The sequence below is a fragment of the Myxocyprinus asiaticus genome, chromosome 42 (assembly GCF_019703515.2).
Source record: "Myxocyprinus asiaticus isolate MX2 ecotype Aquarium Trade chromosome 42, UBuf_Myxa_2, whole genome shotgun sequence".
Lineage (NCBI taxonomy): Eukaryota > Metazoa > Chordata > Actinopteri > Cypriniformes > Catostomidae > Myxocyprinus > Myxocyprinus asiaticus.
This window is the reverse complement of record NC_059385.1, coordinates 20,015,763-20,159,941: the sequence shown is the minus strand read 5'-3', so window position 1 is coordinate 20,159,941 and position 144,179 is coordinate 20,015,763. Positions and strand designations below refer to the sequence as shown.

The 144,179-nt window shown below is 38.4% G+C and overlaps 4 protein-coding genes across 21 annotated transcripts; all 4 read left to right on the top strand.

Annotated features, from left to right (window-relative positions):
* Window positions 1-5,616: 5,616 nt before the first annotated feature.
* Window positions 5,617-31,126, top strand: LOC127433008 (protocadherin alpha-C2-like). Its single transcript, XM_051684593.1, has 4 exons — window positions 5,617-8,367; window positions 13,072-13,130; window positions 18,620-18,708; window positions 28,427-31,126. The coding sequence occupies exons 1-4, from the start codon at window positions 5,869-5,871 to the stop codon at window positions 28,735-28,737; spliced, it is 2,958 nt and encodes a 985-aa protein (XP_051540553.1). The 5' UTR covers window positions 5,617-5,868; the 3' UTR covers window positions 28,738-31,126.
* Window positions 31,127-43,641: 12,515 nt separating this feature from the next.
* Window positions 43,642-47,746, top strand: LOC127433020 (protocadherin gamma-A9-like). Its single transcript, XM_051684630.1, has 2 exons — window positions 43,642-44,073; window positions 45,870-47,746. The coding sequence occupies exon 2, from the start codon at window positions 46,475-46,477 to the stop codon at window positions 47,144-47,146; it is 672 nt and encodes a 223-aa protein (XP_051540590.1). The 5' UTR covers window positions 43,642-44,073; window positions 45,870-46,474; the 3' UTR covers window positions 47,147-47,746.
* An 815-nt stretch (window positions 47,747-48,561) lies between these two features.
* Window positions 48,562-50,853, top strand: LOC127432295 (protocadherin gamma-A12-like). Its single transcript, XM_051683190.1, has one exon. The coding sequence runs from the start codon at window positions 48,562-48,564 to the stop codon at window positions 50,851-50,853; it is 2,292 nt and encodes a 763-aa protein (XP_051539150.1).
* Window positions 50,854-69,257: 18,404 nt separating this feature from the next.
* LOC127433010 (protocadherin gamma-C5-like) lies at window positions 69,258-120,865 on the top strand. 18 transcript variants are annotated; one of them, XM_051684598.1, is made up of 6 exons: window positions 88,303-90,672; window positions 94,149-94,325; window positions 114,337-114,395; window positions 115,247-115,300; window positions 116,404-116,522; window positions 118,625-120,865. In XM_051684598.1, the coding sequence occupies exons 1-6, from the start codon at window positions 88,408-88,410 to the stop codon at window positions 118,852-118,854; spliced, it is 2,904 nt and encodes a 967-aa protein (XP_051540558.1). In that variant the 5' UTR covers window positions 88,303-88,407; the 3' UTR covers window positions 118,855-120,865. The 18 variants fall into 18 exon arrangements, with proteins under 18 accessions (XP_051540569.1, XP_051540572.1, XP_051540563.1 ...); XM_051684609.1 differs by lacking the exons at window positions 88,303-90,672; window positions 94,149-94,325 and adding an exon at window positions 69,258-71,766; XM_051684603.1 differs by lacking the exons at window positions 88,303-90,672; window positions 94,149-94,325 and adding an exon at window positions 71,848-74,937.
* The last annotated feature ends 23,314 nt before the right edge of the window (window positions 120,866-144,179 follow it).

Genomic DNA, 144,179 nt, shown 5'->3' with positions numbered 1-144,179 from the left:
TGGGCAAACATTAAAGTCTATTTGATGAATGTAATGCTCTGAGGTTAATATACGAAAAGGATGAGTCTTTGTGCTTGTGCATTTTATTCATTAAAGGCTTGGCAGAGTCTTGGATTTGAGTCAGTGCTTTAGCATTGTGATAGACTATGAGTCATAGTACAGACTGTGGGTAAATACAGATGCTATCATCGCTTCAGTGTTATTTATTGTGAGCTAACTGTAAACAGCTAAGCCTGTTGTCTGCACGACGCAAGACATAAACAGTGCTTCCAACTGGCATCTGTTTTTATCAAACAAATAATGTCCTGAGCCTTTTGTTAAAGTCACACTGGGATTTCTCTTCCTCTGACTGTATCCTTACTATCAAACAGAGGCGCAGAGTGCATACAAAAGATTGCCATGAATGACAAATGTTCTTCAAGTCTCTGCTTGTTTTTAAATATCCCACAGGTTAAGTAAATTCCCTAAAGCTTAAATTTGTGAGGATGGATCTGCATAATTTGTCATTTTATGAGGATGTCCACAAGGATCCAGCAGTTATAGATCATCTTTGTTACCAAAATTATATTAATGTTAACAATATAAACATGTGATTTGTAGCTTTGTATAGATTCATTAGTTTCCCATAATTGTTAAAAATAAAACACAAATGTTTCTGCAAAGCACGTAGCACTTGATCACGCTATAAAATGTGTTACTTATTTATGTCACTGTTCATTTGTATTTGTGCACATGCATTCTGGTTTACAAATCTATTTTTCATGTTTAGTTGCATTGCTCATTTTCAGATGCATCTCCCAGGTTGCTGGGTCTGGCAGTAGAAGGAACATTCCATGATTCCCTGCAGTGTGTATAAGTGAGAGGATGGGTGTGGGTCTGCAGGTGGCAGAATGAGTCAAATGAACAGAATGGGGAGAGAGAGAGAGAGAGAGAGAGAGAGAGAGAGAGAGAGAGAGAGAGAGAGAGAGAGAGAGAGAGAGAGAGAGAATGAATGTGAATGGCTTGCTATCGCCCTCTGTTGGCTAAAATGGTTTCCTGAGACCCCTACTGTAAAGTGCTTATTTCCCGCCTCAGCCAGCAGAGGTCTGTCTCTTACTCCATCCTTCTCAATCATTTAAGATGCCCTCTCTAACTGTCACTTTGTGTTGTATGCAACATGCCAGCTGCTCCCTTGATGATTTGCCTCTCATTATATTGAGGATACACATTTCTTTTACATCCCTCTCTCTCCTCTCTTGTTACTCAATCTTATGGCAAAGCTTCTTCGTGAAAAGTGTCAATTATGGCAGTCTATGGAGGTCTACTCATGTTCTGTCAAAATTTTTGATTCTATTTACGTGTGTTTTTGCAGCATTGTAACCAATCACAGACAAGTCTGTTGCTCGTTTCTGTGTATAATGTATTCAAAATTTTAATAACAGCATTTTATTTTATGCTTCTAAGAGGGCTAATATAAAGTTGACAGTTTAGGCACTGCCTTCATTTACTGATAAAACAGCTATAAAGTAATACTGTAAACAGTTCTGGGGTTGTTTTGGATGTGTGGCCTACCTAAAGTATATGACATACAGTTGATCGACCCAAAATAAGTATTTTATTATACATTGTATTAATTAAATTAGTTGCAATTACAATATCATGGAAAAGAATTGACAATTATTAATTTTACATTTCAGAAGTGTAGAAAAATATAAAGCATCTGATCTTACCAGTCTGTTCTCATGACCTACATCACCAACACCAAACACAGCCACAAATGGCAGAATAGAGAAAGAGGGAGAAAGATAGAAGGAGAAAGTGAACGAAAAGGGGATAGAGATTTTTAAGCTCATACTGCAGTGGGTGATGTGCCTCTGGATGCCCTTGCTGAGGGCAGTGCTGGTGCAGGCTGTCTGTGCGGTGTCTCTCAGATGGGTGCATCTCTTTTACAAATCTGGCACACTTATGTAAGTGAGGTCAGGAGAGGAGGAATATGTCTTTGTAAATGGAGTTCTGCCCTGCCAAAGGTCAAATTCACAACTCAAAACACATATTGGATGACAATCAACAGTATTGAACTATCATTCAACGGTATAAAAAGCTACAAGGTCTACAAATGACATCAGCTGCAAGATAAGAGGAGAAATGTTTCTTTTATTGCCTTTTATCGTATTATTTGTCAAGCCCCCAATTAAAATGCAAAATGTTCCCGGTATTTATAGCCAGGTAAATGTTGTCAGCTGAGGATGAAGGGAGGAAACTTAGCTCTTTATCTCTTTTGTTAAAAAAGTGGTGTCTTTGTCCTGCTATTTTCTCATGAGAGGAAGTGAAGTCTCAGTTTGTTTCAATGGTGCAATTGCAGTTACATAGGAACAAAATCTTAAACACCATTAAATGTAGAGCAGGTGAGAATTTGATGACTGCACTCCATAGGAACCTTGTTTTGGAGTTGTACTGTGTAATTGGCAGAATTGCTCTCATCCCATTTCTAGATCATTCACAACTAAAAACCTCAATTCCCTAAAGCTACAACTCACTTCTGTAAATGTCAAGGCTGTCCTGTTACTGCACAGTGACAGTACATAGAGACAAACCCATGCATGTTAGGCCTGCTTGAGCTTTAAACTGCACATGTTTGCTGAAGGAGAGACCATGTGCACTTGAATAGACCTAATGGAGTTTATAGGTCCAATAGAGCATTTTTTTATAGACAAGCGGCTTCAGGAACCAAATCAATCAAAGCTATTGTGAAATGGATTGGGATTACAGATGATACTTCCAACTGATTGTTATGAGTATGCTTTGTTACATTGTTTTTGCCAGCGCAATAAAGTGTTTCAAATAGACATTGTGAACTATCTCTTAATGCATGTGAAATGTTATTCAATTAACAGTTTTATATTAAGCCAAAAAAAAAAAAATAATAATAATAATCATAATAATAATAAAACAATAATAATGCCGAAATCAATGTGTATTTTGCATTTCTTAATGGAATCCACATTCAGCTTGGATAAACATGCATATATGAATTGTGTGTGGGTTCAGGAGAGAGAAAGCAGGTGAGACCAGAAGCTAAATCTGGAGTATACTTAACTAAAAGTCATAAAACAAAAGTGTAAACATTTGTGTATCTGACACAGTTGCTTGCTTAGTGTTGCAAATTAACATCCACTTGTAGTTGTTTCCACAAAGGATGAAAGCAGCTTTGCATTGCATTATGAAAATCGCTCTTTCTCCCATCTTACCGTACCACACAGACTCTTTTATATGCTGATTAATCTGTGCTGCAGTGGAACATTTTAGAATCTTGAAGTGTATACAGTAAATTTATATTCAGCAGTCAGGGAGCGAGCAATGATTTGATTGCCATGTGCTATTCTGAGTTTCAGTAATATTGCAATACCAACTGATATAAAAACTAAACATTATCAGCTATATTTGTACTGAGCCAAAGCTTTGACATCCATTGAAGGCCCACTTTATTCACCAAATAGAATTTTCTGAAGGAAAGTAAACTTTATTGTACTAAAAGTTGATGTTTCTCTGTAGAGTCTGTAGCACACAGCTTTATTCCAGCCGAGGAGTCACACATCTCTAATCCCCACTATATTTAGATATTACCACACAAAGCACATTTAAGATTTACTGATGTGATAGAAATTAATATTTAATTCTTAATGCATTTATGGAATGTATGTATCCTTGTTTTAAAGTCTGAATGCTTTAACTCTAGATGTGACAGAGGAAACATAGTCCACTGAATGGAGTGAGAAAATTGGGAAGATCTGATTTACGGTCTTGGGATGGCCTGTATCATCATCTAATCTCTTTGTTTTGCATCCAATTTTAAGGCAAACAAGTTTGTTATTTTTACTTTTTGTCATTTCCAACTGGTGACCTTTTAGACCTTACAAGATATTAGATTGAGATAATGAAATGTAAATTTCCCTCACATCAGCAAACCATGAATGTGCCACATATGGTAACATCTAAATTAACTGGATGTATTCAAGTCAAAAAATATTTAACATTACTGAATAACCTGACTGATTAGTTTATGCTAGCGAAAGTAATTTAAGGGTCAGGTAGAAAGCGCTTTGAGGTAACAACTGCAACTGTGTATACTTTGGAAAACATTCAATATTATCTTAATATGTCGGGGGCCTGGGTAGCTCAGTGAGTACTGACGCTGACTACCACCCCTGGATTCACGAGTTTGAATCCAGGGCGTGCTGAGTGACTCCAGCCAGGTCTCCCAAACAACCAAATTGGCCCGGTTGCTAGGGAGGGTAGAGTCACATGGGGTAACCTCCTTGTGGTCGCAATTAGGGGTTCTCGCTCTCAATGGGGCGTGTGGTAAGTTGTGTGTGGATCGTGGAGAGTAGCATGAGCCTCCGCATGCTGTGAGTCTCCACGGTGTCATGCACAGCGAGCCATGTGATAAGATGTGCGGATTGACTGTCTTAGAAGCGGAGGCAACTGAGACTTGTCCTCCACCACCCGGATTGAGGTGAGTAACCATGCCACCACAAGGACCTACTAAGTAGTGGGAATTGGGCATTCCAAAATTGGGAGAAAAAGAGGAATAAAAAAAATAATAATATCTTAATATGTCCAGTAAATGTTCAAAACAAAGTATAATGAAAAATAAGCAGAAGTCTTTTCTCAATGAAGATCGTACTGTATCATGTTTGCTTTGTATGGATATGACATGAGGGGACCCTAATGCGACGGGTTTATGCTTACAGCGTCAGCATCAGTCTGCCCTGACTTAGTTTATGTCATCGGTTTCAGAGTGACACGCTCCCTCTCTGTGGCGCATTTTGACGGATGCACAGAGATCGCGCCTGGGGCGCGCACGCCCGAATGACCCGGTCTGTCTGTAGTCAAAGCCACAGACGAGGGAGAAGTACAGTAGATGGAGAGAAAAGCGCATGCTGTGGCAATAATGGCTATTATATTTATTCTTACTGGAGTATTGCCTCTAACAAAGAATATAGAAGACATGCAGATTTTTTTACATTTTGTATAACACTTGCAAAGAGAGCTTCCTGGTATAGTGATTTGGTTTGCTGACAATCACAATCATGTTTGAGAGGTCTCAGTCTGTCAGGACAGTGAGCGAGATTGGCAGAGGCGGCGTAGGTTTATTTGACAGCAACCTAAAAAGGATTATGGAAAGCATCACAGCCATTCATATGGATCGAAAGCAGTCTCTTTCAGTAAACCACTTGAACACATTTAATTTCAAGTGTTTATTTAATCCGTGGTTCTCCTAAAGTAATGTACTCAAGTTTAAAAACGCGTTGTCCTCATTCTGGGAAATACTTTCCAAATTAACGTGTAGCTGTTGTCATTTTTTCCCATCAAAATTACACGTCTTTGAAGGGACTCTTTAAACGACGATGATTTGATAAATGTCGATGTTGATTTTTGGTTGCTTCCATCATTTCTTATAAAGATTTGAAATTCAGAATGTTTTATTTGAGTAGGCAGCCCTTCCCCCCGGTGTGCCGCAACAACACCATTGAGCATGAAGAGGAGCAGGAAAAGGAATTCGAATGGGAGGGGTGGCTTGAAGCAGAGAGAGAGAGAGAGAGAGAAAGAGAGAGAGCGAGAGAGAGATGTGCAGCACCAGTGGTAAGGAAACACACCCGTCAGCGGCGCGCGCAAAGGGGAAAAAAAGGGATAAGCGCGGACAAAGAAAACATGGGCGCATCCGAGAAGTATCCGTGCGCTTCTATAAAGGAGTTGACACTTAGGCCATTGTGAACATAAATGGAAAACAAATTAGTTGCATTTAATGCTGAAGTGGGAGGCAAGATATTGCAAACTGAAAAGGCGGAGTGCTGTTTTTAATCCATCTGCGGATCCTGTGATCTTGCGATGGCTGTTGCAGGGATATGTGATTGCCTAGGGGAAAAAGTGCCTCTTTCTTTTTTGTTATTTTTGTTATTTTGTGGCCTTGCTTTTGGACAAATACGATATTCCGTGCCAGAGGAATCCGAGAGTGGAACGATTGTAGGTGAAATTGCACAGGATTTGGGTTTGGATAGTCGAAAGCTCTCCAACCGAAAGATTAAGGTAACCTCTAACAGCGGTAAAAGGTACGTGGATTACAAGAATGGAAAATTATTGGTGAACGAGAGAATTGATAGAGAGACACTGTGTGATGCGAGCACCGCGTGCATTTTGAATCTAGAGATTCTTCTTGAAAATCCGCCTGAAGATCACAATGTCGAGGTGGAGGTAACAGACGTGAATGATAATACGCCGCAATTCCCCAGAGACGAGTATCAGTTGGAGATCACGGAGTCTGCTTTGCCAGGCTCTCGTTTTCCAATCGAGCACGCGCAAGATCCAGACATAGGCATCAACTCGGTCCGGTTATACCGGCTCAGCCCAAATGAGCATTTCGCTCTTGATTCCAACAAACCCTCGTTGAATACCAAGCACATCGAGCTCGTTCTCAAAAAGCCCTTGGACCGCGAGCTCACCCTTTACCATCAGTTAATCCTGACAGCGACAGACGGTGGCACACCAGCACGAACAGGTACCGCAAAAATTAACGTACGCGTCTTAGATTCTAATGACAATAACCCGGTATTTGACAGTTCAGTATACAAAGTGAAATTGCTCGAAAATTCGCCAAAAGACAGCCTGGTTATCAAACTGAATGCCACGGATCAAGATGAGGGAACAAACGGGGAGGTGCTTTATTCATTCAGCAGTTACACCCCAGACAGGGTCAGGCAAATGTTCAGCATGGACACCAACACTGGAGAAATCCGAGTGAGGAGCAATGTGGACTATGAGGACACCAATTCATATGAAATGTATATCCAGGCCATGGACAAAGGCCCAGCTCCAGTGGCAGCCCATTGCAAAGTAGTGGTGGAGGTTGTAGACATGAATGACAACGTGCCAGAGATTGTGCTTTCCTCTTTGTCCAGTCCAGTGCGTGAAGATGCCCGTGCGGACACAGTGGTGGCCCTAATCAGCGTTACAGACCGGGACTCGGGCCCAAACAAACAGGTGACCCTTGAAATCCCACCTGGCCTTCCTTTCAAAATCAAGTCCTTTAGAAATTACTACACCTTGGTGACCTCTGCCTTCCTTGACCGTGAGACCACAGCAGCCTATAACGTCACACTCAGTGCCACCGATGGTGGTAATCCTCCCCTTTCTTCTAAGAAAACCATTCAGGTGGATGTTGCAGATGTGAATGACAACCCTCCACGCTTTGAGCAGACGTCCTACACTGTGTATGTCATGGAAAACAATGCACCTGGAGCCTCACTCTGCACCGTCAAGGCTCAGGACTCAGATGTCAATGAAAATGCTCGCATCACCTACACGGTCCTCAATGACAACAATCATGGCATCCCTGTCACCTCTTATGTGTCAGTAAAAGCAGACACAGGTGTTGCCTATGCCCTTCGCTCCTTTGACTACGAGTCATTACGGGAGTTTCACTTCCAGGTTAAAGCTCAGGATGGGGGTATCCCACCTCTAAGCCGTGTTGCCACTGTCTATATCTACATAATGGATCAAAACGACCACCCACCCGAGATTGTGAATCCCCCTGCCAATGGCACCCGCTCAACAGAAACGGTGCTAAAAACTGCAGAGCCTGGTACACTGATCACAAAAGTGGTGGCCTATGATGCTGATGCAGGACAGAATGCATGGGTCATCTATCTGCTGGACCAGGCTAGTGATCTGGACCTATTTAAAGTGCACGAGCACACGGGAGAGATTCGCACCACACGTCGCATCTTAGAAGACAACTCCACTTCTTTTAGCCTTACTGTATTAGTAAGGGACCATGGCGAACCATCCTTGTCATCCACTGCCACCATCAATGTTGCCATTATGGAAGTCCCACCCAAAGTCACGCCTGACCCCAAACGAATCATCCGCCCTCACAGCACTCTTTTGTTTTCCAATGTGACTTTGTACCTCATCGTGGCCTTGAGTGCCACCACCTTTGTGTTCCTTGTGACTGTAGTTGTGCTGGCTATTGTGCGTTGCCATGCCTACTGCACCCAACCTGGGTCCTGCTCACCCTGCTGCGTGTCCCAGAAGGCCCAAGCAGAGGGTGGCTCTGGAGGGGGAGGTGGGGGTGGTGGCTCTCAGCCCAATAACAATGTAGTGCTCCGCCGAGACCTTAAGGTTGAGCCTCATTATATTGAGGTCCGTGGTAATGGCTCCCTGACCAAGACCTACTGCTACAAGACCTGTCTGACTGCTACTTCAGGCAGCGACACCTTCATGTTCTACAACACAGGCCGACCCATCAGTGGCACCTGGGGCTCCGAGCGATTTTTTACAGGAGGGAGCGGATTTGTTCGCAGGCTCAGTATGCCAGATGCAGCAATGCAGGTGGGTCTCACCTTAGTATTTCTGTCTATATTTTTAGTTTCTTTAAAATTAACATGCATGACTTGTACGCTACCCAGATAGCACTCGCACATCTCCAGTATATCTGTTTTAGAGTGTTTCATATTGAAGGTATTGCATTCTAACTATACACATCTGATGAACATTTTAAAAAGAGCAGATTTGCAAACATTCTAAATCCTAAACATCTCAAAGGTATCTGCTGAATGCCATTTGGGAGATGTAAATGTGCTATCTGGGTAGCTCAACTCAGGTTTTTAATAGATCTAGTTTAAGTGGAAAAAGTAATTTATTGTGAAAATAAAGAGGAGCAGTCACACCATGGCTTGAGATTAAGCTCTGTGCCCACGTGTCAGAAGCTTTTGACCTTGTCATCTCCTGTCGCACTGTGTAGTTATCTAGTGCAGCTTTGCAGTGCTTTGCTTCAACCTGCATGAGTGTCATGCATCAAGACTTTCTGGAGTAGCAAACTGCATTTCTGATGAATCAAGTATTTGCTCCCACATTTGAGGCTGTCATCACATTTTCCTGTTGAGGATCTTTTCCTTCATCCTTCTGCTATACAGTCCATATCACTGAGTCTCAGACAGTCACTGTGTATGCATTGCATTCAAGAATATTGTGTGCATACTAAGGCAATGCCCATACTTACAGTATCCGTTTTTATTTGAAAACTCTGTTTTCAGTTTCCTACTTGCATTGCTTTCCAAAGTATGCATTATTAAGAAGCTTTTTCGAAAGTCTCAGTTTTTGGTGGAGGAAAATGCTGTTAGTGTACAGGTGCATCTCAATAAATTAGAATGTCGTGGAAAAGTTCATTTATTTCAGTAATTCAACTCAAATTGTGAAACTTGTGTATTAAATAAATTCAATGCACACAGACTGAAGTAGTTTAAGTCTTTGGTTCTTTTAATTGTGATGATTTTGGCTCACATTTAACAAAAACCCACCAATTCACTATCTCAAAAAATTAGAATACATCATAAGACCAATAAAAAAAAACATTTTTAGTGAATTGTTGGCCTTTTGGAAAGTATGTTCATTTACTGTATATTTACTCAATACTTGGTAGGGGCTCATTTTGCTTTAATTACTGCCTCAATTCGGCGTGGCATGGAGATGATCAGTTTGTGGCACTGCTGAGGTGGTATGGAAGCCCAGGTTTCTTTGACAGTGGCCTTCAGCTCATCTGCATTTTTTGGTCTCTTGTTTCTCATTTTCCTCTTGACAATACCCCATAGATTCTCTATGGGGTTCTGGTCTGGTGAGTTTGCTGGCCAGTCAAGCACACCAAGACCATGGTCATTTAACCAACTTTTGGTGCTTTTGGCAGTGTGGGCAGGTGCCAAATCCTGCTGGAAAATGAAATCAGCATCTTTAAAAAGCTAGTCAGCAGAAGGAAGCATGAAGTGCTCCAAAATTTCTTGGTAAACGGGTGCAGTGACTTTGGTTTTCAAAAAACACAATGGACCAACACCAGCAGATGACATTGCACCCCAAATCATCACAGACTGTGGAAACTTAACACTGGACTTCAAGCAACTTGGGCTATGAGCTTCTCCACCCTTCCTCCAGACTCTAGGACCTTGGTTTCCAAATGAAATACAAAACTTGCTCTCATCTGAAAAGAGGACTTTGGAACACTGGGCAACAGTCCAGTTCTTCTTCTCCTTAGCACAGGTAAGACGCCTCTGACGTTGTCTGTGGTTCAGGAGTGGCTTAACAAGAGGAATACGACAACTGTAGCCAAATTCCTTGACATGTCTGTGTGTGGTGGCTCTTGATGCCTTGACCCCAGCCTCAGTCCATTCCTTGTGAAGTTCACCCAAATTCTTGAATCGATTTTGCTTGACAATCATAAGGCTGCGGTTCTCTCGGTTGGTTGTGCATCTTTTTCTTCCACACTTTTTCCTTCCACTCAACTTTCTGTTAACATGCTTGGATACAGCACTCTGTGAACAGCCAGCTTCTTTGGCAATGAATGTTTGTGGCTCACCCTCCTTGTGAAGGGTGTCAATGATTGTCTTCTGGACAACTGTCAGATCAGCAGTCTTCCCCATGATTGTGTAGCCTAGTGAACCAAACTGAGAGACCATTTTGAAGGCTCAGGAAACCTTTGCAGGTGTTTTGAGTTGATTAGCTGATTGGCATGTCACCATATTCTAATTTTTTGAGATAGTGAATTGGTGGGTTTTTGTTAAATGTGAGCCAAAATCATCACAATTAAAAGAACCAAAGACTTAAACTACTTCAGTCTGTGTGCATTGAATTTATTTAATACATGAGTTTCACAATTTGAGTTGAATTACTGAAATAAATGAACTTTTCCACGACATTCTAATTTATTGAGATGCACCTGTAAATGAGATGCACAAACATAGCAAAATCAATGTGTTTTTCAACGAAAACATTAGTGTGGACATGGCCTAAATGGTTTTAAACATTTTCTATGGCTTGTTCCACAGCTGGTGATTTTACACAATTTTAAATGTTTTTATTTCATAAAATGTTTTTTGAAGTAAAATTTCTTTTTTTTTTTGTTTTTTTTTTTTTTTGCAATTACAGTTTTTTTCTCTTTTTAATTTTTTTTTCAAAAACTCATAGTTAGTTAAAGGTATAGTTCACCCAAAAAGGATTATTCTAAAAAATTTACTCACACTTATGCCATTTCAAACTCGTATGACTTTCTTCTGTGGAACACAAACAAAATTATTTTTTAATAATTTATTTTGAAGGATACAATATACAGTATTATGTCTTTGTGACTTTTTTGGAGCTTAAAATTTTTGACCCCATTGACTTGCATTATATTGACAAAAAGGCAGCATAAAGGTAAACCTCATGATTTGAGTGGTTTAATTCATGTCTTCTGGGGTGATGCAATCCTTCAAAATAGCTCTGTTTGTGTTCCATATAAGAACAAAAGTCATTCGGGTTTGAGACAACATATGGTTGACTTAATTTAGAGAGATTAATCATTTTTGGGGGAACTATTCCTTTAATTAAGTTAAAACATGCCATGTTTTGGTGAAGTGCTTGTGCAATGCATTTGCTGTCATAGAGATTTGTTTGTGTTCCATTGATGTGTTTTTGTCTTTGTTTAACTGGCGTGAATACATGTTTACTCAGTCAGCCATGGATTCATGGCCCTGATCTCTGGCTCATGGGAGGGGATTTTGCAGATGATTTAAGTATGATAGCAACAAAATCTGAATTTTTTTTTTTTGCTGCACAAGAATAACTAAAGTTCACAGGAACAGGCTCATCATCATCAGATTCTTTCAGATGTGTTGTGGTGGTTGTAAGAGGCAGCCCCATCACTGCAGCACAGTCGACACTGCAGAAGATTTAGGAGCAAAGGCCGTCTGCCCAAGACAAGAGAGCCAGCAATGAAATTAACCTCCAGCCTTTGATTCTCAGCCCTGCAAATTATATTGTGAAAGAGAGGCAGAGTCGCTGTGCATGCATTCCATCCCCCCTGAATTCACCTGATTAAAGAATGTTATTTACTAAAATTATCTGGGCCATTCTCTAATGCCTCATCCTATCACATATTCCCCAACCCAGTTTTTACTAGGGCAAATATAAAAAGTGTGGCTTGCTCTAGCTCTGAAACTACAGGCTTGTGCTCTCCCTCTTTCTGTAGGACCAGTTAATGCTTTGACTGTGAATTGCTGAAGGAACAAATGACTGTCTTATATTTGGGGCGTTCTTAATGGGGGTTTTGTATTAGGTTACAAGGTAAATGGTCTTCTTTTGACCAGTTCTTAGATTGATTATTTGGCAGAAAATGCTCAAGTATCATTTTACAGTTGGTCAGCTTGTATTGCAGGATGATATCATTCCTGTACTAAGGGATTGGGGTGGATGCTGGGAAAATAGAAAGATGTTTATGGACTTGATCTTGAGAAAAGCTGGGCATGTAGGGGGGTTGGGGGGTAATTAAATATGTGTGTGGTAATGGGTTGTGTATGTTATTAGATGAACATCAAGGGTGCTTTATGTGCTGTATTATTATGTACACTCTATGCACACACAAGTTATACCAGCAAGTAAGGGGCCATGGCTTAGTGCCAGTAGTCTCTGTAGTCCTGGTCTCTTTCAGCTGCAGTTCGTATTAAAATGCAAGACAGGAACACACACAAGTATCATGATTTATGGGGCCTGGTTAGCTCAGCGAGTATTGACGCTGACTACCACCCCTGGAGTCGCAAGTTCGAATCCAGGGCGTGCTGAGTTATTCCTGCCAGGTCTCCTAAGCAACCAAATTGGCCCAGTTGCTAGGGTGGCTAGAGTCACTTTGGGTTAACCTCCTCGTGGTTGCTATAATGTGGTTCTCGCTCTTGGTGGGCCACGTGATGAGTTGTGCGTGGATGCCGCGGGGAATAGCATGAAGCCTCCGCACGCGCTATGTCTCCACGGTAATGTGCTCAACAAGCCACGTGATAAGATGCGCAGATTGACGGTCTCGGACGCGGAGGCAACTGAGATTCGTCCTCCGCCAGCCGGATTGAGGCGAGTCACTACGACACCACGAGGACTTAGAGTGCATTGGGAATTGGACATTCCAAATTGAGGAGAAAAGGGGAGAAAAAAAAGTACCATGATTTATAGATGAGAATATATCTAACACTTTTCTGTCCTTCTACCCCTTCTTCTCCCCTCTCTCTTTCTCTTCCTCTCCAGCCCAAAGGGCCAAATGCTGACTGGCGTTACTCTGCATCATTGAGGACAGGAGTGCAGAGGTAAGCACTTTAGCTGTTAATAACGTCCTCAAAGAGTTACAGAAACACCCATCCCCTCCTTTTTCTGTAGCTTATTAATAATTATTTTGCAAAAGTTTACTCTGGCCTTTCTTTCTGCGAAGCCTGAGAAATTACATACTTTTCTCTATCTTTGTTCTATTTGCACACATGCAAAAGTAGTGGTCTCCTTTTGTACATAACTCAAGAACTCAATAAAATAACGTGGGATGAATGATTTCAGAGAATAGCGGGTAAATAAGCAAAACAAAAAAAAGAATGTCAGGTTTCCATTCAATTTGCGAATTTAATTTATGCAAAAAAATTAAAATATTGCAAAAACCTATTTGCGAATAAAGCAGCGTTTCCATCCCATGGGTTCAAGAGAACAAAATCATCACTTCCGGGGAAATTGGCACAAAATAGATATGGAATTGAAAGTTGTGGCCTCTAGGGAAGCCACCGAGGCTCTTTTATTTAATGGAATAAATTACTCGGGGTTTAGAGTGTGCAGACAAAACATTTTATGTTTGCTAGTGATCGGCGAGTCAAAATTCCTACACTGCATGATATTAAAACTTGTTTAGCATATGTTTGCAGAAACGTGTAAAATACAGTAAATTATTCTCTCTTTTCACAATCGTACACATGTAAAATGAAAGCTAGCATTGCATTGCTACTATTTATCCTCTGCAATTTGGTTGCTAAAAGGCATTTCTGTTGACAGTCAAATATTTGCTAAGCTAATGTAAGTGGTGCAGTTTTGTTTGCTTGTACATCATTTTCCAAGCATTGATTAGTGGAATGCATTTATGGTTGGAGATTAGCGATATCAAGTAGTAATATCACACACCCAACTTTGAATGGAACAAAGCATAATGCTGCGTTCCATTTAAAGTCAGATGTGGGATATTCCTACATGATATCTCCGATCTCTGACCATAAAGGCATTCCATTGCCAAATGCTCTGAAGTTGATGGAAAGGAAACAAAACTACAATGTTCCCGTTTGCTTAGCAGGTGTTCGACTGTCACCAGAGACATCTCCTAACAACCCATTGTTGATAAACAATTCTGCAATGCTAGCATTTGTGCTACAGTTGTATGATCATCAAAAGAAAGTATAATTTGTACACCTGTCCCTGCAAACGTATGTTTTTGTTCGATTTCCGCACGAGTTTCCAAGTTGGAAGTCCGACTTCAGGTGGCAATCCATTGCATTTCCTAGTAGGAAGTTTTAAGATTTCCAAGTTGAATGGAATGCAGCATGAGTCAAGTTATTAACTAATTATTCATTCACATGACTTGCTTAGGCAAAGTCTCATGACTTTTTAACACACATCTAGGAATTTATTGGCAAATGTGTTTCCATCGTAATTGATGTGAATGTCTGTTTACCGGATAAAAAATGTATCCACCTAAAGGAAGTGTATGCATTTGTTATGCACATTATGGAAATTGTAATGGCATCGTGGTGTTTCCATCCATCGTTTTTGCTATATCCCAAAATTTGCATACAAATACTGGAATGGAAACCCAGCTAATGACTGCAGTATCTACATTATATTAAAGAGCCATCTAGACACCAGAACAATGACCACCAGGTGCTCTCTGACTTCATCCTGACCCTCTGCCCTTTCTTCTGTGGACCAACTGTGCACTGTCTGTCTTCATCACGCACAAACACAAGCTCCAAAGCGTTTGCTATGGGCCTTTCCCTGGCATAGTGGCTCTCTGCAGTCTGGTCTTGAGTATGTAGGTCATCAGCATTCTCCACAGCAGATGCACAGTCCTTCACTACCAAGCGTAAAGGACAAGCTAGCTGATGATCTGAGCGTGTGAGATCACACACACACACACACACACACACACACACACACACACAAACACACACATGCCTAATAAAAAGGCAAGTCAAATCTCAGAGGAAGTATTTAGATGCAGAAATATTTACAAAATGAGTCATCTCTAAACCTCAAAATACTTATTCACACATTCGCACACACACACATATATTTAGAGAGAACAAGACCCCCTCCCACCACACACACACAGTTTCCAAAGGGTGAAGGGCTGTCTGTTTTTTGTGATAATGTTCTGCTACCCCATTGGCTCATCTCCGGGGTGTGTGTTTGTGTGTGATTGTCTGTGTGTGAAGGCTGGTGCAAAAACACACAAGGGACATCACACACAGGGGACATATTAAATTAAATTTCACTGACCCGTTCAGAGCAATAGTACCATATAAATACAGTACAACACTGAATACAAATAAACTACATTATTAATTATTTCAAGTTCAACCAGCTTCTGATTGCTAATGCAGTACGTCACATTATTTGTTTGTTTTATGTTATGTTTACATTATTTATTTATGACCGTTTACCCTGACCCCGAGGGGCCAAAGCTAAATGAATAGTTCAACCAAAAATGAAATTTCTTTCATCATTTACTCACTCTCATGTCATTCCAAACCTGTATGACTTTCTTTCTTCCATGAAACGCAAAAGAAGATGTCAGGCAGAATGTTAGTCTCAGTCATCATTCGCTTTCATTGCAAGGAAAAGAGATCCAATGAAAGTAACATTCTGCCTGACATCTTTTGTTTTATGAAAGGAAGAAAGTCATACAGGTTTGGAAGAACACGAGGGTGAGTTTCACCATCCCTTTAAGATGATTCCTAATGTACCAAACTGAACTCTGTGTAAACTTTTCTTCAATTTACACTCATTCCAAACACTTCGAGTATCCACTCTCAGTGTATCTACTCTCAGATTTGCCCTCCCAGTGAATTTAATCCACACCCCTCAACTGACAAGCTTTTCCTTAGGCTAGAAAGTCACTGATTTACTCAGCCACAGCGAACTGGGTGCATTTCAGCTTGAAGGGAATTAAAAAGATCCATCTTGCCAACAAACACAGGATCAGAGTTATGGGAGCTGTAGAAGGCAGGGCACACCCTGTGCTGCATTGCAGATGCCCTACTATACCCACTTCCTTTCTGCTCTTCATGGCTGTACATTCATAATGGATGTATAGGAGTGCTTTGGCACAATTCACGGTCCTGCTGATTATGTAGGTGCTTGTCTGATCGTGGTTTCCATGGCGATGAACACAGTGAAAAGCTGAAGGCTGTCAGTGGGAAGCGTGTATAGATAATTAGATGTCCCTTTTAACGTAATGCTTTCTAATATATACTCACAGCTCTGGGGTACAGCTTGGCATTCGTTGAAATTTTAAGTACATAGTACATCTTCAGCTGTCTACCACAAATTTCCAGGCATATGTTATACTGTACATGGCCTGCTGAGAGAGCAAGAGAGAAATGGCGGAATGGATGGAAGATGAAGATGGTAAAGAAACTAAACAATGAATTAGGGAAATCAAATTATGAAATGGGTCTTTGCGTATAGTGTTAAAAGAGAGAGAGATGTTCGGAATTGAATAAATTAATATATAATCCACATATATTTCTCTCTGATGAATGCTTTTCATTCATTAAAGGAATAGTTCACTCAAAAATGAAACTTCTGTCATAATTTACTCACCTTCATGTCATTCCAAACCCATATGACCTTCTTTCTTATGTGGAACACAAGATGTTTTAATGAATATCCTGGTCTGTCTTTTCAATACAATGGCAGTTGTGTAGTGACTCACTTTAAAAGCTTAGACTCAAAAATATTATACAAGTTGTCCATGTGACTGATACATATACCAAGTGTTCTGAAGGCATACAATATGTTTCAGAAACAACCTGAAATGTAAGTAATGTTTCAGTGCTATTTTTCGTGATCATGAGTACTATAAGAGAAGCTCATTCATAGTGGCATGCTTGTTCATGTGAGAACTTGCATTTCTAGCATTAGCGCACAATGGACATAAAGATTTTCACTGATAAATGACTTAAATGTTGTGTGGTTTCTCACCAAGACCAATTGTATGCCTTCAGAAGATTTGGAATATAAAGCACGAGCCACATGGATTACTTTTATGATACTTTTGGGTCTATTTTAAGTTCACTATCAATTACCATTGTATTGAAAAGATAGACTGGGCTATTCATTAAAATGTTTGTATTTCACATAAGAAAGAAAGTCATATGGGTTTGGAATGACAAGAGAGTGACTAAATTATGACATCATTTTCATGTTTCGGTGAACTATTCCTTCCTATTTCCACTGACTTCTTTCCTGTGTGTATTTAAACACTTTCTCTGTCAATGTGCTGTCTAGTCAACATGTCTGAAAGAGTTAAAGCGTCATAGAGACACAATGCAGAGACCCATGACAAGTCACACACTACACACACGCAACACCACACGCACAGACATATCAGATCACATACAGACACATCAGATCACGCACACTCCAGGACACATTGTCAAATGTATATTCGCCATCTCGCACACCTTCGGGCCTAAAAGCTCAAAGAAACACAACAATTCTTGACACATAACACAACTGTCCCTCTCACATTCATTTCTGTACTTTCACAGCCTAAAAGCCAAGCCACATTTCAGAATGACTGTTCAACCAAAAATAAAAAATATGTCATAATTTATATGTTGTTCCATACCCGTATGACTTTCTTTCCACAGTGGAATACAAAAGCAGATGTTCTGGCAGAATGTTTGTCTCAGTCACCATTCATTTTCATTGTGCTTTTTTTATAAAATGGAAGTGAATGGTGACTAAGGCTTACATTTTTCCAAAACATCTCCTTTTGTTTGAAAGAATTTTCCTTTTTGGTAATAAATACATTCATATTAACGTGAAATTTTTTCCATGTTTTAACTAAAATAAATATTCTGTGTTCAATACAAGTTAAGCTCAATCAGCAGCATTTGTGTCGCTCCTTTTATTTATAACAAAAAAAAAAAAAAAAAGCAAATAAACGAGGTTACAGTGAGGCACTTACAATGAAAGAGAATGGGGCCAGTCTTTGGAGTGTTTAAAGGAAGAAATGCTTATATTTCTTTTAAAAGCACATTCATTCTTCTGTTAAAACTTGTGCATTATTTGAGCTGTAAAGTTCTTTATACTGTCGTTTTTACAGTCGTTTTAGGGGTTTATGGCAATACATCGTCATTGCAACAAAGTTGTACAACTGGAAATAACTTTACACAGTAAAGGTAAGGAAGCGATTTTATCACATTCAAATCATGTTAACACGTATTGTTTACATCTTGTGGCTATACATTTGAAACAGTATTTTAACCTTTACGGATTGGCCCCCATTCACTTACAGTGTATTTGTAAGTGCCTCAATGTGGCCCAGAGCTTTGCTGTTTTTAAAGAACACGAGGGGAAAGGCGAAATATATGTTTGTGGTAATCAACATTTTTCCGCAAATGCTTTTGAGTGAGCTTAAATTGAACCCATTTCTTTAATTTTCAAATTCTTTAATTTCATTGAGTATTTTCGATGCATTTCTTAATATTTAATGGATATTTAATATTACAAGACAAATGACATTTTGCTTTGTTTTTAGTTCTGTGCATATGGAGGAGACTTCAGCTGTGATGCAGGGAGCACAAGGCATGCTTGTCCAGAACTGGCCCACGGTCTCCAGTGCTGCAGGTGAGGTCTTAAAGACATCCACACTGTAACTAACTGTAATTACACAGAAATCCTAATCAACCGAAACTGGAAACTTTATCATCTTCTGACAGAACTTCATGCTCTTGCTCATCTAAAGTAATTTGCCCTCTAGCAAAATTATCATGTTAATCAACCTATTACATCTGTCCAAATTAATATGCCCGATGCATACACTGATTTAAGATTAATCAAGTATCTCAGAATGAATCTAGGCCAACAAAATTGCCTAAAACGTTCGACCCAAAATGAAGCTGACTTAAAATGACATGAATTCATGCATGTTTAAAATAACCTGTGTAAGGTTAGATTTATTCATCCACAATTGTCAGCTGAGTGTCTCTCTCTCTCTCTCTCTCCATCTCTCTGCATACCTCATGTTCTTTTACTGTCTGCATGTACTGATAGACCTCAAATGCAAGTACAGGGTGTTCTTTTCATTTGAGATTCAAAATGTTCACCCAAATAAATTAAAAAGTTCACCCAAAATGAAAATTCTGTCATTATTTACTCACCTCATGTTGTTCCATTGCTATATGACTTTCGTTCTTCTTTGAAACACAAAAGGAGATTTTATGCTGAATGTTAGCCTCAGTCACCATTCACTTTGATGGTTTGAAAAGAGATGCAGTGAAAGTGAATGGTGACTGAAGCTGACATCTATTAGAAAAAACAAAATCACAAGGTTTTTGAACAACAGGAGGGTCAATAAATGACGAAAAAATATAAATTTTTGGGTGAACTATCCCTTTATTCAAGCAGACTCTCTGCAACTTGGATTTCAAGTAAAATCAAGTCATTTTTATTTTTATAGCACTTTTCACAACACCGATCATTTCAAAGAAGCTTTACAGTATGCTGTTTTTGTTTATATCACTGGTGCTTGAGGGAATGGACTATATAATAGGACACAGATGCTAAAATAACCGGAGAGGAACCTCTGAATTAATTTGCACTTGACCCAGCCCATTAGTGTGTTGCATGCACGATTTCACCAAACCCACTTGCATGTAAACTTAGCGCATGCTTGCACAAAAATACCTAAACTTTATGGCCTTGCCCATGGCCATGCCCACTGACTTTGCGCTTATGACTTAAGGTATAGCACTGCGCTTAACGCTAGTGCTCTTAAAATAGGGCCTTAAATGTCTTTGAAGTCCATCCTGAATTAACTGTGGAAGTGCACATTTCAGTCAGTGACCTGCTGAGGTTCAGTGGCGTGTCATTCTCAAACATCTGCTAGCATATTCTCATTTACTTCATACATAGCTTACCCATATAAAATGTTTATTAACAAGTAGCGACGTATCAAGACAAATCTTCCCCTGACAAGATCTAATTTGCAATTTTAACGCTGTGTCTCTCAAGTGGGCATTTTTGTCCTGGCCTATTACTAACACATAATTATGCAACATAAGCACTTAATCATTAGTTGACACAATGAACCAAATGTGTTTATTTTGGGTAAGAACACAACATGCAATTTTTGGGTGCCTTAGATCATATCTTTCAACTATACTGCTGTAGCTGAACCTGAAGCTGAGGTTTATATCTAAATATTGTGAATTTTCCAACTATAGGCCTGTTCGGGGTTGGTTATTGAATTTGGATTACTCAAATATGCTTCTCCTTAAAGATCAGCCAGATAGACAGAGAACGATCAATCTAATGTGCCATTTGAGAAATGAAGGAAGAGCAGCAGGTCTCCCTGGTGGCGTATGGTAGCAATATTGACAGACTGATAGAGCAGAGCTGGACTGGAGTGATGGTAGTCAGGGGAAGAAACAGAGTAAGTGGGACAGATAGCAAATACAAGCAGACAGCAAACACAATAGAGTGTGAGAAAGAAAGGGAAATGCATTGATTCTTTATTACTGAGCTGTAGAGAGTTTTGAAATTGAAGGACGAACTGCATACTGCTCTCCTGTGTAAAACTGGATAGACTTATAAAACTCAAATAAGGTGCTTTGTTTATTAGTAGACCAGTGCTCTAATATTGAGCCAGTGCAGGTGTATTTTGTAAGCTCTGGTTTAGTGCTTGTAGGTTGTGATGTCTTGTGCACTTGAGGGTGGCGGAATAGCAGGAACAAGGAAAAGGCCAGAGGAGATTAGCAGGGAAATGAGACATAGATTAATGTGACATAGAAAGCAAAAGATGTATGAGAATGCCATACTGAGAGTCATTTGACATATAAAGTATGTGGGATAGAGAGAGACAGCAAGTAATAGAGAAGAGCAAAAAAGATGATAGAATGAGAGTGGTGCTGAGAGAGAGAGCGGGGGTGCGGGGGTTGGAGATGCACAGAGGTTCAGGATTGGCAGACCCCTCCGGTGGTCCTGTTGCTAGGAAACACTGTGTGACTTGTTGCCTGGCAACAACAATGAATCTTAGATACTGCAGCAGCAGCAGCTGGGAGTGTGCAAGCAGGGATGGGGGAGGAGGTTTCTATGGCAACCATTCGTACTCAAAATGGAAGAATGAGCAAGGTGTGGAAGGGGAGAAGAAAAGATGGTAGAAAAAAGAGAGGTAGAAACAGTAGGAAAAATGGATGGAAAAAATTAGGACTGGGGGCTAAAGACCTAAAAGGGCCAAAAATAGCACATATGACCTTCATGCATCTAACACACAAATGCATATTGGAACACATATGTGTCTGTAAATTTAGTTTATCCAGCTGCATTTTTAAATATTATTTAAAAGAGCCAATAATACAGAACATTTGGATGCTACAAAAAAAAATAAAAATAAAAAAAAAAACCTATCCCATGTCTGTTATTCTGTCAGCGCAAAAAGAAGGGGTGTGGCTAGGGTTGGGAACCGAAAACCAAAATAAGAAATCTGAATACGAACCGGTTCCATTTAAAAAAAAAAAACAAAAAGAATAAATAATGTAACCGAATGATGTTCAGGAATTTTGGTTCCGTTATCGGTTCTTGAATGTGCATTCTTCCACCGATGCGGACAGAACACTGTACTAAAATACTCTGACATTTTCTCCATCGCTAACACCCTTACTAAAACAGCAGCACAAAACTTTTCCAAATGAATCTTACTGTATGAGGATTGACCCGAAAAAAATAACTTTCATTGGGTTTACTGAATCATCCCTTGTTCATATAACTTAAAAAAAAAATGCATTTAACCAAGTCAACGTAATTTAACTGAATTGTTTCAATGAGAAAAAAGGCTTTAATCCATTTGTGTTAGGATAAAACTGGGCAGGGGATTTCTAGTTCCCAGCATGCTTTGCATGATAATTGATAGGGAGATTAAATGTTAAAATTTGTGTTATTTTATGAGTTTTTGCGCAAGATGAATATAAAGAGTGATACTTGTTATTGTTTAATGTTTTGTTATGTTGAGATCTAAAAGAATTTCTGTTATGTTGGAATGTTGGGGGTTACCAATATGGTGAAGAGTGGAGCTTGATCTTAGGATCAGGAAAGGAACGAGGGGTGTGTGATATTTATTGTTCTCTTTATTCAGCAATTGTTGTGCTAACCATAGAATAGTCACCAAGCTGCACTCTGTAGTGCTTCACATCAGCACGTTTGCTAACATTCACTGTCACTAGCTAGTACATATATAAATTAATCAAAGATTAATTTGAGCTGCACTAACATGTCTAATTTTGTTGAGTTTACCCAATTCAGTTAGTTCCCTTTTCACAAATTATTTGAGTTGAGATTACATAGTAATTTTAAGTTAAGGAAACTCATTTCAAACACGTGCAACTACTGTCCATGACTGAATCAAGTTCAGCCAAAGAGTTGTTTTTTTTTTTTTTTTGTGTGTGTTCTTTTGATTCTACAATGTAAAACATGCAGCGTGACCAGTCTGATTCCCGAACGAGTTACTCTTATAAGTCGGTTCTTTTGAATCTACACAGCAAAACATACCGTGTTTTCTCCTGAATGAATGACTCTTATTAGCCAGATCTTTATAGTGAATATCTTACTGAACTGCAAGTTGTTCATTTTGTGATGTCCGACTGGAAATACAGTATACCAACATTTGTTAATGTGCTATGTGTGCATAAGACCTTTAAGACTTAAATCAGAGTAATAACTGGATAGTTATTGTTATGACAGTGTGTTATTAAAGATACACATTATGAGTTTTGTTGACGGATTAGTAATTAGTGATTATTGAAGATAATAAAATAAAATGTCTTAATTAGTCTGTATGAATACTTTTTGCAAGAATCTGTTCAAATTTAAAATGATCTCAACATTGTATGTACTACTTCCAAATATTTCTTCCTCAAAAATAATAAAATAACTGCTAATGGAACTGTTAAGATACCATATCTTTTTTTTTTTTTTTACGATTCCCGTCCCGAGGTGTGACCCTTGCAAACTTGATAGAGTTTTGTGAATACCTAATTAAAGGGAAAGTTTTCTCAAAAACTAAAATTCTGTTATCATTTACTCACCCTCATGTCGTTCCAAACTCATATGACTTTGTTTCTTCCATGGGACACAAGAAGAAATGGAGAAAAATGTAGACCTTGCTCTTGTTTTCTGTACAAAGAAATTGAATGGTAACTAAGGTTGTCATTATGCATAACATCTTGTATCATACTTTTTCTCTTCCTTGAAACACAAAAGGAGATGTTTGGCAGAATGTTAGGTCACCATTCAATTTCATTGTACCTAAAACAAGAGCATCGCTCACATTCTTTTCCAAGCAAGAAAGAAACTCATATGGGTTTGGAACAACATGAGGGTGTGTAAAAGATGACAGAATTTTCATTTTAGGATGATCCCTTCAAGGGAGAAAACCATCAAGCTATAAAATCTACAACATGTTCCTGGAACATTAATAAGATAGAAGATAAAGTCACAGTGGGTTTAAATGTAAGAAACGGAAAGAAATGCAATGAAAGTCAGGTTTTGGACTGTCATTTCCAGCTCCAATCTCTCGATCCTCTCTCTGGTCTTATGAGGAAGAGAGTTAGTCTGCTCAGTTGACCTGCTCTGACATGCAACTTAACACACAGACACACACATGCACTGATATTGCTGCCATAATGAAAGCTACGGGGAGATGGAGTGAGGTGTGACTAACACATGAACACATGAGTTACTCTCTCACCAGAGATTTGACCACTCTGCAAGTAAATGCTACTACTCTAAACCACAATATCTGACCTTCTCAGCCAAATGTGATCTGTCAAGCCCAGGGGGCAGCACACAGCGCTCTTGTGTACGTGTGCGTGTAAACGCTATCTCATTGACTCTTTGCTATACCATCTGTGCTTCATGAGTGTTCTGGACACATTAGAGGTGGTGTATTTTCAGGATGGTCAAGATAGATTTTTCAGCATGTAATACAGAGTGAAGAGAAAAAGAGCTGCTTGCATATTAATGGAAGGCTTTGAGATGTCTAAATTTAGGGAACTGCCTGAAATTGAGAGCGAGAAGAATTCCTAATTTAGCCTAGTGCAGCACACTCGCATTGTCACACAATCCACCCATGCAGATTCATGTACCGTAAGCTGAAAAAAGAATATCAAAATAGATAATCCCTGCTAGGTTTGGCATTTATTGAAATAGGCAGTGTGGTACAATCATAAACCTACAGATAAAAATAAATAAAAAATAAATAAAAAAACATTCAGGGCCACGGTTAGATCTAAATAAAACACAAATGAAAGTAGGGCATAGTATAACTGGTGTGGCAAAGAGCCTTGCTTCTGTAGAGAAAGTAGTACATAAGTCTCTCCCTCATGGGGTAGTACACATTTAGACATGAACACGTGCACTGAATGTGTATGTTATCTGTAGGTTTAGATCAGTGTTTAAGCAAACCAAGCCATGCTCTGTTGCAGATTTATTTTACCATACTCCAGCATTTTACAGCACTGTTCTGATTTAGAAATGCCTTTTAGTGTGACAAATCAACTACCCAGTTTCACAATTTAGGAAGTCTTATTTCCAAAGACTGTCCTTTCTTTGGAAACAACTGTATGGTGTGGTTGTGGTGGCATTCATTAGAAATTTGGGGTGTTTCCACAACTGGCTCATATGGAGCATTTGCTTTGGAACATGGTCAGGGTTGGGAGGGTTACTTTTGAAATGTATTCCACTACAGATTACAGAATACATGCTTTAAAATGTAATTTGTAACATATTGAATTAGATTCCTCAAGGTCAGTAACGTATTCTAAATACTTTGGATTACTTCTTCAGCACTGGTAGATTTTTTCACTTGTTTTGACTATAAAAACTCTGCCAGTACAGTAAGACAAAATACACATGTTAAAAATACATTCTCTGAAAAACCTAAATATTCTATGCAATGTTGTTTCTAAAACAAGACAAATCAAATTTATCTTGTTTTAAGGATTTTTTGATATTTTTACAGGAAAATAATACAAAAACTATTATCAATAATTACTATTTTTGCCCTTATATCAAAGGTCTTACTAGAAAAAAAGAAATTATGATCCAATGTGAATTTTCTTGATAAAAAATATGATCGTGCCTGGTAATGTGCATGTAAAATGGCTAGAAATAGCATTTTAGCTTAGCGTAAAGCTGACAGTTTACACAAGGTTTATTTCTATTTCTTCTGCTCAAAACTTACTTCAAACTTACTTCTCTGTCTGCTCGTATGAATGTAACACATCATAAGAAAGTGTTTCACCGCTGTTCAAATGCACTTTGGATCACATCATTTATATGTATAAATGTTTTCCATCTGAAAGGACTAAATATTAAATGAAACAAATGACAATAAAATGCAAAGTAATCTTGTTGGGCCTCATGTATTCAGATAGAAGACAAAGGCAGGCCTAATACAGTCATAAAAACCTAACTCAAGCCCCCACCTTCCAAGTCGTAAATCTTACTGATAAAAATCGCGCCAAAATCAAACAAAGGGAGTCCAAAACAGACTACAAATTCATGAAGCCTTGCTCACTAAAGGATCGAACTCTCAACTCCTATTGGATGAGGCACACAACAGAACGTCCCTCAAACCATGACATCATCAGGAGTTGAAATACCTCTGAAATGTTTTCGTGAGTTGCTTCCAGCGACTTTGTTTGCAGCATGTGGACGCAGCTCTTTGCTGCTCTCAGGTGCAACCTTGTGGCACAAGGAACTAACGTCTGACTTGAAACTGTGGCCATACAATCTCCATCTCGCTGGACGAGTTGAGATTACTCTGTGTTCAACCGAACACTGTAACGGATCTGAAGGAGACCGCCGAGCAATTCGCATCTTCATCCGTTTGCCTACAGAAGTGAAGAGATTAAAGATTTCTCTTCCATCTTCAATCAAGTCGTCATTTCTGAGTTCTCCGCCAGCCCACCGAGAATCAGCAGCCGTACTGCCCACCGACAGAGCGAGGAAATGGCGTCCCGTCATCACACGAGCCTCAAGGAACCGGGTCAGAGTTAAAGGACGGAGGAAAACACATTCTACCTGTGTCCTCATGTGATTCAAGTAAGAGGTTTATGTCTGGGCAGAGATAGAATATTATAGTGTGTTATTCTTGTGTTTCAAGGTTTTGCTTGTACAGTTTACGGACCGCCATGTCCGCTCATTATTAATACTCAGGGTATTAATTATCACAAATTTGTTTTGCTGTATTGTGGTCCAACCAAATTGGATTGTTGTGCAATTTCGCCATCGCGGGTGAGACAGCAACTGAGTTCATCCATTAAAGAGTCAAATAACGCGGGACTTTTACGAGCCCCGCTCGTAAAACTGCGTCTCTGAGTGATAAACTGAGAGCTGCTTTCTCTCCCACTATCGCGAAATCGGCTTTAGGGCTTTCACTTCTCTCTCTCTCTTTCTCTCGTACTAACCACACTGACACACACACACACACTGTCACACACACACCTTATGTGTTATAGGATTGTTTTATTTCCATATCTAATCATATCACTGTTTAGTTTGTAGTTGGAAGCCGGAAGTTTATTGACTGCATTGTATTAATTATTAATTGATATTACTGCATAAATAAACTTTGTTTATATTACAAAGAGAAGTGTTTTGGTTTGTTTTGCATATGCCTGTGTCATGCTGACGGGATGTCAGTGCTCGGATTCAAACCTTCATTCATTGTTTTTTTTCCCGAAAATCGATATTCTTCGGATGTCGATTTTCCTAAGAAAACAATCTAATATTGAGACTGTTGTACTATTTGGTTATTAGTCCCTGATTTCAGGGTGGTGCCCCATCAATGTTAATCCATATTAATATTCTATTGATTTTTGATAATTGTTAATTATCTTTGATGGTTGTTGAATTTGAATGATCAATAAGCTAGTGTTAATTTTAATTAATGTTTCATCAATGTTAACAATTAATGATTATCTTTGATAATTGTTGATTTAAAGGATTAAAAAAAGCTAACATTGATTCTCATCAATGTTCTATTGATTTTAATAATTAATAATTATCTTTGATAATTATTTAATTATTGCTAATAACCAAACTTGCTCCTAAACGTAGCACACTACATTTACTGGAGCCCCATTTGAGGTTTTAATGAGTTAGATTCAATTGATTAATTTAAATATTAATTAATAACTACAGAAATATTTATTAATTATTTCTGATAGTAACACTGATCTAAACAACCAGTAAAGCCCTACAATCCCTTCAGTAATCAAAATACTTTTTGAATGTAACTGTATTCTTATTACAAATGATTTAAACTGTAACTGTAGTGGAATACAGTTACTTATATTTTGTATTTTAAATACGTAATCCCGTTACATGTATTCCGTTACTCCCCAACCCTGAACATGGTGCATTTTCTCCCTCAGTTTGGTTTGTTTAGGCATATGAACATAGCAATTGCACTCAGTTCTGCACCAAAAAAATCAACTGATACCACCTCAAGGACATAGTCTTGTCAGATATCGAGCAAAGTCTGAAACGGTTTACTTGAAGTGGTGAATATGCAATCAGAACCCAGCGGACCAATGAACCAACCAATATCCCTATGATAACCATGTATTTACCAAATGGATTTTGGAGACTAAATCTGTGGGTCAGTACATCACTGAATTCACAATCAAACACAGATTTAGCCTACCATTAAATAGGGAAAACTTTTTTGCAGACTATACAGTATATTAGATATAATTGCACTTTTAATTCCTGATGTAATTTACTCAGTGTGATCGATTCTTTCCGTGTTTGCGGCAGAACTCTTAGAGAGTCTTTGAGAGCTCTCCAAGAAAAGACACTTTTTAAAAGTAGATAAATGCCGATAAAAATAACCAAGATGGAAATTTTGCAACTTGATATAAACATGGAAAAAAGAGTACTCAAAAATGTGTAATGGTTGACACATTTCTACTGGTATATTGAACCCCACCACCACCAATGCCACTGTGAGCTAAACCTTGGAACAGTGCACAAACATACTGACCAATGAGGGGAAAGTGTGTTTATATGTGTCTTTTGTAAAAATTTCAAAATCATATTTTGAAATGATGCCTAAAAGAAGCAAACAAACTAAAGGTCTGGAAACGCCCTTTGTGGGTGTTTTTTTTCATCCAAATCTACTCATAGTACTATAACTGCAAGTAGATCCCCCTGGAGAAACCATAAGTGTCTATGTCTCAAGGACATAGAGTTAGTAATAAGGTCACTTTTGGTTTTGAATCTACAACAAGGATCCTAAAATGATGATGATACACTCTTACAATTGTCCTTTTTTCTTTCTCAGATGGGGAGGGAGAGGGACAGCTGTCCCCTCCTGTTGGAGCCGGAATCAACAGTAACAGCTGGAACTTCCGCTATGGAGCCGGCCCCGGCTACGGGCCTCCACAAGCCCTGAAGCCTGGCGAGATTCCCCCTGAAGCCTTCATAATTCCTGGCTCTCCTGCCATCATCTCCATCCGACAGGACCCAGGTGCCGTGGATGATAAGGGCGAGTTCATCACCTTTGGAAAAAAAGAGGAGTCCAAGAAGAAGAAAAAGAAGAAGAAGGAAAAGAAAGACAAGAAGGAGAAAGGAAAAGAGGATGGGGACGAGTAATGAAGACTAAAAAAATTTGAGCTATCAACTCGGTTGCAAAAGCTGACAGAATGAGAAAGCCAAAAATATTGAAAATAGAGGAGAAATGTCTTTCTACAATGTCCAGTCCTGGCCAGAAGAGGATTTGTGCTCTATGCACAAAAGTTCAAACCACAAATTTAACCTGCAAACATGTCTCCATGACTTTTATTGGCTATTGTTCTAACCCTGACTTGGTGCAAGAAAGCACTCCAGTCTGCAAAATGTTAATTAAACATACTTATACCTTTGTAAATCTTCCTCTTTTAAAAGGATTTAACGAAGTTCCAGTTAAGCTGGATATGAACTCTCATGCCTAAAGTGGCATTTTTCTCTGACTCCATCCCTGCCTCCCTCGCTCAATTTACAAAGGAGAGCAAACAACCTCCCTTCACCCCATCTTATTACTTGATCTGCTACAAACAAAGCTGTTACAGAAAAAGACAAAAAAATATAACTGAGCTGGACACAAATTATGTGTATCCAATTGCTAATAGAGCAGATCTAAATTAAATACCCACAGAGATGGAAATCTAGCAGTGTACTCCAAGACAATTGCTTTTGCAAAACATCCTAGAACAGGGCAAAGAGATCGTTAACACCCACCACTTTCTTGCTGAAATCTCAAAAAGAGTGCTTAACCCAGTACAATTTATAAGAGCAAATAAATCTCTGCTTATTCAATCCAGCAATCATGCACACCTGTGTTTACAAATTTGTACACACACAAGGATGTGCATACAGCTAAAGAGATAAAACTCTTCCAGAGAGTTTCTTAATTTCTAATGCATAACATTCAGAAACACCTACTGTAGATGGGACTACAGGCTGTTCACACCCTGTACAGCTAAGGCCACCATAGGACTGAAGCACAGCAGCCTTTGTAGGCTTCATTCCAAAATACACCTACTTCCCTTGCCGCTGTTTTGAGTGTTTGATTGATTTTCATCCTGCTTCTTGCCAGGTTTTTGTCTCAGTCCAGCTGTTTGCTCTCACACACTGCATGTAATTTCTGCTAATCTGATGTTGTTGACCTCCCTAACTCAATGCTGTGTGCTGGCCTAAGTCAGTACTGCCCCCTGGTGGTTCATATTGTACAATGCGACAAGAAGGACCAGAAATGTGTTGTGCTGGAAACACAATTTAAGGAATAGTTCACCCAACAATGATAACTCTGTCATCATTCAGTCACCATTCTCTGTCATTGTATGGAAAATAGATGCAATGTTACTGAATGGAGACAGAGGCTAACATTTTGCCAAATGTCTTCTTTTGTACATTTGGCAAAATGCCTGTATCCAATGTGAATGGTTTCACACTCCAAGCCCACACTTTTTCTGGAGAATATTAGCACATTCTGGCCCCTACATGCACACACAAACTCAGACACACCAATGTTTCTCTCACAGCAGTGGAAACATCATAGTCTATGCAGCCATACTTGTGGAGATGGCAGGATATTTTGCTTCTTTATTATTGTGCTTTCTATGGCAAAGATGGAGGGTGAGCAGAGATTAGACTGGGACTTGGGAGGACTACAGTGATGGGCAGTAAAGAGTTTTTTTTTGTTTTTTTTTTTTTTTTTTGCTGTATATAGCAACAGTTCAATAGTTATTGATTCAAATTTTGTAAATAATCAGAATGTTTTCTTAACATTCAGATATGCTTTAATTTTGTTTTGTTTTTTAGAGCGAGCACATCTCTTTTTTTCTTTTCAGTTTTCCATCTTGTCTGTAGTGATACTGTTTAGTAAAGGAGAGATGGTTGTTCTGCTATGAGGATGCATCATCACAAAGCACACACACCCACTATCACTCAAGTCTCTTTCAGGTGTGGTTTAGTGCTGTCAGATCACCAAGTGACTGTTTGCATGTTAAACGCAGTTAAAACAGAAACTATATATATATATATAGATATAAATGAACAAATATGTTTTTCATAATTATTTTTTTCTCATTTATGATGAAATCGGAGACGTGTATTGTCTCTTGAAGTATGTGGACATAAATTAAATTATTCACTCAGACATACACAAACATACACTGATTATGTACACACATAGAGAAAGAAACACACAGAGCATAAAAAGATGACACGGGAACCATGTCGGCTCTGTGCCAATCGACGTTATTAGTAACGACATGACATTAACATTCTAGGTATATGTAATGCTGTAGTGTTATGATCTAATGCTCTTTTCTTTACAGCCTAATAATTTTAGCAATTGGAAAGAAACAATCCTTCGTTTTGTGCTAGGCTTTGAAATCAATAACACTGTAATGTGAAACCAATCCATACATCTCTATAATAAAAACATCCAAAAAAAAAAAAAAAAAAAAAAAAAAAAAAAAAGAAAGAAAGAAAAGAAAAATATTCAAAAATGATAAAAGGAAAAATAAAAAGGGTCTATGTATTCTGCCTGTGTGTGGTAATTATCTATCAATTCATCCAGTGCCAAGGTGGCACGATGCTTTTGACTTTGACAGTGCAAATCTGTTGAACAAAATTTTTGTACACCTGCTCATCAGTGTAATAGTGCTTATTATTTTATATTATTTTTGGAAATCTGGTAATGTGTTTTGTTTATAAATCACAAATAAAGGTTTCTTTCATAAGTATTGAAGATTTTTCTGTGTTCTTCTTTCAATAGCCTATACAGTATTTAATAATCACAGCTAATAGTAATAACAACAATATTGGCTGTCATTACAGTATAGCAGAGTAGCCTATGAATTTGTATTACTCCTCTTATAAAACATTTGGTAAAGTTTATGTAATTTATAGTTTACCTTTTTGTATGTAGAATACCTTTTTGTAAATCATTATATTTATGATGATACTACATGGATGTGTTGTTCATATAAGCAAGGTAAGAAGTGTTTACCAAACGAAAGGATAAAACAATGACAAAGAAATAAATGTAAATAAAAAATGACATGGAATATTCAAATAAAATTGATAATATTAACTGCTCGTCTTTATTAAAATTCGTCATCTGTAATCTCAGCGCAGCAGAACAGGCAGTCATATATTTGAACTTGCGCCACCCTCAGGTAGAAGCACTTCATTTAATGGTTTCTCTGACTTGTAGGTATAAGAAGCATTGTTCACCACCTTGACATTCAGTTCTGTGCGTTCATTCTGAATCAGAGGCTCTAAACCTTTTTGACTCCAAAGCCCTCCATTGACCAAGATCTATCTATCTATCTATCTATCTATCTATCTATTCGGCTGACCGAATGGATTGCATGTGTGAAGTTTGATCACGTTTTCTGCACACATCTGAGAACTGGGTATTTAAATTTAGTATTAATCATATCTTATTTAATGATTTATAGCCCAGAGTATTTTCCAAATAAGTGTAATAAGTGTTGTGTAAATATGAGAATTGTATTGTTTTAAACTGTTGTACAAGTCCTTAAAGCCTGGTTAAAAATGTATAAAAAGCTTTGAGTGATTTGAGCAAGTGCTAGAATACATACAATTACAATTCTGTGAGTTACACAAGCATGTATTAAGGTGATGTATGCTAAAGCAAATAGACTATTGCCTTGTTTGTATTTTCTTTTGACATTAGCCTCTACAGGGAGATTATGACTAACAAGGGCCCCAGGGCCAATTTTCTTCTAGGGCCCCCCGGTCCAATTATCTTTTAAAGTTGAGATGTACGCAACTGATTTTCATTGATTTAAGTCTCTTTTAATACCTGTTCTGTTATTTACAGTCAGATTAATTCAAACACACAGCATGGATGTGGTACAGAACCGCTCAACCAAAACACGTTCGCTGAACAGCCACTGTTTTTAAAGAGACAGTACCATTTTAACGTTTGTTACACATAATGTAAACTACAAATTTTGCATAAAAAATGCATATATTTAAAGGGGCCATAATAAATGATGAAATATTTTAACTTCATCAAGCACTTTAAATATTTATGAATTTAACAAATACAGTAGGCTCCTACAATCTCAATGCAAGAGTTTGATGTAATTTGGCAAAGAGTTCAGGCAGTTTTGGGGCTCAAAAATAATGGTTATTTGGTCATTTTTTTGGGAAATTCTGTTTGGAACAACCCTACAGCTTGGCTACTGTGGCAGCGGGGGTGTGGTCGAGCGTCCGTCCGGAGAGAGAGAAAGCGGTAAGGGCGCTTGCACCTGAGTTAAATTATGTGTAACACCTGTCTCTAATTCCAGTGAGCATGGGGAGAGCGGTATATAAGCAGCCACACCACCAGCAGAGAGGGTGAGAGTGTCTGGCACAAAGAAGGCCACGGTGCTCCTGAAGCTGAAGCTGTTTAACCTGTTATGTTTATGAAACTGATGTGTTTAAGTGACTACGTGCCTGTGAAGCTGATGAGTTTGTGAAGTTGTAAAGCACTGAAGTGGCCTATTAAATGTTCTACCTGAGCCAGGAAAAACTTGCTTCCCTGTGTTCTCCTTCCCGCCATTTGTGAAGCTGTTCTACACTGGTGCCGAAACCCGGGAATCATTGAGGTACACCCCATGGAGCCCTCCCAGTTGGCCAAGATCCTCCAGTCCCTCGCCAGCCTACATCAGAACCACCAACAATCCCTGCTTGAGCTCCACCAAGACCAGAAACGCCACTTCTTTGAGATCCTGCGAGCTCAAGCAGAGGACCGTCATGTGATCCGGAGCCTTCTTGGCCAGGAGAAAGCCCCGGCTTTGACCCCGGACAAATGAGGCCCCCTGCCCCCAACCATGTTCCTGAAGATGGTGGCGGAAGACGACGTGGGGGCTTTTCTCAACCTTTTTGAGTGGACAGTTGAGGTCTGGAGCTGGCCACGTGAAGCCCAGCTTGCTGCCCAACAGCTGCCTGCTGCTAACCTCCTGGCCTATGACGACCTGAAGAAGGCCATCCTGCAGCGGGTGGGTTGAAGTCCGGAGCAGTACCGACAGCTCTTCCGGACCCTGAAGCTGGAGAAGTCCGACCGCCCATTTGCCTTTTCCCAATGACTCCGAGACGCTTCCCGGAAATAGCTGCTAGCAGGGAACCGCAACGTCGTGGGAGTCATCGATCAAGTGGTACTGGAGCAGCTTATCCTTCGTCTGCCAAAGGGAATGGCGGAGTGGGTCCAGTGCCACCGCCCGGCGTCGCTGGAGGAAGCTGTCCAACTCATGGAGGACCATATGGCGGCGTACCCGAGGGCGGAAGAGCCCTCTTCTTCTCTCTCTCTCTCTCCCTCTTCCCCCTCCCCCTTTGTGTTCCCCCCTCCCCTCTCACTCTGCTCTCTCTCCAGAGCCCGTTCCTGCCCCGCGGAGGTGAGGAGCTCCGCCACCACGGCCAGTTCCCCGAGCGAGGTGGGGGGCACACCCCCCCTGCCCCTACAGTGCCCTGCCGCTCTCCCCCTCAGGTGGAAGTGTCTGCCGAAGCAGGTGTGGGCGTGGCGCCTGGGCCGGTCTGCTGGAGTTGCGGGGATCTGGGACACTTCCGGGATCAATGCCCTGTGATGGAGCTGGGAACGGTGGTCCGGATCCCCGACACTCCACAGGCTGCCCCCGATCTGGCTGGAGCATACCGGATACTGGTAAGTGTCAAGGGGGGTACTCACCAAGCATTGGTGGACATGAGTTGTAACCAAACCACTATACACCAACGCTTGGTTCAACGCGAGGCTTTGGGCACAGCTAAAACAGTGAGGGTGAAGTGTGTGCATGGGGATATTCACAACTACCCTGTGGTGACCTTTGTTATTACATTTCAGGGAACAAAACATAGAGTGGAGGCCACGGTTAGTTCCCGCCTCACCCATCTGCTGATTCTGGGGACTAATTGGCCTGAATTTAGAAATGTATTAAAGGGAATATGCATGGATGGGTCCTACACTAATGCAATGAGATGTGAGATGTGTGATGCTCTGGCAGGGGAGGCGGGGCCAGGGCCGTCTTCATCTGCTCCAGGTCAGGATGATGTGAGGGGGGTAGAAGCTGCAGCCCCTCCCGTCCTCGGGGGATTTCTCTTTGGAGCAGTTGCAAGACGAAACCCTCAAGCACGACTTTGACCAAGTGAGAGTGATCGATGGTCAACAACTCCAGCCAGGTGTCTCCCTTTCATATCCTTATTTTGCAATTATAAATGAGCGGTTGTATAGAGTGATGCAGGATGCTCAAACAATGGAAGATACAACCCAGCTCTTAATACTGCGGAGCCGTCGAGAAATGGTGTTCCAGGCGGCTCATTATAATCCCATGGCGGGACATCTAGGGGAAAGAAAAACACTGAACTGCCTAATAACCTGTTTTTATTGGCTGGGCATTGGCAGCGATGTCCGCAGGTGGTGTGCGGCATGCCGCGAATGCCAGGTTGTGAATCCACTGGCCACACCAAAAGCGCCATTACGCCCTCTTCTGCTGATCGAGGTCCCCTTCAAGAGAATTTTCTCCAAGCTCAAGAACGACAGAGCCGACTGTAGACAGGCAGGATGTCTCCCCGGCCTGAGTCGGGCGGTCGGGATATGTGGCAGCGGGGGCGTGGTCGAGCATCGTCCGGAGAGAGAGAAAGCGGTAAGGGCGCTTGCACCTGAGCTAGATTATGTGTAACACCTGTCTCTAATTCCAGTGAGCATAATTCCACACCACCAGCGGAGAGGGTGAGAGAGTCTGGCACAAAGAAGGCCACAGTGCTCCTGAAGCTGAAGCTGTTTAACCTGTTATGTTTATGAAGCTGATGTGTTTAAGTAACTATGTGTTTATGAAGCTGATGTGTTAAATGCCTATGTGCCTGTGAAGCTGATGAGTTTGTGAAGTTGTAAAGCACTGAAGTGGCCTATTAAAAGTCCTACCTGAGCCAGGAAAAACTTGCTTCCCTGTGTTCTCCTTCCCGCTGTTCTACAGCTACCATCATTATTCTTCCATCGAAAACCCCTGCTAGGGCATCATTTAAGCCTTTTCAAAGTGTCCAAAAATCTCTTTGGTCTCATCTTGGACTTACACTGACACCTAGCGACTTGGATGCAGCATAATTTTAAATCAAAAGTTTTCAGTTTCAGATGCCATTGTAGAAATTTAGTATTCACAGTTAGCCATGATTACTTTAATCAATGAGTGAAAGTGTCACATATCAGGACGGTTACTGAGATTATGCAAGTAGTATTCAGCTAGTCATGTGATTCTAACATGGCAGCCCCCATGTGTGGAACCTCTCCATGTAGAATTAAACAGCTTTTATAAGGTTACTGATATTACTGGAGTCTTCATTTTAATGTGAGTGGTCATAATTTCCTACATATTTTGCTAAATTAAAATTCATGTATTTAGAAGTTAAACCTTAATGATGAGGAAAAAATTACTGAGTGCACCTTTAAATTAGCTGAGAGTCTGTTTTGGAATGTTTGTAATTTCACACTTCAGAAGTCAAAATTTACACACAAGCACTTTTTTTTTATACACTTTAATCTGCTTTAAGATACTCTCTTCTTTCTTTCTTTCTTACTGTTAAACCTGTAAAAATTTCTAACTTCAAGCATTTAAAACTATTTTAAACATTCAGACAAAGTTTTGTCAGACCAACATTATAGTTTGTCTCAACAAACTTTACATATCTAGTTTAATTAGTACTTTTGAACCACACAAAGTAAAATCTAAAAATTTTGAAAATTTGAAGAAACCACCTAAGCCGAGTTATTTTTTGTAATGAAGGGCAAACTAGCAGTTATAGCAATGAATAGTATAATAAACGTTTTTCTTCAACAGCCCTTTTATACAAAGAATAAAGCTTAACCATATAAAGCCTAACATATTAAATAATAGTCCAAAAATTATATTTTTAAACCTGTTTAAACCTATTTTTTCTATTAAAGAATGAAATTTTAAGCACATGTTGCTTGAATTCAATAAATACTAATTTTAAAATAACATTTTACTTTATCAAAATCAGCATAGATTTCACATAAAAAAGATGAGTGCATACAAAATATAGCTATTTTGGGAATTATTTTACAAGGTCTTCTGCTTCCAGAAGAGCATGGAAACATTCACCAGGTGGCGTTATAATATTAAAGAGTGGCTCAAAAAATAAAATTAGAAATGTATTTAGGGTCCTGTGAGAGGGCTGGGGGCCCTCATAGTCACAGGGCCCTGTTGAGGTGGCCTTGTGTAAGCTGTGGGGCCCACATATTTAAGCATATACAAACAGTTTTCAAAGTTGATGGGCTGCGAGACCATGCAGCCCAGGGACCCCCTGGGCCCTGGTAGTCAAGGTCCCCTGGGCACTGGCCCCATTGGCCCGGTCCGTAATTCACCTATGATCCTCTACCGTATTTCAATTGTTGTATTTCGTTGATCCATATTTAGTTTTTTGTATTTCATAACCGTATTTCATTACCATATTTCATTATTGTATTTCATTTTTTTGTTATTCAGCATTATTCATTTTTTATATATATATATATACTATGGCCTTATCTACCGCTGTTTTTCCCTTTTTATTAAACAGCCATCAGATAATTTATTCACAGTGGTTAATATTTAATCTATTGTTTATCTGTCTATTTAATCTGTCTGTACACATCCTGCACTGCTGAAGTGACCTGTTTCATTCCGGGTGTATTCCGAGTCTTACAATCATTTTATGTGAAGAACAAACCTAAATGTACATTTTTAGTCATAGATCACATCCTGCCTAACACATCCTGCATAAGTTTCGTTATAACACATTCAAAATTTGCCGCCTCAAGCGTAATGACATGGGTTTGATGTCAGAGACTCATGCCATTGGCTCTCGCGTGTCTTGTGACCCATTGTGACGACCTCAAGTTTTTTACCATGGGCTCTTGCGTGTCTTGTGACCGGTTGTGACGACCTCATGTTTGGTGGTATTCATTTTTTGAATGAGACGTGCCGGTGTGACACTGATAGAATCAGGCTGACAGTTCCTTCACAGAGGGGGGATATTTTCACCGATTAAAACCTTCAGTTTCACTCTGCTACTCACACAAACCATCACACATTGTATGGTTTTGAATATTATTATAGTGCATTTTTAGAAATAAATGATAGTGACTCTACTTTATCTGCTTGTTACGTCTTTTCTATTGTTGAGAACTGGCTAGGTTTAGGCATAAATGTGCGGTTGGGCACTTAAAAATATCTATGAATATTGTAATGTATATCAAATTATGTATATCAAAGTGTCTCTTTCATGTTTTATATTGTTGATTATCGGTTAGGTTTAGAAATGGTGTTGGGAGGGGACTGGGTAGCTCAGCGAGTATTGACACTGACTGCCACCCCTGGAGTGGTGAGTTCGAATCCAGGGCATGCTGAGTGACTCCAGCCAGGTCTCCTAAGCAACCAAATTGGCCCGGTTGCTAGGGAGGGTAGAGTCATATGGGGTAACCTCCTCGTGGTCGTGATTAAGTGGTGCTGGCTCTCAGTGTGGCGTGTGATAAGTTGTGCATGGATGGGAGAGTAGCATGAGCCACGTGATAAGATGCGTGGACTGACTGTCTTAGAAGTGGAGGCAACTGAGACTTGTCATCCGCCACCCGGATTGAGGTGAGTAACCGCGCCACCACGTGGACCTACTAAGTAGTGGGAATTGGGCATTCCAAAATTTGGGAGAAAAGGAGATAATATATATATATAAAGAAATGGGGTTGTGTTAGGGGATCTAAAATATGATATACGATTATATAATGTAATATCACACTAATATATTTATAAGTATAATAAAACATTGATGTTAAGCACACAAAATAATATTCAAAGTCTGATAAATGACGACTAAGTTTTCTCGTTGAAAACAATGGGGTTTCTCACCGTGTCAATGAGAGGACGCCAGGGGGCACAGTATATACAGTATAACCTATATATCTCGTAATGTGCCGGTCGAATTGCAGTTGTATGCACATTCTGTTCCATCATACTGAAGTCTTGTTCCGCGACATTGGAGTTCTCTGTCCATGGTGCTGAAAATGCAAGCGCCCGTTTGTGGCGAGTGTATTTGAATGGAATACATTGACAAAACACTCTGCCAGCTACCAAAAACAATATGTCATAATTGTCATTATGTTGTTTCGAAGTTACAAATGATTCAGGAATTGCTGAGAAGGTATCGAAATATAAAACCCTTTTCGGTCCGTAAGCTCATACTACTGTTCGTTTATTTATGACAAACGCCTAAAAAGACAACCAAAGTCTATTTTGTTTGTATTGAATTTTAATATGAAGCAATTAGCCTATACATATTTTTTAATGAAGGTATTATTTTAAAATTGTCGATGAATTAGATTAGATCTGTCCTCATTGTATTGCTTCTAAGGTGGTGTATGTCAGTGACTCAAATGTCAAATATTTAATATTAAACAGATATTTACTTACAAGATTGTATTCTCTTCTTTGAAATGACAGGCCAAAATGCAGCTGTGATTTAAATCCACATTGACAACATTTCCATATTTCTAAATATATTGTATTTATGCGTGCACAAACTAAAACCTCGCAGACTGCTATGCGTATACAGTATATATTTCAAAATAACCGCACAGCGTCTAACTGCTTTCTTATGCGAAATAACAGGGTAGACCCGATACATAAATCAGTTGTTTATGAGAGGGATTTCATACAACTATTTTGCTTCAGCAAACTAAGAACATATGGCGAAGAGACATATAAATTGATTTGGGTGAAATAGCGACTTTGCGTATCATCACTTCTCTTCTGCATTTCTGCTGGTGACATTCGTTAATTTGTGCCTGAAGAAATTAAGACAAAATACGTTATTGGAAGTCTTAGCAAGGAAATTCATTTGGACCCCTGAGGTTTGCAAAACCACACTGGATTACCTAGAAGATGGCAATCCAATAGTAAGGTTTTGTGGTTTTGTGAATTAGACACGGATTCTGGAATTTTTTTTTTTTTTGGAAAGGATCGACCGAGAAGCGCAATGTGTAACTAACTCACCTTGTCTCATACATTTCGAATTTATTCTTGTAAATCCGTTAGAACTTCATAGCGTTGTTTCGGAGGTCCAGGACATCAATGATAACCCTCCCGTTTCCCCCAAAGATTCAATAAAGCTTGAGAGGTGCGAAACAGCACCGACTAGAAGTGGCTAAATTACTAATAGCTCGCGCACGGGATATGGATGTTGGCATTAATTCAATTTAAAATTACTTTCTCAGCCAAAGCGAACATTTTGCTCTGGATACAAAATTCAATAAAGACAGATACATGGATATTGTTTTTAAAAAGTAGCCTGGATCGAAAGACAAGGGTGGAGCGTTCCTTGATATTGTCTGTGATCGATGGGGAAAATCTTAGATCTGGAACTGTTGTCATTGAAATATTTGTGATAGACGTGTCACGTGAATAATAATGCACTAGCGCTGGCTCGTTTGTCCAAAAATATAAATAACATTTATTTTCCCTAATCGTGGAATTTTAATATGTAGGGCGAATATGGGAAGTGAAACAGTTAAGCCTGACCACCATTATATCCATATGTATTTTCTTAAACGGTTAAAAAAATCGTTACTGAACTAATCTATGGAAGCACACAATTAACTTTTTGAGTTCCAAATTTGATGATGCAACATCGGGGGTCGTAGCAGAATTCATTTCACGACCGCCGATGTGGAAAGCAATGGTAAGGAAAATGACAAACATCTAAGCTAAATCTTGTTAAGGTTATAAAAAAGTAAAAGTTGACAATGTTTATGTAACATACAGTATAATGATTTGTGATGTGAAAGCGTATTCCAAATAATTTTTAGAAATGTTCTACAGAATAATTTTTCTCTGTCCCACTTTACCAGAGGCATATTGGCAGAGTGGGAGAGGGTGGTACAGGAAAAGTGGGACAGCATATTAAATCATTTAAACAGGACTTGAGTTTATTATGAACTTAAATAGTAACAACAATGATAAAATGGCAGAGCAGTTCAGTGCATAATATTTTGTATTTGCATGTGTGTAGTGCAGTGCAGTGCACAATGCAGTGTGCAATGCATATAATGCAAATGCATTGCAATTTACATGAAATAAAATTAAAATGAATTATATCAAATTTTATCTTGCTTATATTATGTAGCATAAATATTAAATACAAATGAATGTAGCTTATTTTCCTTTTGTTGATGGTTTGTTTTAATTGTGTTGTGAATGTGCATGCTTTAGGTTTTATATTAATCTTTGAGCCAATACACCGTTGCGAGCAAAATTACACTATATTCAATTTCTGAACTGTGTTTATCTTTTTCAAAGAGATTTTTTCTCCTGTTTACATAATGTTTTACACTAATATGTGAAAACATTACAAATGGTTCATTTAAATTGGTATTTTAAGGAGAATTAACAACTTGCATTTGTTAATTTAAATTGATTAAATAATATTCATGTAAGCCTATAAGTTGCAAACAAAATAAATACTTACAGTAATGTATATTCAAGTACAGGCCCTTGTCTAACTTGTTTAAGAGGGGGGAAATTAAGTGTCCCACTTTACCTGTATATTGGCTGAAAAAATTTGGGATTTAGTCAAATGAGGGTCTTTAAAAGGTTCTTCCTAGTATTTAGTATTTCTAAATTTTTGGTTTTGACTAAGGTAGAAGGCCATTTTGTCCATATTTATTCTATGTATGTGCCCAAACATATGAACTATTACTTAATATACAGGTGCATCTCAATAAATTAGAATGTCGTGGAAAAGTTCATTTATTTCAGTAATTCAACTCAAATTGTGAAACTCGTGTATTAAATAAATTCAATGCACACAGACTGAAGTAGTTTAAGTCTTTGGTTCTTTTAATTGTGATGATTTTGGCTCACATTTAACAAAAACCCACCAACTCACTATCTCAAAAAATTAGAATATGGTGACATGCCAATCAGCTAATCAACTCAAAACACCTGCACAGGTTTCCTGAGCCTTCAAAATGGTCTCTCAGTTTGGTTCAATAGGCTACAAGATCATGGGGAAGACTGCTGATCTGACAGTTGTCCAGAAGACAATCATTGACACCCTTCACAAGGAGGGTAAGCCACAAACATTCATTGCCAAAGAAGCTGGCTGTTCACAGAGTGCTGTATCCAAGCATGTTAACAGAAAGTTGAGTGGAGGAAAAAGTGTGGAAGAAAAAGATGCACAACCAACCGAGAGAACCACAGCCTTATGAGAATTGCCAAGCAAAATCGATTCAAGAATTTGGGTGAACTTCACAAGGAATGGACTGAGGCTGGGGTCAAGGCATCAAGAGCCACCACACACAGACGTGTCAAGGAATTTGGCTATAGTTGTCGTATTCCTCTTGTTAAGCCACTCCTGAACCACAGACAACGTCAGAGGCGTCTTACCTGGGCTAAGGAGAAGAAGAACTGGACTGTTGCCCAGTGGTCCAAAGTCCTCTTTTCAGATGAGAGCAAGTTTTGTATTTCATTTGGAAACCAAGGTCCTAGAGTCTGGAGGAAGGGTGGAGAAGCTCATAGCCCAAGTTGCTTGAAATCCAGTGTTAAGTTTCCACAGTCTGTGATGATTTGGGGTGCAATGTCATCTGCTGGTGTTGGTCCATTGTGTTTTTTGAAAACCAAAGTCACTGCACCCGTTTACCAAGAAATTTTAGAGCACTTCTTGCTTCCTTCTGCTGACCAGCTTTTTAAAGATGCTGATTTCATTTTCCAGCAGGATTTGGCACCTGCCCACACTGCCAAAAGCACCAAAAGTTGGTTAAATGACCATGGTGTTGGTGTGCTTGACTGGCCAGCAAACTCACCAGACCTGAACCCCATAGAGAATCTATGGGGTATTGTCAGGAGGAAAATGAGAAACAAGAGACCAAAAAATGCAGATGAGCTGAAGGCCACTGTCAAAGAAACCTGGGCTTCCATACCACCTCAGCAGTGCCACAAACTGATCACCTCCATGCCACGCCGAATTGAGGCAGTAATTAAAGCAAAAGGAGCCCCTACCAAGTATTGAGTACATATACAGTAAATGAACATACTTTCCAGAAGGCCAACAATTCACTAAAAATGTTTTTTTTATTGGTCTTATGATGTATTCTAATTTTTTGAGATAGTGAATTGGTGGGTTTTTGTTAAATGTTAGCCAAAATCATCACAATTAAAAGAACCAAAGACTTAAACTACTTCAGTCTGTGTGCACTGAATTTATTTAATACACGAGTTTCACAATTTGAGTTGAATTACTGAAATAAATGAACTTTTCCACGACATTCTAATTTATTGAGATGCACCTGTATGTTCATGTATGGCTATATGGTTAATTTAAAAAAATAAAAAAATTATAATAAAAAAAATCAAATCAAATAAACGGTTAGCGGTTAGGAAAACTATTATGTAAACTTTTGCAGTTTGGGTCTGCTAGTACTGATAAAACATCTGACCTATAAAAATTCATAAGCGAGGTGTTAACTTCTGCCACTGAATCTGTTGGGCAAACTCGATACTCATTTCTCACAAGTTATAGCATCTTAAAATTATTGTAGACAAGATCATCCACAAACCTTAAATAAATAAATAAATAAATACATTAATAAATTAATAATAATAATAATAATAATAATAATAATAATAATAATAAAGCAAATTAAAAAATAAAACGTGTTTTATATATCATGCTTAAATATCTAAGGGACATTTGCACTCTTGACTTTAACATCATTTCGACAGCAGAGATTTTTGCACTACACAGTGTGTCGCTGTTGACCTGCACTGGGAATATTCTCATGGGTCCGCCCACGTCTTGTTCTGGCATCCTATTTTCAGATCACATTTCTCCAACTCTACTATAGTATAGAAAAAATACTGATGTCCTGAGAATAATATACCTTAGCCTATTATATTGTCTTGAGGTATTTGCTTCACGTTTAGGCTTTACAATACACTGCAAAGTAGGCGTTGCGGCGATCAATGCGGAAAGCCATTGTCCTCTGTTCATTCGCCTTTTCATTATGCCTGAGAGATATTCGATATTCTCTTTTCAAGAGGAAATGAAGCAAGGGTCAGTGGTCGGTAGAATTGCGCAGGATTTAAGTGCTGATCGGAACAAGTTTTCATCAAGGAATCCTAGGCTTGAGTTTGGAAGAAACCAATACTGTGAAATCAATTCGCAGACTGGTGAATTGACTGTAAACGAGAGGACTGACCGAGAAGAGCTATGCGGACAAAACCTCTGTGCACATTGGCTTTTGATTTCTTCATGGAAAATCCACTTGCATTGCACTGTATAATTCTGGAGATGCATGATATAAACAACAACAACCTGACCTTCCTCAACTCTAAGGTCAAATGAGATCAACCCGAGTCTACAGTTGAAGGGTCTCGATTTTCCGTCGATGAGGTAACAGACTCTAAAATAATGCGAACTTCAGTTTAGCTATACAGACAAGTGCTGAAACGGGGAAATACGCAGAAATACAGGTGCATCTCAATAAATTAGAATGTCGTGGAAAAGTTCATTTATTTCAGTAATTCAACTCAAATTGTGAAACTCGTGTATTAAATAAATTCAATGCACACAGACTGAAGTAGTTTAAGTCTTTGGTTCTTTTAATTGTGATGATTTTGGCTCACATTTAACAAAAACCCACGAATTCACTATCTCAAAAAATTAGAATACATCATAAGACCAATAAAAAAAAACATTTTTAGTGAATTGTTGGCCTTCTGGAAAGTATGTTCATTTACTGTATATGTACTCAATACTTGGTAGGGGCTCCTTTTGCTTTAATTACTGCCTCAATTCGGCGTGGCATGGAGGTGATCAGTTTGTGGCACTGCTGAGGTGGTATGGAAGCCCAGGTTTCTTTGACAGTGGCCTTCAGCTCATCTGCATTTTTTGGTCTCTTGTTTCTCATTTTCCTCCTGACAATACCCCATAGATTCTCTATGGGGTTCAGGTCTGGTGAGTTTGCTGGCCAGTCAAGCACACCAACACCATGGTCATTTAACCAACTTTTGGTGCTTTTGGCAGTGTGGGCAGGTGCCAAATCCTGCTGGAAAATGAAATCAGCATCTTTAAAAAGCTGGTCAGCAGAAGGAAGCATGAAGTGCTCCAACATTTCTTGGTAAATGGGTGCAGTGACTTTGGTTTTCAAAAAACACAATGGACCAACACCAGCAGATGACATTGCACCCCAAATCATCACAGACTGTGGAAACTTAACACTGGACTTCAAGCAACTTGGGTTATGAGCTTCTCCACCCTTCCTCCAGACTCTAGGACCTTGGTTTCCAAATGAAATACAAAACTTGCTCTCATCTGAAAAGAGGACTTTGGGCAACAGTCCAGTTCTTCTTCTCCTTAGCCCAGGTAAGATGCCTCTGACGTTGTCTGTGGTTCAGGAGTGGCTTAACAAGAGGAATACAACAACTGTAGCCAAATTCCTTGACACATCTGTGTGTGGTGGCTCTTGATGCCTTGACCCCAGCCTCAGTCCATTCCTTGTGAAGTTCACCCAAATTCTTGAATCGATTTTGCTTGACAATCCTCATAAGGCTGCGGTTCTCTCGGTTGGTTGTGCATCTTTTTCTTCCACACTTTTTCCTTCCACTCAACTTTCTGTTAACATGCTTGGATACAGCACTCTGTGAACAGCCAGCTTCTTTGGCAATGAATGTTTGTGGCTTACCCTCCTTGTGAAGGGTGTCAATGATTGTCTTCTGGACAACTGTCAGATCAGCAGTCTTCCCCATGATTGTGTAGCCTAGTGAACCAAACTGAGAGACCATTTTGAAGGCTCAGGAAACTTTGCAGGTGTTTTGAGTTGATTAGCTGATTGGCATGTCACCATATTCTAATTTTTTGAGATAGTGAATTGGTGGGTTTTTGTTAAATGTGAGCCAAAATCATCACAATTAAAAGAACCAAAGACTTAAACTACTTCAGTCTGTGTGCATTGAATTTATTTAATACACGAGTTTCACAATTTGAGTTGAATTACTGAAATAAATGAACTTTTCCACGACATTCTAATTTATTGAGATGCACCTGTAGTTCAGCAATATGGACTGGATCCTGAAAAGCAAGACAAGCATTATCTTATTCTGAAGGCTTATGACGGGGGTAATCCTCAGAAGTCTGGCACTGTAGTTACGTTTTGGACATTAATGATAATATGCCATTTTTTTTCGCAGCCAGTGTTCCTGAAAACCTTCCGGTAGACTCAGCCTTGGTAACTGTTAATGCCATCGATGCTGACGAAAAGGCCAATGGAGATGTCACATATGCATTAAGCCATATGCCTGTGAATGCAAAGACTATATTTTCAGTTGATCCAAAATAATGTGAAATTACACTCCTTCGTTCGAGATCCGAGTTAAAGCAAAAGATGGAGCTGGTCTAGCAGCCACGTCCAAAGTAGTGGTAGACATAAGTGATGTCAATGACAATGCTCCTTTAATAATGATAAAATCAATAAAACGCCGATTGGAGGATGCCACAGTGAGCGCAGAAGTTGCAGCTATTTACGTAACGACAAAGACACAAAATCCAAAGGGAAAATGAAATGCTTCATTGAGCAGAACAGCCACTTTATATTGACACCATCAATTAAGAACAACTTTTCAATGGTCACAACGACATAGTTGGACAGGGAGAGAGAATCAGAATATGATACGACGATTGCAGCTACTGACGAAGGTACTCCGCCCTTAAAATCTTCCAAAACGATTAGATTATTTGTTGGAGATGTGAATGACAATCCTCCCGCTTTTGAGCAGCAATCTTACATACAGCTTACATGACTGAAAATAACAAACCAGGCACCTCTATTTGTTCTGTTAGTGCAAAAGACCCAGACTGGAGACAGAACGGCACTGTACTGTACTCTCTGGTACCCAGTGAAGTCAGAGGTGTTCCAGTGTCCTCATTGTTATCTATCAATGGTGATACAGGAGTGATCCATGCCGTAAGGTCATTTGACTATGAGCAGTTCAGAAACTTCACCGTCCAAATTAAAGCCAAAGACAATGGTTCTCCTCCCCTCAGCAGCAACCTGACTCTGAAAGTCTTCATAACAGATGAGAATGATAACTCTCCACAGATATTATACCCTGTTCCAGACGGAAAGTCTCTGATGACTGAACTGGTCACTAAAATGGCTCTTTCAGGCTCTCTAATCTCCAAGGTGATTGCTGTGGATGCTGATTCTGGACAGAATGCATGGCTGTCCTATCAGATTGTGAAGTCTACTGATCCGGGATTTTTCACAATCGGTCTCCATAGTGGACAGATCAGAACACAGCGAGACATTTCTGAATCTGACAGCATAAAACAGAACCTTGTCATTTCAGTGAAGGATAACGGGCAGCCCTCTCTCTCTTCAACCTGCACTGTATATTTACTCCTTTCTGACAATCTTTCTGAAGTCCCAGAACTTAAAGATATGACTTATGTAATTCGTAATCTTTAAAAACTGATAGAATTCATTTTCACACACTAAAAATTTTATTGGTTCATGTTTATTTCACTCTTTGTTTAAATTATTATAGTTTTAAATGAACAATAATTAGTATCTTTATAATGGAGTTTCGTTGTTTATTATTGAAAGTCTAGGTTTCAGATAAGGCTTAGACAATAAATTCTATACAAAAAAAGCGTCTGAAATGTAAGCTAACAAAAGTAAATAATATATGATAAAAGTTTCAAATTCAGTTTAAACATGAGCTTCATAACAAAACAAAAAAGTTGAAATCTGTAAGTTTTAAGAAAAATCAACCCCTGAGACATGAAATTGTTAAAGTTAAAGAAACACAAATGCTGACACATAAAAAGCATAGCATGTTTTTGTATGATGTTGTTATCACCTCTCTTTTCTTCTGTCAGGGTACAGAAAAACGCGTCTGCCACTGTAGATTGACCAGATTTTTCGATTGCCATTATTTGATAGCATTTGTTTTTAATCCTACCCTTTCTCAACTGATATGAGGGACATTTCTCTGTCTTTTCTTTAGCTTTTTAATACTTATTTGTGGTCTTTACTATTCAGTGTCATATTACCCACAATACTTTTCCAAACACATTTTAATACTGCATCTTTGATATCTGTCAGCTCTAACTGTTCTTTGGGGTTTGTTTTTGTGATTTACTGTTGATGTTTTGAGCTCACTTTGAGGCTTATTGTACATTGCACAGTATTGAAGTTAAAACTTAATAAAGAATAATGTTTGGTAAAAGCGCAGAATAGAGTCATTCACTCACAATATTTTAAACAGATGCCCTCGTGTTTACTATTTATAAATTTAAAGTCACGTTAGTATTTTCTCATTCAATCTGTCTGCGGGAATTTTCATTTTCAGCACCACACAGATGGACAGCACCCGTGCTGACTTCAGTACTTTTGCTAAGGATGTCACCATTGTTAGTTATTTTCCAACACAGCGGGGGATTTTTTAATAGCCACATAAACTTTCATATTAAAACTCTTCAGGGGGGACAAACAGACTAACTTGGTCGGTCCCTGTCGTCTTTTGAGTAAATGCCCAAATGCTGCAATGAACAGAAAATACTCAGAGTGTCGCTATTCACCAAGAGCGCAGACTGAAGCGTCTCTCCTCCCACACTTAACGTATGCAAAAGAAACTCTGTCTCTTAGAAGAAACGCAGCTCAAAATGGAGTAACAGTCCGTGTACACTGACAGAATTATTAGAATATCACTCGAAAAAGAGTTACTGTATAGCAGTGTTGGGCAGATCAGCCATAGGTGCAACATCAACTCTTCAAATATGGATTACAAATTATTTTCCGTTCCTTTGTGTTTCGTGGCTCTCCTTCTCTTCCCCTCGAGGACCGTCTGTGCAGATCTGAACTACAACATTCCAGAAGAAATGAAGCGCCAATATGTGATTGGGAGTGTTGCCAAGGATCTCAAGATTGATGTTAAACAATTGTCTGCTCGAAAGGCCCGGATTGACACAGAAGATAGCAGCAAGCGGTACTGTGATATTAATCTGAATACTGGTGATTTAATTGTGGCAGAGACAATAGACCGAGAGGAGCTTTGTGGTTCTCGAATCTCCTGCGCTCTCAGTTATGAGCTCGTCCTGGAAAACCCTCTTGAAATACACCGTGTATTTCTGAATATTCAGGATGTCAATGATAACGCACCTCGTTTTCCAAATGATCGTATTAACTTTGAAATCACAGAATCAGCACTTAAAGGCCAGAGATTCCGTTTGCACGAGGCACATGACTCAGATATTGGACAAAACGCAGTTAAAGGATATTCACTAGAGAAAAACACAAATTTCGTTTTGAATGTACATGATACTGCAGATGGAGGAAAATACGCAGAACTTGTATTGGAAAAGGAGTTGGATCGTGAACAACAGAAGGTGATTGAATTGATACTCACAGCAACTGATGGTGGTACACCACAGAGGTCTGGCACTGCTGTCATACACATCACTGTTCTAGATGCTAATGATAATGTTCCAGTATTTAGTCAGCCTGTTTATAAAGTGTCTCTGGCTGAAAATACACCTGCAGGAACAGAAGTAATCAGAGTGAGCGCCACTGATGCTGATGAAGGTCCAAACGGGGAAGTAACTTATGAATTCAGTCGAATATCAGATAAAGCTGCAAAATTATTTTCTATTGATAAGATAACTGGACAAATTGTGGTGATCGGAGAAATTGATTATGAAAAAGAAAATAACTATGAAATGGGAATACAAGCTAAAGATGCTTCTGGATTATCATCAGCTGCTAAAGTGATCATAGATATAAATGACGTTAATGACAATGCACCTAAAATCATTATTAAATCTTTGAATAATCCGGTACCTGAGAGTTCTGTGCCAGGTACTGAGGTGGGTATCATTAATGTCCAAGACAAAGATTCAAAAGAAAACCGTCAGATTCGTTGCTCTGTTCAGCAAAATGTTCCTTTCAAGCTGAACCCATCTGTTAAAAACTATTTCTCTCTAGTAACTACAAATGCTCTAGATCGAGAGAAAGAATCAGATTACAACATAACTATCACAGCCACAGATGGAGGATCTCCACCATTATCCACTTCAGTGATAATACAGTTATTTGTCTCAGATGTGAATGACAATCCTCCTGTATTTGAGCAGCAGTCCTACACTGCTTATGTAAGTGAAAACAACAAACCAGGCACCTCTATTTGTTCTGTTAGTGCAAAAGACCCAGACTGGAGACAGAACGGCACTGTACTGTACTCTCTGGTACCCAGTGAAGTCAGAGGTGTTCCAGTGTCCTCACTGTTATCTATCAATGGTGATACAGGAGTGATCCATGCCGTAAGGTCATTTGACTATGAGCAGTTCAGAAACTTCACCGTCCAAATTAAAGCCAAAGACAATGGTTCTCCTCCCCTCAGCAGCAACGTGACTGTGAAAGTCTTCATAACAGATGAGAATGATAACTCTCCACAGATATTATACCCTGTTCCAGACGGAAAGTCTCTGATGACTGAACTGGTCACTAAAATGGCTCTTTCAGGCTCTCTAGTCTCCAAGGTGATTGCTGTGGATGCTGATTCTGGACAGAATGCATGGCTGTCCTATCAGATTGTGAAGTCTACTGATCCGGGACTTTTCACCATCGGTCTTCATAGTGGACAGATCAGAACACAGCGAGACATTTCTGAATCTGATAGCATGAAGCAGAACCTTGTCATTTCAGTGAAGGATAACGGGCAGCCCTCTCTCTCTTCAACCTGCACTGTATATTTACTCCTTTCTGACAAACTTTCTGAAGTCCCAGAACTTAAAGATATGACTTACGAGGACAACAATTCTAAATTAACATCATACTTGATAATTGCATTAGTTTCCGTCTCCACCTTCTTCCTCACATTCATCATACTTATCCTCGCTTTGAGGTTTTGTAAAAGGCAAAAGCCCAGACTGTTGTTTGATGGAGCAGTCGCATATGCAGAGGTGTATGGAGGAGAAACTCTCCGCAGTTCTTACAATTACGACACGTATCTAACAACGGGCTCGCGCACCAGTGACTTCAAGTTTGTTAGATCTTATAATGAAAACACACTTCCTGCAGGTGGAACTCTGAAAAACGAACACAACAGACAATTTGGCCAAAACATGATAACACTTGATGTAACAGGAAATGAAGATGAGGTAAGAGAGGTTTAAGTCCTCTGAATTCTCATTTATCACTGCCAACTATGTTGTCTCCTTTGATTAGTTTAAAAGTATTTTTCCAGCATCTTTATTGAGTCAGTTCTTTTTTTTCTTCAAACATCACTTCTTTCATATTTCATCCAAAGCATGCTCTTCACCGACACTTTTTCGACTTGGTAAACAAGTATACTGTAGTTCTTTGAAAAAATAAAATAAAATATTGGAGTAAAATTGTTTAAAATAGTTTAAAATAATATTTCTAGCTTCTTTATTGAGTCAGTTCTTTATTTCTTCAAACATCACTTGTGTTATATTTTACCCAAAGCATGTTATTCACTGACATTTCTGTCAACTTGGTTAACAAGTATAGCCTGCTATGTTTTGGGGAAGATAACATTAATATAATATATATATATATATATATATATATATATATATATATATATATATATATATATATATATATATATATATATATATATATATATACATATAAAAATAAATAAATTATATATATTTACACACTAGCGGCCAAAAGTTTGTAATAATGTGCAGATTTTGCTGTTTCGGAAGGAAATTGGTACTTTAATTCACCAAAGTGGCATTCAACTGATCACAAAGTATAGTCAGGACGTTACTGATGTAAAAAACAGCACCATCACTATTTGAAAAAGTCATTCTTGATCAAATCTAGACAGGCCTCATTTCCAGCAGCCTTCACTCCAACACCTTATCCTCGAGTAATCATGCTAAATTGCTAATTGAGTACTGGAAAATCACTTGCCATCATATCAAACTCTGCTGAAAGCTATTTGGTTTGCTAAATGAAGCTTAACATTGTCTTTGTGTTTGTTTTTGAGTTGCCACATTATGCTATAGACTGGTGTGTCTTAAAGTCAATATTAGGTCAAAAATGGCAAACAAGAAACAGCTTTCTCTAGAAACTCATCAGTCAATCATTGTTTTGAGGAATGAAGGCTATACAATGCTTGAAACTGCCAAAAAACTGAAGATTCATACAAAGGTGTACACTACATTCTTCGAAGACAAAGGACAACTGGCTCTAACAAGGACAGAAAGAGATGTGGAAGGCCAGATGTACAACTAAACAAGAGGATAAGTACATCAGAGTCTCTAGTTTCAGAAATAGACTCCTCACATGTCCTCAGCTGACAACTTCATTGAATTCTACCCGTTCAACGCCAGTTTCATGTACAACAGTAAAGAGAAGACTCAGGGGTGCAGGTCTTATGAGAAGAATTGCAAAGAAAAAGCCACTTTTGAAACAGAAAAACAAAAAGAAAGGTTTGAGTGGGCAAAGAAACACAGACATTGGACAACAGATAATTGGAAAAGAGTGTTATGGATCTTAACCTCATTGAGCTTTTGTGGGATCAGCTAGACTGTAAGGTGCGTGAGAAGTGCCCGACAAGACAGCCACATCTATGGCAAGTGCTACAGGAAGCGTGGGGTGAAATGTCACCTGAGTATCTGGACAAACTGACAGCTAGAATGCCAAGGATCTGCAAAGCTATCATTGCTGCACGTGGAGGATTTTTTGATGAGATCTCTTTGAAGTAGTTTAAGAAGTTCTGAACATTTTTTTCAAATTGTAATAGTCATTTTACATGTTATTAATGTCCTGAATATACTTTTTGATCAGTTGAATGCCACTTTGGTGAATAAAAGTACCAATTTCTTTCCATAAGAGCAAAATCTGTACATCATTCCAAACTTTTGGTCACCAGTATGTGTGTGTGTGTGTGTGTGTGTGTGTGTGTGTGTGTGTGTGTGTGTGTGTGTGTATGTGTGGAAATATTGTTTGGTGTGATGGAAATGACTCCCCATATGGGATATTCGTAATCTTTAAAAACCTTATATAAATCATTTTGACACAATAAAACTTGTAATGATTTATGATTATTTTACTCTTTGTTTACATTATTATAGTTTTAAACAGAGAATAATTGGTATTTTTATAATGGAGGTTCGTTGTCTAATATTGAAAGTCAGAGACAAGAATTAAACATTAAATTAAATACATAAAAGGCAGCTGAAAAGTACCAAATATAAATGATATATAGTAAAAAGTTTCACATAAAATTTTAATGTGAAATTTATAACAAAACAAAAAGTTAAAATCTTTAAGTTTTAATAAATATCAGCCCTTGGGACAGACAATTGCCTGAAGTTGAAGAAACACAAATACTTACAAATAAAAAGCATAGCTTGTTTTTGTATGATATTGTTATCACTTCCCTTTTCTTCTGTCAGAGTAGCAATAAAACGCGTCTGCCACTGTAGATTGACCAGATTTTTCGAGTGCCAGTATTTGATAGCATTTGTTTTTAAGCTACACTTTCAGCACTGATTTGACAGAATACAATGCTGTATTACAGAATACACATTTGGAAAACATATACAACACATGCCTACTTTTGAGTCATTTCTCTGTCTTTAGCTTTTTAATAATTATTTGTGGTCTTTACTATTCAGTGTCATGTTACCCACAATACTTTTCCAAACCCTTTTTAATACTGCATCTTTGAAATCTGCCAAATCTAATAGTTTTGTGGGTTTATTTTTGTGATTTACTGTTGATGTTTTGAGCTCACTTTGAGGCTTATTGTACATTGCACAGTATTGAAGTTAAAACTTAATAAAGAATAATGTTTGGTAAAAGCGCAGAATAGAGTCATTCACTCACAATATTTAAAACAGATGCCCTCGTGTTTACTATTTATAAATTTAAAGTCACCTTAGTATTTTCTCATTCAATCTGTCTGCGGGAATTTTCATTTTCAGCACCACACAGATGGACAGCACCCGTGCTGACTTCAGTACTTTTGCTAAGGATGTCACCATTGTTAGTAATTTTCCAACACAGCGGGGGATTTTTAATAGCCACATAAAACTTTCATATTAAAACTCTTCAGGGGGGACAAACAGACTAACTTGGTCGGTCCCTGTCGTCTTTTGAGTAAATGCCCGAATGCTGCAATGAACAGAAAATACTCAGAGTGTCGCTATTCACCAAGAGCGCAGACTGAAGCGTCTCTCCTCCCACACTTAATGTATGCAAAAGAAACTCTGTCTCTTAGAAGAAACGCAGCTCAAAATGGAGTAACAGTCCGTGTACACTGACAGAATTATTAGAATATCACTCGAAAAAGAGTTACTGTATAGCAGTGTTGGGCAGATCAGCCATAGGTGCAACATCAACTCTTCAAATATGGATTACAAATTATTTTCCGTTCCTTTGTGTTTCGTGGCTCTCCTTCTCTTCCCCTCGAGGACCGTCTGTGCAGATCTGAACTACAACATTCCAGAAGAAATGAAGCGCCAATATGTGATTGGGAGTGTTGCCAAGGATCTCAAGATTGATGTTAAACAATTGTCTGCTCGAAAGGCCCGGATTGACACAGAAGATAGCAGCAAGCGGTACTGTGATATTAATCTGAATACTGGTGATTTAATTGTGGCAGAGACAATAGACCGAGAGGAGCTTTGTGGTTCTCGAATCTCCTGCGCTCTCAGTTATGAGCTCGTCCTGGAAAACCCTCTTGAAATACACCGTGTATTTCTGAATATTCAGGATGTCAATGATAACGCACCTCGTTTTCCAAATGATCGTATTAACTTTGAAATCACAGAATCAGCACTTAAAGGCCAGAGATTCCGTTTGCACGAGGCACATGACTCAGATATTGGACAAAACGCAGTTAAAGGATATTCACTAGAGAAAAACACAAATTTCGTTTTGAATGTACATGATACTGCAGATGGAGGAAAATACGCAGAACTTGTATTGGAAAAGGAGTTGGATCGTGAACAACAGAAGGTGATTGAATTGATACTCACAGCAACTGATGGTGGTACACCACAGAGGTCTGGCACTGCTGTCATACACATCACTGTTCTAGATGCTAATGATAATGTTCCAGTATTTAGTCAGCCTGTTTATAAAGTGTCTCTGGCTGAAAATACACCTGCAGGAACAGAAGTAATCAGAGTGAGCGCCACTGATGCTGATGAAGGTCCAAACGGGGAAGTAACTTATGAATTCAGTCGAATATCAGATAGAGCTGCAAAAGTATTTTCTATTGATAAGACAACTGGACAAATTGTGGTGATCGGAGAAATTGATTATGAAACAGAAAATAATTATGAAATAGGAATTCATGCCCAAGATGCCTCTGGATTATCATCAGCTGCTAAAGTGATCATAGATATAACTGACGTTAATGACAATGCACCTAAAATCATTATTAAATCTTTGAATAACCCGGTACCTGAGAGTTCTGTGCCAGGTACTGAGGTGGGTATCATTAATGTTCAAGACAAAGATTCAAAAGAAAACCGTCAGATTCGTTGCTCTGTTCAGCAAAATGTTCCTTTCAAGCTGAACCCATCTGTTAAAAACTATTTCTCTCTAGTAACTACAAATGCTCTAGATCGAGAGAAAGAATCAGATTACAACATAACTATCACAGCCACAGATGGAGGATCTCCACCATTATCCACTTCAGTGATAATACAGTTATTTGTCTCAGATGTGAATGACAATCCTCCTGTATTTGAGCAGCAGTCCTACACTGCTTATGTAAGTGAAAACAACAAACCAGGCACCTCTATTTGTTCTGTTAGTGCAAAAGACCCAGACTGGAGACAGAACGGCACTGTACTGTACTCTCTGGTACCCAGTGAAGTCAGAGGTGTTCCAGTGTCCTCATTGTTATCTATCAATGGTGATACAGGAGTGATCCATGCCGTAAGGTCATTTGACTATGAGCAGTTCAGAAACTTCACTGTCCAAATTAAAGCCAAAGACAATGGTTCTCCTCCCCTCAGCAGCAACGTGACTGTGAAAGTCTTCATAACAGATGAGAATGATAACTCTCCACAGATATTATACCCTGTTCCAGACAGAAAGTCACTGATGACTGAAATGGTCCCTAAAACATCTCTTTCAGGCTCTCTAGTCTCCAAGGTGATTGCTGTGGATGCTGATTCTGGACAGAATGCATGGCTGTCCTATCAGATTGTGAAGTCTACTGATCCGGGACTTTTCACCATCGGTCTCCATAGTGGACAGATCAGAACACAGCGAGACATTTCTGAATCTGACAGCATAAAGCAGAACCTTGTTATTTCAGTGAAGGATAACGGGCAGCCCTCTCTCTCTTCAACCTGCTCTGTATATTTACTCCTTTCTGACAATCTTTCTGAAGTCCCAGAACTTAAAGATATGACTTACGAGGACAACAGTTCTAAATTAACATCATATTTGATTATCGCATTAGTTTCCGTCTCCACCTTCTTCCTCACATTCATCATACTCATCCTCGCTTTGAGGTTTTGTAAAAGACGAAAGCCCAGACTGTTGTTTGATGGAGCAATCGCAGTTCCCGGCGCATTTCTCCCTCCCAACTATGCACAGGTGTATGGAGGAGAAACTCTCTGCAGTTCTTTCAATTACGACACGTATCTAACAACGGGCTCGCGCACCAGTGACTTCAAGTTTGTTAGATCTTATAATGAAAACACACTTCCTGCAGGTGGAACTCTGAAAAACGAACACAACAGACAATTTGGCCAAAACATGATAACACTTGATGTAACAGGAAATGAAGATGAGGTAAGAGAGGTTTAAGTCCTCTGAATTCTCATTTATCACTGCCAACTATGTTGTCTCATTTGATTAGTTTAAAATTATATTTCCAGCTTCTTTATTCAGTCAGTTCTTTAATTCTTCAAACAACACTTGTGTTATATTTTACCCAAAGCATGTTATTCACTGACATTTCTGTTGACTTGGTTAACAAGTATAGCTTGCTTTGTTTTGGGGAAAAATAATAATAATAATAATAAGAATATAATAATAATATATATATTATTATTTTTCCCCAAAACTAAGCAGGCTATACTTGTATACTTGCTATACTTGTCCAATCGGCTTAAAGTTTGGAATAATGTACAGATTTAGCTGTTTTTGTATCGGCCAAAATTTTGGAATAATGTACAGATTTTGCTGTTTCGGAAGGAAATTGGTACTTTAATTCATCAAAGTGTCATTCAACTGATCACAAAGTATAGTCAGGACATTACTGATGTAAAAAACAGCACCATCACTATTTGAAAAATAATTTTTGATCAAATCTTGACAGGCCCCATTTCCAGAAGCCTTCACTGCAACACCTTATCCTTGAGTAATCATGATAAATTGCTAATTTATTACTAGAAAATCTCTTGCCATCATATCAAACACAGCTGAAAGCTATTTGGTTCGTTAAATGAAGCTTATATGTCTAAAGTTTGCTTTTGAGTTGTCACAGTATGCAATAGACTGGCAGGTCTTAAGGTCAATATTAGGTAAAAAATGGCAAAAAAGAAACAGCTTTCTCTAGAAACTCATCAGTCAATCATTGTTTTGAGGAATGAAGGCTATACAATGCTTGAAATTGCCAAAAAACTGAAAATTTCATACAAAGGTGTACACTACAGTCTTCAAAGACAAAGGACGACTGGCTCTAACAAGGACAGAAAGAGATGTGGAAGGCCCGATGTACAATTAAACAAGAGGATAAGTACATCAGAGTCTCTAGTTTGAGAAATAGACGCCTCACATGTCCTCAGCTGACAACTTCATTGAATTCTACCCGTTCAACACCAGTTTCATGTACAACAGTAAAGAGAAGACTCAGGGGTGCAGGTCTTATGAGAAGAATTGCAAAGAAAAAGCCACTTTTGAAACAGAAAAACAAAAAGAAAGGTTAGAGTGGGCAAAGAAACACAGACATTGGACAACAGATAATTGGAAAAGAGTGTTATGGATCTTAACCCCATTGAGCTTTTGTGGGATCAGCTAGACTGTAAGGTGCGTGAGAACTGCCCAACAAGACAGCCACATCTATGGCAAGTGCTACAGGAAGCGTGGGGTGAAATGTCACCTGAGTATCTGGACAAACTGACAGCTAGAATGCCAAGGATCTGCAAAGCTGTCATCGCTGCACGTGGAGGATTTTTTGATGAGATCTCTTTGAAGTAGTTTAAGAAGTTCTGAACATTTTTAAAAAATTGTAATAGTAATTTTTCATGTTATTAATGTCCTGACTATAAATTGTGATCAGTTGAATGCCACTTTGGTGAATAAAAGTACCAATTTCTTGCCATAAGAGCAAAATCTGTACATTATTCCAAACTTTTGGTCACCAGTATGTGTGTGTGTGTGTGTGTGTGTGTGTGTGTGTGTGTGTGTGTGTGTGTGTGTGGAAAAATTGTTTGGTGTGATGGAAATGACTCCCCATATGGGATATTCGTAATCTTTAAAAACCTTAAAAATCTTTTAAACCTTAACCTTAATAAATGAATAAATCATTTTGACACAATAAAACTTGTAATGATTTATGATTATTTTACTCTTTGTTTACATTATTATAGTTTTAAACATAGAATAATTGGTATTTTTATAATGGAGTTTTGTTGTCTAATATTGAAAGTCAGGGACAAGAATTAAACATTAAATTAAATACATAAAAGGCAGCTGAAAAGTACCAAATATAAATGATATATGGTAAAAAGTTTGACATTCAGTTTTAATGTGAGATTTATAACAAAACAAAAAGTTAAAATCTTTTAAGTTTTAATAAATATCAGCCCTTGGGACAGACAATTGCCTGAAGTTGAAGAAACACAAATACTTACAAATAAAAAGCATAGCTTGTTTTTGTATGATATTGTTATCACTTCCCTTTTCTTCTGTCAGAGTAGCAATAAAACGCGTCTGCCACTGTAGATTGACCAGATTTTTCGAGTGCCAGTATTTGATAGCATTTGTTTTTAAGCTACACTTTCAGCACTGATTTGACAGAATACAATGCTGTATTACAGAATACACATTTGGAAAACATATACAACACATGCCTACTTTTGAGTCATTTCTCTGTCTTTAGATTTTTAATAATTCTTTTTGGTCTTTATTATTCAGTCATATTATCCATAATACTATTCCAAACCATTTTTAAAGTTGTCTCTTTGATATCTGCCAGCTCTAATGGCTTGTTTTTGTATTTTATTGTTACTAACTTAATTTTCTTCTGAATGCATTTGTCAGTGTAAAAAAAAAAAAAAAAAGAAAATGCATCTGCCACTCTAGAGTGACCAGATTTGTCGATTGCCAGTATTTGATCGCATTTTTTTTATGCTTACCTTTTCTGCACTGATATGAGGGAATACAATGTTGTATTAAAGAATACAAGTTTGACAAATATAAACATGCCTACTTTTGAGTCATTTCTCTGTCTTTAGCTTTTTAATAATTATTTGTGGTCTTTACTATTCAGTGTCATGTTACCCACAATACTTTTCCAAACCCTTTTTAATACTGCATCTTTGAAATCTGCCAAATCTAATAGTTTTGTGGGTTTATTTTTGTGATTTACTGTTGATGTTTTGAGCTCACTTTGAGGCTTATTGTACATTGCACAGTATTGAAGTTAAAACTTAATAAAGAATAATGTTTGGTAAAAGCGCAGAATAGAGTCATTCACTCACAATATTTAAAACAGATGCCCTCGTGTTTACTATTTATAAATTTAAAGTCACCTTAGTATTTTCTCATTCAATCTGTCTGCGGGAATTTTCATTTTCAGCACCACACAGATGGACAGCACCCGTGCTGACTTCAGTACTTTTGCTAAGGATGTCACCATTGTTAGTAATTTTCCAACACAGCGGGGGATTTTTAATAGCCACATAAAACTTTCATATTAAAACTCTTCAGGGGGGACAAACAGACTAACTTGGTCGGTCCCTGTCGTCTTTTGAGTAAATGCCCGAATGCTGCAATGAACAGAAAATACTCAGAGTGTCGCTATTCACCAAGAGCGCAGACTGAAGCGTCTCTCCTCCCACACTTAATGTATGCAAAAGAAACTCTGTCTCTTAGAAGAAACGCAGCTCAAAATGGAGTAACAGTCCGTGTACACTGACAGAATTATTAGAATATCACTCGAAAAAGAGTTACTGTATAGCAGTGTTGGGCAGATCAGCCATAGGTGCAACATCAACTCTTCAAATATGGATTACAAATTATTTTCCGTTCCTTTGTGTTTCGTGGCTCTCCTTCTCTTCCCCTCGAGGACCGTCTGTGCAGATCTGAACTACAACATTCCAGAAGAAATGAAGCGCCAATATGTGATTGGGAGTGTTGCCAAGGATCTCATATTGATGTTAAACAATTGTCTGCTCGAAAGGCCCGGATTGACACAGAAGATAGCAGCAAGCGGTACTGTGATATTAATCTGAATACTGGTGATTTAATTGTGGCAGAGACAATAGACCGAGAGGAGCTTTGTGGTTCTCGAATCTCCTGCGCTCTCAGTTATGAGCTCGTCCTGGAAAACCCTCTTGAAATACACCGTGTATTTCTGAATATTCAGGATGTCAATGATAACGCACCTCGTTTTCCAAATGATCGTATTAACTTTGAAATCACAGAATCAGCACTTAAAGGCCAGAGATTCCGTTTGCACGAGGCACATGACTCAGATATTGGACAAAACGCAGTTAAAGGATATTCACTAGAGAAAAACACACATTTCGTTTTGAATGTACATGATACTGCAGATGGAGGAAAATACGCAGAACTTGTATTGGAAATGGAGTTGGATCGTGAACAACAGAAGGTGATTGAATTGATACTCACAGCAACTGATGGTGGTACACCACAGAGGTCTGGCACTGCTGTCATACACATCACTGTTCTAGATGCTAATGATAATGTTCCAGTATTTAGTCAGCCTGTTTATAAAGTGTCTCTGGCTGAAAATACACCTGCAGGAACAGAAGTAATCAGAGTGAGCGCCACTGATGCTGATGAAGGTCCAAACGGGGAAGTAACTTATGAATTCAGTCGAATATCAGATAGAGCTGCAAAAGTATTTTCTATTGATAAGACAACTGGACAAATTGTGGTGATCGGAGAAATTGATTATGAAACAGAAAATAATTATGAAATAGGAATTCATGCCCAAGATGCCTCTGGATTATCATCAGCTGCTAAAGTGATCATAGATATAACTGATGTTAATGACAATGCACCTAAAATCATTATTAAATCTTTGAATAACCCGGTACCTGAGAGTTCTGTGCCAGGTACTGAGGTGGGTATCATTAATGTTCAAGACAAAGATTCAAAAGAAAACCGTCAGATTCGTTGCTCTGTTCAGCAAAATGTTCCTTTCAAGCTGAACCCATCTGTTAAAAACTATTTCTCTCTAGTAACTACAAATGCTCTAGATCGAGAGAAAGAATCAGATTACAACATAACTATCACAGCCACAGATGGAGGATCTCCACCATTATCCACTTCAGTGATAATACAGTTATTTGTCTCAGATGTGAATGACAATCCTCCTGTATTTGAGCAGCAGTCCTACACTGCTTATGTAAGTGAAAATAACAAACCAGGCACCTCTATTCATTCTGTTAGCGCAAAAGACCCAGACTGGAGACAGAACGGCACTGTACTGTACTCTCTGGTACCCAGTGAAGTCAGAAGTGCTCCAGTATCCTCATTGTTATCTATCAATGGTGATACAGGAGTGATCCATGCTGTAAGGTCATTTGACTATGAGCAGTTCAGAAACTTCCCAGTCCAAGTTAAAGCCAAAGACAATGGTTCTCCTCCCCTCAGCAGCAACCTGACTCTGAAAGTCTTCATAACAGATGAGAATGATAACTCTCCACAGATGTTATACCCTGTTCCAGGCAGAAAGTCTCTGATGACTGAAATGGTCACTAAAACATCTCTTTCAGGCTCTCTAGTCTCCAAGGTGATTGCTGTGGATGATTATTCTGGACAGAATGCATGGCTGTCAACTGATTGTAAAGTCTACTGATCTGGGACTTTTCACCATTGGTCTCCATAGTGGTGAGATCAGGATAACATTGAGATATTTCTAAATCTGACAGCATGAAACAGAACATTGTCTTTTCAGTGAAAGATAATGGGAAGCCCTCTCTCTCTTCAACCTATGTTCTTTATTTACTTATTTCTGATAACCTTGCTGAAGTTCCAGATCTTAAGGATATGATGTACGAAGAGAGCAACTCCCAATTAACATCATACTTAATTGTTTCGCTTTCTACATTTTTTTTTACTTTCATTATTCTGTTCCTGGCTATGAAGTTCTGTCACAGGAGAAAACCCAGACTGTTGTTTGATGGAGCAGTTGCCATTCCCAATTTCACTCTCAACTATGCAGAAGTGGATGGAGCTGGAACTCTCCGCAGCTCTTACAATCATGACACATATCTAACCACAGGCTCGCATGTTCATCACAACTTACGATGGAAACACTATTCCTTCCTCTCATACTTTGTGCAGTGACACAAATACAACAAAAATATGTTGTGGCATCACTGGAGAAGGACCCAACTGTCCCACACTGGTAAATATTGAATAATTTATAAACTAAACTGAGATACTGACAATAATTTTAGTTTTTATTAGTTTGTAAGTTTAGTTTTGTAAGTTTGTAAGTTGCGTTTTTTTTTCCCCAATTACATTAGCACATCTAAGAAATAGCCAGAAGTCTATTATTTTGCATAAATCATTTGGGCTTGGCACACTTATTATTGCAATCATGATTCTTGGAAAGTTCAGAAAGTCTGAGAGTTGCGAATCATTATGAGTACACCTCAATTTTGTGTGTTTATATGAATAAACCAAAACTGTACCAAGTTGGCCTTATTAGTTTGAACTCTTGTTTAGAGCAATATGTAGCTCAGGTGCTAGATGTGCATATTTTGGCTCCCGGTGTTCATTTGTTTCTGTGTCCTTTTGAGAGTGTCTGTGTGAGTGTCTGAGTGTGCATTATCCTGATTAATTAGTTTTGTGAAAGCATTTATTATGTTGCTCAAAGTCCTGATCTCTCAGAAATCATCTGCCAATAACATGTAAACATTTCAGTTTATGGGATTTAAATATAGCTCACTGTTGTTTAAAAGCTTTCAGTATGGTACTTTTGTGGCTTCTTTAACCCTATACCTCAAAACACATTTTTTTTTTTTCTCACTAAACTAAAGCTCATCCTTAACAATTAAGAACATACTGTCAAATACAAGCCTGTATTTGCTTAATAGAATTAAAATGCCAGACAACTGAACAAGAGTCTTTATTTATATATCAATTCAGCAAATGCAATTGCTTATATCTTCAACTTTAGGCACTTTAAGCACTGTGGACTTCTAAAAAGTACGTTTTGTTAAAGCATTTTTTCATATTTTCATAGTTAATTTGTTTATGTTCAACTGTGCATATGCATCACAGTAGATGTGTTTATTTTTTTCTGAAAGTCACAAAATAAATAAATAAATAAATAAATAAATAAAAATTCCAACCACAGTTTCATTTCTACCACATCTCCAATCCTTTATTGTGTTTAATAAAAATAGCGGTGATGAAAATAATTTTTAAAATATAAAATGGCCAACTCCTTTGTCTTGCAGAGGCAAATTTCATAGCTAAAATGTAATTTATTCTAAAAAACATACTGCCACACAATATTATTGGAAGTTATCTTTACATTGATTTTTCTTCGTGTCTCATATTTCATCTCAAGCATGCGCTTCACTGACACATTTGTCTACTTGGTTAAGTATACTAACTTTAAAAAAAAAAAAAAAAACACAATCCCACTTTGTTTAGATTAACATTTAACAGTAGTTTTAGACATGCACTGTTTGTATTTTTATAATACATTTTCATAGTTATTGAAAAAAGAAAGAATCTGGGACAAGTCTAAAACAATACAAAAAAGCTACAGTAAAGAAAGGTATATGAATAGTACCAAAAACAAACGAAGGCACCGTATAAAAAAAGTTTTAAGACTTTTTTCAATAAATAAATAAATATAAATCTTTTTAGATCACTCCCATGGGACATGCAATTGCCCAAAGTTGAAGAAACACCCAATTATGAAACTAAGTGACTTGGTTAAAAGAAACCACACCTTGTTGTAACACCAGTCACATTGATTTTCAGATGAAAGAAACAAAATTCTCCCCACCTGGCATTATAATTTTGCATTCGCAAACAAAGGTGTCAAAATACATTTTATTGAGGAGAAAAGTTGAGCCAATCAAGAGTGTTTGAAATACTGAAATATCTGAAAACTCATGGCCTCAATTAAAAACTGTTGGAATAGTTTGTCACATTATTATTCACCCAGGTGTGTTTGACATAAAAATGAAAAAATGTAATAGACAGAACTCCCAGTTTGTCTTTCCTTTCATTGCTTTCATTTCCTCTTTTTTTTTTCTCTTGGCCTTTTTGAGTTTTGATATCTAGACATTCTGTGAGGAAAGAAAGAGAAAGAAAGAAAGAAAGAAAGAAAGAACATTCAGTACATTCAAACATTATGGATTATTTGTAGGCATTGTTGCATTGATTGCTTAATTTCTTTACTATGACATTGACTGCATCATGCCTGTATGTATGATTAATTTGATTGAATCTGTTTAGCGTCAAATTGTTTTCCTTGCCGCTTTAATGGCTTGATGGTTGTCTTTATTAAATATATTAACACGATGTATAATTATCATTAGAGCCTTCCCTGTTGTCGTCATTTAAAATGATAGCACTGTGTATATCTATTGAGTATTGATTGATGTTTTAGTCTGAGTTGTGAGTCGATTTCTCCGGGCGCTGTTCATTCCAATGGTGCTGAAATGGTCTACGGTTTCCCCCTATTGCAATAAAGCAGACACGTGTGGCTCACGTAAATCGCATGTTTTCATTGTCAGCATTTAATTTGCCTATTGCTACTTGTTTATATTAAAGATGGTTGCATACATAATTTAGTTTCACATGCATAATTATTATTATATTGTTATTTTATTGGTATTTAATATATTATAAAGTATTTTTAGGCTATATGTAAATACCGCATCAAGACCACTGGTCTTGTATTTGCAACATCTGAACTCTGAGTGCCGCTGTTGACTAATAGCTGTTGCTCAGCACTCTGTCCCTTATTGACGCGTTTCTAGGTTGGGAATATGCAACGTTTTCATTTGAACAGAAAGAACATAACTGTTATTTTGGATTCGCAATTTTCATGACTCTTAACTTCTTTTGAAGACACAATATGGCTTTTTTATGCCCATCCAGCTGTTCACACATCCCATGGATGGTTATCACCACACGTTTAAAATGGCAGATCGTGTTTTTCATTCTCTCATTTTATGGAATGGACGTCGTCTATTGCAATGCGCAATATTCCATCCCGGAGGAAATGCCACGGGGATCATTTGTGTGCAACATCGCCAAAGACCTGGGGATAGAAATAAGGAAAAGCTCGCGTTGTAACAAAGGGCGGCCGACAGTATGTAGACCTGAGCAGGGACAAAGGCACACTAGTAGTAAAAGAAAGGATAGATCGCGAGGAGCTCTGTAAACAAACAACGCCTTGCAGCTTCAGTTTTGATCTTATCGTTGAAAACCCCATCCAGCTGCATCGGGTCACAGTTGAGGTGCAAGATATAAACGACAATGCGCCATTAATTCCAAAAGAACATGTTAATTTAAACATAACTGAATATGCAGTCTTAGGAGCTCGCTTTCCATTGGATAGCGCTATAGATTCAGATGTAGACCTAAACGGTATACAGAGCTATAAACTACATCCATCCGATAGCTTTAAATTGGAGGTGCATAGTCAGACCGATGGCAACAAATACATTGAGATGGTTTTACAGCGAGAGCTGGATCGGGAGGAACGCGATGAGATCAAAATGGTTCTCGTTGCAACTGATGGTGGATCACCTCATAAATCGGGCACTGTAACAATTCATGTTAAGGTACTGGATGCTAATGATAATGCACCGGTGTGTAAACAGTCGATTTTCAAAACTGTAGTCGGGGAAGATTCTCCTGATGGCACTGTCATAGGAACAGTTAGCGCTGCTGATGCTGACGAAGGTGTAAATGGCCACGTTTCATACTCCGTCGCTCTTGCAAACAAAGAAGCAAGGGTTCTTTTTGAGATAAATCCAGATACATGAGAGATAAGACTTCTTGTAAATTTAGATTATGAATCTCAAAATAGTTATCAATTAAACATTAACGCGAGGGACAAAGGAGGCCTCTCGGATACTTGCAAAATTGTCATAGATGTTATTGATGTAAATGACAACTCCCCAACCATACAACTCATGTCCTTTTCAAACATCCTTCCTGCAAATTCCCCAGTAGGAACAACTGTAGCTGTCATTAACGTAGAGGACACAGATTCGGGTAAAAATGGCGTTGTTCAGTGCTCAATAAACCAAAACATACCATTTAAAATCGAGTCATCTCTCACGGATTATTACAGTTTAATAACCGATGATATGCTTGATCAAGAAAGTCTTGCTGAATACAACATAACGGTCTTAGTATCAGACCAAGGAAGTCCGGCACGCCACGCAGACAAAACGGTCACTTTTAAAATTTCAGACGTGAATGACAACCCGCCCGTTTTCGATTTGGAGGAATATCAAACATTTGTTACCGAAAATAATTCTCCTGGACAGGCCATACTGACCGTTAAAGCAAACGACGCAGACTGGGGACACAACGCACAACTATCCTATTTCCTAAAGGATGATTACATGCGTGGAGCACGGCTAAGTTCCCTGGTGTCAGTAAATTCAGATACTGGCGCCATTCACGCCGTTAAATCATTTGATTTTGAACAGCTGAAATCATTTGCCTTTAACGTGACAGCTCGAGATGGGGGGTCCCCGCCCTTGAGCTCTGAAGTGACAATCACCATTATTATTCAAGATCAGAATGACAATGCTCCTCAGGTTCTGTATCCAGTACAGACTGGTGGTTCTGTGGTGGCTGAGATTGTGCCTCGTGCGGTAGATGTTGGATATCTTGTCACTAAAGTGGTGGCTGTTGATGTGGACTCTGGACAGAATGCCTGGCTCTCCTATAAACTACAAAAAGCCACAGACAGAGCGTTGTTTGAAGTTGGGTTACAGAATGGAGAAATAAGAACCGTGCGACAGGTGACTGATAAAGATGCCGTGAAACAAAAACTGACTGTTGTTGTGGAAGATAACGGACAGCCGTCTCGTTCAGCTGTAGTCACCATTAACGTGGCCGTTGCTGACAGCTTTCCTGAAGTACTGTCAGAGTTCACGGACTTTACGCATGACAAAGAATACAACAACAACCTGACTTTTTATTTAGTTCTTGCCTTGGCTGCTGTCTCTTTTCTTTTCATTACTTGTGTGGTTGTCATAATATCAGTTAAGCTCTACAGATGGAGACAATCTCGCTTCTTATATCAGTCTAATCTTCCGGTTATTCCGTACTATTCGCCGCATTACGCAGACACAGGAGCTACTGGAACTCTTCCACACGGGTATAATTATGAAGTGTGCATGACGACTGACTCGAGGAAGAGTGACTGCAAGTTTTCTACACTCGGTGGTCAGAATGTTTTAGTGGTGGACTCAAGTTTCACTGACACTTTGCAGCGCGCAACAAAGGAAAATAACGGTTCGGAAGGGGAATATTCGACAGCATCGGTAAGAGCAGAGTTTACACATTACACATACATAAGTATGTTTGTATTATACTCGGTGAAAATTACTCTATGAAATTCAAGAACTATCATTTCCGATGACGCAAAGTAACACAAAATCTTACTTTTTCACTTCCATACTTGTCGACGTGCAAATTTATATTCCTTCATTTCTTTAGGCCTAAATGAAACTGAAAATATGCATGGCGCTTCTCATTCTCCTGAGAGATATTTTATTTTTTATTTTTAATAGATTCTATCCCCTAACCCTAACCCTATGCCTAAACCTCACAAAAAACTTTCTGCATTTTTACATTTTCAATAAAACATCATTTAGTATGTTTTTTTTTTAAGCATTTTAAATTATGGGGACACTAGAAATGTCCTCATTAACCACATTTATAGCATAATATCCTTGTAATTACCAGTTTGTAACCTAAAAAAAGTCCTCGTAAACCACTTAAACCTGCCCACACACACACACACACACACACACACACATGTTGGTGCAGCTATCATTATGAGGACTCACCATAGACTTAATAATTTTTATACTGTACAAACTATAGATTATATTACCTAATCCTAACCCTACCCCTAAACCTAACCCTCACAAAAACTTTCTGCATTTTTACATTTTCTATAAAACATAATTTAGTATATTTTTTTAAGCGATTTAAATTATGGGGACACTAGAAATGTATAAACCTCATAAACCACATTTATATCATAATATCCTTGTAATTACCAGTTTGTAACCTAAAAAAAAAGTCCTCGTAAACCATTTAACCCCCCCCCCCCCACACACACACATTATACAAATTAATGTATTAGAATAACAGTTATTATTATTATTATTATTATTATTATTATTATTATTATTACACATACAAACAGTTCAGGCCAAGTAAATGTTACAATAGTTCCTATCATTTATGTAATTAAAATGTTTTATTTTTTTATGCAAGGTTTATACAAGTAACATATTTTCATATTAATTCCAAACCATAAATTAATCAAATGTTAATCATAATCATAATAACTTAGTCTTATTAATTACATAATAATTACTCAAATTAATTATACTGTATAACAGAAACGTTTTGAGTTTTATTGTTCTGGTTTAAAATATAAATTTGTTTAGTTTTCTTTGTGTTTCGTCTTGCTTAAAACTAGTGTTTTAACACTGTACAAACCAACCCCACAACATGGGCCAATCATCTCCAATATGGGTTGGTTGGCACAAATGCTCTACATAAATTAAAACATTAATTAACTAAAGTCAGTAAATATTTGGTGACAATGACTGTTTTGTTTTTTTACCAAAGAACTTAGGCATTCATTAGCGCGTGATTGAGGTATGCTAACGTTCATTCCACCAAATATATTTTTACAAAGAATGAAAAGTGTGCCAACCAGCCCCGGTCTTAGCTGAGGTATTGTAATGTGCCCAAAATCTCATTATTATTTTTTCTTTAAGTTCTCTTTTCCATGGCACTCCCAACATTTCCTTCAGATGTGTTTTATTTAAACTGCAAAATGTATTGGAACAAGGACTGTAAAATATTTCATAATATGTTAAAAACTGCTTTTATTTGCAGTGTAATATAGGCTACAGAAGCCATAGAAAATAATGCAGTTCGTTGCCAATATGTCTTTTATGGATAGCGCTATAACTTTGATATGTAGTTCCTAATTTACACTCAGAGGGCCGCTGTTCATCGATGAAAGGCTGAAAATGTGTATTTCACAGACCCACCCTCCAACATCCCATAGTATCAGAGAAAAAGCAGTAACGCAACCGCAACATAAATTATTTCTTGCACAGTATTTCTTTGCGAAACTTGTCGTCGTGTTCGGAAATAACTTACGTTAATATGTGTGGAATTTTATACATTTACAGGATATAGTTTGTTACGAGTTGAAAGGGCTATTGTTTCATTGATTCATCCGTGAAATTGAGAAAATGTCTGATGCAAGGATATGGTACTCAGTGCTGTTTTTAATTCTGGTTCGTACTGCGCGAGGACAAGTCAGCTACACCATCCCAGAAGAAATGGCAAAAGAATCGATGGTGGGAAATATTGCGCAGGATTTGGGGTTGGATCTACAACGCTTGAAGTCTGGAAAAGCACGCATATTTACCAGAGACAGCACGGAATACATCAAACTGAATAGAAACACAGGCTTTCTTCTGATCGGAGAGAAAATGGATCGTGAGTCTCTTTGTGCAAAAACAACTCCATGCGCTTTGCATCTTCAAATGATTTTGGAAAATCCGATGGAATTGTACACAATAACTGTTGAAATAACGGATATAAATGACAATGCTCCCACTTTCCAGAAAAAGGACTTTCGATTTGAGATCAGCGAATCGGCCGTGGCAGGTGCCAGCTTTATGCTCGGGAGAGCTTTCGATCCGGACGTAGGACAAAATGCTCTTCAAAGCTACTCGCTTAAACCAACTGATAAATTCCGGCTTGAATTGCACAGTCAGGCAGATGGCACCAAGAACATCGAGATGGTGCTACAAAGTACACTAGATAGAGAAACGCAAAGTTCGTTTACTTTGTTGGTAGAAGCGTTTGATGGAGGCGATCCAGTGCTCTCGGGCACAGTACAGATACACATTACTGTCTTAGACAATAATGATAATGCTCCCGTTTTTACGCAAAAAGTATACAAAGCAACCATAGTGGAAAACGCCGAAAAAGGTACAATATTAACGGCTGTGAGCGCGTCTGATGCAGATGAAGGGTCCAACAGTGTTGTTACGTACTACATATCTGACACAATGGACAGCAATGTAGCCGACATGTTTCTTATGAATGAAAAAAGTGGAGAACTAACATTAAATGGTCAAGTTGATTATGAAAAAGTGAGCCATTATGAACTTAACATACAGGCAAAAGATCAAGGAGGACTCTCTAATGCATGCAAAGTAATTATCGATGTGTTGGATATTAATGATAATTCGCCTAGTATTAATATTCTGTCCAGTTCCCATTCTATATCCGAGGGCTCTAAGTCTGGAACTGTTGTCGCAATGCTAAATGTTGATGATCTTGACTCAGGTGTGAGTGGTCAGGTTCTGTGCTACATAACTGACAATATTCCTTTTGCTATTACATCTCCGTCTAGCAGTTTCTTTAGCTTGCAAACAGAACAGGAATTGGACAGGGAGAGAGAAGCGGAGTACAATATCAGTGTAATATGCACTGATGAGGGAGTGCCCGCGCTCTCCAGCAGTGCTTCTGTCCTTGTACAGATATCAGATGTGAATGACAATGCTCCCGTCTTTGAGAAAACTAACTATGAGGCCTCTATGGTTGAGAATAACACACCTGGTCTCTCTATATTTACTGTTAAAGCCAAAGATGCTGATTGGAATCAGAATGCTCGTGTTTCATATATTTTGGAAGACAGCACTGTTAATGGGGTCTCTGTCTCATCATATGTCTCAGTTCACCCTGACAGTGGAGTGATTACAGCTATGCGCTCTTTTGATTTTGAGCAACTGAAAGATTTCCACTTCCTAGTAAAAGCGCAAGATGGAGGCGCTCCTCAACTCAGTAGTAATGTGACAGTGAAAATTATTATTCAAGATCAGAATGACAATGCTCCTCAGGTTCTGTATCCAGTACAGACTGGTGGTTCTGTGGTGGCTGAGATTGTGCCTCATACTGCAGATGTTGGATATCTTGTCACTAAAGTGGTGGCTGTTGATGTGGACTCTGGACAGAATGCCTGGCTCTCCTATAAACTACAAAAAGCCACAGACAGAGCGTTGTTTGAAGTTGGGTTACAGAATGGAGAAATAAGAACTGTGCGACAAGTGACTGATAAAGATGCTGTGAAACAAAAACTGACTGTTGTTGTGGAAGATAACGGACAGCCGTCTCGTTCAGCTGTAGTCACCATTAACGTGGCCGTTGCTGACAGCTTTCCTGAAGTACTGTCAGAGTTCACGGACTTTACACATGACAAAGAATACAACAACAATCTGACTTTTTATTTAGTCTTGGCTCTTGCAGTAGTATCATTGCTTTTCATCATCTCAATTATTGCAATCATTTCGGTGAAAATCTACAGATGGAGGCAGAGCAAGATATTTTATAAATCTGGGGCAAATCTACCAGTAATTCCATATTACCCACCAGTTTATGCGGACGGCACGTTGCAGCATGTGTATAATTATGAAATGTGTAGGACTACTGATTCAAGGATGAGTGACATGAAGTTTGTCAGGCCCTATAGTCAGAACACACTGGTGAGCCAGAGTCGCTTGGGGACAGTTCAGAGAGAAAAGACGGAGCAGGAGAATGATGTCCTAACTTTAGAGGTGAGGAACAGGAGGATAATAACTTAAATTTGGAGGTGAGACCTTGTTCAATGTTTTAAAAGTATCAGTAATTATTTTTGAGGTTCTCAGACTTGTGTAGCAACCCCCACTCTCTCACTCTATGCACACACACACACACACACACACACACACACACACACACACACACACACACACACACCTATAGCTCTCATATTTGAGCATATACTGTACGAAGACCTTCATATTTAAATTCCACTAATATTTGGGAAAATATTTAGGCCTATTACTCATGTGAAAACTGCCATTTTTGTAGTATTTTGAAATATATGCTGCAAATATGTACACGTATGTGACTTTATACCAGTGAAAACTTATATTTCAGATATATGTTTTGTATATATTGCCATATATTAGATTTCTGTATGGGACTGCATAACTTTATGTGTGGGATGTTTAGATTCTTTTAAATATTTCAATCATTGACACTGCATTTTGAATAAGAATTCTGCAGTGCTGTATTTGGACTCTAAGTGCCGCTGTTTAACCTGTGTAGCCATGCTCACTCGAGTATTTTTATCCCTCCCTTTAACAAAACCCAAAGCAATGCTTAATTCAGACCACATCAACGTCTAACATTGGATGCTACACCAACATACCGCCAAATCACTTTTCAGTTTCATCTGCAAGTTTTTTTTTTTTTCTCTCCCCACAATAAGATGCATTTTATTTGAAAGATTCTCTAAAATCAGCATATTTTTGCTTTAAATGCTTCTTCTCGGTCTTTGTTGATCAAACATGGAGTCGCGAAGAAAAGGCTGTTTACATGGTTGGCTGTTCTACACAGTATGTGCGCTGGCTTTATTTGCCACTGATGTGACTGGACAAATTCGTTATTCTATACCCGAGGAAATGGCAGTGGGTTCGGATGTTGGAAATATTGCTTCGGATCTCGGGCTTGACCCGAAGAGACTGATTTCAGGAAAAGCGCGTGTGTTCACCGCGGACAGCAGTGAGTACATTGGTCTGGACAAGGAGAACGGACATCTGGTTATTAAGAATAAAATAGACAGAGAAGAACTATGTGGAGAGATATCGGCCTGTAGTGTAAGTTTTGATGTAATTTTGGAAAACCCGATGGAGCTTTATCGAGTTACAGCTGACATACAAGACATCAATGATAACAGCCCCGTCTTTCCGAAATCTAAAATCGAACAGGAGATCAGCGAATTAGCGGTACTTGGGGCGCGTTTTCCATTAGAGAGCGCAATAGACCCGGACGTGGGATTGAACACGCTCCAGAAATATACTCTTCATCCTACCGATCATTTTAAACTGAATGTTCAGAATGGTGAGGATGGTAGCAAAAATGTCGAGATGGTTCTTCATTCTCCCTTAGACAGAGAAAAGAAACAACATCATAATTTGATTCTAACGGCTTTCGATGGTGGAAAACCACAAAGATCTGCAACTGTGCAGATTAATATCGTTGTACTTGATGCCAATGACAATGCACCTGTATTTAGCCAGTCGTCGTACAAAACATCAGTTGCTGAAAATGCAGCCAAAGGCACAATCGTGACAACAGTTAGTGCGACCGATGCTGACGAGTCAAGTCACAGTATACAGTACTATTTTGAACACGCGACCGCTACTGTAAAAGCATTGTTCACAATCGATGCGGACTCTGGTGAGGTTACAGTCATGGGTGATATTGATTATGAAAAAAACAAGCAGTTCAAAATAAAAGTCAAAGCTAAAGATCATGGCGGATTGACTGACTCAAGTGAGATAATTATCGACGTCATTGATGTAAACGATAACAAACCAAAAATTACAGTAATGTCTTTTTCCAGTGCAGTATCTGAGGATGCAGCACCTGGAACCGTTATAGCAATGATAAACGTTCAAGATCTGGACTCTGGTGAAAACAGTAAGATTGCTTGTTCTATTGGTCTTAACTCTCCATTTAAAATTGTTTCATCTTTAACCAATTATTACAACCTGGTGACAGACTCAGGATTAGACAGGGAACAGACAGCGGAGTATAATATCACTATAACTGCTGTAGATGCAGGCAACCCACCTCTTTCCAGTAAAGAGATTTTGAACCTTAAGATATCTGATGTGAACGATTACGCACCTCAATTTGAGCAGGAATCATATCAGGCCTTTATAGCTGAGAATAACCCACCATTTACAACTATTCTATCAGTTAAAGCAGAGGACATGGACTGGGGAACCAATGCCAAGGTTTCATATATTCTTATTGATGGAGATTTGAATGGGGCACCCCTAGCATCTTACATTTCTATAAATTCAGAGACTGGCGTGATCTCTACAGAAAAATCATTTGATTATGAACAGCTGAAATCATTCAAAATACAGGTAAAAGCTCAAGATGGGGGCTCACCTCCTTTATGCACCAATGTGACTCTGGACATCATCATTCAAGATCAGAATGACAATGCTCCTCAGGTTCTGTATCCAGTACAGACTGGTGGTTCTGTGGTGGCTGAGATTGTGCCTCGTGCGGCAGATGTTGGATATCTTGTCACTAAAGTGGTGGCTGTTGATGTGGACTCTGGACAGAATGCCTGGCTCTCCTATAAACTACAAAAAGCCACAGACAGAGCGTTGTTTGAAGTTGGGTTACAGAATGGAGAAATAAGAACCGTGCGACAGGTGACTGATAAAGATGCTGTGAAACAAAAACTGACTGTTGTTGTGGAAGATAACGGACAGCCGTCTCGTTCAGCTGTAGTCACCATTAACGTGGCCGTTGCTGACAGCTTTCCTGAAGTGCTGTCCGAATTCACAGACTTTACACATGACAAAGAATACAACAACAACCTGACTTTTTATTTAGTCTTGGCTCTTGCAGTAGTATCCTTGCTTTTCATCATCTCAATTATTGCAATAATTTCTGTGAAAATCTACAGATGGAGGCAGAATAAGTTATTTTACAAATCTGCTGCAAATCTACCTGTAATTCCATATTACCCACCAGTTTATGCGGACGGCACATTGCAGCATGTGTATAATTATGAAATGTGTGGGACTACTGACTCAAGGATGAGTGACATCAAGTTTGTCAGGCCCTATAGTCAGAACACACTGGTGAGCCAGAGTCGCTTGGGGACAGTTCAGAGAGAAAAGACGGAGCAGGAGAATGATGTCCTAACTTTAGAGGTGAGACTCTTTATAAGCACTTGTTGGCGCAGCAGGAGTTTACTTTAAGCTCATTCACTATTTGCACTTTTGGTAGTCATTGTTGTTTTTTTTTTGTTTTTTTTTTATTTTTTGTAGAGAAACCTTAAATTCTTTCATTTGAAAAATGTCTATTTTCTAGGTTTTTTTTCAAGATAAATTTGACCACTTTTTCAGTCTCTCAAACACATCACCGTGCTTGTGCAAAATGAACCAGGTTCCACCCACACACCCAGAGCGAGCTCTATTAAACAGTAAAGCTCAATCACAGTAAAAGGCAAAGCTAGCAATGTGTTCACTCTCTAATCAAATTAAATCAAATCATAAATTAAACTACTGAAAGAAAATATGGCAGCTTTGTTGACAACATCAAACCTCATTGGCTCTTGTGAAAGAACATTTGGTCATGAGACACAATGAGAACCAATGGGATTTGATGTTTTCAACATACTAACCGTATTTAATTTCAGGATGAGTAAATAATAACATAAATTGTATTTTTGAGTAAATTGTTCCTTTAATTGTATCTACTGTATGTAATACAAAAAAAAAAAAAAAAAAGTTGAAAACAAGTTTGATATTTTGTGTCTTATTCCACATTTTGTGTCTTATTCCACAAGACAAAAATAATAACTAAATTTACACAAATTATCCTGTTAAAAAAATGTACATCCCCTTGGTTCTTAATGTGATGTGTTGCTTTCGTGATGATCTACAACTGTTTGTCTTTTGTAATACAGGTAATTGTGCATGAGTCCCTACTTTGTCCAGAACAGTGAAGCGGCCCACTGTTCTTAAAAAAAATCTTCCAGGTACTGCAGTTTCTGTCCCAGCATCTTCTGCACATTTGCTTCTTCCCAACAGTGGCTATATGATTTAAGATCCAGCTTTTGACACTAAGGGCAACTGAGGTATTCAAAGACATCTATTACAAAAGGTGCAAACATTCATTGATGCTCAAGAAAGCAGCAAATTAATGGGATGTAAAGGGATGCAAACTTTTGAACAGGATAATTTGTGTACATTGTTATTTACTTATATCCCACAAGACAAAATAATATCCGTATTGTAGTTTCTGTGTGTGTGTGTATATATATATATATATATATATATATATATATATATATATATATATATATATATATATGTGTATATATATATATATATATGTGTGTGTGTGTGTGTGTGTGTGTGTGTATGTGTGTGTTTGTGTACTGCCCTTCAGAAATTATATGTAAACTTATGAGACAATGTGGGGTGCAAACTTAATTCCAGACTTTCTGCAGGATTTGCCATAATTGTGTTTGATTTTTTTTTTTTCCACACTTTTCCCAGTTGAAGTGAGCCCTTAGCTTCAGTTATGTTGAGATCAGGGCTCTGGAGTGGCTTAGTCTAATAAGTGTTTGCCTGCCATTTCTGCACCAAGTGGGTATTCTATGTGTTTGCAGTGTATTAAGGACTGGGACCATGCTGAAATATTGCTGTACGTTTTTGATAGATGTTTTTTAGAGGATATTACCTGATGAATAAAAATCTGTATATTTATCTTTCTGTAAACTTTGACCATATTCTTTACATCAGCTGAAATGCACCAGGCCATGACAGAGCTTCCACCATGTTTCACAGACAGCCGCATACAGTGGTGGGTCTTATGTGGAATGTAGCTTTTTTTGTGTCTGTTAGTGCTTCCCAAACCTCTGCTTTTTCTTACCTTACAAAGTTGAAGTGTATAAATCATCATGTCCAATGGGGCTATCAAATACTAAAGTACAACTATACAGTACAGTCAATGGAAAAAGAAGTTACTGTTCGGCTCTTGTTTCACACTGTCCAATGAGTCTCTCTGTCTTGTGCTGAATAGAAACCCTGCACAGTAAGCTTTTGTGCTTTTAAATATCAGTACAAAGACACACACACGCCACACCACATCATTTGCAGCATCTTTATATGAGAAAACAAATACTCGAATAAACACAAAAGCCCTGTGTCAGTCTAAACTTGCCTAAACATAGCTACTTTTCATATATGTTTTTACATTTTTAGCATTAGTGTTTTATTAACAGCAGTGATTTATTGGCCTTATACTGTCGTCTACAATGTAGGGGTGGTTTATTATCTGGTGCTTTCTGCTTTGCCATCAATACATTTATTGCACATTTGAAGCTTTAGCATCCTAAATTATTTTCCTAAATCCTCATACAGATTAATTATGACCACTGTAGCACAGTTTGTGTTGTCTGTATTATTATCATTATCACAGCTGCTAAAGGTCTTGGTGTCAGCATTAAACTCTATTTGGTGCTAGGAGTGGCATCTTCACCGTAAGCGTGCTTTGCAGACATCTGAGACATCATTCAGCATCAAATCTGTGTTACAGTTTAAGCACTAATCCTGGCTCACAGCTCATAAAAATTACATTTATTTTAGGAAACATCAAGGAAGAGCTTGGCATATATCCCTTTCTGTGATGTTTACACAGTATGGCAAACATGTTTTGTTTGGATTCTTGCTATTTGTTGGCTTCATTATTTAGGATTATTTATTAAGAAAAAAAAACTGTATCAGTAGTGTACAATACTTCTGCAATAGAGAGCAACACTGGCCTCTGATTCAGTCTACCAACAAACTCTTCTAATTAAATGCAGCCGTGATATTTAATTCACATTTTGTTTGTTGCCAAGTACAGACGTAACATACACTTCCCATACAGTAAAATTGTGCCTCAAAGAATTTTGAATCTTGAAACTTGAACCATAGCAAGATCATTTTTGTGTGTGTACTGTAGCTCAAACAACAGATGAGAGCTGTGGTGGTGTTTGTGAGAATGCTGACTTTCACAGTGGGGGGAAAGAGGGGCGTTTTCTCTCTGCAGAGATATTCTTTGTCCAGTTTTGCCTTCTCAGACCTGCTTGTGTTTGTGTTCACCTACAAGGGCAGGGCTGGATTACATGCAAACATTGATACTGTCAAAAGTCTTGAAATTATATCTCAAACCTCTGTTAATGTTTTTTATATTGTCCTAATAATTTTTTTTTTTTTTTTTTTGTATAAGTCCTTACATAATATGTAATGTTTATATGCAATTCTTTCAAAACATTTAATTAATTTATCTGCTTTCTCCACTTTGCTTAGACAGCTTGAACACAACCCACTCCACCTACAGACATGCATGCACATACACTCTCACTTTCTCCTCTACATTACTCTCTTGACAACATGCATTTCCATGACATCAGACCTGGTCACAACAGAGGATTCCATCCATGTGATAGTGGAGGGTGGTGATTTTTTGTTATGGATTCTGTAAATTCTGGGCCTAGTTGCAATAAACCTCTTAAGTTAAGAAAAACATGATATATTAAAATTGTAAGTGTATTGTCACTACAGGTTTTCTTAACTTAAGGGGTTTCTTGCAACCAGCTGCTGCACTGAGTCAAGGATTCAGTACTGTACACGTGCTCCCTTTCTTGTGCACCCCTTCACTGTCTCTCCCATGCTCCCTCTTGCGCTCAATGGAAGTGGTTACCATTATCAGTTTTATCATTATCAAGATTCAACTATTTTCATTGTTTTCAAAGTACAAGTGGAGCCAATGAAAAGCAGTTAGAATGTAACCAGAGATGCAAATGCTAAAGTAGCATATAAATAAATTATGCTTAATTGTGCAAAATGGCATAAATCATGGCACGGCAATAATCAAGGCAGAAGTGTACAGTCAGTGCTGAGGGGAAAAGCTGTATGTGCAAGATTTTTTTTGTTTGTTTATTTTTTTAATCATTGTGGTTCTTTCATTTTCTTGTTGTTATACATATTGAATAGTTATCATTTATTAATAAATTGATTGTGGCATTTGTTATGATTAGCATTCGTTTTGTTAATCATCTGTTTCTTAGGATTTCAGTGTATCTGAATTCTGAATCAATCTTAAAACCAGGTAAACCTTAAATGTCAGGTAAATGCAATAAAATAATGTAATGACAATACTAACCAAGCTTTTCTTCTCTTCTCTTCTCTTTTTTTTTTTTGGCACATCCCACCTCCGTTTTCTGGCTTTCACCAACAAAGGTAAGAGCAAATTTAGTTTTCTGTATTTTAGCATATATTGACTTAGCATGTAATTTATGAATATTTTCAGTGTGTGTATATACTGTATATAACACATATCCCCAATAGCAGGGCATGTTGTCACACTATATGGGCTAAGTTGTCACAGTGGAACCTGCCAATAAGCCATCACAACCACCAAAAAAATCTATACCTATTTTTTAACCCATGCCTTTGCTAAGCAGGCTATTTAGGCTTTTCAGCTAAATTACAAAATAAAAAATAAAACAAGTATGAGGTACAAAGCGATTCATAAAACAACAAAATGAAAAAGGTTACATACAAAAATATCAAAATGTTGTTTTGACCATTAAATTTACCACACATGTGACAACCTGCCCATATTAAAATGTGACAACATGCCTCAGCCTGACATTCATAAAAATCAACATTGTTCTGAGAACACATTTAAACCTTTCTGTAAAAATCTGCCTTCATAATATAGTTGACCCTTACCTGAATGTCTGCCAGTGTGGTTAGATTATGTTCACTAGTTTGCCCAAGAACACTAACAAAAATACATAAGTGTAAATTTACTTTGAAAGGTGGAATTCACAAAAATTACTCTACTTTAAGGGGGTGTTGAGTTATATGTTTGAAACCAAATACTAAGCTTCTGCTGAGAAAACACACATTTTCACATTTGGACTTTTCTCATTTTCAAAGGGAGAAATATTTCTTTGGGACTAACCAGTAGCCACTTCTTCTAGATGTCATCCATTTGCTCAACATGTTAAGGTGACTTATAGTATTTTCACATTACCAAAATACCAACACCCTTAACAGATTTGAATGATAAATAATGTGCAAACTGGAAACTATCAGTGCACAAAATAAATAAATAAATAAATAAATAACATTATCAAAACAAAACGTGGTTGTCACAGAAACAGAAGAACATAATTCTCTGGTCAACAATAAAGTCAATTAATGTTCACATTCATTTTGGTGCTTCATTAATGCCTTTGTATATAATTAATGGTTTATAGTGACAAAGCAAAAACTGGAAAAAAAAGATGCAATAAATAAACAAACACTTCAAAACCTCTTTCCCAAAAACAGCGGATTTAAAAAGCAAATTTCCAGGTAAGTGCACGGCTTACAGGTCAGGACATTTGTTCAAATTTTTTTTGTGGGGAAACACTTCACCTTCTTTTCAGCCATTTCTAACTGACATTAAGATCATTTTTAGAAGACTTTTTGGAGCTGCAGTATACTTGACAGTAAGTATTTTAGCAGCAGAAATGAAAATTATGGAAATATACAGTATCTCACTCGAGTTATGCGAACACATAAGTGTATCTTCTGGAACTGGCCGCCTGTGTGGCGCTGTTCACCCATGTGGTGCTGAAACGCTCACTTCATGCTGCAGCAGCTTGTCTGTTTGCTGTCTCTACCACAGCTCGTGGTTAGGTCTTTTGTTGCAAGAGGATCATATAGAAATGTACGGTTACAAAGGGCACTTTAAGGTCATATTAATAGGGAGTGAATTCTTTTGCATTGCCATTAACACAATTTCGGCTTTTTTTTTTTTTTTTTTTTTTTTTAAATGAGACTGAATATCGCATTGATCATATCAAACTATAGAATTGTCTTGAGCTTCCAGCAATAATCTCCACACACAAACTGCAGTGCACACACCGCATGCGAACACATGAATGCAGCTGCTGGAACTGGCCGCCTGTGAGGCGCTGTTCACCCGCGTGGTGCTGAAACGCTCTTCACGTTGCAGCTGCAGCTCTTCTATTTGCTCTCTCCCCTCTGCTCATGTTTGGGTCCTTTGTTGCAGTAGGATCATACAGTATTTTACGGATACAAAGGGCACTTTAAGGGCATATCAATAGGGAGTGAATGCTTTTGCATTTTCACGTTTAGAAACATTAACACATTTACGGCTTTTTAAAAATGAGACTGGATATCGCATTGATCATATTAAAATGAAGAATTATCTTGAGCCTCCAGCAATAACCTCCACACACAAACCTCAATTGACACACCATTCAAAACGATGCGCAGGTACTGCTGCGCTTCTCTCTGTCACCACATGACGGCACATGTTCGGATTTTATTTTATTTATTTATTGGATTCATGAAGAACATGAAATGGTGCAAAACATTATTGTGAGAGCTAAAAGTAAAAATTATTTTATTACAACAACAACAATAATGATAATAACAAATCATATTATATTTTATAAAAAAAAATATAATAATAACATATAATGGTAACAATTATTATTATTATTATTATTATTATTATTATTATTATTATATTTAGCTTTATGCGTCTAGATGGGTGCTCTGAATCTCTTTGTGTTTGTGGGCCTGACTCTTACTACCCCTTTAAGAGATTTATGGAACTTGATTGGTTGAAAAGAGATGTACAGTCTACCAATGAGGTACAGACTTGGACAAAGAGATCCACTCCCTCCCATTGCTGTGGCATCTTGTTGAGCTTAGAGCATAGAGAACGCGTGAATTACACATTTTAATGAAACGGACCCATGACACTAAATGGAAAAATGCCATCAATATATCGTTTGGGATTATGCAGCTGTTGTAAATATTTTGAAACCATAAGAAACTTCGGATAAAACGTCAATAGCTGGAAACCAGAGATGGAATCGTTATTCTTTCTGAAGAGAAATTGGTGGCGCTGCGTCTTCATTCTTTTTTGGAGTACAATAGAAGCACAGATTCGCTACGCAATACCAGAAGAGCTAAGGGAAGGATCTGTGGTCGGAAATATCGCTAAAGACCTCAGTTTGGATGTATCTAAAATTGTAGATCGTAAACTACAAATAGCATCTGAGACTGGTAAGCAGTATTTCACTGTGGATGTGGAAAAGGGCGACCTTATTGTGAATGGGAGAATAGATAGAGAAGGTTTATGTGGCTATAATGTCCCGTGTGTTTTGCCTCTTCAAGCCGTTTTAGAAAATCCTCTGCAGATGCATCGAGTTGAGATTGAAATACAAGATATTAATGACAACTCGCCCAGTTTTAAATCTAATGAGCGCATTCTAAATATTCCAGAATCTATTAATTCTGGCGCTAAATTCCTCTTGGAGAGCGCTATTGACTCAGACGTACAGTCAAATTCTTTAAAAGCATACAATCTGAGCATTAATGAAAATTTTGGTTTAAATGTGAAAACTCAGGATGGCGTCAAAATTCCAGAACTATTACTGAAACAACCTCTTGATCGAGAAAAACAGGCTATTCACAAGTTAATTTTAACGGCGGCTGACGGAGGAAATCCAGTGCGCACTGGCACATGTGAAATCACAGTTGTGGTTTTGGATATAAATGACAATGCTCCTGAATTTGAAAAACCCTTCTATGAAACTACTGTTGATGAAAACGAATTACTACATAAAGAATTGGTAAGAGTCAAGGCTATAGATTTGGATGATGGATTAAATGGGGAAATTGAGTATTTCTTTGCAGACCAAACATCAGATACAGCATTGTTTAATATTAATCAACAAACAGGTGCCATTACAGTTCAAGAAGAATTGGACCATGAAAAAGCTAACTTGCATAAATTTGATATAATTGCAAAGGACAAAGGGAATCCTCAAATGGAGGGCCACTGCAGCGTTAAGATAAAGGTTAATGACGTAAATGACAACGCACCTGACATAATTATTACCTCTCTCTCAAGTCCAATTCCTGAAAATTCACTTAATGGCACAGTAGTTTCGTTAATTAGTACAAAAGATGCAGATTTAGGAGAGAACGGGAAAGTGAAGCTTACGTTGGCCCCTGGCCCACCGTTTAGACTGAGCACTACAGTTTCCAATCATTACGCATTGGTTACAAATGGTCCCCTTGACAGAGAGACGTTTTTCGAGTATAAAATTGAATTAAATGCAGTCGATTCAGGCTCGCCCCCGCTTTCCAGTAGTAAAATAGTCACAATCGGCATTTCAGACGTAAATGACAACCCTCCATTGTTCTCTGACAAGTCTTATACAGTTTATGCTAAAGAAAACAGCGGTCATGATTCAATATTGTGCTCAGTGTCCGCCCATGACCCAGACTTGGGCGAAAATGCCAAAATCTCTTACACCATTTTGGACTCAAAAGTTCAAGACATGTCTGTCTCCTCTTTTATCTATATTAACTCATATAACGGAAGTATATTTAGCATGCAATCCTTTGACTATGAGAAAATCAAAGTGTTTCAGATCTATGTGCAGGCTAAAGACCATGGCTCTCCATCTCTAAGTAGCAACGCCACTGTCCATGTGTTTATTCTGGACCAGAACGATAATGTCCCCACTGTCATTTACCCATCCTCAGTCACAGGATCAGTCTCTCATCAGAGGATGCCCCGATCTGCTAAAGCAGGACATCTCGTTACCAAGGTAACAGCAGTGGACGCTGATTCGGGTCACAATGCCTGGCTATTCTACAGGGTCGCGGAGGCCACGGACGCGTCTCTGTTCAGTGTGAATTTACATACTGGAGAGGTGAGGACTAAACGCTCTGTTTCAGAGCAGGATGATTCTTCTCAGAGACTGATGATTGAAATAAAGGATAACGGAGACCCAGTTCAGTCCACCACAGTCACAGTGGAAATACTAATAGACGACGGGTTTCATGAGCCCATCTCAGACTTTCGTAAGATTATCGAAAGACCCGAAGGCGACAAGAAAACCGGCAAAATCACATTATATTTGATAATCTCTTTGGCTTCTGTGTCCTTGTTGTGTCTGATGACATTTTTCATCTTACTGGTGAAATGTGCGCGAGACATTAGGGGCAGCTCAAGCTGCTGTAACAAGCAAAATGATTCTGGATATAAGAATCCCAACAGAAACCTTCAGATCCAGCTCAACTCTGATGGGCCCATTAAGTATGTGGAGGTTCTGGGAGGAGATATGATGTCTCAGAGTCAGTCTTTTGGGTCCTATCTCTCTCCAATGTCAGAATTCAGTGATCTCACACTTGTTAAGCCCGGCAGCACCACAAACTTTACAGACACGCTAAACGTGCTTGATGCGTCATTACCAGACAGCGCGTGGACATTCGAGAGCCAACAGGTGAGCGCTTCTGATTTTAATATCATAATTGACATTGCTGATGTCAGTATGCAGATGATCTAATAGTGCTATATACACTTAAAAAAATATTTTAGCCTATTTTTCTTTTTTCTTTTTTTTTTTTTTAAGATTTACGCATTTCAATTTCATAACAAATTTCAAATTGAATTCTGTAACCTAATCTTTAATAAAACTTTATTAATAATACAAAACATTTATTTTTAATTTTATTTATTACTCAATTTAATTTGAAGGGAATTTCTAATACAATTGAAATGCATAAATAATAAAATTACTTTTGAGTGTAACATGAATCATTCCAATACAGTTTACTACAAAGTATTGCACATTCAGTTTTATTTTACTTTAAAATGAAACTGTGAGTGTCTGTTATACGTATGGGCATTGCAATTATTAAAAAGAACATTATTTTTAAGAATACCGAAATATGTCTTGCCGTTTAACGTTTTTTTAATTGGTTTCGAAGCTCAATGTAACATGAGCTGTAAGTGAATGGTATATTTACAGAATGGGCGTTGAGCTTGGCCCTGCTCTGTTTCTTTAAGGCATGACTGGAGAGCGCTTAACCAATAGCGTGGTCGATCTGTAAAAAAGGGATCTACTCCCTCCCCCAGACATACTGCTGAAAACCATAATGCACAGACCTGAGACACAATGCACTGCACTCGCTGCAACATTTTCAACAATGGAATATAATTTGTAGTCCTATACATTTTAAGATGTTAAATTCATTTGTTTGTGGGCGATTACTTACATAGGATGAATGTCTGGATACTGGAATTACCGATAACTTGTCGTTCGTGGAAATGAGGACGCAAATACAAAGAAGGATTCTGTTCTGCCAGGCGGTATGGCTGTTCTTTTGCGCTGTCTTTTGGAGAAATACAGACGCGCAGCTTCGTTATACAATACCGGAGGAGCTGAAAGAGGGATCTATTGTTGGAAATGTAGCTAAAGATCTCGGTTTGGATGTATCTGAAATATTAAATCGTAAATTACGGATAGCATCTGAGTCTGGTAAGCAGTATTTTAGTTTGAATTTGCGAAATGGCGAGCTGCTTGTGAATGAAGTCCTAGACAGGGAAAACCTGTGCGGACAAAGCAAGAGATGTTTGTTACCACTACAAGTCATAATCGAGGATCCACTCCAGTTTTACCGCGTTGAGGTGGACATCCAAGATATTAATGACAACTCTCCAATTTTTCTTTCGGAAAGAAACATGATTGAGGTGCCAGAATCAACGCAAACTGGAGCGAGGTTTCGTTTGGAACCTGCTCAGGATCCTGACGCTGGATCAAACTCATTACGCACATATGCTATTAATAAAAATGAGCATTTCGTTTTGAACATAAAAAACAATAAAGACGGAACAAAAGTCCCAGAAATTGTTTTAGAGAAAGCTGTCGACAGAGAGAAACAGTCTGTGCACCATCTAATCTTGACAGGTATTGATGGGGGTGATCCAGCGAGGTCAGGTACAACCCAGATCACTGTAAATATTCTTGATGCAAATGATAATGCCCCTATATTTGAACAGGAGTTATATGAGATTAAAGTGATGGAGAGTACAGTCCCAGGTACAATGATACTTACTGTAAAAGCAATTGACCTGGATGACGGCGTAAACAGTGAGGTTGAGTATTCATTTGGGGCGCATACACCTGAATTAATACAAAATTTGTTTTCTATTAATCAAGAGAAAGGCGAATTAGTCGTATCCAAGCACATTGATTACGAAATCAGCACTTCCTATAAATTTGACATACGTGCAAGAGACAAAGGACCATTAGCAATGGAGAGTCATTGCAGAATTCAAGTAGCTGTTCTAGATGTGAACGATAACGCTCCAGAAATCACCATCACCTCCTCTCCAAAACCTGTGCGAGAAGATGCGCCCGCTGGGACCATGGTAGCGTTAATAAATGTTAAAGATTTGGATTCAGGAGTAAATGGAAACGTAACACTTGACATGTCACCGGGCACCCCTTTTACATTAAAGCCAACGTTTTCAAACCATTACGCACTCGTTACAAATGAATACTTAAATCGAGAAGAGTTTCCTAGATACAATATTGAGCTCAAAGCGTCAGACTCTGGAACACCTAAACTACAATCGAGTAAGTTTATTACAGTAAATATACTGGATGTAAATGATAATCCTCCCGTTTTTTCTGAACCTGTATATACGGTTTATATAGAAGAAAATAGCGCCCCGGGATCAATTTTAGCATCAGTGACAGCATCAGATTTAGATACGGGAGAAAATGCCAAAATTGTCTATTCAGTTCTGGACACTAATACTCGAGACATACCAGTCTCCTCTTATGTATATGTAAACTCAGAAAATGGTAGTATATTTAGCATGCACTCTTTTGACTATGAGAAAATTAAGGTGTTTCACATTATCGTTCATGCTAAAGACCATGGCTCCCCACCTCTTGGTAGCAACGCCACTGTTCATGTGTTTATTATGGACCAAAACGATAACGTCCCCGCTGTTATTTATCCTTCCTCAATTACGGGGTCTGTGTCTCATCAGAGGATGCCCCGTTCTGCTAAAGCAGGACATCTGGTTACAAAGGTAACAGCAGTGGACGCTGATTCGGGTCACAATGCCTGGCTATTCTACAGGCTCGCGGAGGCCACGGACGCGTCTCTGTTCGGTGTGAATTTGCATACTGGAGAGGTGAGGACTAAACGCTTTGTTTCAGAGCAGGATGACTCTTCTCAGAGACTGATTATTGAAATAAAGGATAATGGAGATCCAGAGCAATCCACCACAGTCTCAGTGGATATACTGATAGAGGATGGGTTTCATGAGCCCATCTCGGAATTTAGTATGAAAACGTCCGAGAACAATAAGAAAAGCGGCAAAATCACTTTGTATTTGATCATTTCTTTGGGCACAGTGTCAGTTTTGTCTCTGTTGACATTGTTCACGTTGATTGTCAAATGCGTTAGAAACAGCATTGGCAGATCAAGTTGCTGTGTCAGGCGAACCGATTCTGGATACACGAACCCCAACAGAAACCTTCAGATCCAGCTCAACACTGACGGGCCCATTAAGTATGTGGAGGTTCTGGGAGGAGATATGATGTCTCAGAGTCAGTCTTTTGGGTCCTATCTCTCTCCACTGTCAGAATTCAGTGATTTGACCCTCGTTAAGCCCAGCAGCACCACAAACTTTACAGACACGCTAAACGTGCTTGATGCGTCATTAGCAGACAGCGCGTGGACATTCGAGAGCCAACAGGTAAGTGTTCTGAAATATTGTAAGTTCGTATATAACTTTTGTACAACTTTCCTGGATTTTTACTCTCATCTGGGGGGACAAAATCACACGATTACGCACTTTATAAACTTCAGAGAGTTTTCTGTATAATAGTTTTAATTCCTATTTTGTTTTAAAAATATGAAACTTTTTGGACACGGAACTATGATATCTTAAGTTGTTATCGGTGTGACTTTGTTTCCTTCCAGGCTGTGTTGGTATTTTGACCTTAGATTATGCCTTGTATTTTCCTTATTTTGCTGGTGTGCTTGAGTTATATTTGTATTGAGTCAACAGTTTGTAATGTGGCCAAGCTCACCACCGAAATTGTTTTTGTGCTGAGTTACGTGTTGCTGAATTGGTAAGAGGGTTGTTGTGGAAATGTTTCTTATATGTTAGCGATTGTGTGTTTAACTTCATTAAAATCTATCATTGTGAAGGAATACCCCTTGATCCTGTTGCATGCCTGATAACCTGTCCAATATGGTGGTGCTGAACTGTTCTTGCTCACTTTCTTTCATCTCACACTCACTGTTTTACCTCTCAGATGATGTAACATTGTTATTTTCCGTCATACAGTTTGTTAGTCAACCAGAACCATTATCTACTAAATCAAGATATGCTGCATTTTGATAATATACTGATTGGTTCTCACCGAATGCGATTGTGCACTGTTATAAACATCTAAATTATTGCTTAATATAAGAATGCTTCTAAGGGCATAATACAAGCATACAAGTAAAGCAGTGGAGACTGTCTCTTTAAATGCATAGCTCTGCTTGTTTCAAGCCAGTGCTCGGTCATCAGCCAATAGAATGCTGACTGGAACAAAGAGATCCACTCCCACCCCTTCAGTTTCATTCTACCATTATTATCTAAAGGGGGGCTTCACCCGAGCTCATCGGCTAAACTAAAATCTAGATGCGAACAAATAAGATTTCTTTTTAATTATTTGAAATGTATTACGACTCAAACTCTCTTATATTCAATCGAAGTTACAGGACATGGAGACTATGAGGGATATGCAACGAAAATGGAGAATTACATTGCTGTTTCAATGCCTTGCTTGGAATATAATAAATGCACAGATTCGCTACACCATTCCAGAGGAACTAAATAAGGGCTCCGTGGTCGGAAACATAGCCAGAGATCTTGATTTGGAGATTTTTGAGGTTTCTGAACGAAACTTACAAATTGCAACCGAGTCTGGTAAGCAGTATTTTAGTGTGGATTTAGGAAAGGGTGATCTAGTCATCATTGACAGAATAGATAGAGAGGTTTTGTGTGCTCAAAGCGCGATTTGCCTTCTACCTCTTGAAGCAATCGTTGAAAATCCCTTGCAGCTATATCGTGTAGAAATTGAGGTGCAGGATATTAATGATAATTCCCCCGTTTTTCAGAACCATAAACACGTTATAAACGTAGCCGAGTCAACTTTACCCGGCGCGAGATTTCGCTTAGAGTCCGCACAAGACGCTGATGCTGGCTCCAATTCGTTGCACAGTTACACGCTGAGTAAAAACGAATATTTTGTATTAGATATAAGAACATCAAAAGATGGCACGCAAGTTCCAGAATTATTACTGGAAAGGCCTTTGGATAGAGAAAAACAGTCCACGCTTAATCTTTTGCTGACTGCCTTAGATGGCGGGAAACCTGCTAAATCAGGAATTGCAGAGATCAGTGTTGTTATTTTAGACAACAATGATAATTCGCCTGTTTTTGAAAATACTTTATATGACACGCAGCTAGCAGAGAACACGTTGCCAGGAGCGGTGGTTTTAACAGTAAAAGCAGTGGACCTAGATGAGGGTTTTAATAATGAAATAAATTATTCCTTTGGACCTCACACAACAGATAAGGTGAACAAACTGTTTTCTATTGACCCAGTCACTGGTGAAGTCAGAGTTAAAAGTGAAATAGATTATGAGACCGACAAATCCTTTGATTTTGATATTGTCGCCAGAGACAAAGGCTCTCCGCCGATGGAGGGGCTCTGTAGTGTCCACGTAGACATTTTAGATATGAATGATAATACACCAGAGATTATTCTGAAATCATCACCCAGTCCTGTACGAGAGGACGCCCCAGGTGGAACGGTTGTGGCTCTGATACGCGCAAAAGACTTAGATACAGGCGACAATGGAAAAGTTGTTTTATCCCTGTCACCAGGAGTGCCATTTAGTTTGAATCCTTCGATTTCCAACCATTACACGTTAATTACTAACAAAACGCTTGATCGAGAAATGCAACCTTTTTATACTATTGACGTAATTGCATCCGATTTGGGAACACCACGACTTACATCGAAAAAGGAGATAATTGTCAATATTTTAGATGTAAATGACAACCCCCCAGTTTTCTCCCAGGCTTTATACACAGTTTATATTAAAGAGAACAACTCCCCTGGATCAGTATTAAACACAGTCGTTGCTTCTGATCTCGATCTCGACGAAAATGCAAAAATTGCTTATTCAGTTGTAGAGTCTAAGATTCAGGACACACCTGCATCTTCTTTTGTTTACATTAACCCTGACAATGGCAGCATATTTAGTACGCATTCTTTTGACTATGAAACAATGAAGGTGTTCAAGATCCAAGTTCAGGCTAAAGACCATGGCTCTCCATCTCTGAGTAGCAACGCCACTGTTCATGTGTTTATCCTGGACCACAACGATAATGCCCCGGTTGTTATTTATCCCTCCGCACTGATGGGGTCTGTCTCTCATCAGAGGATATCTCGTTCTGCTAAAGCAGGACATCTTGTTACAAAGGTAACAGCAGTGGACGCTGATTCGGGTCATAACGCCTGGATTTCCTACAGGCTCTCGGAGGCCACGGACGCGTCTCTGTTCAGTGTGAATTTACATACTGGAGAGGTGAGGACTAAACGCTCTGTTTCAGAGCAGGATGACTCTTCTCAGAGACTGATTATTGAAATAAAAGATAATGGAGATCCAGTTCAGTCCACCACTGTCACAGTGGAAATACTAATAGAGGACGGATTTCATGAGCCCATCTCGGACTACAGTAAGATAAGACCGGATGTCGACAAGAAAACCGGCAAAATCACTTTATATCTGACAATCTCTTTGGCTTCTGTCTCCTTGTTGTGTCTGATGACATTTTTCATCTTACTGGTGAAATGTGCGCGAGACAGTAGGGGCAGCTCGAGCTGCTGTATCAGGAGGACCAATTCTGGATATAAGAATCCCAACAGAAACCTTCAGATCCAGCTCAACTCTGACGGGCCCATTAAGTATGTGGAGGTTCTGGGAGGAGAAATTATGTCTCAGAGTCAGTCTTTTGGGTCCTATCTCTCTCCAATGTCAGAATTCAGTGATCTCACACTTGTTAATCCCAGCAGCACCACAAACTTTACAGACACGCTAAACGTGCTTGATGCGTCATTACCAGACAGCGCGTGGACATTCGAGAGCCAACAGGTAAAAACAGACTTTTGCTGTCTTTGGAGGTTTAATTTACATTGTATTTGAACCACATTGTCACAATTACAGTTTTTCTGTCCCACGAGTTTACAGGTCCTTTATTTTTATTTCTATTTTTTTATTTCTACACACAGCCTAAAAACAATCGCGTCTCATGTAAAAAAAAAAAAATAATAAAATAAAAAAAAAAAAACAAAAAAAAAAAAAAAAAGAAATTGTTGAGCAATTCATTGAGCAAATTTCAGCACCACCGCTTTGAACAGCGACAAGATCATAACGCTCAAGAAATCTATAGTAACACTTTGTTTTGAACTCAGCATTGGAGGAGGTTTGTTAATTAGGATAGCTAGTTAAAAGTGTGTTCATATCAATCGTCTTAAGTTAGACTCCAAAACGCAGGCATGGTCTCATATAATTAAGTTGTCATAGCTTACTGTTTTGTTTTTTTAGATGGATTTTTTTTTTTTTGTATTTTTTATTTATTTTTTTTATTTATTTTTTTTTGCATCATATATTAGGCCTACATCTTTAACCGAAAAAAGAGATTCACTAACATTTCATTTACAGTGTAAACATGCAAGAACACACATGCAATTTATAAAGTTGATTTTTTCTTGACGAAAAGTCCTTATTTTGTCTGTGGAACGCATTCGTATGAATTATGTATAACTTTATACAGTTTGTTGGCTTGTAACTATACACAACTGGCCTTTTCAGGAAAAAAGAAAAAAGAGTATTTACGCCTTTAAGAGAGACTCTGTCGTCCATTGGACAACCGGGCACTGAGCCCAGTGCCAATGATATGCGGGTCTGCACAAAGAGATCTACTCCCTCCCTCAGTAGGGCAGCACTATAATGACTGATAAGAGCTGTAGAGGAGAATACACACGCGGTTATGAAGCTGATCACCACAAAACCGACCACCGGATCAGACTGGATTTACAATCTTAAAATAATGAGACAAATTTCGTTTATCTCGGAATTCAAGCAATTCCTTAATTGTTGGAAAGGTTAAAATTACTGGGGAAATGAGAAGCATCCGGGCGTGGAAACGGACAGCAATTTGGCTGTTTGTTTTATCTGTATTATTGAACATAGTTGGAGCTCAGATTCGCTACACAATACCAGAGGAACTAAAGGAAGGATCTGTTGTTGGAAATGTTGCAAAGGACATTGGTCTGGACATTTCAGACATCGCTAATCGTAAGTTACGGATAGCCTCTGATTCAAGTTCGCAGTATTTCAGTGTGGATACAAGAAATGGTGAGCTTGTAGTCAATGGTAAAATAGACAGAGAGGCGCTCTGTGGACAAAGCAGCAGTTGTCTGATGCCATTACAAATTGTTGTAGAAAATCCATTACAGCTACATCGTGTTGATATAGAAATACAGGATATAAACGACAATGCACCGAATTTCCACACAAAAGACAGCATTTTGAAAATAGCTGAATCGGTAACTCCGGGTGCACGTTTTCCCTTCGAAAGTGCCGAAGATTTAGATGTAGGTAGCAACAGTGTCAGTTCTTATTCTTTGAGTAATAACGCATTTTTCCGTTTAAATGTAAAGACTCTCGAAGATGGTAAGAAAATTCCAGAGCTGATTGTTGATAAACCACTTGATCGAGAGAAACTGTCTGTGCACAAGCTTATTTTAACAGCATTAGACGGTGGTAATCCAGTGAAATCAGGAACTATTTTGATACAGGTAATTATTCAGGATACTAATGATAATGAGCCTAAATTTGAACAACCGCAGTATAAAGCGTCTGTGCCGGAGAGTAGTCAATTTGGTTCAAATGTCTTAACCGTAAAAGCCACTGACTTAGATGAAGGTCCCAATGGTGAAATACAGTATTTTTTCGGTGCACGTACACCAGATCCCGTGAGGAAATCTTTCAACATCAACGCTGAAACGGGAGAAATTACAGTGATTGGAAAGCTGGATTTCGAGTTAACAAAATTATACACGTTTGATGTCTGCGCAAAAGACAAAGGGAGCCCAGAGCAGGAGGGCCATTCCTCAGTGCAGCTGCACATCATTGATGAGAATGACAATATTCCCGAAATTATTTTGACATCTTTACCCAGCCCAGTGTCAGAGAATGCATCAGTTGGTACTGTTGTGGCTCTAATCAATGTAAAAGACTTGGACTCTGGTAACAATGGCAAAGTAAATCTTAACATCTCTGGTCGTGGTCCTTTTAAACTAAAACCAGCATTTGATAATCACTATTCTTTGGTTACTGACTCTCTCTTGGACCGTGAAGTCAATGCAGAATATGATGTAGAATTAGTAGCTGCAGACTCTGGTGTACCATCATTAAAAACTACGAAAACTGTAAATGTGAAAGTGCTAGATGTTAATGACAACCCTCCTGTATTCTCACAATCCTCTTACATTGTGTACATGAAGGAAAATAGCCCGCCAGGTGCTTCGTTATTTTCTGTATCTGCGTCTGATACTGATCAAGATAAGAACGCTAAACTCACATACTCAATTATGGATTTAAGTTCAAATCACATTCCAGCATCATCATATTTTTATATAAATTCTGAGAATGGAACCATTTACAGCATGAGCTCATTTGATTATGAGAAAATGAAACTGTTCAGTGTTGTAGTTCAGGCTAAAGACCATGGCTCTCCATCTCTGAGTAGCAACGTCACTGTTCATGTGTTTATTCTGGACCAGAACGATAATGCCCCGGTTGTTATTTACCCCTCCACATCCATGGGGTCTATTTCTCATCAGAGGATGCCCCGATCTGCTAAATCAGGACATCTTGTTACAAAGGTAACAGCAGTGGACGCTGATTCGGGTCATAATGCCTGGCTATTCTACAGGCTCGCGGAGGCCACGGACGCGTCTCTGTTCAGTGTGAATTTACATACTGGAGAGGTGAGGACTAAACGCTCCGTTTCAGAGCAGGATGACTCTTCTCAGAGACTGATTTTTGAAATAAAGGATAACGGAGACCCAGTTCAGTCCACCACAGTCACAGTGGAAATACTAATAGACGACGGGTTTCATGAGCCCATCTCAGACTTTCGTAAGATTATCGAAAGACCCGAAGGCGACAAGAAAACCGGCAAAATCACATTATATTTGATAATCTCTTTGGCTTCTGTGTCCTTGTTGTGTCTGATGACATTTTTCATCTTACTGGTGAAATGTGCGCGAGATATTAGGGGCAGCTCAAGCTGCTGTAACAAGCAAAATGATTCTGGATATAAGAATCCCAACAGAAACCTTCAGATCCAGCTCAACTCTGATGGGCCCATTAAGTATGTGGAGGTTCTGGGAGGAGATATGATGTCTCAGAGTCAGTCTTTTGGGTCCTATCTCTCTCCAATGTCAGAATTCAGTGATCTCACACTTGTTAAGCCCAGCAGCACCACAAACTTTACAGACATGCTAAACGTGCTTGATGCGTCATTACCAGACAGCGCGTGGACATTCGAGAGCCAACAGGTGAGACACAGAAAATTATCTAATGAAATCAATATAAATAGAGAATGTAATGTGTGATAACTTTATTTTCGAGATTGAATCATTTTAAGAAATGTTGTCGCCTCGGAAGTTTTCATTTATTTTGTGGTAGATAACTGTTTGAAACGTTTTATGTAGGTTTGTACACTTTACTAAGTGTATGTATGTGAGCGTGTGTGAGTGGGCGGATTTGGGTGGTTTAGGAGGACATTTTTTTTAGGTTACAAACTGGTAATTACAAGGGTATTATGCTATAAATGTGGTTTATTAAGACATTTCTAGTGTCCCCATAATTCAAATCGCTTAAAAAACATAATAAACGATGTTTGTATTTATTTATTTTTATAAAACATGCAGAACGTTTTTTGTGAGGGTTAGGTTTAGGGGTAGGGGTTAGGGTTAGGAGATAGAATCTATAGTTCATACAGTATAAAAATCATTATGTCTATTGAGCGTCCTCATAAAAATAGCCGCACCAACACGTATGTATGTGTGTGTGTGTGAGAGTGCGTGAGAGAGAGAGAGAGAGAGAGAGAGAGAGATGCTGTAAGAAATAGTGGTTTCTTTCAGCACCAACATTGTGGACAGTTTTCTGTATGACTCTGAGGAAAGGTCAAACAAAGAGAGATGTTTTAATGGAGCACTTTTTTGATAGCCTATTATAAAATACTCTTAACATTGCATTATATAAGGGTGTTTCACAACTTAGGGCACTTTTAGCACTGTGGACTTACAGAGAGAAAAGTTTTTCACTCCCTGAGTTTATTTGTATGTATACTAACAATATCCAACAGTGTATATAAATGCACCAGAGGGGATTTATGTCTAATTATTTATCAGAAAGTCATGATAAAAATAATTTTCAAACAATAAATAATGAAATAGTACATACATTTTTATTCATTGTTCATATGATCATAGACAAATGTAATAGTTCATAATTTTGTATTTAATTTCCATGGTTAAATATTGAAATGGGTCTGGGTGAAGGCTAAAACAATACAGAAGGCATTTGAAAAGTAGCAAAAATAAATGGTAATTTATATATATATATATATTAGTTTCATACATATATACTATAAGTTAGTTTCAATGTGAAATTCATATATACATTTTTTTTTAGAAATATGTTAGTTTGCAAAGAATAATAATAATAATAATAATAATAATAATAATAAAATTAAAAATGTAATAGTAGACAACATACCGACATTCCGAATTGCACTATGACACGTGCTCGAATATTTTTTCCCAGTGATTTCCAATGAATTTTAAGAACACATCAAGCAAATATTATTACATTTGATCATTCTATCTTGTTATTTTTTAAATGCCCATCTTAGAAATGACACTTGCCATAGCTAATATTCATCATATATCTTGAATAATCCTTCAAGACAGAAGAAGAAGAAAGAATCACAGAGGGCTGGATATGCCTTTAAGAACTAGCGAAGCCTCCATTGGATGTGTTTAGCTCTGAACCAGTCATGATTTAGACTGTACAAAGGGATCTACACCCTCCCCTAGTCAAAGGAGGAGTACAATGGTGAGAGCTATAGAGTGAGAGGAAACGAGCACTGCTTACAGTGCTGGGTAGTAACATATTACATGTAATCTGTATTATGTAATCAGATTACAAACATCAGGTACTTGTAATTGGAATAAATTCAATTTTAAAATACTCATAATTGGACTACAGTTACTTTTTATAGAATACATGATTACATATTAACAAGGCAACATCAGTAAATTGTTAATAATTTTATTGATCAACCTAATCATTCTCTTTTTTTCAATATTTTAATTTTTTCATTCTTAATCAGCACACTGCTGCTGTTTGGTAAGTCTTCGAGAGTTTTCAGAAGGGAGGGGGAGGGTTGTATGTATTGCACTCAGAACTAATACTTGCTACTAGCCAGCCAGGTGAAGATGGAGCAGTCTACCTCAGAATTTAACTACTGGATCTAGAGATAATTTTATTTTTAAGAAGAAAATTACACCAATGGTGTGCAGCTCACACACTGAACTTAATTGCTTCGATGCCATCTCTAAGGGTGCCCGCAGGGTACACAATAGTTCAACTGCAAAATGTGCAGCAATATGAAACAAAGCCCATCACTCTACTGTTGCTGCTGATGCAATGGAGTCCACTGCATAAAACTTTTTCTTGTGTGTCTTTGTGGAACTTTGCTGTTTTGTAATATTCTGCTCTTTTAGAATATTCTTGCTGTTCAAAAGACAATATCGTGTACCTCAGCTTTGGAATAGGTAATGGACTATTAGTAAGCAGTAAGGGTTAAAGGTGTTTCAGTTTTTTTTTATGATCATTAATGTTCTTAATGTTGTTTTATGCACTTAAAATGAACTGGAGGTCTCAGTGTTTTGAATTATAAACGTTGGACACACACTGTCATTTCTGTTAGATTTAATGTTTATTTCATTCATGTAATGTTTAATGCACTTTTAAAAATGTCATAAGGAGCTCTTTTTGTGAGGCTCTTTTTGTTATTAATACAGAATGGAATACTTTTCTTCCTCTTTGTTTAAAACGATTATCCAACTCAAATGCATATGACATAAAATAAAATAGAATTAGGTTGAAACTGAAAGTAATCCAAAAGTAATCCAAAGTAATGGGATTATATTACCCCAAAAGATGTAATCTGCAAGATTACATTACTGATTGCATTTTTGTCATGTAGTTTGTAATCAGTACTGGATTACAATTCACAAGTAATCTGCCCAGCACTGACTGTTTATGAATCTTATCAAGCCAGTGAGGATGTGCTGAGTAGATGTTTTATTTGAAAATTAAGAGTAATATTTTGCTTATCTGTGGATTTAAGATAAAGATTTGATGAAGGGAATATCAAGCACAGCAAAGAAATGAGACACAAGAGAATCGGAGGGTGTATACGGGCAGCGCTTTGGCTGTTTGGTTTCTCTCTATTGTGAAATACAGTTGGAGTGCAGATTCGCTACACAATTCCTGAAGAGTTAAAGGACGGATCTATTGTTGGGAATATCGCTAAGGATCTTGGTTTGAACATCTCAAATATTGCTGGGTGTAAATTACGGTCCAATAACCAATATTTTAGTGTAGATTCAGGGAAGGGTGATCTGGTATGGCAAAATAGACAGAGAGACACGGACAGAGTGCCAGTTGTCTAATGCCACTTCAGATCGTAATTGGGAATCCATTACAATTGCATAAGGTAGAGATAGAAATACAAGATATAAATGACAATGCACTGAACTTCAACACAACACATGTATTAAAAATCTCTGAATTGATTGCTTCAGGCATGTAATTTCCTCTGGAAAGTGCCGAGGACCTTGATGTTGGTGTCACATATTCCCTGTTTTTTTGTATTGATTTAAATTGAAATTCTTTAGTTCCTGTTTCCTGTTAGTTTGTAGTCCTTTTGCAGTTTCATTTTATGATTGGTTTTCCCCTGATTGTTTCCACAGGTGTTCCTCGTCCTCTTGTTTGCCCCTGTGTATTTAAGCCCTTGTTTTCCCTGTTTCCCTTGTCAGTCTTCACATGTATTGTCATGTCTGCACTGGGTTCCCTGTGTTTTGTTTTCTTCCTTATTCTGAGTTACTTTGTTCATCTTTTGTTTCTATTAAAGGCTGCACTTAGATCCTCCATCCTAGCCTGCTGTGTTACAGAAAGACTGACCAAAAAATGGATCTAGCGGCTGTAAGAATTCTGCTCCTTCAACAAGGGGACCGTCCAGTTGAGGATCAAGTCCGTGAGTTTTTAGAGCTGGCAAATGTAGTGCAGTATCCAGACCGCTCTCTGGTGGTTTTCTTCGGGGCCGGTCTGAATAGTGCACTGAGAGAACTGATGCCTCCGGCTGATCCTCACTGGATGCTCGGCGAATATGTGGAGAAGGCTCTGGAACTTTGCGGTTCTCTTTATACAGTAGATTATAGTGGGAACCCCAGGCCATAACCTGTATCTTCGGCTCCCTTGTTGAAGCATTTCCATGGCCCCTGTCTCCAAGTTGTATGATCTGCCACTAATGTCGGTGCGTAGGTCCATGAAGACCCTACCTCAAAAATTGTCTGTGCCCACACCTGCCACGGTCAACGAGCCAGCGCCCACACCTGCCACGGTCAATGAGCCAGCGCCCACACCTGCCACGGTCAATGAGCCAATGCCCACGCCTGCCACGGCCAACGAGTTGCCGGCCTCATCCATCCCAGAGCCAGCGTTGCCAACCTCGTCCGTCCCAGAGCCAGCGTTGCCAGCCTCGACCATCCCAGAGTTAGCGTTGCCAGCCTCGCCTGTCCCAGAGCCAGCGTTGCCAACTTCGGCCATCCAGAGGAGGAGGAAGAGAAGAAAAGTTTCCGTTCCCAAGTCCCTTCCCATGTACACGACCATGGAGGTTGTTTCCAAGTCTCTGCCCATGCCCACGACTACAGAGGTCATTCCCAAGTCCCTTCCCATGTACACGACCACGGAGGTCGTTTCCAAGTCTCAGCCCATGTTCACGACCATGGAGGTCGTTCCCGAGTCTCTGCCCATGCCCATAACTACAGAGGTCGTTCCCAAGTCCCTTCCCATGTACACGACCATGGAGGTCGTTTCCGAGTCTCTGCCCATGTTCACGACCATGGAGGTCGTTCCCGAGTCTCCTCCCATGCCAACGACCACAGAGGTCGTTCCCGAGTCTCTTCCCATGTTCTCGACCACGGAGGTTGTTTCCCATTCATCCAGGACTCTTTGTTTCGAGCCTCCTACGGCTCCGCCTTTCATTGCTTCACCCCTCGAGCCTCTCCACGGCTCCGCCCCCAGAGTCTTCCACGGCTCCGCCCCCAGAGTCTTCCACGGCTCCAGTATTCTCACAGTCCTCATACAACGTTTTTGTAAAAGAAAATAACCAAGCAGGTGCTTCATTGTTTTCTGTGTCTGCATCTGATATTGATCAAGATAAGAACGTTTTACTCGCACTCAATTCTGGATTTAAGTTCAAATCGCTTTCCACCATCTTATTTTTATATAAATTCTGAGAATGGAACCATTTACAGCATGAGCTCATTTGATTATAAGAAAATGAAACTGTTCAGTGTTGTAGTTCATGCTAAAGACCATGGATCTCCACCGCTGAGCAGCAACGCCACTGTTCATGTGTTTATTCTGGACCAGAACGATAATGTCCCAGCTGCAGGGCTGGAGTGGGATTCATATTCAGCCCGAGATGACCTGTCCAAGTCAACCCATTCCCAAATGGGGATGGGGGTTGGCAGTGAAAATTATAACAATAAAATAAGTTTACAGCAAATATATGCAATTACTTGAATTATTTAAGCTCTCCTTTTGCTAAGATTTTCACTTTCTGACATAGAGTTCGTTGTATGTGTTGTAAAAATAAGTGAATGTTAAAGGGATAGTTGACCCATCATTTCCTCACCCTCATGCCATCCCAGATGTGTATGACTTTCTTCTGCAGAACATGAAGATTTTTAGAAGAATATCTCAGCTCTGTTGGTCCATTCAATGCAAGTAAATTAGAAGTGGTGAGAAACCAATAAATAATTAAGTCTTTTTTTTTTTTTTTTTACTATAAATCTCCACTTTCATAAGCGCTCTTCTCTCTTAAGAGTTCATCTGTTTTTGGTGATTTACATATTTCATGCATATTGCCCCCTACTGGGCAGGGAGAAGAATTTATAGGAAAAAAGGACTTAAATATTGATCTGTTTCTCACCCACGCCTATCATATCACTTCTGAAGTCATAGATTAAACCACTGGAGTTGAATGGATTACTTTTATGCTGCCTTTATAGGATTTTTGGACCTTCTGAGTTCTGATCACCATTCACTTGCATTGAAAGGACCAACAGAACTGAGAAATTCTTCTAAAAATCTTAGTTTGTGTTCAGCAGAAGAATACACATCTGGGATGGCATGAGGGTGAGTAAATGATGAGAGAAATTTCATTTTGGGGTAAACCAAGTTTATTTAAAGACTCTTTAGGCAAATAATAACACTGTAGAAATATAACTGTTTATAAATATTTCAAGATGTACAGGCTCACACTTTAAATTGTCAGTGCTTTGTATTTTAGAAAATTAAAATAGCAACAGATCCAGTGAAACAATAAAAGTTGAGTGATTGTTTTTACATTTTTACATGCCATAAGAAAACGTGCCATTTTACAACAATAAGAGTGAAATAAAAGACTACAAATAACACATTTGTACTTTTCTTTTACTTGGGATGTAAATGTTCAGGACAAAGGCAAAATGGTTACTGACTCTTTAAGATGGTTTCATCGCATGACACAATACTGAAGGCACTCTGTGCAGTTTGTTTCGTTGAGTTTAATCTTTTGAGAGCTGTAAAGTCCCATTATTTTCGTTCTGTGTCGTGCTGTTGCATCTGTATTCATTTACGTATTCTGTTATTTTGTGACAAAAAATAATTTTGTTATTATCATTCTGCACTGCTAGGGAAGAGGATTTCAGAGATTGACTGATTGAGATTGTGAGACTACAATATTCAGTATTAAACTTGTGATGATCTTGAACCTGAATCACTTTCATCCATTCAGCTATTAGTAGCCTATCTGTTCTCGATGGATCTTCCGTGATCCTTCCCGCGCTGTCAAGTGAAGCGGCGCAACATCAGTTTCGTCTCTCACAGGCTACTCCCTCATTTGTTGGTGTGTGAGATGAAATAATACAGACTGCGTCCGCTATAATAAGGAAAGCAATTCTGATCCTTTAAATACCGGATGTTACAGACTGTTGGCAACTGTTATGCGACACATGAAAGTTTGTCAATCAACATGCGGACCTAACCGGCCCAATTTTTGACCGGCCCAGCGGGAATTCTCCCGAACTTGTCGATTTGCAATTTACCTCTCCACATCTATGGGCTCCATTTGTCATCAGAGGATGCCCTGTTCTGCTAAAGCAGGACATCTTGTTAAGGTAACAGCAGTGGACGATGACTCGGGTCATAATGCCTGGCTGTTCTACAGGCTCGCAGACGCGTCTTTTGATGTTGGCTGAACATCAAAATAACACCTAAAATTTTCCCCACTTTATAAACAACCAAATATAAATGGCCTGCCTACACGTCTTCATCAAATCCTGTTATGTGTAAATGCGTATAACCCTTTTATGTAAACAACAATAACATATATATATATATATATATATATATATATATATATATATATATATATATATATATATATATATATTATTTGCATGTATATTTAGCTATAAGAAATTAGTCTGAGACCAGCTGCACTAAACACTTTAGAGCACAATTCCCCACCAGATGCAGACAGTAACAGTTACCCCAGAGGCTGGTTATCTCCTTTAGAAACAGAAACGCATCTATTGGACGAGTGAGTGTTTAGCTCTGAACCAATCATGCTTTAGACCGCACAAAGGGATCTACTCCCTCCCCTGGCCAAAGGAGGAGTACAATGGTGAGAGGAAGAGATGCTAGAGGAAACATGCGCGGTTTATTAGGCTGATCTTCACAACGAGGATGCACTAGAGTAGACATCGTTATTTGAAAATGAAGAATAATATTTTGTTAATCTGTGGATTTAAGATACAGGTTTGTTAACAGGAATATCAAGAGAAATGAGATACAAGAAGATTGCGGGGTGTAAATGGGCAGCGCTTTGGCTGTTTGGTTTCTCTCTATTGTGGAATACAGTTGGAGCTCAGATTCGCTACACAATACCCGAAGAGTTAAAGGACGGATCTATTGTTGGAAATATCGCTAAGGATCTTAGTTTGGACATCTCAGATATCGCAGAGCGTAAGTTACGGATTGCATCTGAGTCCAATAACCAATATTTCAGTGTAGATTTAGGGAAGGGTGATCTGGTAGTTAATGGCAGAATAGACAGAGAGACGCTTTGCGGACAAAGCGCCAGTTGTCTAATGCCACTTCAGATCGTAATTGAGAATCCATTACAGATGCATAGAGTAGAAATAGAAATACAAGACATGAATGACAATGCACCAAACTTCCATACGAAAGATGGCACATTAAAAATACCTGAACTGATTACTCCAGGCGCACGATTTACCCTTGAAAGTGCCGAGGACCTCGATGTTGGCAGCAATAGCCTGAAGTCCTACTCATTGAGCAAAAACAGTTTTTTCCGGCTTAATGTAAAAACTCTAAAAGATGGAAGAATAGTACCAGAGCTTGTGGTTGAAAAACCTTTAGATAGAGAGAAACAGTCCATTCACAAGCTAATATTAACGGCACTGGATGGTGGTAATCCAGTGAAATCTGGTACATCTTTATTGAACATAATTGTTCAAGACATCAACGACAATGAACCACAATTTGAAGCTGCTACATACAAAGCATCTGTTCTAGAAACAGCCACTGGTGGCTCAAGTGTGATTATAATAAAAGCCACTGACTTAGATGAAGGTCTCAATGGTGAAATACTGTATTTGTTCGGTGTGCACACGCCTGAACTTGTAAGAAATGCTTTTAGTGTGGACGCAGATACCGGCGAAATTACAGTCATTGGAAATTTAGATTACGAGACTAAAAAATCATATACGTTTGATGTTTGTGCGAAAGACAAAGGAAATCCAGAGCGAGAGGGGCACTCGTCGGTTCAGATAGATATCGTAGATGAGAATGACAACCCTCCAGAAATTATACTGACATCTTTACCAAGTCCTGTGCCTGAAAATGCGACTGTTGGAACTGTAGTAGCGTTGATTAACGTCAAAGATTTGGACTCCGGTAACAATGGAAAAGTTCAGCTAATTGTCGCCCCGGGTGTTCCTTTTCAATTGAAATCTTCATTTCTTAACCATTATTCGTTGATAACGGACTCGTTTCTAGATCGCGAGGTTAATTCTAAATACACTGTAGAAATAGTGGCCACAGACTCTGGAATACCCCCTTTAAAAACGGTCAAGACATTAAATGTAAAAGTATTTGATGTGAATGACAACCCTCCAGTATTTTCACAGTCCTCATATAACTTTTACATAAAAGAAAATAACCAGGCAGGTGCTTCATTATTTTTTGTATCTGCGTCTGATATTGATCAAGATAAGAACGCTAAACTCACATACTCAATTATGGATTTAAGTTCAAATCACATTCCAGCATCATCATATTTTTATATAAATTCTGAGAATGGAACCATTTACAGCATGAGCTCATTTGATTATGAGAAAATGAAACTGTTCAGTGTTGTAGTTCAGGCTAAAGACCATGGCTCTCCATCTCTGAGTAGCAACGTCACTGTTCATGTGTTTATTCTGGACCAGAACGATAATGCCCCGGTTGTTATTTACCCCTTCACATCCATGGGGTCTATTTCTCATCAGAGGATGCCCCGATCTTCTAAATCAGGACATCTTGTTACCAAGGTAACAGCAGTGGACGCTGATTCGGGTCATAATGCCTGGCTATTCTACAGGCTCGCGGAGGCCACGGACGCGTCTCTGTTCAGTGTGAATTTACATACTGGAGAGGTGAGGACTAAACGCTCTGTTTCAGAGCAGGATGACTCTTCTCAGAGACTGATTATTGAAATAAAAGATAATGGAGATCCAGTTCAGTCCACCACAGTCACAGTGGAAATACTAATAGACGACGGGTTTCATGAGCCCATCTCAGACTTTCGTAAGATAATCGAAAGACCCGAAGGCGACAAGAAAACCGGCAAAATCACATTATATTTGATAATCTCTTTGGCTGCTGTGTCCTTGTTGTGTGTAATGACGTTTTTCATCTTACTGGTGAAATGTGCGAGAGGAAGTAGAGGCAGTTCGAGTTGCTGTGTCAGGCGAACCGATTCTGGATATAAGAATCCCAACAGAAACCTTCAGATCCAGCTCAACTCTGACGGGCCCATTAAGTATGTGGAGGTTCTGGGAGGAGATATGATGTCTCAGAGTCAGTCTTTTGGGTCCTATCTCTCTCCAATGTCAGAATTCAGTGATCTCACACTTGTTAATCCCAGCAGCACCACAAACTTTACAGACACGCTAAACGTGCTTGATGCGTCATTACCAGACAGCGCGTGGACATTCGAGAGCCAACAGGTGAGACAAACTAAGATTATAGAAAGATAATCGTATAAATTATTACATGTAGCCAGTGAATCACTTAGAAGTGGTCGAGTGACGTTAGTTTCAGCACCACCGCATGAGTGGACAGCAACTTGGGTTTGTGTGTGTGTTTTTGACTGAGCTAAGTAACTTTCCTCCAATAGGAACATTTTAAAACAGCCCTTGTATCCTTGTATTTTCTTTTCTTTTCTACTTTTTTGAATTTTATTTATTTATTTTTAAACATTATGCTTCTGCGCACATTTAGAAATGAGTGTTTGCCACGTCTGGAAAAAGATTTTAACTCGGGATATTGTATTTACACAATATTGTGTCTGATTGTAAGTGGCCTCCAGTGTGTTTATAATGTGTAAGCTGTGTTTGAGTATGTGTGAGATTTTGTGATACTCATTTCACCTGGAGAATAGGCCTGCTGGACAGTCACACAAATTGCTATATTATTATGATTATAAAACTGCAAATATGGCATAAAAACGTGTTTGTCACATATTCATGGTTGGTTAAAACATAAACATCTAACTTAAGCTTATGCTTTACTTCAACTTAAAACTTGAAACTAAAATTCATTTCAAGATTAGTGCAAATAATGTATGTAGTAGCCTATGTCGCTTGAAGTAACCTACAAGAAATTATACAAGAAATTATGATTACAAAAATATTCCGTGCTTGCCTGTTGCTTTGCCAAACCACAAGAGAAAGTAAGGTGGGCTTCATATGCATTCATCTTTAGACAAGTCGTACAGTATAAGCCCTTCACAAATGTTGTGCGAGAAAGGATCAACTTCCTTACAGAAAAAATAGATGTAGCCTACAATGTTGAGAGTTGTTAAGAAAGAGAATACACTGGTGGTTATGAAGCTGGTCACAACAAAATGCGTCGACATTACTTAATTGTTTCATAATTAAGTAAAATGTTACTGATTTGAGGCACATTTATTAATAGAAAGGCTAAACCCATAGGAAGAAAAGCGGATCAGAGTGTGAAAACATGCAGCGCTTAAGCTGTTTGGTTTCTCTCTCATGGAATACAACTGGAGCTCAGATTCCCTACATTAAAACAGAGAAACTGAAAGAAGGGTCTTTAGGAAATTAAACTAATTAAACTCAGCAGCACCACAAACTTTACAGACAAGCTAAACGCGCTTGATGCCTCTGTGCCATATATCACGTGGGCATTTGAGAGCCAACAGATAAACTGAACTGCCAAAACTCATTTAAAATATAAAAACATAAAAGGCCAAGGCTGGGTATCCCAAATCTCTAAATTGAACTAAAGTCTTTCTAGCAAGTCAGTCCACTGTTGGCCATCTTAGGAACGCTCCAAGGAGGCTACATTATTTCCAGTCATGAATGTGCAGCTCCTATCTACATGAATGAGGGCACACCGAAATCTCAAAAATGGCTGGTCAAGATTATGATCAAATAGCATATTTTAAATCAGCAGTAAAATCTGAAAACACTGGTATCATAAATTATGTTTCTTATCCACAGGCGATGTCTGTCTTTAAAAGGTGATTGGCTCTTTAACCTGTAAGGCGGACTTCCTTTCTACATCCATTGACCGTGAGCTCATTGGCTGGGTGTTCCAGTTTCTTCCATTCATTCTAATAAAAGTGGCCCATCTCTGCTAAATAATCTCTTGTAGGACGTTTGTAGCACTTAGGTAGTACTTAAAGGTGCTGTAAGCGATTTTAGCATTCTGAAGGTTTCAGTGGCTGAGCCACGCCCCCTCATTCCAAAACTCCTCCCTCCAAAGATAATTTTGAGATCAAAACTGAGCAAAAGAGTAGCGTTGTTTGTTCCTGTGGCTGTCAAATTCAACAGTTGCACAATAGCGCCCTCTACTGACAAACATTATGAATCATAGCCTCAGTGATTCACTTCTAATACAACACTATGTGAACGAGCAAAATGATTGACAGGTGAAAAGTGTCAATGTCTGCGGTCTGCGGACACATTTTTGTTTGCTGTTTACAAAGTCTACAGCTGTCACAGAAATATCTCAGGACACTTATTTCATTAATATCTTTAAAGAAGTAGGAATATTTTTGCATACTTTTCCATGAAAAGATCACTTACAGCACCTTTAATCTCTACTGCGTGTTTCCCTTGCTTTTACAAGGAAACATACAATTTCCATGCTTGTCAGTATTTCTGCATTATATGTTCATGTTGAGAAGATGAACTCCTGTATACGTATATTGGCCAAAATTCGTAATCGTAAAGCTTAACTAACTTTGACAGCCAAAGTTCTTATTAATTATTAAACTGTGCATTGAATGACCTCTCTTATCTTTTTCTTTTTTTAACTCATATATTATTAAGTTATTTTTTAACATCACTTAAAGACCTTTAAGCTGTGTCCATGATTACGATGATGATGATGATGATAATAATGATTATTATTATCATTGTTATAATCATCATCATCTCACCATCCAAATATTAAATAGCCCACTATTTTAAATCCATAAGTTTACACTAAAATAATTTATCCTAAAATGGACCCTTTTCACAAACTGTGATGCCGTGTTTCTGCCTTATTTAGCAGCCTAAATCTAGCAAACTTTTTCTTATATTTTCAACTTTAAATAATTTAAAGATACATTTCTAACATTATGCTGTGTGTTTTATTACCCTGTAATTTGCTTAAAAAAAAGAAGAAAAAAAAGAACGTGTTACTAAAACGTGTTACTTAAAGTGTTTGTTTGTTTGTTTTTTGGTTAAGCAATAAATAAATAAATAAATAAAATAAACAGTTAAGCAAAAATATTATTTGGGGTGCTCCATTAACAGCTATTCAAGTTTATCCTGCAATAGTTTACTTGTTCGTTCCAAAGCTGGAAATGTGAAAAGGGTCTATAATAGCTGTTCTCATTGGTTCTTTGTTGTGAGTTTTGGTGCTAGTGCTAGTGCTTCTGCGTATGCTGTAACTTGTGCCTTTAAGAGACAGCTTTCTTGCTATTGGTTATTGTAGCTGATCTCTGCACCAATGAGATGCAGAATTGTACAAAGAGATCTACTCCCTCCCCCTTAGACATTACAATGTTCTGAGCAAGCGGAGACGGACTGGGGGATGCTCTAATCACTAAAATAGATCAAATGAACAGCATTGTATTTTTGAGACAAAATGGACGAGCTAAATTGCGATCGATGTGGAATCCGTAGGTTTTTATCAGCACGGTGAATCGTCTGGATTTTAAACCAAAATGACAAAAAGAGTGTTATTTCGAGGGTGGAAGCTTAATTTACTCTTCATCTTTCTTCTTTTGTGGAGTGCGACGGAAGGGCAGACTCGATACTCTATTCCAGAGGAACTAAATGTGGGCTCTGCTGTTGGAAATATTGCTAAAGATTTAGGCATGAAAATATCTGAACTGTATGACCGTAAATTGCGAATAGCCTCTGAATCAAGTAAGCAGTATTTCAGCGTGGATTTACTTAGAGGTGAGATTGTAGTTAATGAGAGAATCGACAGAGAGAGCCTTTGTGGAAAAAACGCAAATTGTCTCTTGCCTCTTCAAATCGTTATAGAGGATCCTTTACAACTTTATAGAGTGGAAGTTGACATACAAGATATTAATGACAATTACCCGCATTTTCAGTCAACAGACCGTGTTTTAAAAATAGCAGAATCGACTGCACCTGGCACGCGATTTCCTTTAGAGAGTGCAGTAGACCCAGATGTTGGCAGTAACTCTTTGAAGTCGTACACTTTAAGCAAAGACGAATGCTTCAGTTTGAGAGTCAAGGATCTTGGAGATGGCCGAAAAGTACCTGAATTAGTATTGGAGAAAGCCCTGGATCGCGAGAAGAAACCGATGCATCATCTGATGTTAACTGCCTTAGACGGAGGGAACCCGGTTAGATCTGGAACTTCACAAATTAATGTCACTGTGCTGGATAACAACGACAACAATCCCGCGTTTGAGAAAACCGTTTATAAAGTGGCTATTAACGAAAACACTAAACAGGGCACTTCATTTTTAACGGTTCAGGCAACAGACTTGGACGAAGGTCCTAATGGAGAGATACAATATTCTTTAGGGGAGCACACGTCTGATGCCCTGCGCTCCTTATTTCGTATTGACGAAAAAACCGGAGACATTATTCTGAACGGGGACTTGGACCATGAGACCACTCCTATGTACAACATTGAGATACGTGCCAGAGACAGAGGGGTTCCTGAAATGGAGGGCCATTGCACAGTTGAAATAGAAGTCTCAGATATTAATGACAACGAACCACAAATAGTGCTTACGTCTAAACCGAGCCCTGTTCGCGAAGACGCTCCAAGTGGCACGGTTGTCGCTTTAATAAGCGCACGGGACATTGATTCTGGTGTCAATGGAAAAGTCACACTGCAGACGCAATCTGACCTTCCATTCGTTTTAAAACCATCTTTCTCAAATGAATATTCGTTGGTTACAAACGGTGTTTTAGACCGCGAAACGTTTCCGGAGTACAAAGTGGAAATCACTGCATTTGACTCAGGCTCGCCCCCTTTAAGTAGCAAAGCAATAATTCCAGTTAAAATTCTTGATGTAAACGATAATGCCCCGAAGTTCTCTGATAACGTGTACTACGTATACGTAACCGAGAATAACACTCCGGGTTCTATTATTTGTTCGGTATCTGCCCAAGACGTTGATGACGGCCTAAATGGTAAAATGTCGTACTCTATTGAGAACCCTAAAATTTGGGATACACCTGTATCGTCATATATGTACATAAACTCGGATAATGGCAGCATATTTAGCATGCATTCGTTTGACTTTGAGAAAATAAAGGTGTTTGAGGTAATCGTTCAGGCTAAAGACCATGGCTCTCCATCTCTGAGCAGCAACGCCACTGTTCATGTGTTTATTCTGGACCAAAACGACAATGTTCCGGCTGTTATTTACCCCTCCGCTCTCATGGGCTCTATTTCTCATCAGAGGATGCCCCGTTCTGCTAAGGCAGGACATCTTGTTACCAAGGTAACAGCAGTGGACGCAGACGCAGGGCACAACGCCTGGATTTCCTACAGGCTTTCGGAGGCCACAGACGCGTCTCTGTTCAGTGTGAATTTACGTACTGGAGAGGTGAGGACTAAACGCTCTGTTTCAGAGCAGGATGACTCTTCTCAGAGACTGATTATTGAAATCAAAGATAACGGAGAGCCGGTGCAGTCCACCACAGTCACAGTGGATATACTGATTGAGGACGGGTTTCATGAGCCCATCTCAGACTATAATAAGAAAATTGTAGAGCCCAGTAAGAAGAGTGGAAAAATGACCTTATATTTGATAATTTCTCTGGCCTCTGTGTCTTTGTTATCTTTAGTGACGTTTTTCATCTTACTGGTGAAATGTGCGCGAGACAGTAGGGGCAGCTCGAGCTGCTGTAACAAGCAAAATGATTCTGGATATAAGAATCCCAACAGAAACCTTCAGATCCAGCTCAACTCTGACGGGCCCATTAAGTATGTGGAGGTTCTGGGAGGAGATATGATGTCTCAGAGTCAGTCTTTTGGGTCCTATCTCTCTCCAATGTCAGAATTCAGTGATCTCACACTTGTTAATCCCAGCAGCACCACAAATTTTACAGACACGCTAAACGTGCTTGATGCGTCATTACCAGACAGCGCGTGGACATTCGAGAGCCAACAGGTGAGACAAACTCAGATTTATAATAATAATTATAATAATAATAATAATAATAATAATAATAATAATATATAGACAATTTGTATATTGTTTAGCCTAATTGTAACAGTTTGATTCGGTAAGAGGTGGTTTCAGCACCACCGTATGAATGGACAGCAACTTGGATTCGTGGGTGCATGTTTTTCTCTGAGCTAAGTACTTTCCTCCAATAGAAATGCACGTTTTTTTTAACCCCACCCACACACGCTTGTTGCTCCCAAGAACTGTGGCGTTAGTTTCGAAACTTACAACAAATGGTGTAGACCTTCAGCGTAGCACAATCATCCAGACAAAAAGTTTTCCTTTTTACTCGACTACGTCTTGCGAGGTCTAGACTATGTATAAATTAATACACCGAAGAAGTGTACGCTACTCGTGAAAAATACCCACTTAAAATGGAGAGTAAAGGGCTTTTTAAAATTTCTTTGGACCTGGCTGCAATTTGGATTTTTCTGTATGTTTTGTTTTTTGCGACGCACGCTTCGGAACTTTTATATTCCACAGCAGAGGAATCTAAACCGGGAACTGTTGTTGGATACTTGATCAAAGATTTAGGGATGGACATTCAAATGATAATTCCAAGAGATATGCGAATAATCTCGGAATCTAAAGATAAACATTTTGACTTGGATCTGACAACTGGAGCTTTGGTGGTCAAACAAACAATGGACAGAGAGCCAAAGTGCAGAGGAAATTTACACTGTCACATTCGGATTCAGATTTCTCTTCAAAATCCTCTGGAATTGCACAGCGTTACGATAGAAATTGTGGATGTTAATGACAACGCGCCAAATTTTCAAAACAAAAACACGTCTTTGGAAGTTTCAGAGGCGGCCGCGCCTGGAACGATGTTCCGTTTAGAAAGTGCGCAAGACCCCGACGTGGGTATAAATTCACTGCGCTCTTACTTTCTCAGTCAAAATGATTGCTTTATTCTTAAAGTAGAAACTAAAAGTGACGGAAGTAAAATCCCCGTTTTGGTCTTAAACAAGCCTCTTGATCGCGAAAATAAGAATACATTTAGGTTGATTTTGACCGCAGTTGATGGTGGCAGACCAGAAAAGTCTGGAAATACTGTCATTTTTATGAATATTCTTGACGTCAATGACAATGCGCCAGAGTTCCATAATCCTGTAAAAAGAGTCACGCTTTTAGAAAATTCACCTCACAGAACATTAGTTACAACCCTTAATGCTTCCGATGCTGATCATGGTCCAAATGGGGAAATATCTTACGCTTTTGATAAATACACCCCTGACAATGTTTTAAAACTTTTTAGCGTGGATTCTACTACGGGCGAAATCAGAGTTACAGGACTAGTCGATCACGAGCTCAACAATATTTATGACGTCACTGTTCTCGCTCGAGACAAAGGCATACCTCCCATGGAGGGTTCTTGTAACATCAAAATAGAGATTACTGATGTGAATGACAACACCCCTGTAATCAGCATTAATTTAGTTTCTCCTGTAATCGCTGAAGATGTGAATTCAGGCACTGTCATCGCCCTCATTAGAGTTAGAGATGAAGACACAGGGAAAAATGGTGAAGTGAGTGTGAGAATCCCTAATGGATTGCCTTTTAAGATGAGTTCTCCATATAAGGGGCTCTTCACTTTAATGACTGATGGCCTCCTGGACAGGGAGGCTGTGGCTGAATACACCATCACCGTGACAGCCACAGACTCTGGTTCCCCACCCCGTTCTTCTCAGGAGTCCTTTGTGTTACGTCTTTCAGATGTTAATGATAATCCCCCAGTCTTTTCACAGCCTTCCTACTCTGTGGACATAGTTGAAAACAATGCCCCAAATGCTCCCCTTCTGTCTGTGTCTGCATCAGACCCAGATATGGGTGAAAATTCCACCCTCTCTTTCTCAGTCTTGGTGAGTGATGCTCTCGGCACTTCTGTGTCTTCTTATGTATATATAAACCCAGAGAGTGGCCAAATATATGCCATGAGAACATTTGACTACGAACAGATGAACATGTTCCAAATTGTTGTGCAAGTTCTCGATAAGGGGTCTCCGGCTTGGAGCTCCAACACCACAGTGCACGTGTTTATTATAGATCAGAATGATCATGCTCCTGTCCTTATATACCCTGCACTCCCATCTGATGGGACACTGCAATTTTTGGTACCTAGCACCGCTGGCATAGGACACCTGGTCAATCGGATAACATTTGTGGATGGTGATAGTGGGCATAATGCTTGGTTATTCTACAGCTTTTCAGGGTCAGATGCTGGAATGTTTCACATTGGTGCCCATACTGGGGAGCTACGTGTTGCTCGTAAACTGGCAGCAGAGGAGGGCAAGTCTTTCTTTAGCCTCACTGTGACTGCAAGAGATAATGGCAGGCCCTCTCTATCCACTGGCGTGGCAGTTAATGTAACTCTGGCTGAGAAAGCCTCAGACATCTCTTCTGAAAGGAGAAGCTCTACCTCCAAACGACAAACTGGGTCAGACCTCACTCTGTATCTTATAATTATTTTGTCCTTCATTATTGCTGTTTCTTTACTGACTATCATTGCAGTAGTGGTTCGCTGGCTCAGCCACCAAGGCTACATTATGTGCCTCATGCAAAAATTTGGTTTCAAACCCACACCCCGAGAGCACCAACACAATAACCTCCACCTTCAGATAAACACTGACGGTCCAATTAGATATGTGGAGGTTGTGGGGGCCTCTCAAGATTCCCACAAACACACATACAGACCTGGTTTCTCCACCATCTCCCGCAGGAGCGACTTTGTGTTTGTTAAGGCGCCACAAAGCAATCCAAGCATGCGTCTACCCAAAAGACTCTTTGCTCATTCACTCATGAAGGTGAGAGCTCCAAGAGATAATTTCCTTAAATGTAAACAATGTTTCAGCTCTTAACAATATGCTAAATGGATCATATATATGTGGTATTTATTTATTTATTTAAAGCTTTAAGTTTTAGAGTTATATATATATATATATATATATATATATATATATATATATATATATATATATATATATATATATATATATATTTGTTGCAAAACAGCTAGAGTAATATGTAAATGGTGCTGTTTGTGTGTGTGCCTGTGTGTGTATGTCCACTGATTGCTACTGACTCCTAGACTATGGCTTTGGTCGATATGACTCATCTTTTTGACTAAGCACTCCATAATGCCAAGTTTTTATTAGGAATGATCTGCAGCCGGTTGCAACAAAGGACTATGGTTAAGAAAACCCTAGTGATAATACCCTTACTATTGTAACTAAGGGTTTTCTTAAATTAAGGGGTTTGTTGCAACTTGACCCTGAGCTACTCCCAGGCCTGATGACAGAGCAGTGAATTCAACATATAAATGTATTATATGGGTTCTGTTCAAATGCTCAAGTTTGTTTTTTCAGTGATTATGTATTATAAAGCAGAAGCAGTGGGATGAGGTTGTATGCATGCAATTCAGTCCCAAATATACAAGTGCAGGCTATTAATGTCTGTTTTTGAGGGTTTAATATGTCAAGTCTATTCTACACTAGGGTTTAGAGGATTTTTTCAATGTAATGTTTGAGGCATGTGCACTGCTCTTTTGGCACATCTTGTTTTAGCTCAGTGGGGAGAAGCAATAGGTATGTGGCAAGAGTTGTGTAGAATACGGAAAATGAAATTAAAAGGAAGTAACTATGTCTAATGAAGTTTATTTACTTTATACTAATCTGTGAACTTGAAAATCCACAGTGTATGCAATCATAATAGTTCAATGCAATAGCATGTGTTTTGAAATCAGACTTTATCAAAATATGATTGAGGAATGCAGCCTTTTCAGGTAGTTATTCTGGTTTTAGTCATAATCCACCCACAGGTGAGCTCATATTTTGTTTGATTCAGACCTGTGTGTATTCTCCTCATGTACATGCACTCACGCGTGACAGCAGCATAATCAATCTTTCAATTATTCACACACTCTATCCCTTTTTTTGTTGCACTGTTTCTCACTACTCTTCTCAAACTATTCTTCCTTTTTTGACAAAGGTGCAATTTCAAACAGTCAAGAGGGTAAGAGGAGGATGTGCACCCTATTGTGCCATGATGCTCTGACAGAAATTTGTGTTTCAGAATTCCAAACCTCTGACATGATAGAGGGATCTGCTTTCCAGAGTGGGCAATATGTACATTGAATTGCAAGTGAATGTCAGTGCTGAACAAACGTTTTGACAAAAATCTTTTCTTATTTGCAGCAAAAGCCACCTAACACTGACTGGCGATTTCCCCCAAACCAGAGGCCTGGACCCAGTGGGTGAGTGTTTGATTCAGTTTAGTTAATTTTGTGAACTAAAAAAAATGTGGTATACAATTTTTGAGCCAATATTTTTGGTGGTCACTGTCTTCTGATCCTAGTCAGCAGTTAGAGTTTGGGATTTGGGGGTTTATGACAATGTCTTTCTAGATCCAAAGAAACTCATCAAGAAATCATCAAGGGTAGAGTCTGAAATATTTTTATTAAATTTCTCTCTATATTAAGTCAAACCTGACATCAGAGCAATCATCATCTAATAACATATAAAAGCTAACTAACTACCTGTGATATATGTCTTAATCTGGGTTCAGACTGTACAATTTTGCAGTCAGTGACACATTTCAGGGATTGCAAAAGATGTATCTTTTTACAGGGCAAAATCAGCAGTCTTTGATCGCATATTGTGACATGTTCACCAACAGCCAATTAATTGCCTTTTTGCGATGAATCTTAGCCTTAGACAAAGTTCTGGCAATGTCTGAAAATTTTGTCATGCAGTGTGACTGCTCCTACAACAGCCAGATGAGATAAAACAGGCTGTCAGTGCCATCAATCAGGATGACTGCAATTCATGTCTTGGCTATGATATGTATCGTACTGACATAATGTCGCACATTGTGCCATGGTTTTTACCAAAGATATCACTGGGATCCTACCGTAGCCTGACATGCAACAGTTGTAAAAGACTGTAAAAATTATACAGTGTAAACCAGGCTTTATTTTTATGTGATCTCAAGCTTAAAAAGGAAACACAAAGACCTCCTCACCAATCTATATGCTCTGGTAGTCTCATCCTCATTGGACGCAAGGTGACTGAGTGACGGAAGCATGCTCCTGTGCTTATGTTTCAGCCAACACAGGTTCCACACCTTGCAGCAGAGATGGACTCCCTACGAGAAGTCCAGGTAGAGTGGAGGAGAGGAGAAGGCTAGTGTGTGGTAGACCTTGGCTTCACCTAGTATAGCCTTCCAGTGGAATATTGTGTTTAGGTCTTTCAGAATATGTGTCCTGTAGCTTCCAGCGACATGCTGACCAGTCTGTTCCCGAGTGTGTCTACACCTATAAATGTGAACACAAATTACATGCAGTTTGATTAATTTCAGGATAAGGCATTTGGATGTGTGCATCGCTGATAGCTGTTTGTTGCATCTTGCTCTGCAGGTTGTTGTTGCACTGTATAACTGTGCTTAGTAAATGCATTTTACTTGTTTGTTTGAATTTGATTTATTTGGCTTTGTAGATCAAGTCTTTGAAGTCTGTCCTTACAGAGCAGAGAAATATTTCTCTACTGGTATACGGACTACGCTATCAATCTGTTTGTGCGGAGAGGAAAGAATACAAATTAAGACTGATGACTTTTTCTTACATGTTATTTTGAAACAGAGCTAACTGGATGTACCTTTAAAAAAGAAAGCTTCATGTTTTGATTTAAGAGCCAGAGTGTATGTGTGGTAAATCTCTTAGGCCACATCCACACTAATACATTTCCATTTGAAAACACATTGATTTTGCAACGTTTACACCTCTCATTCACACTAGATCAGTATTTTCCACCAAAAACTGAGACTTTCAAGAATGCTTTATAGCACCGCATACTTTGGAGAACGATGGTGTTAGGAAACTGAACCAAAAATATATTAGTGTGGTTGTGGCCTTCAACAGACATTCCACATGGTGTAAACAGAAAAAAACTGAAATCCTGTGTGTATTCTGATAGGCTTGCCTGTCTGTTTACATCATGGTCGCCTTTGCTCTGTTCTACTTCTGTGCTGTAAGCCTCCATTTTCTGACTGCACTGCCCTCACACAAAATGTCTGTCTCAGCTTATAGATGGGGTGTGTTTATGCAAGCAAATGTCCAGCTGCTGTTCGCATATGTTGAGTTTATGTGAGACAAAAAGGAAGAATGAGAGTGAGAAAATGTTGAAGGCAGTGTTTATACATGTATGTGAAAGCATCTGTGTTTGCTTGCACATGTCGAGTCACTAACTCCGTTCTCTGTTGCGTAGGGCTGGAGCCCGTCCTGAAGATGCAGGTGCTGGTGCTGGTGTGATAGCAGGAACAGGACCATGGCCCAACCCCCCTACTGAAGCTGAACAGATCCATGCTCTGATGGCAGCAGCGAATGGTGAATTCCAATTCTTGATTTTTCCTCCAATCCAGACCTTATTCTTTCCATTTTTTTTAAGCAATCTCTCACTCTGTCTCATGACTGAAGCTCCTCTATGTAGCAGCATTTTCCTTTCCTTTTTATCAAGCTGCAGAAGAAAGAAAAATAAAGTTGGAGTTACTTTATTAAAATATGTACCCAATTTAAAATTTTAAACTCAATTTCACTCAGTACAATCAGCAAAAATCTTATAAAAAATATCTTCCTTAACAGATCATAATATATTCTTATAATTATAAGAATTTTTAAAACCCTCAATATACCATATATAAACCTTAAAAACAATACAGTTGAGAGCACAAGTTTGCATCCTCCTTTTGTCCTTTTGTCTCAAGTTTACACCAAAGAATGTGCAGTACATAGAGCCACTTTACTGCTCAGGACAAAGTAGGGACTCACGAACAATTATCAGAAAAGACACAACAGTCATTGATCATCCAGGAAGCAACACACTGTATTAAGAACCAAGGGGATGTAAACTTTTGAACAGGATCATCTGTGTAAATTCAATTATTATTTTGTTTTTTGGAAAATATTGAAATATCTGTACTGTCAAACAGATTCATCAGGGCAGTACTAAATGCAATTTTTTATGATCCCTCTTAAAAAAAAAAAAAAAAAGGATAAACATCTTGCAGATTCTGCAAGGGGGTATACAAACTTATGCATTCAACTGTATATAAAATATTGTCTTATTCTTACTTTTTTAAATACTTCCTACACTTCCTGTCCCTCCACCTTCTATTTTTTTCATTAATTAAGCAATTTTTGCTTAATTAATAACAAAATTTACCAGTTGTGCTATTTTTAATACCTAAAAATTAGCAAAAATAAAATTAAGCTTTAAAAACAAAGATTTGAATCTGTCCCAATGTACAAAACAAAAAAAAATAAAAAAAATGGCTTCTCTTTGGCCACAGAAACAATATTTACTAACAATTAACCTACTTCTAACACTAGTGAAAGTGTTCAAAGCCACAATCCCATGTGAGAGAGCATTATCACACCTAATGTTTGTTGGGTTCTCAAGAACTTGGTTTTGGAAAGCCCGCTGAAAAGACCAGCTTACACCAATATGAATTTCCGTCCTGGTCCAGGCTGGTTTATGTGTGTTAGTGATGGTCAAGCTAGTTGACCAGCTTTTCATGCTGCGCTTGTAGATTTACGAAACCTTTTGGGGTCATACCAGTACACTAGCGTCCAAAACACAAAATATGCTGGTGATCAGATATGTTGGGCTTTTCAGCAGGGAAACTTGTCCACATATACAGTATTTGATCCATCAGTCCTCAAGGTCAGAATCTGGAGGGAGAGTTAGAGAGAGAGGACAGAGAGTGCAGCTTCACACAGTACAATGGATCTCACTATTTATTGACTGTTGTAGAGTCGAACTAATTGAGTGTAAAGAGATAGAGGAGCCTTTTTTACTCTCCACAATGCAGCTGCAGTGAAAACGAAAACACTGTGCTGATGCTTTACTCTAGCTATGATGAACATTATCTTTCTAATAAACAGATCTCAAGAGTCTAACTACAGTGAATGTAATTTAGTAGCAATATATAATTATGACTTTTTTTCTTTTTTTTTCTTGGTCTGGGTAAAAAGGACCACAATTTCAATTCATTGTGAATTTGTAGAAAAACAGATTGATTTATAATGCTGTGCAGACAAAGACAAGCTTTATCTGTATGCTACAAGCACCTGCCTCACTGCAATGTAATTTCCTTTTGCAATGCATTTTTATAAAAACTGTGAAAAGAACGTGCTCTAGTGTGCTGTTCTTGTATATAAATTCACTTATGTTCCTGAAAGAGCGGTGCTGAGTATGTGATTTGTGTGCGTCAATGTTACGCCATAAATAATGCATGGGGGATAGGCAGGCAGAAGCAGGTCGCCGAGGGAGCTGCAATGCGGTTCTAGAATGACTGTGTTTGAGTTATGAGCTCTGTGCTAAACCAACCCTTTTATAACCTTACCAGTTTCTCCTTTTCTCTTCCCTTCTCTCTGCTTTCTTTCTTTCTTTCTTTCTTTCTTTCTCACTGTCCTGTTTCTCTAAGCAGCAAGTGAAGCCACTGCAACTCTCGGCCCTCGCTACAATCCACAGTATGGTCCTGACTACCGCCAGAATGTCTACATCCCAGGCAGTACTGCTACCCTCACTGCCAACCCTCAGCAACAGATACCCCAGCAGGCCCTGCCTCCTCCCCAGGCTTTGCCCCCCGCTGAAGCCCCCAAGTCAGCTCAAACACCCGCCAGCAAGAAGAAGCCCACTAAGAAAGACAAGAAGTAAGACAAGTGGAAGCACTATCAGAGCTGCAGGATTCCGTTCCTGGAATCTGAGCATCTCTCCTCACTATGTGTCTTTTAATCCACAATCTTGATGGAAGAATGCAACATCCATAGTTTTATAGATTGCGTTCACGTCTGTGGTTTTCGTTTGGGTTTTTTTTAAATCTCCCTTTTTTTATTTATTGTGTTTTTGATGATACTACAGTATCTTTCTCAATAACCCAAGCTGAGTATTTCTTGCCTTCTTGCTTAAATGGGACACTGATCGACTGAGCAAGAAGAGATGCGTTCAGATTCCATTAGCTCTTTCTTTGACAGATAACTGTCCTGTAAATAGTATTACTAAAACAAGAAGAAAACAAACAGTTCTTCTTTATTTTTTTCAATATGTCATGTTTTAGTTTTTTTGCGTGCTTTTCAGAGCAAAGTAGATGCTTCTTGTGGTTACAATAATGAACTGCTATTAGGCTTTTTGAGGAGATGTGCCACAGCCCTCATCTTGACTGGAAAAAGTATTAAGTATTGAGCTGAACTATGCAGGGCAAAGGAGATCTTTCAAAAACAAGGGGACATGTTAAAATATATTAAAGTTGTTTTCAGAGTAAGAGAATGCATTTACATTGTCTAACAGCAGAAGGTAAGACATTGGACTGTTGGCATTGTATAGAGAAAAAAAAAAAGGTTCGTAATACCCAGAAAATCAGAGTTGAATGTTCGGTTAACACGGTTTTACTATTCATTGTTATTATTTACTGTTAGTGTGGTATATGAATCCTTTGGGATTGCATTCAGTAATGTAAGCAGTGTTATTAAACCTTGGAATAATTGGCTGGTATCCCTGCCTTCGTAAGGTCAATGTTAGAGAATCATTTGGCTCACAGTGAATAAGGGTTCTGTATAATGCTTAAGGAGGTGGATTGGTGAGGTCTTTGTACCCTGACTTGTGTTGAAGTTGGTGAAAAAGATAAGAGATGTGAACAGTTGCTAGAGATGCCCAGGAAAGAAACAGCCCATGGTGAATAAAATGGCTGAAATGGACTTCAGCAAACCAAGACAGTAAATCTTTTTATTGTTGAGCTGGCAGTGAACACGAGAAGCACAGAAGATTGACAAATGATCAACTTAGGGGTCATTCAGACTGAATGCGTTCTTGTGCTACAAAGGCTAGATGCAGCGCACCTAAAAAGTTTGTGATAACTTGACATGGTTCCTAAAAAACACGGCACTCCTGTGGAAGATGATTAAAAACGTGAGACGTGGTGCAACGGTCAAAATGTCTATCTAGCAACAAGGAAAAAATGCGTATAGTGTGAATGGCCCCTTAGACGCTGCACTGTCCTTGAATGGATCCCATAATGAAAAGGAATTCTATCCATTGTTCTGCACCAACCTTTACCACAGTGTATATAAAATGTGTATCCTGTCTGTACAAAAACTAGAGCCACAAGGGCTGGCCATTACAGGAATGTTTCAGTATTTTTTAAAAAACGCAACAAAAATACAATATAAAAAGGTAAATTTGTAGGACAAAAAGCTTCAAGATCATTGACTAACCAAACTGTACATACTACTCAAAACTTCTGAAGACATGCAATCGTAGCTAAAGGCTTGTGGAGTCTGTGCATATTTTTGTGTTTTTCCCTAGATTAAACTTTCTTTCCTTTTCTCCAATCACATAAACTTTGAAAGATACCAAATGATACTTATGGTCTTTAGAGTAACACCCTCCCCACATGTTACTGTACTTTTCTGTGCTTGTATTTCCAATCAGTCAGTAATGATACTGGAATGCCACCCCTGTCTGTTTGACTATGAATATCTATCTATCTATATATATGTCTGTCTGCTGCTTGGCTACCTTTCTGTATTTGACTGTGATTCCTTTTAAGAAATTCTTTGCACCTCATGTTACACTTTTATTTTATAAGCTAATATTTACATTGCTGTTGATTTATGTTTTACTTTATTATTGGAACACTTACATTTGAAATAAAATTTTGTCAGAACTCACAGTCATGGCTGAACTGTATCATTTTTTCAGGTGACCTGATCTGTGGCCAGGATGTGCTGTACATTAGAAAACTGGAATTTACTACTTTCATATTTTTAACAACTCTAACAATAATAAAAAAAAAAACAATAAAAAATGTTATTTAAATTTTTTTTAATCAAATTTCTTGACATGTTATTTTTATAGTAAAATCAATCATGTCTCATATGCAACCTATCCAATTTAGATATTTTCTATGCCTGTGGTGCAAAGCAATATGTGGTGAGATTTTGTACTTTGAGATTTTGTAATATGTGTTGAGATTTGGAGCAATTATGAAATAACCCATTTTTTGTTTTCACCAAAATGTGTTCCAACGATCCCCAAGAGAAAATCCAAATTTTCATGTCTACAGCTTTACAACACATGACCTGATTTAAAAAATCTTATTGATTCAGCTCTGAATGAAGTATGTTTGTGTCAGAGTGAGGGAGCTCTACAGAGATTTACGAAGTAGGACATTAGCACTATTCTCTTGTGCATCCATACAAAGCAAGGACCTATGTAAACGGAAGCACTCCAAATGGCAGAGAAACACAGCTCTTCAACATACTGTTATATGATGGGGAATTAGTAGAAAATCCAGTGAGATGAATAACTAAATGACCAATCAAACTGCTGTCTTACTCTGATTCTCCAATCAAAAGCACAAAAAATGGAAATATGTATTTACTTCACAAAACCATTAGTCAAATATGCAATTTCTTTGTTTAGGGACATTTAGTTTAATAGCGGTTTTGTCAAAATGAATTGTGGAATTGTTTAATCACTTGAATCATGATCTTATTTTCTGCTTCAGAAAATAGCTGTTATATAACCTAATGTATTGAAATGTTATGAACAAAGTGCATCACACACAAAAGTGTGGGTTTATTGTTAAAGTGACTATATTATGTAACTGGAGCAGCTTACTTAACACTAACATTTGAAAGCCGTTTAAACTTCAATGAAAACTGAAGGTCATGTGTTTCTTGATTCACTTACTCAATCACACTATAGATTGTATTGAGCACAGCCAAGAACATGGTCAAATTAGATGAGTTACTTTAAAGGCGTAACTCTCCATTTTATAAAGCAGACCAGGAGACCTGCACTAAGCAAAGCTATTTCCTCTCTCCCACAAAATGGATGACACCTCACACAACTGCAGCGGTTGCCTAGGTGATGAGAGAAGGACACCAATGTTCTGAGAAACAGCAGCATGCAATCTCAGCCAGTTAGGAGACAGATGTACAACACTCCAGTTCATAGCAAATACAGCAAACACGAATCACTGATCTCGTCTGTTATGCGACCAGGGTGGCCAACAGTAATGTATGAACAACAACGTTAGCTTTCCATTTTCCCAGGCAGTGAAGATACTAGCTCAGCTCTTAAGAAACTCTAATGTGTCATTAATGGGCACAATCTCATCTTAAAACAATTATGGCTGCTTAAGTTTTAAAACCGCAAAGAGACAATGACTGTATTACAATGCAGAGAAGAGATTCAGGAAGCTACAGCTAGATTAGTCATATGTATGGCTTCTTTTAAACCAAGTAAACACACTGATCTAGCTCCATTTTAAGTCCTATACAACTGAAAATAGTATGTTTACAGGAACCAAATAAGCTGTGTGATGCATAAAATACATAAGCAGCTAGTAAAGATGCCATGCTGGGACATGATATCATTAGAGCATTGGCTCAGAAGGGCAGCTCTCCCAGTCAGCAGTTGCTTTAGTGCTAAACCCTCCATTTCCTCTCTGCCACTGAGATTATGCAGCCAATCAGGGAGTTAGTAAAGCACATGCTTAATGATACACACAGAGCTGTAACAAAGACCAATCACCACTGCTGTCAGAGAGCAAATAACATATTCTACACATAGAAAATCTCTTTAAAGACTAAAAACAGAGCATTTTATACTAAAACACCAACAGTCAAGTCACAACCGATAGATATTAACAAGGTGACTGCATACATATCCGTATTGTTCACTACTATAAAAATGGATTGTTCAGGTCATGGATGCTGATTGGTCAATACAGTGATCCAGCTGTGTAGAATTCACTATATATTAACAGTAATGATGTGAAACACCTGTTAAGCATATTGTTTTTCACATAGTCTAATGAGAACTTCATAATAATTAATATGAGATGAAGAAATTGAGATATCGTATGACTTGGCTGGTAAGAAGAGGTATGACTTTTATTTCCATAGAGACCAACAAATCAACAAACTGAATTTCAAATCAGCACAAAACAGGCATCAAATTTTAGCTAGCCTCCTATCCAGCACTTTATCTTAAGATAGGAAATGCCTGTGAACAAATTTGGTAACTCCATATTCCATATTTATTTACGCAAATACGAATGACTGATGTTTGTCAATGTCCTGTAATTTGCTTGCCTTGTCTCGTTCCACATCCCAATGTTTCTTTCTTTCACAAAAATGGTTAACTAATTGCTAAACAGCATGAATGTAATGCCAATAATAGTTATCTATGTGTAGTACAAGTCTTGTTTTATGAGAGAAAACTGAGTAGATGTTGTTGGCCATTTTTTAACCCTTGTGTGGTGTTCACTTTTTGGACCCTTTGGTACTGTTCGAGTCAAACTGACCCGGGACATTATTGGGGTTTTAAAAGCAATACAGAAATACAAATTTACATTAAAAACTCCTTAACATATATTGTCTTTATCTCAATTCCAAACAATATAGATAACATATATGATTAATGTTTGCAATTAATCTCTGCTAGATCACATTTAACAATGGAAGTGTCATTTGTTTTTTGTGATAAAGTTATAATTTATGTAAAAAATCCACTATAATAAAGACTTGGATATCTTCAGAACAGAATGACTTAGAGACTTGCGGATTAGCGCCTTTGAGTCAGGTTAGTAAGCATCCAATAAGAATCACTCTGTTTAATGGTTAACCACTCCCTAGCAACCATTTAGGGCACCCTAGCAACCAGCTCCATTAACATCCATTCAAAAAGGCTGTGAGGGATATCTTCGGATCAGAATGTCCTAGACACATGAGTGTTTAACTTGGGTGAGCAATCAGTCTTCAAGTATCATCATGGAAACTACTTATCCACGCCCTAGCAACCATTTAGAGCACCCTAGCAACCAAACCCCATTGATTTCCATTCCAAATCGCTTAGATGTGTATCTCAGGATCAGAATGTCGTAGAGACATCATTGTTGGCTTGTATGACTCAAGACAGAAAGCAGCCTTCTTAGTATCACCCTGGCAACTGCCTAGCAACCAAATAGCAAAACACATATCTGTATATAGTCACAGCTGAAGGGGTTGCCAGCACTCTGCAACGTCATGTCTTCAACACCTTTTAGCTGTGATTATCTTCACAAGATATTATAGCAAACGTCTCGTACTTTACTGCTTAATTACACCACAAACTGATTCTAAAATAACATAATATGTACGGTACTTGTGTGGTGCACACAGTAAATAAATAGCTCAAGCTTCTCTGAATTTAAAATATTAAATGGCGCTGTTCATGTCATTCAATCAGAGCTGCCTGTTAAACAACATTAACAAAGTCATTGATCAGAGACTGTGGACCATGTGGACTTGCCAGTAAATGCCCTGTACAAACAGAGGCATCAACACACACTTGCAAGGCAGATGGTCTTATCAGCTGTCATTACACTGTGCCATTGGTCATTCCATTAGGGAAAGGTCAGTTCCTCTTAAAATACTGCAAACAATTTGTAAAAGTTCAGCTGACCAGTGACTCAAAAGTAATTTTGGTCCATACCAGCAGGTTTCCTCTTTCCATTTTCAAAGAAAACTACCTTTAAAAATATCCCTTTAAACATAACTTGGTCACTGTGGCAAAGCTTCCAGTAGTCCATGCATAAAAAACTTGGATTAATACACTAATTTGATAACAAAACTTTCAGACAGGTGGCTTGTGTTTTTGGACACTGATTTGTTGTTTCTCTTTGCTTTGTGAGATAGCACTGAAGTCATTCAGAGAGAGAAAGCAAGAGAGAGAGTATTTTTGCCAGAATAAAAGGACTCCATCTGCCAGGCGAACAAGCACCCGCACCCGCACCCTCCGCTCCATTCCCTTCCCCCTTGCTCAGACAGTGTGAATATAGAGTCTGCAGCCTCAAAAAAAACCTCTGCAGCTGCCGTTGTCATGGAAACAAGGCTGTTAGCTGAGTCCTCCCACCAACACAGGGGTAGCATAGAGGATTTTTAGCAGCCAAAAAATACATTTTTAACACACACAGACATGAGAGAAGGGGAAAAAAGTCTCTCTCTTCATCAAGCCATCTGTTAAAATGCCAACACATTCATTCATCTCATTTGTAATTCCCATGGTAATGTCAAAAGTGACACATATAATGGAGAGAAACAAGAAGTTATAAGCCATTAAAGTCATAGTTCACCCAAATATGAAAATGTTGGATGTTGTTCCAAACCTGTGTGACTTTCTTTCTTCAATGGAACACAAAAGGAGGCAGAATGTTAGCCTCAGTCACCATTCAGTTTCATTGCATTGAAAATATGCAATGAAAGTGATTGTGACTGAGGCTAACATTCTGCCTCCTTTTATGTTCCACTGAAGAAAGTCATTTGGGTTTTTGAACAACATTAGGGTGAGTAAATGATGACAATATCCCTTTAATGCGACATAAAGAACACTAGACAGAGGCCGTCCTTTCATCCCCTCAGGCATGCCTGTAGATTGCAAAGAGTGTAAAAGAATCATGAAGTCTTCTAAGAAAAGCAATGCTTCATTGCCCCACTTGACGCCTAGCTAATAGATGCAACATGACGTCACCTTTCCCTAAACCTCCAGCAGCATCTTTCTTCTTTCCCCAGTCTTGTTTTTCTCTCTCTTTCTTCTTTCTCTACATCCAAATATCTCATTTACTTTTCTGCTATACATTGTTCCTTTCAAAGCCTGTCTATATTTATAGATTCATGTCAGAACAGTGGGTCCTTGTCCTATATAATATTCATGGAGCACAGAGGCTCTGCAGAGCGTAGGTTCATAAAACACTGTCTGTCCCCAAATTCCATCCACCATATCCATTGCCATGGCAACCTCGCATCCCTAAACCTATGTGTCAGTCTACATTTCACGACTGGTGGCTCATAACCCAACCTTAACTCACCTGTGCAGCAGCTGTGTGCATGTTGCAGGTCAGTGGCGTATGAAAAGTACTGAAATTGTTTTTATTCCACCCTGTCAAGTCTGTCTCACTGTTTTCTCCCGCTTTCTAATTCATTTTAGTGTATCAGCTTTCCTTTTGCTCAGTGCCAAAACTAACATGCTTAAAGCTACTCACAGTGTGCCATCACTGTACGAAGATTACTGTTGGTCTCCATTTCTACACCCCCCAGACCAATATATATATATGAATATTTTTTTTTTTTAATTATTCTCTCTTTTTTGTTCTTTTTCTTTTGACATTAAAGTATTGTATTATAACACACATGGAAAGATGCCTGCAGCAAGTACATGCTCTAACGAACATAAAAAAACACACAATCACGCACACAGGCTGGGGGAGAGGAACCTCATCATGAACAAGGAGCAAGGTAACTATGGCAACAGACAAAGAAGGGATGATGACATTTTGTATGGTGAATGGTTGAAGGAAATGGTTTATAATAAGATCTTGATTTTGATTGTTATGCTTCATGTCAATTAAAATAAAGATGAAAAACTTCTTTAGGCCTATCTTTATTCTTTACTGTAGATTTAAGGTTTTGAACATTTTGAAATGATCCTTTGAAATTAATTAAAAAACAAAATTATTATTTTTTTTTTAATCTTAAATCTTGTATGGCATTAAAAATCTGATTAAACCAGCGCAAAAAATGTTAGTAGAAATTTTTTCCTTTTTTTTATTTTTCTTCTTTTATTTTTTTTTTTTTTCCAGACCAAATTTAACAAAATACAAGTGTAGATATTCATTCTGGCTAAATGAAATAAGCATATTTAAAACCTCCTAATGTGTACTGTAACCATGCTAGTAATTTCAACTGAATATATTTGTGTATAGTGAGTCATTATTTATATATTTTGACCTATATGTATTCTTTATTCTAAATTTAAATTGTTCATATTTGAAATGATCCTTTGAAAATAATTTAATTTGTAATTAAAATTATTGTTTCAATCTTAAACCTTTTTTGACTGTAAAGATAGTACACAAATTTAAGTACAAAAAATATAATAATAGTAGAAAAAAAATCAAATACAAAATAAAAATGTAGATGTTAATTCTGGCACTACAAGGAAGGAAACCTCTAAAACACTACCATTTTGGTTATTTCAACTGGATATATTTGTGTACAGTGAGTCATTGTTTGATATATGAATGTTTTGGTCTTGTGGTATAGTGTGTGTTTTTTTTATAAGCGTAGAATAAACAGCTGTGTGTGGGTGAGGGGAAGTGTGTGGGCAAGGCCTAAGAGGCTGAGGAGAGCTGTAATTCAGCAGATAATCGTTCAGTCGGTCACTAGAGAAATGTGCTGCAGTTTGTGCATCGCCTCCCATCCCTTTTTTATTTCTGTTGTCCATCTGTGTCTCCCTGCCATCTGCACTGATGTAGGTTGAGCGACTGACTGGTCTGTTGTCACATAGAAAGAAAAAAACGGAGAGACAATGTACTGTAATCTAGTACTGTCAGTCAGAGAGTCACAGTGTAGCCAGACATAAAAAATACATTAACAGATACTCATACAGTACAGTTGATTATACAAGTACACCCAGCCTGAAGGCTGCAAGAGGATGTGACCCACTCCATCATCATATCAATCACATCAGTCCCGACTATGACCATGAAAACTGCCCCAGATTAACACACAAAACCACCCCAACCACAAAGATCACAGATAAAAATAATAATAATAATAATAATAATAAATAATTACAATAACAACAACAACAACAAAAAAAAAAAACATTTCCCAAAGTTGGAGTTTCTATAACTCCAGCAATATTAAAAATATAATTATATCGCTTTAGAATCTGCTTCAGAACAAACTTTCATTACTGTATCTTAGTTAGTAAGGCCATATATGGTTAAATCCCAGAGATATGAGGCTCAATGTGGCTGCATCCAAAAAATGTAAAATTGTATATTTTTACATAATGTGGGTAACATGGGATGAAGTTATGTTTGTAAACCAGAAAGAGCCTATATGTCTTATTTTGAACACTATATCAATTGTTTCATCATTTAAACCCTAACAAACATGTTTTGATTCACAATTGTGCTGTTACTATCTTTCATACATTCTTAAAGGGATAGTTCACCCAAAATGAAAATTCTCTTATCATTTTCTCACCCTCATGCCATCCCAGAAGAGTATGACTTTGTTTCTTCTGCAGGACACAAATTAAGATTTTTACATTTATGCATTTGACAGACACTTTTATCCAAAGCAACGTACAGTGCACTTATTACAGGGACGATCCCCCCGGAGCAACCTGGAGTTAAGTGTCTTGCTCAAGGACACAATGGTGGTGGCTGGGGGGATTGAACCAGCAACCAGTTTACCAGTTTATTACCAGTTTATGTGCTTTGAAGCTACAAAAATCATATAAAAGCAGCTTAAATGTAAGTAATCAATGCGACTCCAGTAGTAAAAACATGCCTTCTGAGGCTTATCGATTTTGGGTAAGAACAGACCAAAACATAACTTTTTTTCACTGTACATCTTTCCATTGCAGTCTCTATGCACAATCATGATTTCAAGTGTGGCCTTTATGTGGTTTTTGGAGCTTCAAAGTTTTGGACACCATTCACTTGCATTGTATGAACCTACAAAGCTGATTTATTCTTCTAAAAATCTCCATTTGTGTTCTGCAGAAGAAAGAAAGTCATACGCATCTGGGATGGCATGAGAGTGAGTAAATGATGACACAATTTTCATTTTGGGGTGAACTATCCCTTTAACTGTGGATTAAGCCTCAAAATACTTTTTGCAGACCTGAAAAGGCACCTGGCAAGTGTTAAAATCAGAGTAAGTATTATGCAGTCACTCTCATTTTATGTATGTAAAGAAACCCACCGTAATCACCAGTTTCTCCATATTTCAATGAGACCACTACATGAGGTGATGATAAGGGGGCGGATGCCATTTTGTGGGGTTAGCCTGAAGCTAATTGAGTTGTGACAGACTGACAGATGAAGGGCAGGGTGATGAGATAAGATGCCTCTCTCTCTGGTTCTGCTCTAAACAGCCATGGAAGTGTAATTCCACACTGTACACACTTTACACACAGCCATGTAATCTTCAGTGTATGTTTTAGATTGCTCTCATAAAGGCTAATGAGCGTGACTGTAATTTAAGAGGGATGAAGACGTTCCTCCAAAAGGACCAGACCAACCTTATGCTTATGAGAACATCTATCTATCTATCTATCTATCTATCTATCTATCTGTAAATTGCCTATATAACAGGCTTCAACATAGGGGGTGGGTGGACAGGGTGGCAACAGTGGTAGCAAAGTTGATTTTTTTACATGGGTGAGTTGTTTTACCTGGAGACTCCCACACAACTCCTCCAATCAGCTTCCAGTTAAATCTAGTTCTTAAATCTGATTGGCTGTCTGTGCCCTCAGGCAGAATAATGTGTTAAAGCCATGACTGAAGCAGTGGGGCGGCAGTTTAAAGGAGACAGTCTGATCTGGCTGTGACCCTGACATGTAATGAACAACCACTTTATTTTTCAAGACATTGGTTAAATGGATTGAAAAACATGTTTGTCAATTCATTTAAACTTTAAATATTAAAATTACATAAATCTTACCTGAAGCACACAGTAAGGATTTGGTTGTCTGAAAATGAGTAACTTTTATTACTTTAAATCCACAGTGTGTTTGACATCATAAATAGACTCAATCTAAAGAATCATGTGTCTTATAAGGATCACATGACAAAAATTTGGACTGAAAAATTTGTTAACTAGAACACGGTGATCTTTGAAGGAATATAATTTTCTTCTCCGGTATGTGAACATTAGCTCTGGTGGGTTTGTGTTAACCAAGCCTGTATGTTATCTGATTGACCTGTTTCTGAACTGCAACAATCCCCAAATGAGATCAGACCGATCTGACATCGAAGACCTATGGTATTCAGTTCTACTGAACTTGCTGTCAGAATTATTTCACAGTTTGAATCTTAATAATGTACTTTAGCAAATGTGAAAATGAAACGTGAAATAGTAAAATTTTTTAAAAGCCATTTACTTGCCTCCAATTATAAATTAATCTGTTAATCTTTTAATAAAATGCATATATAATCTTAAGCACATTTCATCACCTTTATCACCCAAAATGATCCAGATCCATTAAGACACTCAACTCTGTAAGTTTGCTTAAGGAACATATAAGGATATTACAACCACAAAAAGGGACATCTAAGGTACATGTCATATGAGAGAATTCCCATTTATTTGAAGTTTATTTTTTGTATATTGTGTATGGTGTTTTCTTTTTGTGTTTTTATTTTGTTTTTCATGTGTGATGTTTGTGGTGTGCACTGATTTGCTGTGGTGTGTTTTCCACTCTAATTATGACTTCTTCTCTTCTCTTCTCTTCTCTTCTCTTCTCTTCTCTTCTCTTCTCTTCTCTTCTCGATTGCTTTCTCACTGCTGTGGTGATTGTCGAATGGTTCGTTTGGATATACTCTTCTGATGTACTCTTCAAATATACTGAGAGTCAGATTTGTCTGCTCCTGGTTTATGGGTGAGTGCTGTGAGACCATAAAGGGAGAAAGGAGTTTGATTGGAGACCCAAGATTTCTTCTATATCTGTTGTGGCACTGGATACTGGTTTCATTATTTGCGTCTGCTTTAGAACTCGCGGCTGAACTGTGTGACATGTCATTGTTTGACATAAGACAGACTGGGTTGTTGGTGTGTGTGTGTTGTGTGTGTCAACAGCTTGCATAAACTGTTGCCAGTGTCCTCTCTTTAACTTCTCCTAGACTTTCTGCCTGTCATTATACAATAACAGTAATACTGTGATTTTCTGCATATTTAATTTTATTCTGGAAAGGAGCCATTCATTCAGGAATGAGGAAACCGTCTGAACATGTTTAACCACTGAGCAAACTTTACTTGTTTTTAAGGTAGGCAATGTTTTAACTATCAAACATTCAAACAATGTAGTTTGACATATGTGGGGATATCTTGTTTACTTACTACTATGTCTAAAACTTTAAGTTCCTTAGATACAATGCCAATAGTGTCGGAAATTAATGGGATCTCAAGGCAAAAATGCCACAGAAATTGACATATCTCTGAAATTCAAAATATGGGGGCAAAAAATGCCCACACTAAGAGTTCCTGTGTTTTATTGATGATTTCTGATATTTACAATTACATTATGATCTTTTGACTTTTCACTGAACATTATTTTTCCTGCTGTCCGATTCCTCGCACCATTGTGCGCACAGACATATCTCTCACTAAACACTGTGAAATGTTTATTTTTTCCCTTTATTTTATTATTTTATTCAGTTGGCAAGTAGGAGTTGCTGCAATATCATAGAGGATACATTTCCTCTATTGCATTTTTGTACAGTATGTTAACTTAATAGCCAAAATACTTTGAAACACATTCCTATTTCAGGAATATTCTCATTCACGTATGTCTGTCACAATGCACATTATCTAATTTAGAGACATTTAGAATGTTACAAATGGCTATTTCTATTTAAATGTTGTATTAAAATTCTGTTTGTCCAAGAATCCTCTTGCAGCAATGCAGGTCTTTAGCATTTACAAGCTGCTAGTTTAGGACCTGTGAGGAGTCTGTTTCTCAAACGAGAGACTGTGTTTTACTTGTCCTTTTGTTGTGCATCTGGCCATCCACTTCCTTCTATCCTGGTTAGAGATTCTTTTTTCAAAACAGTAATGCGGAATAGCCTTCATCTCTCTAAAACAATAGACTTTAGGAGAAAATAGAATTTCAGGAGAAGTGTGTTTTTTGCCTTTTTTAAAACCAAAATCTGACTCGATTGTAAAGTAACTTGTAAGATCTCAATACCTCAGCAAATGGGGGGGGGGGATAACTATTTTCAATTGTTTTAATAAGAGAATTGAGTACCAAATTAGCACTTTAAAATGCTTTTGTAAGGAATAGGTGACCGTATGTTTGCCATCACAGGTAAAGAAATTGAATAAATGCCAAAAAAATAAAAATTATCCCCCCCCCCAACATTGTGAGGCTCTCCAACTGGGTGGCGTAGTTGGCTGCACTAGTTGTGGGTGCAAATTGGCAAACCACCCCACATACAGCTGCCCAGTAATCTACTTTTCTCTTCCCAAAAATTTCCATCCAGAACTGAGACCAACTTTCTCCTAAGGCTAAATACATTAGACAGACTGGAGTTTGAATGTTAATGGATAAAGCCTGTTCTAGTTAAGGCAACACTGGTGCCTTTATAGGGTACCATAGGTGTAGTTCATCACATAAATAAGAACTACAGTATGTTCCACTAAGTTTTACAACCAAAAGGTGTACACCTACTTTTTGTCTTCATTTTAAACAATATAGAGTCTTATAGTGATAAACCAAACAGACTTTGTGAAATATTTTGCTTAATCTGTGCTTGTGCTATCTTTCTGTAAATCAAAGGTAACTTAGTTTGACGTTATCTATGCTATGACATTCACAAAAATTGTCAGTGTTGCTGATCTCTCATGCAGTTTTGTCACTTGTGCAAACACTTCACATGATACAGGCAACAGACAAGGATCAATAAAAACTGCTCAAACAAATGGATTATCAGGCCAGTTTTTTTTTTTTATTTATTTATTTTTTTTTTTGTGGTGTTTAAAACTCTGACACATTTAACCATTCTGAGGCTGAACATCCAACCGCATGTGCTGAAAATAACAAAAACCACAAACTTCTGATCGGTGTTAAGCTCAGAGACAGAGGATTAACAGAGCTCATCCCTGCAGACAAACACAGTGACACACAGATTGATCACACAGCAGAGCCACACACTCCTGCTGTGAACTCCAAGCTCCTGAGAGAGAACACAGGTCTTTAAATCTGCTGACAGCAACCTCATATCCATCTAGCACAACCCTATAGTGCTACAGCTGAAGAAGAAAAAAACTACCATTACAAAAAAATCATTTAATAAACCACACAGATATACAGTATGAAGCCATGACATATAAGCATATTAAAATTATTGCATTTCATAGCCCTATATAGCATTTGACCTATGTAGAGAGAGAATAAGAAAAAAGGAAGAGAGGGAGAGCAAGTAAGGGAGGGGTAAGATACATTTTTCATATATGAAGCTGCATAACAGCCATCTTGGATTATTTAGGTCACAGCAGATTCTGACTGGGTGGGGTAGATTCCTTTAACCCTGATTATACCTCACTGTTCATTTGTGCAGATGGAGGGAGGGAATGAAAGATGGGAATTGGGAGGACAAAATGTAAATAACCACTATACCCAGCTAAAATAATGTTGCATGGTGAGACTCAAGACATTGAGACCCACAGTCCACTTGTTCTGTGTATGTCTTCGGATGACTGGCAAGGTGAACAGTGTGTTAGCAGATAAAGGTTTTGTGGCCAAAGCTGAAGCAGTCTGATTTAGGTCAGATTTATTTACAAAGAACCATCATAAAAAGAACACATCACATCTTATACAGCACAAATTCTAATCCTAAAGTTATCATACAATATCATGCATGAGAACAAAATGGCACAGAAAAGACAGATTAAGAAGACAAAGAGAGAAAAATGAAAATAACAAAGATGATTGTTGTAAAAACTTGAGATGACGAGTGGAGGGAATGGGAGGACAAAAAGGATACAGATAGAGGGGAGTAGAAAAAAAATAGTGCTGCAAACTAGTGATGCTTGGGTGTATTGCAGTTTCATTGCCACCATGACAGAAATATCTGTTTAATCCTGTATACTAGTATTATGCATGTGCTAATGTGTGTATGGTGAGTGTGCAAGTGCATGTGATCTCATGTAGTCTTTAACTGGTAATACATCCACAAGGCTGTGCAGTGAGAATGTGTATAAGGCGGAGGTCTGTGACGTCACCTTCAATCCACTGACTATATTTAGTCCAGGCTCAAAGTGTGCTTTTTGTTGCAAGGCCTTAATGCACTAATGGTCCATATGTTCCAAAACAGGCTGAGTGAGCCAGGACAAAGACACTGCAATTCTCTATTTCTTTCTGTATCTCTGTTTGCGGTGTTTTTGATTGAAACGGGCAGCTTGCCTACACGGCACCATGTGTACTGCAAAAGGAGAATAGAATAAGTAATTTCTACAAAACCACTTCTTGAGATTCTATTCTGGGAGCTGACAGTGTTCAAACTCCATTAACACGTTGTTCCTGTGAGGAACACTGTTAAAATGCCAGCAGAGAAAAATAAGAGCAACACTAACTGAATTCTGCACAAATGATTTGGTATTAAGTGAGTCTCCAAGGCTACAATACACTGGAGAACAAAACTTTAAATCACACGACACTGACATAAAACATTTAAAGAGATTTTAAATATAAAACAGAAAATCAATAAATCAATAATGTTGTATTGGTTAGCATTAGTTAACTATATATGAATTAACAATGAATAAAACTTTTACAGCACTTATAAATCATGGTTAATATTAACTGCAATAATACTGTACTTTTTTTAAATTATTATTCAAAGTTGTATATGTTAAAATTAATGCATTATGAACTAACATGAAATAAAAATTTACAATTATATTTTCTTAAATTAACATTAACTACACTAAAATTCTTTGGATGAAAGTTAAAAAAGCATCAAGTTGTTACAACTATTTGTTTAAGTTTTTAGCAATGACAAAAAATTGAGTCAAATAAATAAATAAATAAATAAATAATTGAAGATAATTTCCAAATTAAACTAAACACTCTTAACCAAGTATGTTTTTTGTCACTTCTCCCCAAATTGTGTCAGGGGGAGGGGATTGTTAATTATAAGTTCAAGATACCTGATGCATTTACTAATGCTAACAAATAGAACCTTATTGTAAAATGTCATCAATACATCTAATAAAAGTTTGAATTTCCAGAAGCCAGTCACTGCATGGATAACCATATGATCTGAGTAAGCAGAGCTGTCAAAATCTCTTTGTGACTTTGTCACATATGCGTACTACTACATAGGCAGAAATGTTTTTCCTGCAGTTCAACAAAAATTGTGTATTTGTAAAATATATGCATAAAAACAAACACAAGAGGGGAAAAATATTTATAATGTATTACAGATTGATCCTAAACTCAGTGCTGGAGTGATACATTCACACTAGCACTGCAGAAAAATTTGGGAAGTACCTGTGTATGGGTGTGAACACATTGCCATTATTATGGTAACTGAATTGTTATTCTGTGCCATGACTGTGCAGATGTCCCTTTCATTGAAAGACCTATGGCACTTTCGGTATATGACCCATTAACGTCATTCCCTCACACACACACAGGCTTCATTCCAACACAGAGCACAGCAGGCAGGCTCTCTTCTGTGGCACACGCTCTTCCTTTGTTCTCCAGCATAAAGCTGGAGGAGAGAGAGAGAAAGGATCCTGATTTTGAGAGAAAAGGGAAGTGTATCCGAGAAGAGGCTGTCGTGTGGAATATATTAGTTTCACAAAGAGCAGCCTGTTACCACAAATGTGACCATTAACCCTGCCAAAACACATACAAACAAATACCCACAAACACCCCCATTCTTAAAAATGGAGTAAGGATGCAGAGTCTGCCAAAGAAGGCATTTATTTGCAAGAATAAAAGACTACACAGGTGTAAATTCTGAATAAATATATATGATCAGACCACATTTTATATATATATATATATATATATATATATATATATATATATATATATATATATATATATATATACAGGTGCATCTCAATAAATTAGAATGTCGTGGAAAAGTTCATTTATTTCAGTAATTCAACTCAAATTGTGAAACTCGTGTATTAAATAAATTCAGTGCACACAGACTGAAGTAGTTTAAGTCTTTGGTTCTTTTAATTGTGATGATTTTGGTTCACATTTAACAAAAACCCACCAATTCACTATCTCAAAAAATTAGAATATGGTGACATGCCAATCAGCTAATCAACTCAAAACACCTGCAAAGGTTTCCTGAGCCTTCAAAATGGTCTCTCAGTTTGGTTCACTAGGCTACACAATCATGGGGAAGACTGCTGATCTGACAGTTGTCCAGAAGACAATCATTGACACCCTTCACAAGGAGGGTAAGCCACAAACATTCATTGCCAAAGAAGCTGGCTGTTCACAGAGTGCTGTATCCAAGCATGTTAACAGAAAGTTGACTGGAAGTAAAAAGTGTGGAAGAAAAAGATGCACAACCAACCGAGAGAACCGCAGCCTTATGAGGATTGTCAAGCAAAATCGATTCAAGAATTTGGGTGAACTTCACAAGGAATGGACTCAAGGCATCAAGAGCCACCACACAAAGACGTGTCAAGGAATTTGGCTACAGTTGTCGTATTCCTCTTGTTAAGCCACTCCTGAACCACAGACAACATCAGAGGCGTCTTACCTGGGATAAGGAGAAGAAGAACTGGACTGTTGCCCAGTGGTCAAAAGTCCTCTTTTCAGATGAGAGCAAGTTTTGTATTTCATTTGGAAACCAAGGTCCTAGAGTCTGGAGGAAGGGTGGAGAAGCTCATAGCCCAAGTTGATTGAAGTCCAGTGTTAAGTTTCCACAGTCTGTGATGATTTGGGGTGCAATGTCATCTGCTGGTGTTGGTCCATTGTGTTGTTTGAAAACCAAAGTCACTGCACCCGTTTACCAAGAAATTTTGGAGCACTTCATGCTTCCTTCTGCTGACCAGCTTTTTAAAGATGCTGATTTCATTTTCCAGCAGGATTTGGCACCTGCCCACACTGCCAAAAGCACCAAAAGTTGGTTAAATGACCATGGTGTTGGTGTGCTTGACTGGCCAGCAAACTCACCAGACCTGAACCCCACAGAGAATCTATGGGGTATTGTCAAGAGGAAAATGAGAAACAAGAGACCAAAAAATGCAGATGAGCTGAAGGCCACTGTCAAAGAAACCTGGGCTTCCATACCACCTCAGCAGTGCCACAAACTGATCACCTCCATGCCACGCCGAATTGAGGCAGTAATTAAAGCAAAAAGAGCCCCTACCAAGTATTGAGTACATATACAGTAAATGAACATACTTTCCAGAAGGCCAACAATTCACTAAAAATGTTTTTTTGTATTGGTCTTATGATGTATTCTAATTTTTTGAGATAGTGAATTGGTGGGTTTTTGTTAAATGTGAGCCAAAATCATCACAATTAAAAGAACCGAAGACTTAAACTACTTCAGTCTGTGTGCACTGAATTTATTTAATACACGAGTTTCACAATTTGAGTTGAATTACTGAAATAAATGAGCTTTTCCACGACATTCTAATTTATTGAGATGCACCTGTATATATATATATATATATATATATATATATATATATATATATATATATATATATACCAATTGTTTTTTTTTACTTCTATTTGGAAAAACATCTAAACATCCTTGAAACAAGACAAATTTACAGAGCCAGATTGTATTAGATATTAAGACTTGTTCCAAAAACATATAGCTGAGTGTATTTAGTATTTTGCTAAGCAGGAGTGTAAAAAAATGAAAGCCATGTTTTGGGTTTGGTTTTCAGATTATTTTCAATTAATGCACTTAATCGAAGGAATGTGCAATATTGTGCAATAATCTTAGGCACATTAGATGTTTCACAAAAATATTTGATGGTTATTTTGTATCTTCTGCTTTACTGTGTCAATGGGAAATATCAGTTTAAATTTCCAAACATTCCCTTTGCAAAAATAATAGAATAGAAAAAGAACAAGAAGTCCTGCAACAGATGTTATGGCCCCCACAGAGCCCATATCTCAACATCATTGAGTCAGTCAGGGATTACATTAAAAGACAGCCTAAATACATAGAACTGTGGCACGTTCTCCAAGATGCTTGGAACAACCTTGAAAATTTGTGGACAAGTGTACCTAGCAGAATTTGTGCTTTTTTAAAGGCATATGGGGTTACACCAAATATTGATTTAAGTGTTTTTTATTTTATGTTTACTGCTCTTTGTATTTTGCTTACTGATAAATAATTATTTTTGAAAACATCCTCACGATAATCACTCCAAGTCAGGAGTATCAAAAACACAGCCCAGCAGGCCAAATACAGCCAGTGAAGGAGTGCAATATAATCCGCATAATGATTTGACGGAAACAAATTCTAAATTTAATTGTTCAAATAAATTCACATCCACATTAACATGTACCATATGTATATGTAGTCTAATGGCCTCTGGTGAACGAATTTGGTAAATTCCACGTGCTCCTTCTTTTACCTCAATATTAGTATCAAAAGCAACATCCAGGTCACTACAATTGATACTGAACTTTATACACATTTTATGTGCTATCCATAGGTATATAAAAATTTCAAGGGTCAAAATTTAACAAAAGCAATATTCCAATTTCAAGTTTATTGCCATTCCACACTGTAACAAAGTTCGTTGTATGACGGTTAAGGAGGAAGCGGGAGCCGGTTTCACAGTCCACGTGAGTCAACTTTCAATACTTGTTCAATTGCTTTTCAGCTTTACAACAACAGAGGGGCTCTTCAGCACACGCACATCAGTATTGGCTTTCCAGCACTCAAACAAAACACTCTCTAGAACACACACACAGTCTCTGGTCTGTATCTCTCTCCCTCTTTCTGTGGACTGGCCGTCTTTTATATCCCCCAACTTTCACTGTGAACACAGAAACAGTGATTTGTCACAATTCATCTAAGTTGGATGTCCTTACCACTTTCTCTCTACGCAGACAGGCGCTAAACCACACCCTCACCTCCACATAACCCCACCGCCTGACTCAGGCCGGGGGAACCATCCGGACATTCTTGAGCCTGTAGCAAATTCTCCTGTGATGAACGCTCCAGTGTATGGAGTTTTGCTCTCAGGTCAAGAATGTATTGAATTTCATTTTTGCTTTGTGAAGGTCCCTTCTCCCAATTTACCTTCATGACATCTAACATGCCATGGGGCTTACGCCCATATAATAATTAAAATGGGGAAAACTCCATGGAGGCTTGCGGGACCTCTCGCACAGCGAATAACAGAGGTTCAAGCCACTTATCCTAATTCCAAGCATCTTCCTGCACTAACTTACAAATCATATTTTTTAAGGTTTTATTAAATCGTTCGACCAAGCCGTCCATTTTTGGATGGTGCATGCTTGTCCGAATCAATTTAATACCTAATAATTCGTACAGCTCGCGTAGGGTACGTGACATGAAACTAGTGCCCTGATCAGTGAGGATTTCTTTCAGAATCCCCACTTGGGAGATTATTCTGAAGAGTGCCTCCACAACACTGCGTGCTGAGATGTTGCGCAGAGGCACTGCTTCCGGATATCGTGTTGCACAGTCCACCAGAACCAACACAAAGCGATGCCCATGTGCTGCCCGTTCTAATGGCCCGACGAGGTCCATGCCAACTCTGTCAAAGGGAACCTCGATTAATGGAAGAGGGTGCAATGGCGCTTTTGGAGTGGCCAGCAGATTCACCAGCTGACATTTGCGGCATGTCGCACACCACCGGCTAACATCCCTGTGAATGCCTGGCCAATAGAAACGGGCCATGATAGTGTTTTCCCCCATCCCAAATGACCTGCCATTGGACTACGATGAGCCGTCTGGAACAACATTTCCCGACGGTGCCTTGGTACTAACAACTGGGTTGTATCTTTTGTCTGAGCTTTTGTCTGCCCCTCTCTTACGTCATCCTGATGCAGAGCTGACGTAGACGGCCCCGGCTCCATTACAGGACCCATCCACAAACAACCCTTTTAAAAATTTGGGAAAAGCAGGCCAATTAGTACCCAAAATTAGTGGAGGGGTGAGGCAGGAACTAACCACAGCCTCAATGTTATGCTTTTGACCCCGAAATAGAATAGTGACAGTCACTGCAGGATAATTGTAAATATCCCTGTGCACTTATCTACATATTCAAGCGATTATCTAATCAGCCAATCGTGTGGCAGCAGTGTAATGTATAAAATCATGCAGATATGGGTCAGGAGCATTAGTTAATGTTCACATGAACCATCAGAATGGGGAAAAATGTGATCTTAGTGATTTAGACCGCGACATGATTGTTGGCGACAGACGGGCTGGTTTGAGTATTTCTGTAACTGTTAATCTCCTGGGATTTTCACGTGCAACAGCCTCTAGAGTGTATAGAGAATGGTGCAAAAAAAAAAAACAACAACCAATGAGGAGCAGTTCTGTGGACAAAAACACCTTAATGACAAAGGTCAACAGAGAATGGCCAGACTGGTTCAAGCTGACAGAAAGGCTGTTTACTCAACCCCTCTGTACAACTGTAGTGAGCAGAATAGCATCTCAGAATGCACAACATGTCAACAAGCCCATGTTGGGTTCCGCTTCTGTCAGCCAAGAACAGAAAACTGAGTCTGCAGTGGACTTCAGCAGAAATCCAGATTTGTCACACCAGGCGATATTTTTCCAATCGTCTACTGTCCAGTTTTGGTGAGCCTGTGCTGTAACTCAGTTTCTTGTTCTTAGCTGACAGTAGTGATACCAGGAGGGGTCTCCTGCTGTAGCCCATCTGCCTCAGTGTTCTACGTGTTGTATGTTCAGAAAGGCTTTTCTGCATAGCACTTTTGTAATGTGTGTGTATTTGGGTTACTGTCACCTTCCTGTCAGCTTGGACCAGTCTGGCCATTCTCCTCTGACCTCTGTCACTAATAAGCAATTTTCACCCACAGAACTGCCGCTCGCTGTATGTTTTTTGTTTATCGCACCATTCTCTTTACAGTCTAGAGACTGTTGTGCGTGAAAATCACAGGAGATCAGCAGTTACATAAATACTCAAACCAGTCCGTCTGGCACCAAGCCAGCTCCTGACCCATATCTGTATGATTTTATACATTGCACTGCTGCCACAAGATTGGCTGATTAGATAATTGCATGGATAAGTAGATGTGCCTGATTAAGTGGCCAGTGAGTGTAAATTTTCAGGCACGGGGAGGGATAGACAGAAACAGTGTAAAGGTGGAAAAAATGAAAACTGATGCACAGTATCAAAAACAAAAAAAAGGCAATTTAGAAATCCCGACCAGATGCTTTTAAGATCAGGAAAAGAGGACATGCACAATGAAAATATGAGGTATGGTCACCCTAAAAGTAACATGTTTCAATGTATTCAAATGTATTCAGTTCTATTTCAAGCACACACACACACACACACACACACACACACACACACACAAAATAAAAAAAATAACAAAGTAACATAAATTTGAGTGATGCTGATAAGAGTCTAATGAGTCAGATTGGAGTCTTTATCAGATTGCAGACCCTACTAAATGATCTGCCTAGAAGCAGTGCCAGATGAGAGTGTCATCTGGCAACAGAATAGGGTGTGATGTGCATCTCAACCTTGCAAGAGGCCAGCACACTTGAGTGTGTTTTGAAGACTACTTTTAGAACAGGGGTGTCAAACTCATTTGAGGTCGTATACAAAACATTGCTTTATGAAGGCCAAATTTTTCATTTGTTAAAGCATTCTATATTCTGTATTCAGATGACCCACTCATCCGCCACTGCTGCTGGGGAGATAATTTAGTTGGGTCTGTAATCTGATAAAGACTCCAATCTGGCTCCTCAGGCCCCGATCCCCTGATCATTTCTGCCATCCAGTTAAGTTAGAGAGCACACAAACATGGTGATTAGTGATCATGTGACTAAGAGGAGACAAAACAAGAACGAAAAACCTCTTTAATACTGTAATGAAAACATTACACCATATGAACTTAATAATATATAATTTATCAAATAATTATATTATATTATTATATTTCCACATATTTTACACATAATTAAGCTAATGGCCTACTAGCTGATGGTTTTCCTTTAGAGTGGAGGATACACTTTATTAAAATATCCACAAAACCTTAGACATGTTTATCATCTTACCATAGTCTCTCATTCCTTCTCTATCCTTCCATATATTCCTTGATGCAAAACAATAATTGATTCAACAGTTTATTAACGAATCACTTCTTTTTGTTGCAGGTCAGAACTGCATTACAGTGAGCAATGCAGTGGGGTTTGTGTGAAACAGGGGAATAGTAGAACTGTAGGGGGTCCGCCTATTACTGTTTATCTCAAACTAAGTTTGGAACAAAAACGAAAATATGCATGAAGAAAATACAATATTACATTTACTTTAATCAAAGCTAAATTTAAAGGGATAGTTCACCCAAAAATGACAATTCTCTCACCATTTACTCACACTCATGCCATCCTAGATGTGTGACTTTCTTCGCAGAACACAATCAAAGATTTTTAAAACATTATTCCAGCCCTGTTGGTCCTCACTATACAAGTGAATGGTGACCAGAATTCAGTAAACCTATTCTAGTAGACCCCCAAAATAAAATTATGAACCTGTGAATGAGCATAATATGGGCTCTTTAAAGTGTGTTGATTAAAATTAAAATGCAAAGTTCTCTATACATCAATTATGATTTTGTCAAAAGTTTGGCAATGTAAGAATCATAAAAAATGCAAATATTTAAATATGATACTCCACATGTTATTATAGGCTAGGCTTCAAATGCAACATTCAGTTTTATACTCTACACAAGGGGCCCTGCTCAGCCTCTCTGTCCAACAAGGGTTCCTTGTCCTGAAGAAGTTTGTAAGCCCCTGGTGTAAACCATACAGGCTAAAACAATCTGATCTGATTCACTCATTATACAACACAACACAAAACAACATTACACAGAACTAAGCTACTTGCCTCTAAACCAGTGTTTCTCAACCAGGGGTTTGGGGCAATGGGGGCCTCAGCCCATTTCCAAGAGGGCTGCAAGACAATTCAAAATTATCAACCAAAATTATTTTTTGCATTTTATTCAATATAATAAAATTGCTTTTTTTTTTTTTTTATATATATTCAAACTAAAAATGCTAAAAATCAAGATTTAGTCATACACCATATAAACTGATCATTCTTGAAACTTTCATAATCATGAAATTAATCATGATCAAGTATTTTTATCAATTGACACTCCTCATTTCTAGGGGAAGCGGGCCTTTGAATATTGTGTTGGACAATGAGAGGCCAACTAATGATGATAATCCAGACCAATATTTTAAATATTTTCAGGTCATTGTCAAAAACCGGATAGGACAATGAAATTCATTAAGAAACTCTGAATAATGTGACATACTTTTATGTGGCTATTTGCAAATGTAAAGTAATAGTTCAATGCAAAAACAATATGTAAATTCCTAACACCACATTCACTGATTATGATGGATTTCCATAGCAACTGCAGTAAATCCCAAGAATAAGGATATATGTTGTTGTTGTTGTTGTGTTTTTTTTTTTTTTTTTTTTTTGATCACAAACAGACATGCCTGCCCAGCATATAAAGATCAAAAATTATCTTTCTTTGTCTAGATGAGAGCTCTTTTGATGAACGTACCATTACAAACAGACACTTTAAGGTGGAATGTACACTGCCGGTCAAAAGTTTGGGGTCACTTGACTGAAATGTTTCTTATGATCTTAAAAACCTTTTGATCTGAAGGCGTATGCTTAAATGTTTGAAAGTAGTTTTGTAGACAAAAATATATTTGTGCCAACATATTAATTTATTTCATTACAAAACTAAACTTTTATTAAAAAAAATATATATATATATATTTTTTTAAAAGGATGACTTGGACCGAATAATAAATAAAAGCATCCAATAAGTGCCCAGCATAGATGGGAACTCCTTCAATACTGTTTAAAAGGCATCACAGGGTGATTCCTCAAGAAGTTGGTTGAGAAAATGCCAAGAGTACATTTCTGGAAATTCTTCAAAGTAGCCACCCTTTGTCTTGATGCTAAAATATAGCAGATTTTTTATTTATTTTGGATTTTTTTTATTATTTTTTTTTAGTCACAACATAATTCCATTTCTGTTATTCCATAGTTTTAATGACTTCACTAATTCTAAAATGTAAAGAAAAAATAATAATAAAGAATGAGTAAGTGACCCCAAACCTTTGAATGGCAGTGTATGTAAAATTAGAATCCAACACCTGACCATGACATTACTTAGGCTGGAGTAGATATACAGTAAGCTTTAGCCAGCATCAACATCATTAC

Excerpts from the sequence above, each read along its gene's own strand:
- LOC127433008 (XM_051684593.1), top strand. The coding sequence starts at position 5,869 with ATGGCTGTTGCAGGGATATGTGATTGCCTAGGGGAAAAAGTGCCTCTT. Across the intron at positions 8,368-13,071 it reads TGCCAGATGCAGCAATGCAG|CCCAAAGGGCCAAATGCTGA; the intron begins GTGGGTCTCACC and ends CTTCCTCTCCAG. Across the intron at positions 13,131-18,619 it reads TTGAGGACAGGAGTGCAGAG|TTCTGTGCATATGGAGGAGA; the intron begins GTAAGCACTTTA and ends CTTTGTTTTTAG.
- LOC127433010 (XM_051684595.1), top strand. The coding sequence starts at position 84,938 with ATGAGGACGCAAATACAAAGAAGGATTCTGTTCTGCCAGGCGGTATGG. Across the intron at positions 87,386-114,336 it reads GGACATTCGAGAGCCAACAG|CAAAAGCCACCTAACACTGA; the intron begins GTAAGTGTTCTG and ends TCTTATTTGCAG. Across the intron at positions 115,301-116,403 it reads ACTCCCTACGAGAAGTCCAG|GGCTGGAGCCCGTCCTGAAG; the intron begins GTAGAGTGGAGG and ends TCTGTTGCGTAG.
- LOC127433020 (XM_051684630.1), top strand. The coding sequence starts at position 46,475 with ATGACTGAAAATAACAAACCAGGCACCTCTATTTGTTCTGTTAGTGCA.
- LOC127432295 (XM_051683190.1), top strand. The coding sequence starts at position 48,562 with ATGAAGCGCCAATATGTGATTGGGAGTGTTGCCAAGGATCTCAAGATT.